The 144179-nt window shown below is 40.1% G+C and overlaps 1 protein-coding gene across 3 annotated transcripts; it reads right to left on the minus strand.

Annotated features, from left to right (window-relative positions):
* Positions 1-5510: 5510 nt before the first annotated feature.
* Positions 5511-116604, minus strand: LOC118696723 (cadherin-6). Of its 3 annotated transcripts, none has more exons than XM_036399001.2 (12): positions 116441-116604; positions 64868-65224; positions 35201-35495; positions 33683-33802; positions 31553-31720; positions 29845-30032; positions 28245-28498; positions 22387-22523; positions 17741-17862; positions 16825-16942; positions 16486-16737; positions 5511-12680 (listed from the first exon to the last, which is right to left on the minus strand). In XM_036399001.2, exons 2-12 carry the CDS (start codon positions 65093-65095, stop codon positions 12190-12192), a joined length of 2373 nt encoding a protein of 790 aa, XP_036254894.1. In that variant the 5' UTR covers positions 65096-65224; positions 116441-116604; the 3' UTR covers positions 5511-12189. The 3 variants fall into 3 exon arrangements, with proteins under 3 accessions (XP_036254894.1, XP_036254903.1, XP_054369979.1); XM_036399010.2 differs by lacking the exon at positions 116441-116604 and adding an exon at positions 116064-116120; XM_054514004.1 differs by lacking the exon at positions 5511-12680 and having other exon boundaries at positions 16478-16737.
* Between the last annotated feature and the right edge of the window lie 27575 nt (positions 116605-144179).

Raw genomic sequence — 144179 nt, forward strand, 5'->3', positions numbered from 1 at the left:
GCATAGGAAAAGGTTTTCATAAAGCTACTTTTTGGGTCTTCCTTTCAGTGTTGGAGGAATTATATTTGTGTCTTTATTTCCTAAATTCAACATCCCTTACACCAAACAAAAATATGTGCCTTATTTGCCAAGGAGCATAGAAAGTGTTCTGGTGGCCTCTAACTCACTGCTGTCCCAAAGAGATTGGGCAATGGGAAGGCAGCCTAAATGGGGAAGTGTTTTTTTTCCCTTGAGTAATCAAAACATCTTCTGGAGTTAGAATTTTCTCACTTCATCACAATATTAGCACCAGCAATGACAGGAGTAACTCATGCTGACAGCACTGGACATACGGAAAAGGGCTTTTGGAGTTTACCAGTTATTAAAAGGTACTTAGTGAGTGCCCAGAACTGTCTGCATCAATGAAATGTGAATAGTTTATTCACACTTGCAGGGGTAAATCAGAGCATGGGCAAAGCAGCTGTCAGGATTTCAGAAGACAGGAGAAAGTATGATAAGACTGTGCAACCATTAGCATAACAGATATGTATCTATATATATATATAATATATATGGTGTAAATGTTTATGGAAGTATGTAGGTTACCCAGAGGATAAAAGAAAGGAGATGCAAGAACAAGAGCTCAGTGAAATAAAAGTTTGAAGTTCAGCTTTGGTCCAGTTGGTCTGGAGGCTGGGTATGCAGGAGGGGTGACCAGAGCTGGCACAAAGCAAGCACTGCCTCCAGGAAAGACATGACCTTGCAGTGGAAAAGAATTGAGAGAGGGAAAGCAGACAGCTGACAGGGTTTGATGATGTTTTAGCTGACATACAATGAGAGTTTGGTTTTGGTTTTGCAAGGTAATGGTTAATGGGTAGTAATAATGGAATTCTGAATGTTTGGCACAATGTTATATATGTTAGTGACCTTCCTGTCAGAGATCTTTGTTCACACATATTTCTTTTATTTCACAGTCTTCAGGAGCAGCATGTATGATCTGAGTCCCCTTTTGTCCTCTGCTGCACTTCGTGCTGGTCATCAAACAGTTAATCTGCATTGCCTTTCAGGAGTCCCATCTCCCTCCTGCCAGGATCAATGATAAAATTTTGACTGTGAAGTGAGAGCCCATGGGCCAGATGGATATTTGGTAGCAAAACATTTGAAGGGCTCTTTTTGCAATAAAGAGCTACACAAAGTACTTGCTCTAAAGACAAACACCAATATCTTGTCTCCACAGTGTTTGTAATCAATATTATATTACAGGTTGATTAAATATCAAGATATTAGAGTGGTGAATCTCAAAAGTATGTTTTTTGACTTTTCCTTGTTTCTCAAAAACAACTGTAGAAATTATTTAGAGAAATGTTGACAATACCAGAAAACAACAAAATCAAAATAGCATCATAATCAATATCTCTGAACAGGCAATCTTGGCAGGGGGGAAACACTCATCATTGAATGAGTACCTGGCAGGTGCTGTAGGTGGGCAAGAATATTACAACTTCATGGCCTAAATGTTTGGCCCATTTATCCTGTGCTAATAAATATTATAACATGTGGAATAATTTCTACACATAGCTTCTCTGACTAGTATCCAGTGTGTGCATAAAAGGTGGATGCCACTCAAAAAGGTGATGACATCCCTAGGAAGCCAAATAGAATGGTTTTAATCCGTTGTCTTCACAGATGTGTAATAAAGGATATGTCTGGTGTGCATTTGACACTGGAACATAAAAATGAGCAAGAAAGAGAGTGAAGGCCATGTGAAGAGCCATGGCTAACCAAGCCATAACTCATAGCAGCAGCAGGTGGCTTGGCCCTCTTATCTCTGGATGACTTTTCTCTTTAGGCTGTTTGTCTTTGGCAACAGACATTGAATCGATGTCTGTTCAAACACGAGTGATAAAGTCTGGGAGCAGTGTGAGAAGGAGGAGGCAGAGAGAACCTGGCTCTGTACTCAAACAGTTCAAAAAAGTGGCAAAACAGAGATGCACCTGCCTCTATTTTTTGTTCTGACAGCTCCACCTTGGTATGTGGGGATAAAAGTGGGTATAAAAGTCTGTGAAGCAGTGCCAGGCTGAGGGGTGCTCCCTCTGAGAGCTTGCAGAGACCAGAATTAGGGGAATGCTGTGTTGGAGACCAAGCCAGTCAGAACCACACTGTCTCCTTACATTCCAGCTTACTCACTTTTTGCTTACCAGAGCTCTTTTATTCAGTCCTGTCTTCAATGTTTTGTTACCAAAGTTTAGGCTTGTTCTTTGGGGGCATTTTTGGGTTTATTTTATTAGAGGAGGTTTGAGAGTTTGTTTGTTCTAATAAGCTGGAGCTGTAATTGGGAAATGGGTTAAGCTTGCTTCCAATTAAGATAATTGACATGAAATACCCAATTGCAGTCTGAGAGAGAGAGAAATAAGTTCCCCAGCTGAGCTGTAGAAGAGAGCAGCTTTGCTAACAATGAAGGTAGAAGCAGATGTTTAGAAAAACATGTAAAAGGAATCAGGAGGGGATTTATACATTTGGTTATTAATTAAGATGCATGCATGAGCAGCCAGCCAGCTGAAGTTCTGAGTTAAGAAAGGCAAAATTCCAACAAAGGGTGCAGGAAAGCCGTATTTAGAAGATTCCTGGAGTTTTAGGGGTTTTTGATTTGATTGGGTGTGGGGAGAATGTTAGCTTGTTTTTTGGGGGTTTTGGGTGTTGGTTGTTTTACCTTCTGTAAAGAAGGAACAGCCCCAAAGGTTTTTGGAATTTTCAGACTGGCATGTGCCCTTGCATACAGTCTTCTTGACTCTGTTTTCTTGATCATGATAAGTTTGTTTCTCTTTTGCTTAAATAAAGTAGGATATGATTATAAGGTCCTATCAGGCCATAAGTGTCTCCGCAACTAGTAAAAATATAAATGGTTTTGTGCACTCTGTGGTTTGCCAAGGTCAAAAATGTGTCATGAATATTGGAGCAATTAGAAATAGTGGGTGACTGAGGATTCTGATGATGCTTATGTTTGCTTCTGTGTGGGGAATAAAGGAAGTGGAATCAGGCTTTCTGATTGGAGGGACAGAGGTGCTTGAGGATCTGATGTGGAGATAGCTGCTGAAAAACTGTTGTAGCAGTTTTGAGAAAAACTGAAACAGTTTGGAGAGGGTATTTGCTAGTAACTGTACTACAATCAGGGAAAGAAGTACTAGTGTTGGCAAGAAAGAGGAAAAGCTTCTAAGATTTTGGATTAAAATATACTGTTGGTTTGTTTTCTTTAATTTGTGCCTCATCCAACAAACTCAAATTTCCTTTACAGCAGAATGTTATATGAATGTTATATGAGAGTAAGATTGGAAAAACCAACACTGAATTCACTTGGCGGCTTATTTAAGTAATCATTCCTGCAATTTTTATGCAAGAATTAAAGCATCTTAAATGTCGGCTCTTTTCTTGGGTTCTCTTGTTCGAGCTGTCCTTGAAATTTATAGAATCACAGAATAGCTTGGATTGGAAGGGCCCTTAAAGATCATCTAGTTCCAATTCCCTTGCCATGGGCAGGGGGGACACCTTCCACGAGACCAGGTTCTCAGAGCTCCATCCAGACTGGCCTTGAACACTTCCAGGGAAGGGGCATCACAACTTCTCTGGGACACCGGTGCCAGTCCCCCACTGCCCTGACAGTAAAGAATTTCTTCCTAGCATCTAACCGAAACCTACTTTCTTTCAGTTTGAAGCCATTCTCCCTTGTCCTGTCACCACCTGCTCTTGTAAAAAAATAATTTTCCATCGTGCTTGTCCCTCCAGCTGCCTTCAGGTACTGGAAGGTAGCAATTAGATCATGTCTTCTCTGCTCCAGGCTGAACAATCCCAATTCTCTCAGCCTTTCCTCCCAGGAGAGGAAGTCCATCCCTCTGGTCATCTTAATGTCCCTTCTCTAAACTCACTCCAACAGGTCAATGTCCTTCCTGTGATGGGGGTCCCAAAGCTGGATGCAGCACTGCAGGTGGGGTCTCACAAGACTGGAGCAGAGAGGCAGAGGAGGAGGAGACAAATTCAACAAGAACTTTAAAAAAGTAAAAAGGCTGTTGGCTTTAATGGCTTGGCTAGCTGACTTATCTGTGATGAATTTGGTAGTATTAATTAAAGATGAATATTTGCAGGGGGTTGTGGTTGGTGTGTTGCTTGTTGGGGGAGGGATAATTTACATAGATAAACATGGTAAATTAATGTTGGAAAGCCAAATAATTTTTTCTGGCTGAAATGCTACCCTTTAGTTGAATTTTCTTTATGACTGGTCTTTGATATAGTAAATCAAATAAGAAGGCAAGAAATGTGACAGATTCCTCTATCGTGTAAATAAAAGTGGTTCTGCTCTCAGCACATGTAAGAGTCTGGACCACCTTTCAGCAGGTGGACAACCAGGATGTCTTCTGCTGTTACTGCCATTATTTAGAAGATGAAAAGCTCAGTCTGAGGTTTTGTGAATCTGAGGTTTTGTGAAACAGGGCTGCTCTGATGCACAAAGGAACAGAGATGGGGTCACTGCAGCCTCTCTGTGCTTGCACCTGCAAATATGTGTGTATGTGTGTGCCTCTGTTGAAGAGAGTGGGTGGGCAGAAGATGCGTCCTCCTGTACAGTGCCATGCTTGGTTTCCCTGGTTTGGTGTTCAGACAATGAGGTAAATGCAAACTGCGTTGACTTTTGCATTTATATCCTTGTGATCTCCTGTTGTTTTTAAAAGCTGAGGGGTTTTTGGCCATTCATACAGAGGCTTTCTTCTGCAGCTTCACCAAAGATTGCAGGTGGATATCTGGGCTAATTTCTCATCAGTTACAGAACTTAGTCCTTTCATATGGGACTATGGGTTCATATGGGAACCCTATATGGGTTTCAGTGCTAAACTGTTTGAATCTGTGGTTCACTCTAATGCTTTTAATGAAATATTACTTTGCTGTGACCTTTCCCACTCTTTCCTTGTCCTTGTCCTTTAAAATATGATGGAATTTCTGGAGATATAGACAGCTCTTTTATTAAGGGAGTATTAAAATGAAGAATTTTCTCTGGAGGTTGTTCTTCTTATGTAAAAAGATACTGCAAATGACATTTGGACTCTCCATAACTGCAATGAGACTAATTTTTTTTTAATCTCACATGATGAAAGACAAATAACTGAGCAGTGCTATTATAAATTATGTGATCTTTATATGCTTAAATAAAGGCATTTTACACGCTTTACCTTGACAAAGCTTCTGCTGCCCTCCTGGGGAACCTTGGCTAGTCAAAATTAGGCTTGTGATCACAGGCTAATATCCTCCTTGTGGATGATTCCTTCTGGAATTACACCACTCTTGGGAGGCCTCAATGATCACAGAATAGTGATCCTACTGCTTTTATAGCATGGTGCACACCAGACACTTAAGAATGGAATTTCAAAGACTGAGTCAATTTCGCCCTTTGTCTTAAAGTGATTGGAGAATCTTTTCAAAGGTTTATCTTTATGATAGTGTTGTAAATACATAACATAGATTGAGAGAATTAGAAAAAAAAAAACAAGTTAGAAAAAACAATTTATTAAGTAATATCATATAAATAACTTGTTACAAAAATCAATTTGCAAAAAGGCAAATTCACTCTGTCTGTGAGAAATTGTTGTTCAAATTGGTTTCTCATCAAATCCTTAAATTTCATCTCCCCCTGCCCTCCCCAACCCCAAAAAAAGAAGCCAGTACAGTGAACAGGAAATATAAGGGAGAGAGTGCACACTTTCCATCTGACAAAAACAAATTGCCCATCCACGCTGCAGAAGAGATAATCATTCCAGCATGGGTCCCTCTGCAACACAGGGAAGTTCTAGGTGTAAACCTCTTGGGTGACAAAATTGTCACCCACAAATGTCTCATTGCTCTCTGCTGAGCAATGACAGATCCATCCAATGCTGAGGCTCCCTTGGCACAACCAGGGGATGACATCATGAGAGACTGTGTGGCTGGAGCATGCCAGCAAGTAAATCTTCCCAGGTGGAGGCATCATTTTCAATTTATGCTTGGAAGTATTTTTAATTTAAAAAAAATCAATTCCAAAAAGCATTTATTTTAAAGGGTTTAAAAAAATCACAAATCACAATAGGAGTTTGCCAGATTGATTTAGCTCAGTAACACAGTTAAGATGCACATAGCATTTATTATAAGGCCTTTCTTTAAAGTTTAATTTTTTCAAAGCAATGAAAGTAATCACAGAATTAAAACAGTACAGTGATTCTGAAGAGTTTTTTATGTGTCAAAATCCAGAAAGATTTTGTGTTTGCAGTGTTTTTTCTTTGTTGTGTTCACCTGAATGCTTAATAGTTCTATAAGTTTTTATCTTTAATAAACACTAAAGTAATAGATCATAGAAAACTAAAAGCTTATAGAAAGTGTTTCCAAGTATATTTACATAAATAGTGCAGTCTCATAGGAAAAGTCAAAAGCCTATGGGAATGGAAAGGATTTCTCTATATGCTGGACTTATGCCTTATTTGTCAAATCGAATTTGTGGTAAGAGAAATTTGAATATAGCAGCTCCTTTTTATTTTTTTCTTTTTTTTTTCTTTTAAAATTTATTTTTAAAGAAAGCGAAAGATACATGAAGAAAAAAAGGATAAGGGCAGGTTCTGTAAAAACTCTTTTGAGATCCAGTAACTCTACACACAAGATGATAGCCTTGTGGCTTTTAAGTGCCATGGGCCTGCCTTGCATATGACTGACTACCTCCCCTCACCCCCCATGCAATTCACCTCCTGCTCTTCTTCCTGAAATGTTCAGTTCTCTGACACTTGTACTTCCTACAACCCCAGCCACAGCTCTTGGATACCTACCGCTGAATTTTATGAACTCTTCAGGAAACTGTTTTAGTGTATGACAAACACAAGTCTGGGCTCAAAAGTGTAATATAGCAAAATGATGGGCAGGATCAAGATTGTTTCAGCTGGCTTAAATAAAACTGCTGAGGGCAGAGACTGGTATTAAAGCATTGTGTTGGAGTTCTGTGTTTTTCTCTCTTTCTGGAGCAACGCATGAGTCTGTGGACATCAAACATGCTTTTGTTCCTCTTTAAGTACAGAAACAATCTTTGAGAAAAGAACTCTTTCTAAAGACTGAACTGAAAGCAAAAAATATTGTGGCTTTGACATTTATTGGATGAGGCTGCTGTTTCAGAGGTGTAGATGGGTTGGAAAAATCCTGCCTTTCACAGCTTATGATGTTTCATACTCACTGGAAGCAGCATAATGACTGTTACTTTGTCAGCTCTCATTTGATGAGGCAGCTCAGACTCCAGAGTTAATTGAAATGCAAATGGGCAGGAGGATGGCAGCATCCATTTGGGACAGTGGTCTTCTGAAACACTTCAATGCTTCTCATAGCCAAAGGAAACGTGGAGAGACCTTTCTAACAGATGGTGGCAGGTAGAACTAACACAGTGGTGTTTGCAGAGAGTTACCTGCTCAAAACCACTCTCAGGAATCACCCTGCAGAAGACCATGAAGATAGTTCTGCTGCAGAAATTTAACATGTGCCTTTCTTTCCAAGAGATCTACAGCCTGGATTTACGTTGCTTGGTGTAAAAGAGATGTCTTTCTCCCTATCCATGCAGATCTCTCTCTGGTATGTCAGGAAGCCTGAAAGTGTTAGAAGTCCACTGCTGGTCCTGCTCAAAATGCATAATTCTGGTTTTCAAACAGGTGTAGACATACATTTTTAAAGCCATTTCTCTCTGCTATACTTTGCTATGACTGTTCTAGGTTTTATGGTACTGCAGATATTCATTCTCTTGGTTTTGTGGGATTTTTTTTGTTTATTTTCATAACAGAGAAACGGAAAAGCTGTAACTTGTAATGTAGACTGCTACTTCCTAAAGTGGATTATTTGAAGGTTGCCTCTTCCATTCACATTTAACAGTAAAGAAACACCGGAAGCAAGACCAGACAAATATGTTTCTTAGGAAAAATTTAGAAAACATTTCTGTTGGTATACAGGTGACATATTCTTCTACTACCTATCTTTTCCAGCAGATTTTTAACAGATATAATTGAAAAATACATACAATTTGGTTTTCTCATGGTTTGACACAATTCCATCTCTGTCAGGTTTGAGAACACATCTCAGACCTGTGATACTGCTGGTAGAGTCTTGTGCAGAGCTCTCTGCGAGTCTTTGCTTCAGCTCTCTTCCAAGCACAGAGAGATGTCCTGAAACAGCTGCACTGGAGGTATGGGCTGCTGTGTCTCCCTATACTGGTGCTGCTGTGGGATAGAATTGGGTTTAACCTGAAATAGTTCTCCTGGGGTAAAAACCACCCCAGCAAACACAGAACAAAAACAACTCCCCACCAGTTTTCTGGGGTAAAGTGACTCTCTTGGGAGTTGAGATGAAATAGTTACTGTAGAAACCTTATTCTATTTAAAGTGTAGAGATGTTATTGTTCTGCAGTAGCATGGTTGGCATAGCCTACCAGGTCCCTGTTTCACGTTGACTCCACTGAATTCCTTGGCGTCTTTTAATATATTTCCTGTTGTTAGGTCAGATGCTTTCCCAAATTAAAAGCCAACTGCATTTTTATCTATCTACCTGGCTTAGCTAAACTGCCTAATAATATTTCTTCTTCTGAAGTAGGTGTGGTTGTAAGAAGAGCAGGCTTAAAACAGCCTTGAAAGCCACTTCATAGCCCATAGTCCAACAACTGGTTATCTACAAATGACAACTGTAGCACTGTGTGAAAGCATTGTTAAATACTCATTTCTATCATCTAGCACACCACCATGCAACAAAGTGCAAAGAAATACTACTGCAAAGGTTTGTATTCACTGCAATATGGCACTTTCAATATTTAGAATGCAGTACTGATTTTATAAATTGCACTTTGTGGTACTGCCAAGCAAGAAGAAAAGAAAGAACTGAACTCTCCTTGCTGTGTGAGAGATGCTAAATCTGTTTAATTTGCAGGAAAAAAAATAGACCTTAAAACCTAGATGCATAAATAATAATTTGGATGCAAGTTTTCCTCAAATTTTCTTAGAAGAATGCATTTGCTATTCAGGCACCATATTTGTGGTGACATAACATAATTTTATATATATAATATATTTACATAACAGGCACGAGTAGCCACTCTCTATTATTTACTGTGTCACTCAATGGACAAGATAAAACCAGCTTTGAATTAAAAGGAAAAAAAAAAACCAAATCAACCTAAAACTTGGGCTTGGACTGCTACTAACAATCACTAAATCACTGTACAAACATAGGAAAATAGTTACAAGGAGTTCACTGGTCCTGCTGTCTCATTATCCCACCCAAGAAGTGACTAATGCAGGCTGCAGAGTGGCCCAGCCCCTTCAGGGCACCGGCGCTGTCTTCAGCCAAGTGCCACCAACTCCCTCTTCCCACTAAGCTGGAGGTGGCTTGCAGGGCTGAACAATATCACAGCCAGCCCTGCCATCCCCTCCACACACCAATCTGTTTCCTTGAGGCTTAAGGAAGGGAGGGGACAGTTCACTGGCTCACTTCGGGCATCCAGCTGGATTCTGAGCTTGGGGATATTTGCTGGAGGCAACCCCAGAGTGAAGGGAGAGAGAGCGATGTGTTAGGAGGCCACTGGGCAGAGCCCCTGGAGGGATGTGCTGGCCCCACTGACACTGTGTGAGGGGAACACCCCAAGGTGAGGGACCTGGGGCAGGTGGTGCTGAGCATCTGCTGCTCCTCCACATGTCTGAAATCCATAAGGTCTCTCCTGTCTGCCAGAGCCAGCTTTTGGACAGATTGCTTCCTAGAAGTTCCAATTTCAAGGAAGTCATGAAGAGCTAGGCTTGTAGCATCTTAAATTACTTAGGGACCCTGAAGAGGACAAAATAAGGCTCTAGCCATGCCATTGCCATTATGATGGGTGCAGCAGCTCAGCACCTCACCAAGTGATGGAGTAGGGAACCATATTCTGTTGGACTTAAACACTCTGAGAGGCTTTCACCAGGGAGGCCTAAGGCTCTGGACCCTTGGAAACTCTGGGCCCCTCTGCTCTGAAAGCATCCAATCTATAGTGCTGGGCATCTGCCAGCCATTATCTGCTGTGACCTACACCTACAGGTGTGCAGTGCTCAATGAGTCCTTTCCTGCCCAACCAGGGCCACAGCATGGCTGGATCATCCTCTTCACTCTGAGCTGGTCCACAAAATCTAAAATTCTGGTATTGTGGTTGTAAAAGTCTTATACTTGGGACTCTTACTGCTCTCTTTAACTCACAAGGAATAATGAATTCCAGGGATTAATTTTTAATTGCCCTTAGTTTTCTGTTTATTAACATTTTTTCTCATCTCTCTTTATTTCTGAGGTAAATTGAAGCTGTTTAGTTTTCAAATTTATTCACTTAAAATTTGGGGGAGGAGGAAAATAGATCCATTCCTGTAATTCTGGTATTAAATATTGTTTCATGAAATAAATTAGAATAGTTACACGAGGTATTTTAAAAATAGTAATTACTTCTTTCCTTGGCACAGTGCTATGGGCTGGGTGCCTACTTTGGGACACAGGGTGGCATTTAACTCCTGGAATGGGATATGCCCATGGCAGACCCTTAGGGTTTTCTCCAGAGAGCCTCTCCTAGATGTCTGGGTTGGAAGAGCAGCCACTACATGTTTGAAAAACCAACTGAAATACTGAGTGGTGTGCAAGCTATAAAGAAAACTGTTTTGGCCCAAGATTATGGCAACTTCCCCCCCTCCACACCTGGACAAAAATTACTTAGCTTGGCAAACCAGATAAACACAGAGAAAACTGTGGTTACAATTTTACCTTCCATTGAAGTCTTTATCAACCCTTACTGAGTAGTTTATTTTAAAAAATGACTTATAATTATGAACCTCCTTTTCAGGCCACTGGAATGACCATTATTTGTTTGTTCAGGGCTTGAGTCTAGAGAAAAAAAAAAAGAAACAACTACCCAAAAGCATGAAAAGTTACTTCCTCTGGCAGAATGCTAGTGTTTTCAATTTCTAAAGCATTTTCCAAAAGTCTTACATAGTTCTTGCAACATCCTGATGAGGTAGGCATTATTTCCCCATTTTACAGACAGCAAAACTGGGCAGAGAGTCAGTCAGGAATCCACCCCGGACATGCAGGCAGAGAAAGTCAGGCCAAAAAAAAAGCACTTTCCTCCTCTGCAGTTGCTCCTTTTGCCTCAGAGGGTTGCAGTCACCTTGAGGTCACTCCTCCCCACCTGCACATGAGAACAGGCAGGAGTAGCTGGGTGTGAACATCCTGACTACAATGTCTCCAGGACAGCGGCCATCACTGAACTGATGTGCAGGTGGAGGCTGACTGAGGAAGTGCAAGCAAAAGCCCAGTTATGATCTGTTCCTTCCTCCAAGTCATGACCTGATCTGGAGCTGGATTGGATGACTTCCCTGTATCACAAAGCAAGCCTGGGTTAGAATGAGGAAACCATCTAAGAATTATATACTGGGGCTACTGACCACACACACGTGCACACACACACATCTCTCCAGCAATGCTAGGTCCAAAGAATATATACAGAGCAGTCAATGAACTATATATATGTGTGTGTTAGTATGATTCAGTGCAATGGGGAAATGGTGAGTTCTAGAGAAACACTCAGGTTTAAATGACCATTAAGCCTCTCTACCCTCCTCATGAGTAAAATGCGTGCTTGATGTTCTTTTCTCAGCTTACTCTACTTGTATAATAAACCTTCATTCCATCACCACTACTTTTGACTATAATACATAGGGTAAACTAGGGTACCTCATTACATTGGGATGTGCAATACACAATTGACAGAGCAGTCGTCTGAGCTGAATAGTCTGAATACAAGTAAAAAGCAAGTGAGCTTAAACAGTAATATACTCCACTTTACAATATAAGCAGAACAAGTAAAAATATTGCTCCCCATCTGATCCTTTTTTTTCCCCTCCACTACTGCTGTGCCTGTAAGATTGGCTTGGTAAACTGGATGCACTCAAAAAATAAGGATTTTGCCTCTTGGAAGCTCATAAATTGATACTAGAGAAAGTTTACTGATGGCTAACCCACACAGACTGCAGTCATTAGACAATTCAAATGGGTAGAATAGAGAACCCTTTCAAACAGCTGTGGAGAAACAGAAAGAAATAGCCACTTCACATATCCCAATGCTGTTTCTGGGAATGAGGAACAGAAAAAAGAGAAAAAAAACCCGAATACAACATATTAAGAGTCTTTGTCACTGTCCATTGAGCCATACATATCTGCCAGCTTTTTAAACCGAGGTCCCCAGTCACTGAGGTAATCGTAGTCCTGATCTCCGTCCGTAGTCACTGACTCCAAGGAGCTGAGGGACTCGGCCACAGAACCATTACCTTCGTACGCGTAGGTTGCTAATGAGTCATACGGGGGTGCTGTTGGATCTGTATCATTTTCCTTTAACCTTTGGTTAATGAAATCTCTGACATCCGTGTTATCTCGCGCCGCTGCAGTCCGCCGCGGCAGAAAAAGCGTTTCTGGCACAATGTCTCTGCGTAATTTATTATCATCTATGGCTTCGGGATTCCTCAGCGTGCCAATATCAAACGCCTGGGTGTCTTCCTCTCCGCCACCTTCATCGTTATAACTGACAATGTTGTCTCTGATGTCTTCTTTGGAAATTATCAAAGGCTCTTTTTTCCGCTGCCGTCTCAGTGCTGCAAACAGCACCACAGTAACTGCAAACAAAAACAACAGCGAAAGAGAAAGGGAAAGAAGGTTAATCCCCAACTCCATTAAAGCCCAGAAGAAATGCTGCGCCTCTGCTTGAGCTTGAAGTTTGAGAAGATGTTTTGAAAAACTGAAAATGTGCACATCAGATTTTCAAGCTGTGCTTGCTCTGCCTGTGAGTTCCTTGGGAGATGAAATGGCATGGATGCACAGAAGAAAGGAGATCTCAAGCCTGTAGGAAGCCAAGCAGAATGTCTTTTTGCTGGTAGTCACTTTGTTACCCAAAGCCAAATCCTAATTTTGTCACCTTGAGAACAGAACTAGTTTCATGACATCTGGGAAGGAGGAAACACTTTCTCCAGAATAAGTAGTGTCAGATGTTACTTATGTTGAACCCCTTGGACAATATACAACTTCTGCTATGGACAAGGATGGCATCTACTGATGTTAGCAAAGCAAAATTTCAAGATAAGTAAATCCATGCTCCTCTGGGAAAAAAGCTTGGAATATGGAACAGATTTTCAGCCAGCACAACGTCTGAGTTTTATTAACTTCCCTGGAATGTTTTTACAGTGTACATCACCTTGAAAAGTATACAAATTAAAAAATGGACTGATGAGATATGATAAAAATATTTTTTAATCTGACAAAGGCAGATTTCTAGAAGATATTTTATGCCCTTAATTTAAAGTGTGTGTTTGCATACACATATTTTTCATTTATTTGGAGGGAAGGAATTCTTTCCATGATCCTGATGCAAATTTTAATGTTTTTATTCAATAATGATTTTCCGTAGTGATGGAGAAGTGGACACAGTGCGTGGAAAAGGGATATGGTCAACACTTTCCTGTAGAAGCTAGTTTCAGATTTCTTAGCTGGATTCTACATTAAAATGTAAATGGCTGAATATTGACAAATGAACAGTAGCAAGGAGCAGGGATGTATTTCTGCTGTCAGTGTTGCTTTGGTAGTCTGAGGTCTGCAGTGCCCAGCATTTCAGCTCTGCTGTGCAAACTCCAAGGAAGGACACATCTTGCTGTCTTTACAGTTTTTTCATAGCAAAGCAAAGCAGAAATGCCTAAACTCATTGATGTGAGATGATAAGGTGGATCACAATGATCCTTCATGTCAGCTTTGCTTCTAAAATGGCATGTGAGTCAAGCACAGTAACTGTTAAAGATTTTTTTTTCAGTCCTTTCCTCAGTTGTAACCTTTTAAGGCCAACATCAAGGACTAAGGGCGTCCCCAGCCCAAAACTTTATTCCATGGAACCTTAAAATTCTTAGTTTCCTTTGACAGACAAATTCTGGTGAGTTTTTTCTTTTGGTCAGGGAAGGTGGTTGTTTTTTGTTTCTTTTTGTTTGTTTATTTTGGTTGGATTTTTGGTGTTTTTTTTTGGTTTGGGTTGTTTGTTTTATGTGATTGCTTGGTTTTTTTAATAATGAGTTCCCCTGCAGGATTGCTTAGAGCAAAATACTGCCTGTAAGTGTGCCCAAGCATCTTGTAGATTGACTACAGAAGGTCACCAGAAATACAGGAAAAAGCAGGAAAATGCTGTATTTTACCACAGGAATACTGTGAATAAGGAAGAACATCTGCAAATATGAGTTGAAAGAAAATGGATGGTGAAGTTGAAGGATTAGGAGAGGTGGTTTAGATTGCATTAGGACCTCAGCCTAATGATGAGAATTTACTTATGGTGTCAGAGAAGGGTCCTAGTTTGAGTGATGCTTCTTCGTGCTGCTGTGCAAAAATGCAGTGAGAGATGATTGTCTTCCTCAAGAGCAAAAAGCCGTCGCACTGTGTAGAAGGACTGGTGAAAAGTGTGTATGAAAGAAGAGAGATCTCTGGAGAACATTTTGGAAACTTGAAAAACCCAATGTCAGTTTGGAATGGGCTTCTGGAACAGTGACTGGTAGAATGGTCTGAGAAAGCACAGGAATGATAGATTTTACATCAAAGAGTTGCTGAAGTATCACATTATGAAAACAAGTGTTACAGAGAACATGCAAGGATGAGACTTTGATAAATACATCACATGTCTGATACATGGATTTTACTGCTTTGTGCTGAACTTGCAGGGAAAAGACCCCATCATAAGCTACATGTTGAAGTACATTGCCTTTATTTGCATGTCTATGTTCAGCAGTATCTGAAACCTCCTGATAAGATGATAAACTTACTCAAATTGCATATAAACCTAGCAATTTACAGGCCCTTTTTGTTGCTGCTAAACTTTGAGTTGTGGTTCAGGTCTGCCCAGAGTATTGTTTTTCACTCAGTAGTGGTTGCACATTCAAACCCTGCAACCAACCTGAAAATAGAAAATTATATAGCTGAGTTAATTGAAAATCTGCTTATGGTGCATGGTGGCATGAGCAGTAATTGACATAAAGTGCTGCTTAGCACACAGAATCAATTATTTTCGATTGACATAAAACAGGAAATCGTTTAATGTCAGATTGATATTAATGAGCACAGTTGTACTAACGAGTGCAAGACTACCTGCAGCATTACATTACTTTTTCTGGTAAGGAACTTAATACAAAGTGAGCTCAGCCCTTAGGGACAATGATACCATGTTTTGAAAAATGAATTTAATGGTGAATTAAAGATCAGATTGTTATTGTGGGAATCTTTTCTGAAAATGGGATCGAGCTTATTTGAGCAAGCCACGACTACATTGTTAGAGTCTGAGAACCACAACCTCATCTTAGACTCATTACTGGAGAAGGAAATTTTGTTAAAAGAAAAGATCAGGATGACTCTGCAGTGGTGAGAAGCATGTCCAAGGAAGATAGGAGTATGGTAAAAAGAAGTAGAATCATAAAGGAAACATTTTGTCCCCTGCATGACCCTACTGATGTAAAATTGGTCTGACTGCCTCCTTTTCTCCTAAGATCCTAATGAAATCTCCCAGAGAACAGCCTATGTTGTATTGTACAGTTGTCCCCAGATGAACAGGTACAGATAATGGCCGAGTGACCAACTACCACTGTTGCAGTACAAGAGGGGTGGAACCTGACAGGTATGTGAGAGATGTTGCAAACTGTCCTTATATATCTATATCACCTATATCTATATCTATATCTATATCTATATCTATATATATCTATATCTATATTTATATTTATATTTATTTTAATTTTTAGATTTCTATTTAAAGTTGACCACCTGTAAGTGCCATAGCCAGAGCCCTCTGCACATCCTCCACACTCAGGGTCCAACCTCTTACTAATGGTGGCTGAAATGGAGGACCCTGCAGCCCTTGAGAGAGTCCCTCAGTATCATTCAGCATCCTTTTCCAACAGAGAAAAAGCACTGAGACTTTTTTCTCCTCAGTTTAGAAATGGAAAGTTAATTCTTCAAAACTAAGTTATCTGCCCTCTTTCTATGGGCATCAGAAAGGGATGGACACCTGCAGAAGGTTGTGAGTAATGTGTCTGGTCCTCCTCAGATACCAATAAAGGATCGGATGGGATGGGATGGGATGGGATGGGATGGGATGGGATGGGATGGGATGGGATAGGATGGGATAGATGTCTCTCTACAGGTGTCTCTTTCCATTGAACAGAGTGTAGAGCCCAGCTGTCTCCTCTCCCTCATATATCACTAACTTTTAGATAACTAAAGTTAGATTGGTTGTGCCCTATGCACCCCATCTGTAGCAGCCCTCAAAAGAAGAAATACAGTAACATATGTACAGGATAAGACAATGATATCTTTACTTTTTCCTTTGTCCTAGTCTTGGAATAATCATTACAGCAATGCAAAATGACCATGAAAGGAACAAAATGTCCCTGAGTTACTTACCAAGTAATATAATGATGCAGAGAAGAATGGCAATGAGAGCGCCAGTGCTAAGACCAGTAGGATGAATCAAGGCTTCTGCATTACAGGACAGCATCTTTCCTCGATGGTCACAAGCACACACTCGAATGGTCACTGTTTCAGTGCTGCTCTGGATGGGGTAATCATTGTCTGATATTACCACTGGCAGGAAGTAGGTACTTGTTTCATGCCGGTTATATCTGGTTTTTCGAGTGAAAATCCCTGCTGTGTTGTCTGGAAACACAAAGCATGCATTAAATCTTTATCTGAAGACTGAAAGCAAGGATAAGATAATAAAGAAAAGTCTTCCTAGAAATTCACCTCTGTTGTCCTGTAGTGTAAAGTTTGAGCTGCTGGCTGCCTCGGGAGCTAAGGAGAATGAAAACTGATGTCCATTGTAAGAGTCATCTTTATCAACAGCACTTAATGTTTGTATCAGCTGAAACAATAAGAACAAAATTATCTCCTAAGTCAGTGAACTTTATATTCATTTATGTACTCTAAAAAAAACTGTAAAAGCAATATTTTGTATTAATTTTTTATTCTGCTTCAAGGCAGATGATGTTGCTATGGTGAGCTCAAGAAAAGTCATCCACATGCTGCTGATGCTGTTTGGGGTCACCATACTATTATATCCTATGCCATCAGGGAGTGACATAATGATTTTGAAAGCTGGCAGGAAAATCATGTTGATTTCACCAGAAGGCTTGGGTTAATGCCACTGCAGATGGGTAGGAAATCTTTGCATGTGACAAGGAATAGAGATAAAAGGTGAGACAGTCCAAGCTGAATTTATGTTTATCTACCCAAATCTCATGTCACAGAAATAGTTTGCCTGAATTTTCCAAATCATCTGCAACTTTGAGCTGCTTCACAATAGGAGTAGTAGATGAGAGCTATCTAGCAGGATATACTTGTATCACAGACAGAACCTGTAACATTTACAGACATGAAATTGTTTTTGAAGGAGACAGTGGAGGTGCCTAGATAAAGCAAAGGATGAAAGAATGAAAATAAATCAGGGGCAACAAGGTGCAGTACAGAAAATAACATTCAAAAACACACCATCATGTCAGCTGGAAGAATACTGAGTGAAATCAGATAATGTGCAGTCACTGTTTAATTTTGCAATTAAGTTTGATGCAATGCAAAGTACACCGCTTGATGAGGTAATGCAAGAGTAGCAGCAAAACTCATTTAATTTGGAATATTTTCTGAGTATGAGCAGGCAACACACCTGTTCTGCCTTTGCGTTTTCGCAGACGAAAGTCTCGTAAAACATGGCAAACTCCGGAGCGTTGTCATTTACATCCAAGACCTTAATGAACACAGGGACACGGCTGCTTTGTTTGGGGTTGTCTGAAATGACAAAACCAGAATGGAGATTTTATTTAGCCCAGTTACTGACTCTGTGCAGTGGAAGAAAAGGACAGACTTGGTGGTTCAATTCTTCTCACTCAGAGCACTTCACTTACATTCTGTTGATTTCTAGTGAGTGTGTTATGGGATGAATGTAGTATCATTTCTCTAATTCTGTGTAAATACAGAGTTATGATGGAGTAGGAGTCCAGGATTTATAAATTCCTTTGATCGTTCCAAGTGTGATTATGAATGTATGTGTGATATACGTAAATATAATACTGGAACTAAATTAAATCTATTTATTAGCCTGACTAATACTGTTTGGTGGCAGTGAAGTATTTAGAACATATTCCCTTCCTTAGCTCTCTAACAGGAAAAGTCATGAGGATGAGATTGAGTGGGTTTTTAATTCTCCACTTGTTAAATATGGTACTCTGTGCCCTACAAATCTTGTGGCACAGTTCCTTAAGCTACCATGATTATCATTATTTTATAGAAATAATATAATAACTGCAGCTGTGATCACAGATGCTTTCTAACCTGTTGTGAATTGTTTTGTCTGATGTTCTAGAGTAAATACTGAAGTGGATCAGCTGAAAAACATAAACTCTATACAGAACCTGCAGACCCCCCCCTATGTAAACAATCTTTTTTTAACCTATAAGGACTGCATAGTGCCAAGAGATTGAAATTGACAAAGATGTTCCTGAGCACAGAATATTAGTGAAAATACTGTCATCTTTCTGGATAAAAATAAAAACACCAAATAAAGCACACCATACTGTATAGACCATTCCTTTTCCTGCTGGAGGAGACACGCTTAAGTCAAAATGATACAGAGAATAAGGAAGAAAAGCAGCGACAGTAACCTTGCCTAGGGCCATGCATGGTGAAATAGGCAAGATTCTGAGGCAAAAAGTCACACCATAACAACCACTGACTCCTAAAATGTACAAGATCTGGTCCCAAAGAAATTTGTCATCCCTAATTGAAAGAAATCCAAGAGACACTGCCATTGATCTGCCTCCTTTGATCATTGATCTCCTCCTGCTGCATATCACACAATATCCACCTAGGATTATGTGGGTATGGGAATGTGAGAAATATGAGGAAAAGAGTGTGATTGAGATAATTTATTTTAAAATAAGTACCTTCCCCTCTCCTACATGAGGGTTCATACTGAATTTACTATGTTGATCTCCTACCCACGTTAATATGGTTTATCAATGCATTTTAACCTATCATTCAAATGAAAAAATAGTGCAATAAAATATAGCAGATCTAAGACTCTATATTCTTCTACAAGCATTCATTATAGTAGCTTGCTGGTTTTATTATTATATTTATTCATTATAGCAACTTCTATTTATTCATTATAGTAGCTTGTTGACTTTAATAAAAGTCCTATTAATGTGTTTATCATCCTTTCACAAATGTGAAAATGCTTGCTCCAAAATTGACATTGCTTATTTGTATTACGGAGCTCAGTCATTTGGACAAAATATTGTGCTTTAAGGCTCCACAGTCCCATTGAAGTTTATATGATTCCATTAGGCATAAACCTCTTTCTAATATCAGCCATTGGGCTAAATTCATTCGATGTATAAAATAACAGTTTATGTATAATATGGAGTGAGCTGAATTCTTTGCTAAAATACATCAATAAAAGAGTTGAATTTTTATAACAGGCAGAAATCAAAGGCATTCATTTGAGGTCACAGGACTATTGGCAAGACTATTTTGTAGGGCACACTTTGCAAACAAATACATTCAAGTATATTGACAAACATGTTTCTTTTCCTCTAAAGACAGAGAATTGTTTTGTTTCCTGCTTTTTAAACCTAAACATACATATTTTCATTTTACTTCTAGGTGCTTAAGGTTCTCACAATTTAAAATCATACTGTAATAAACAGAAGCTTGATAGAAACTCTAGGCTCTAAGAACATATTCCTCTTCTCTGATTTAATGGAAATCTATATACATCTTCAAGTCTTTGTTTTTTTGGAAATTTTGTGTCATCATCTTTCAAATTATTTGTGCAAATTAATTCATGTAGGTTCATTTGTTAGCATTATCCCTTAATTACTGCTGGGCTCTATATCTCCACAGACTCTACAAGCTGCTTAAATCTATTTCTTTGCATAGGGATATGCTTTCTGCTGAGCCAGCAATAAAACTTTTACAGAGGTGATTTTTTTTCAGAATACAGCCTCATAGTCCTGACAATGTTTGACTTAGCCATAAGTGTTAAGTAGCAAATATTTAAAAACACTCTGTGAATTGTCTTTGGTAAATCAGCTGTAATTCTGCAGCTGTGGCTCACTAGCCCTGTGTCCCCTGTTTTAATGCCAGTTTGCTGTCTGGCTGTGGCAGATGTACTGACCTGGGATTTCACCAACTACTTATGTGCAGCAGTCACAGCATGATTGATTCTCTGGGCTGCTGAGCAACTGCAGCTCATACTGGTGAAAAAGGAGAGCATTTAGAACTGGAGCAATCTACACTTACTGACAATTCTAGACAAAGGCAAAGCAACTTCTGTATTTTTTTTTAACGGTAAAATCAAATCAAGAGCAGTCATCACTGAAAGGTGTTTCTCTTTATGACTTTATAATTATTTTTTTCATATATCAAAGGGAGCACCCACCCATTTGAAGGCATATCCTGCCTATAACCTGACTAGATATTTTTTAGATTACTTCAGTGAAATATAGTTGGAGCTTGATGAGATAATGTCACTGAGAGTAACAAGTGATTCTATGGAATTTAGTGGAATGGGACTTTAAGTAGCCTTGCTAGAAATTTCTGGGCTTGCCAGGAACAATAAGCAGTGGTGCTTTCCAGTCTAGTCTCTTGAGACTAAAATTAGTGAAGTGTCCTGGATCATAAAAGTACATTTCAACAAAAAAAAAAAAAAAAAAAAAAAAAAAAAAAAAAAAAAAAAAGCCTTTGGAAGACATATACCCTAGTATTCCAAATTTTGTCTAGGCTTAGTAAAGCACACCCTGGGAAGCAGGTTTGCTGCAGCCTGAAAGGATTCAGACTAAAGAGGAATGGTAATTAAGACAGAAGGAATGGTAATTAAGACAGAAGCCTGTGTCAGACACAAGAGGTTAAGCTGAGAAGGTTTGGTGCAGTAGAAGGTCTGTGCTTAGGGGAGGATACAAGAAACCAAATGAGTACTTCCTATACGATGCCAAGCTGGTTTTTGGACAGTTTTCTATACTGCATGTTATTTCAGCCAGCTGGGGTCAATGCAAGTGTTCTTCCTATTGTCAATGCTAAATGTTCTTGCTATTCTTTCCTTTTTAGGCATGTATTTTTCCCTTCTGCTCTACCCAGGAGCTGCCTATAGTGTACAAATTTTGACCGTAGAACCCACCTTCAAGAACTTAACAGAAACACAGCCACATGACTAACATTCAGTGTTTGGTGTGCTGAAATCCCATACCTAGCATTAGAAGGTGCAAACTTTCATGAGAGGGAGAAAATTATTAACGTCCTGTCATTCCTATAGGCTCATACCCACTACTTCTTCATATAACCCCATTTGCTTGCCTCAATAACATCATTTTATATTGGTTTTCAGTTTTAAAGAAGACTTACACAATAAAGAAAGTTGAGTCAAGTAATTTCGAGCTTTTTATACTCATCTCACTGTTAAGCAGGTAATTGAGCCATACACATACAAAAAAGAAAGTAGAGCTTATATTGTCTCAGAAAAATCAAAAGCTTTTTAGCCTCTGGGTTGCAGAGAGGCATTGTAACAGTCACAGAACTGGTGTTTATATTAAACTTATCTACCATTCCACCATAAACATAGGCACTGTTACTCTGCAAAAGCAAATAGAATTGCATTTCCTGATATTCGAGCATGTGATGTACTTGTAGATAATGAATTAAAACAAAGTGGATTGTTTATTAAGGCCATCTCGAACATATGTCTTTATCTTAGACCCCTGGCATTTCAACTTCTAAAATCAGCATGTCTAGTGTTATCACAAGATCAATACTTTGGAACAATCCTAAACTAAGTGACAGACTGATTTGTAGCTGCAGCTTGTAATTTCAAAAGGTTTGCACAAAGTAAAAGATGGAGATTCGTAAAAGGACTTAGATCTGAGCACTCAGCTCAACCAAACCACTTTAGCCTTATTTGAAAACATCCAGCCTGAATGAGACTGAATTCAGCCAAGGAATGCACTTTGGCTTTAAATCACCTGTCTTGCTGCATACCAGTTTCAGAATTCAATGACCACGTTCAAAATGTAAAGTGGCTATAATGATCAGAGAACACAGAACTGCCACCTTTTCTCCCTGCTCCGTTACCTCTTCATGAACTGTGTCCCTAATAAACACAAAACTGCAGACGACCTCTTGCAGAGTTACTGCTTCTTCATTAGTATTGAGTGGGCTATCCATAAACCTGACATGTGCCCAGCTGCGCTTTCCACACACTCAGCTAGAAGGCTAAATTCATTACAGCAGGGACAGGAGTCATATTTAGCTTTAACTTACTGATCTCTGCTGCTATTACTGTAATGTTGTGCCACAGCAGTGTTTCCCGGTCAAGGGGTTTGGAAGTGAATATCGAACCATTTCCTGAATTGATGTTGAATACTCTGTCCATATCAGTGTGACGATCTACAGAGTACCTGCAAATACAGAGACAGGGGTTAGAGGAATGCTTTCCTTTTAATTTCTATGTTCTAAAACCATTTTCTAAGACTAGACATCAAACAGCTAGTAAATGGGGTTTCCTTTTGTTTTCAGCACAGGCTTCAGAGTCTTTATGTATTCATACAAAGAGCTAGTTCTGAGATACTGGATAATGACACATTGGAGGTTTGATTTAGAAGGTGGAGTATTGTCACTGAATAAATGAATTGCTGTGGAATTTACATACCTCTGAGAATCATCAAAGCTTTGTTTTTAGTGAAAAATGTGAAGTCTGTGCCCTGAAAGATACGAAGTTTATTTTAAGGCTGAGTTGGCTTTTCCTTTATAAAACCTTCTTTTTATGGATTGATATCTCAACTGTTCCAAATCATTTCTGATACAAAATGTGACAGCTGGAGCGCATTTGTACTTTTCACTTTTCAGCATTTAAAAAGGTTGCCCTCCCAAACCAAGTCAGCACAGAACAGAGATTCATTATTCCACATATCACAAAATGATTTGTTGTAACTCATTAAAACTAACATTCTCAGCCCTGCTTGATGGTATCTATATGTGAAAAGGAATGCTAACAAGCTCTGGATGAGCTCAGAGTCTAAATACAGATTCAAATTTTCGATCTGATCTTTTGCTTTTTCAGCTGAACTAAATCCAAGTTTAAAAGTAGAACTCTCCAATTCCCGGGAGAGAGCACTTCCACCTTGATCCAAATGCTGTGACTTGGTTTCATCTCTCCTGAAGGGAAAATTCTTGCATAAATTATGGAGGGTTTTGACAGAAATATGCCTGTGATGTTGCCAAAGCAAGAATGCAATTGCATTATTCTGCTCCTGTTTCCAGCCCAACTGTGTGCTCATGTACAATGCAGGACAGATCCTTTGGAAGCCCAGTCTGTTCCCTTGGTCTCCTTGCACGCCACATCGATGGAGACAAGGCAGCTACTGCTGTCCCTTGTGTCCACACAAGGGTGAAGACAACAGCTGAGCTGGTAAGCAGTCAGATGAAAACTGGGCCAGCGAATGGCATTGACACCACAGAATTCAGGGGAATGCAGAGGCTGAAGAATAATTTTTCTCCCCTGCTCTGCCCTAGAAGCAGCTGCAAGACACGTCCTTCATTCTGCACAGATTTCCTACAGAGTGCCTGTGCAGTGTCTCTTAAATTCTAAAAAACATCTTGCATGAAAGAAGGACTAGAAGAAACTAGCTGAAATGTGGTTATGCCAAAATTTTAAAATTCACTAACTTGTTAATTATCTTGTAACTTTATTCTTTGTAAATAAAATGTGGGATATAATGCCTACAGCAAATTAGACTTATTAGGTCTTATTCTAAAATAAGAATTTAAGTGAAGCCTACCTTTCTCAACAAAAAAATGGCAAATATTACTTATTTGCACTAAACTGTTTTTCTTTTTCCGTGGTGATTCTTAGGGAACACCCAAATGACTTTCAAAGGTACTAGTACAAAAAGCTAACATATTTTGGCAGGACTTGCATGGGCACACTTTGCTAATTATTCAGGAGTTCAGATTTAGTTTTCATTCATTGCTGTCACTTCACTGACAGCTAACTGCAATTTTGGCTGCAGGAAGTCAGCTGTGGTGTCACTAACTTAGTTCTTTTATGTAGCACTGTGACGTTACCATCAGCTTGAAAAGTGCTGCTTTGTCTAAATCTAAACAGCACGTGTGAAATTGTTGACTTGGCTGAAATGTGTAATGGGAATGAGTTTGTACAAACTGGTCTGACTCTTTATATTTTCACTAAGTATTTGATATGGTAAACATTTCATTTTAACTTTCATTCATTCGGGCTTTTATATAATATTATGTTGGTATCTTGTGAATTCAATTATTTTCAGATATTCTGTAGCTCATTTCCACACCTTTCAGCTGAAATACTTTGGTATTTCCATTTTGCAGTTAAATCTAGATTCTGTATTCTTCTTTGAAATGAAATATCAGGATTTTCCACAGTTTAGCTGTTCCAGCTAACTGTAATACTATGTTTCAAACTCTTATTCAGCAAGACATTTAAATAAGCAACTAGCTTTAGGCATGAGCTGTCTGTTCATTGGGGGTTTTTGCTTCAATTTTACTCTCACTCCAGCTTCATATTTTGAATGTACTTAAAATATCTTACTATCTAAGCACATTTTAATGCCTGGTATATTGCAATCACTATCTTTGAAAGATTTCCCAAATTCAGTCTGTGGTACAGTATCTGGAAGAAAAAAAGAGGTTCTGGACTTTTTCTAAGATTATCAGCTGTAACATTGAGGGATTCTTCTTCTTCAAGATATTAAGGATTTTAAAGTACAAGTATTAGTAAAGCCATAGGTATATTCAGTCATTTGTAAAGTGGAAACTCATAAAAAAAACAACCCAGCAGAGACAGTTTCTTAATGTAATGTTAATTTTATTTCTTCATATCCCAAAGAAAATACATACAAGGTCAGTGCATTTAAAGTATATTCCAATTATACCATTAAATCTGCTCTAGAAGGATGATTTTAATAAGCTAGACTGTCACTTCTGTTTCTCAGTTTGCATAATCCAGTCTCTTTTGATCAAGGATTTTTAATTATCTTGAGTTGGTGCTGATTCTGACTTCTGGATCACAACCTAGTAAGAATTAAGTAGACAACATCAAACTAATTTTTACATTTATTTAATGAAATTACGGGTGTGTATTTGTCAGACTTCAGGACTTCATCTCTTTCAAGCTCTGAGGAATTGACAAGCTAGGAAGTTAAAAAGTATCTTTGAAGACTCCAGTCTCTCCTTGCACGCAACAGGAAGAAGGGAAGGGTAAAAGAGAGAATCTAACACATGCAAATATGTTGTCAGTAAAATACACAAACAAAATTTAGCCTTACATTTGTTTGCAGATCATTCTCATCTGGGGTACTTTAGTAAATCAAATCACAGCGGGAAGACAGTTCCAGTGACTGATGAACTTCATTATGCCTCTGAGGAGTTACTATAGCAAAAAAACTCAGCTAGCAATTTAAAAAGATCTTATGTACAATACAGCAGTGCCAGTTTCAGCATTGTTTTTTTTTTTTTTTAATCAGTATGCAGAGGTTCATATTATTTATGTGTAGATCAAACACAAGTAGAATGCAAAACTTTTTTTTTATAACACCTCTGGACTGTAGAGTGCTACTCAGGAGCATCTTAATGTTACTATACTTGGAAATATATTCAAATATAGCCAAACATGTACTGGTGTATTTTTGTATTTTCTCAATGTCATATCAGAGCAAAACTTACTTAGAAGACTTAGCCTGATGCAATTTAGCTCTGGCAATACACAGGTTACAAATGGTTCTGCAGCCTTACAACCAGGGCAGATATCCACTTCATATTTTGCTATCGCTTCATTGTCTTTTGATGCTCAGCAGCTTGCTGTCTAATGCAACCACAAGTCAGGAAGATTTGTGGGTCAGGAAGGGATGTGTGTGTGAATTTTTCATAATGCATTTTCATAATGATATTGTGAAGGTTTCCTTTAATGGAAGATCAAAGTGGCTTTCATCTAACGGAGTTAGGGCTCAGTTTGTTTAAGAAGAGAAATCTTCACTCGAGTAGAGGAGAAAATGGAAGGTTTTCATTGTAATATCAAGTGTCTAAAGATTTTATTTTTAACTGTCAAGAAAAATTGACAAGCAAGTGACAAGTCATATATATACAGTCTAATTGCATCTTCCCTGAAGCTCAGAGTGAAAATCGGATTTAGCATCTCTATTGCATGATAGAAAAAAAAAATTACCCTGTCAAAAAGATGCAGACTCAACCCAAGCCCCTAAATTCTAGCAGATACCCAAGATATTAGCACCATAAAATTACATTTATTGCAAGTTAACATCTCTCAGGCTACTGCTCTCTGCTGATTTCCTTTCTCTCCTACTGATTTTCATGTTTTTTCTTGCTATGTTTATTTCTATTACTCTAACCTCTTTCTGATTTTTATTTTTCTTCTCCTTGCACTTGGCTGTTGCATGCTATTAAGGTAAAAAGTAGACAAGCTTTCTGCTGCACTGCATCAGTTTTGACACTTCTGCTAAATTTTGCTCAATAACTATCTGATACTAAAATATGCAAAGTACTTACACGGTATTAAAGAAGTGCCCTTTGAAAGTTAGAGAAGTTTTAGCACACACATTCAATTAATAGCAAAGAGCTGGTAGGCAGTACTCAACAATGAACAGCATAGTCCCTAACCACTGTAAATCACTTATAATTAGGAGTTGGTGCTGGTGTGAAATGCAAATGGTTGTAGTTATCACCACAGGGAAGGAGGGAAGCACTCCCCTTACTCTCCGGTGCCATTAGATAAAAAAAAGCAGGTTCCTATGAAGACTGCAAGGGGCCTGGGTGTCACCCCAATCAATTTTTCATCTTCATGCTAGCATGCCCATGCCCATAAAAATGTGCTACGGAAGATGTTCATTTTGTCTGGGGCTTCACCAAAGTCAGCAAAACATTATGCTGCTCTTTAAGTGACTAGGCTCTGCTGGCCCAGAATGCCAGAGAATTGCTGCATGTCTGGATAGAAATTTAAGAAAACTTTAATTAAAGTTGGAAGGCTTAGTCTTGAAGAAGAATTCATGTATAGGTCATGCTATGCAAACTGAAGATAGTTTCTGCCAGAAACATTTTAGATTTAGCTTGTTCATCTAGGAAATTAACATTAAAATATTTACTGCTCGCACAAGATGAGCTAAGAGCTTAAAACTTACTCATTACTGTAAAAAATCTTGATGAAAGATAATTGTTCACACAAGTGTAAAGTATTGATGGACTAAATTTTTATTAAACATGCACTGTTCTATTTTGATCAAAGGCTACTATTGAATTTCCAAGGTGCCCAACTCAGAAACCTGCTGAAAATTGACCTGGATTTAATACTGCTGCAATTTTTGATTCCTCCTCTTGCTGCCTTGTCAGTAGAAATGAACTTTAATTAAAGAACACAAATATTTAAAAGTTCTTTAATACTCTATCCAGTATGACTTAAGTACTCCAGTACGCACTGAAACAATACACAATTCACAACAAAAGAAGACTTAGGTATAGCTACTCCAACCTTAACATTTCCTCCACTTCCTCTAAGAACAGTTTATTGATTCATGGCAAGTTTAATTTATGCAGCTCATGAGACTGACTCTTATCTTACAAGCCTTGCACTGATACAGGTGAGATCAGAGCCTGGGTGTGCACATGAGCTGATTTTGAGGCATTTCTACTTGTGATTTAGAAAAGATGACTGTGGCCTCTGTTAAGCAGGTCTGGACAGAAGACAGAAGAAGAAAAGGCTGTTGGATCACCCCCCTGTCATATATCCAAGAGGATGCACTGCATTGCACTGGAAAATGTTAAAGGTGGAAGGAAAACACTAAGATTTTCTCAGAGGTCTCTTTACAGCAAATTTTTTAATGGTAGAAATAACCACATAGATTAGTTACTAAAGAGATTAGGATATAATTCAAGGATGCAAAGGCCATGCAGACACATTCACACATACCTAAATATGTTCAAGCATGAGATCATTTACCATGTACAATACCCCATATTCAAGCATGCCCTACAATTCACAATGTTACAAGTGAGGATTTTTTGTGTGTGCTGACATGATAAAAGCATAATCAAGGCTGTAAAAAATTTACAGGCAAGTTGAAGTAGTGTATGCTTACTTGACAGGATTCTTGGCAGCATCTGGATCCTGAGCAGTTACTGTTCCTATTACACTGTTTAATGGAACATCTTCTTTCACTTCCATTATGTATGCTGGTCTGCTGAACATGGGGGGTTCATCTACATCCTCCACCTGAATTCTGACTGTAGCTGAGTCCTTGAATGGCCCCAGGTACAGGAATCGAGGGTCCACATGAGTGTTGGTAGCTTCCACTTTGAGAATATACAAGTTTTTGCTTTCGAAATCCAGTGCCTGGGAAGGGAAAAAAAAAAAGTTTAGAAAGTCTGTAGAGATTGCTGTGATTCTCAGCCAGATGAGCAGGGTGAATGGTGGGAAGTCATGGAGAGGCCCGTGCTAGATAACAGGAGCCTGAACTGGAATTAAAATGACAGCAGAAAGGAGAAAGGGCTATATGCCCAGATAATACATTAGGAAGAAAACCACTTTTTTCAAGGAATTCTATGCCTGGAACTCCTAAACATCAAGCAATTTTCTCATACAGCTTTAACTCTTCATGCCAGTTATTCTGTCATTTTTGGCTTTTGATGATTTATTATCTATTTCCTGCCCATAGGCACCACACACTAAAGGAGGGAAGATTTTCTAGGTGTTGCTTGTTTAGATACTGGCATTCCATCACAGAAATGAAACACTGTGGCATCTAGTGTCTGGATATTGCAGGACCACTCACAAAGCCAAACATGATTTCATGATAGGCTATGACTATAGCACACACCCTTAAAACTACAAAGAACCAGGGTTTAGAGACTCTTTGTTACTACTTGGAGAAATGTGGGGAGAGAGTAGTCACCCCGTTTTTCCATTACATTGTAGAAAATTCACAGCTTCTGTCAGCAACAGACAGAAATATAAACAGAGTTAGACTGATATCATAATCAGACCCTGGAAGGCATCTCCTAAAAAACACATAATGACAGGTGTCGTCGTACTGATAGCAACAAGCAAGTGCATGTTTGGAAAATCTACACAATGTCTATCTAGTGATGACTGAACTTGAATTGATGAAGGATGATATCTGTAACCTTATCAAGTTTGCCTGATAACCCACTGTAAACAATATTTCTCAAACCTTTTTTGACAACCAATGTGCAACCTAGTAGATGATGTCCACTGTGATCTCGCAGGGCACTGATTTTTTTTTTCTAAAGCAAAAGCATGCTGATAGATATATTAAATTTTACAAAATGTAAGTCAAAAGAAATTTGTCTATGTACTTTAATATATTATAGCTGCTGAATCAACACCCTCTTATAAGGAAAAATAGGCAATGTGATACTAATTATTTCTGTGGTCTTAACACAGTATCTTCTACTAAGTGAGCAAAACCTGTAAGCATCATAGGGAGACAATCACAGTTGGATGGTGGAGCTTCCTTGAGTTTTTCTGTGAGTATATTCAGGTTGCAGAATTTTTTCTCAGTTGTACCCCAGTACTCCTTGGGTAATTTACTCTCTCAGGTCCTCCAAAGTTTGTGCATTGCTTCAGTAAAGAAGGTATAAGAGGAAGGATACCAATTACTTGTATAAAAGAAACTTTACATATGTAGAGGCTGGGATGAAGTATGTCAAGATTTGTACCTTTTTCACAGTTATAATTCCTTCCTGTGTGTCCTTGTCTGTGGTAATTCCAAACATGTCGTATCCGTCCCCCTCAGTTATGCTGTATTCAATCTCTGCATTTTCATCCACGTCAGCATCATTAGCTTTTATCCTGCCAACTGGGGAGTCGAGCGGCGTTGACTCAGGAGCTCTGAACTGGTATGTGCCTACAGCAGACAGACAGGGAAATCTGGTTAGTCAGTCTCAAGGTGCGTTGGACACCATCTCTCAGCCCACTGTCCACGCTGGGAGTGTGCAGGTGAGTTAGGAAGTCACTGGGTCTTCCTGGGCCGAAAGCCTTCAGCTTCTGCCGTACTTTCATGGGGGTAAAAGTTACTTATTTTCCTACCTGTTTGCTCATACGGAGGATGGGCATTTTGCTTTGCTATAAACATGTAACTTTAGCAACAGATGTCCCTTTCTGGGTGCTCCCATGGTCACTGTTGGCTGTATCAGAAATGTGTATGAAAAATATCTTGAGGCCAAAGGGCAAATATTAAGAATTGTCAGAAGCTAGTGCAGCTTAGTATCACTAAAACTGAATCCAGCTCAAATACCCATTAAAAATGTACTACATTGAATTTTTGTCAGAAAAAAACTCTGCTTTTGGAGTGTTGACATTATGAAGCTGTATCTTTCCTTTTTACATTGAAGACACTTATGTCCAGAGATGTATAATTAACTCATGGGGTGAGGAGTGTTATATTTCTTCTTAAGTTGCTCTAATTTAAATGGAAACTCTTTGCCCACAGCTAAGAAAAGACTTTGAACCTAAATGACAAGTTGCTTCCAATAACTTTCCCAGTGACTTAACTGCCAAAGCTCACTGATTTGTCTGATAGTATCTGCAATTATTTTCTGTAACAGCTGCTCTTGACTTTGACACACACTGACACTGCAATACACACACATCATACAGAGAGCAGTGGTTAGACAAAGTAAAAAGGAAAAAAAAATAGAGAGAGAAAGAAGGAAGTAGAGAGAGAGGGAAAGAGAAGAGGATGAAAGCTGAATCACTTTGAATCCCTTACAGCAATGAATGGTCATTAATAGAAATTACTCTCTAAGAGAGCTTGTGCAATTGATTCCCATAAGCATCACACAGATATCTACTGAATTATTTGAGAGAGGGGAAGTAAATAGGCAGAAACACCTGGTATATTTAAGTATCTGTTTTTGGTTATGTATGCAAAGAATATAGGAAAGTTCATTGCAGCAAATGCTTTCTTGTTATAAATACTCATTTCTATAGAATTGTTCTTGGGATATTTTTGCATACTTAAATAAATTTGTTTCAAAACTTCAATATATTAGATTACAACAAACACCTTAAAATGCAATCAATCACGAAGTCTGAAAGAAATAGTAGTGAACAAGAAATACAGATTACATTGATCAGTTATTTAAAAAGTAGGAAAAAAAGAAGTTGCTTCTGCACATTAATTCACCTCTCAGACTGTCAGTTGCAACTAGAGTAAAAATATTAAATATTAATTTCCCAGTTATTGCAATTAATCTTGGCATGATGCTATTGCTTAGTTATGTGCTCTCTTTTGCTTTCCTAAAGGAAGTTTGATATTCAGTAAACTCACAATAGAAGAAACAATACCTAAGGTGAACAAAAAACAAAACAAGAACCATTTTTGTCCATTTTAGTGTTAGAACATAGAATGTAAATATTCCGTACTCTGGGGGAAGCGAGGTGGATTGTCATTGACGTCAGTCAGTGTGATGTTCACGGTGGTGGTTCCTGATAATCCGCCCATCTGGCCTCCCATGTCTTTAGCCTGGATGACCACTTGGTATTGCTCCCTATTTTCACGGTCCATGTTCAGTAAAGCAGTTTTAATAATGCCTGTAAACATGAAAATTAAAGAGTGGGGAGTTCACAGGTAGTGACTTTGATGGAAATTCTTATTAAAAGAACAAAAAAGAATCTCTGCATAGTAAGTAAACTTTGCCCAGTACAAATATTTACTGTTATGAGATGGCTCATTAAATTACAGATTTGTCATGTCACATCTCAGGCTCCTGCCTATGTGACAGACACAGTATAAGAGGTACCCACAGAAAAATGTTCTACTTATTTGTGAGCCATGTTATTTTACATAACTATTTACCCTCTTTCAGTTCCATGCTAAAACCTCTCACTGAACTGGAAAAAGGCTGTTTGTTCATTATTTTGACAGATGTGGTAAAAAAAAAAAGTAAAGCTAACTTCAGCAAAGCACCATTAAAGAGTGCAGCAACATTAAATGGAAGAAAAGAAATTAATTAAGAAAATTATGAGCATTCAAACATGCCTGAGTATATATACTTCTATTTATACATTGATTGAAATGATTTGCCAGTTACTTCCTTCTTCAAAGGCACAAATAACAGTTATAAGGCCAACTACTACTAAAATTCAATCATTCAGATTTACCATGAAGCAAAGTCTTTGCATTCTCACTGGGTCTCTCAAGGTAAGAACTGACTCCTTTGTAGGCAAAAGGGGTGAAATTCAAGTACTGAAATCCATGACAAAATTCACAGTGGCTTTGAAAGAGACATGTTTCACTCTAAGAGTTCTGCAATTGATTTCCATGGCAGGAAGATCAAGACTGTGGTTTACTTAACTTCCCGTCCCCCACACAAACCGCTTGATAGAAATTTATTACTGGTGAACTCCCAGCTACTCTATCCTTATTATAACTCTAGAGGAGTACACACTGCACTGTCCATGTCAGAAAGAGTGCATCAGTGCAAAAATCCTGGCTTCTGTTATCTAATACCTTATGCTTGAAGGGAAGCTCCCTTTGATCTTGGCTCTCCCTCTTCTCAGAATTGTGTACACCCTTTCAACTCACGTTTCACTTTGAGACATATAGTCTCTCCTTCTTTTGCCCTGCCTGAGTCTATACGATTTATCTAAGAAACAATCCTAAACCTGATGAATTGTCTGGGATAATCTATTTCTTTCCTGTAAGGATGCTGTGGAGAACCGATTTCCCTAGCTTCTAGAAACATAACACAGTGGATGTTCCACTGAAGGAGTTTCTTGAGATAGTTTGATTTTTCTTGAAAAACCTAGTCAAAAAGCTTGGGAAGAGATTATCTATGTAGTCAGGTAGTCAATGGTACACCAGATTCAGTCAGACAGAATATATATGCACAGGTTCCAAAGCTGTCTGTTAGTCAGACCATTAAAAATTCCAGTCACTGCATATAATTTAAACATCTTCCAAAAACAGAACCCAGAACTTTGGGATTCTATTTGTGATCTTCTACTTTAGCGCAACAGTCAATTTTACCTTCTTCTATCATTACTCTTAATTAAGATTTCTTTCATAAAATTAGCATTAAAGTGATATGTTGCAGATGCAAGAAATTATAATTGCTTTAAACAAGTTTTGAAGAAGCAGACGGAGAAAGAAAACTCACCTGAACAAACCCTCAGTCTTAATTTAGCTATTATGAAGATCTATGAGGATTAAGCACTTTTTTCCACACCCACCTGTTTCTCTCTTTCATCTAAAAGCCAACCTATTTGGTTTAATTTAAGCATCCACTGCAGTTTCTGTACCCACTGCTTGTTAAAAATGATTAAAAACTAGTTCACAACTAGTACTAATTGTATTTATTAGACTTTGCTGGTAAGATTAAAATAACGTAGGTGTCATGTTTACAGATGTATCGCTCTATTAAATTTGTCAGATTTTGCACTGAGTAAGATGTAATCTTTTCAAAGTTTGTTTAGTAATTTATCCTAGCTTGGCTTAGCGTGTCATTTTGAATTACAGACATTGTCACAGAATGACAGATAAGGTCCCCTCACCCGTCTCAGATTCGACGGAGAAATATGGTTGTCCCTGGAGAATGCTGTAGACAACTTTAGCACTGTTCCCATATGTAGGATCATCGGCATCAGTTGCAGTGACTTGCACAACAAAGGTACCTGCAATGAAAAGTTAAAGAAAACAAAAATTAATAGGTTTTTTTCATGGCCAAGACAGTTTATGATGTAGAGAAAAAAACAATTCATGTTCAGGTCAGACTTGTGGCAGGAAGTTCGTGGCAGAAATATTCATATTTTATAGAATTTTCTCTGCTCATGAAGGACATAAACTCAAAATGTCTTATTCTCAGCTCATTCAAAAACAGTTATTGATTGGATATGTGGATCCTTCCTTCATGAAGGAAACAGAAATGCACCCCTCTTCAGATATTGTAAGCATTCAGCATTCCTTGAATCTAGGTCAAGAATATACTTTTGCAAATCTACTCGTAAAGTATTTGACGTGAGAATGTAACTATGGTTCTTCAGGTGTTTTCTAGAGAAAGAAATGGTATTGACTCTTAGGCAAGGTGTTAAGAAACATAAAAAATTAGCTTAGATTTTGGCATTTAAAATAATTTGTGAATAAAGTGTTCACGTATTAAAATGTGAATATTAGGTTCTCACTTCATCAGATGAGTTTTCATCCATGTGACAAGTCCCATGAAGGAGGGGAGAGTGTATGCCCCAAAGTCTTTATTTTCATATTGCTTGAGCTTTATTTTAATCTCACTCTTGATCATGATTAATTAATGCTTCTCTCCCTGGACATTATCTCAAATTAGAAATGTACTTCTTGGAATTTAACCATCCATTGCTCTCTGACAAAGAAATCAAAATGACCTCCCTAAGAATCAAAACCTGTCAACTTCTCAGGAAAAGATCTCATCTTAAAATAATTTTCCAAATAAGTTTTGGTTTTTTTTCTTGTCTTGATTGATTTTTACAGCTCAATATATTTTACATCAATAGAAAAATTTCCGTGGACTTCAAGGGACTTTGGAGCTCTTGTCTTTTGCATGAAAAGAATAACAAAGGTCATAGGAAGTTAATGGCATATCGCAGAACAAATGGGTGACAGAAATGTGTACAACCCCTTCTGTACCTCCTTTTCCATTTGGTTTACCTTCCTGAACTAAATAAGGGTTGCTGAACAGATCTAGGAACAGTATTGACACAAATGACCATGAAATACCATATTACTAACATGTATTAAACTCAGGTATCACATAACAGAACTCGACTCAATTTAATTGACATTAAACCAGATGGTATTAACTTGCATTTTTTTGTGGTACAACAGAGGGAGCATGTTTCACCCAGCTGACACCTCTGATTCCAGCAAACTGTTGCCACTATTTTCTTGGATTTTAATTTTTTTTTAATGTCTCAGGTGCTTTTAGTCCAGACTCAAACAGCAGATGTCTCTATTCAACACTTGTAAAGTCTGGGCCCTTCAATAACTCCATGGAAAGAAGCCAGACCAGCCACTGAAACCAGTTATTAATCAGCACCTACCAACATCTGACATTTCAGGAATGCTGGCATTGTAAACGTCCTTTGTGAACATTGGCTCATTGTCATTGATATCATGGATCTTAATGATGAACTCAGATTCTGGTTCCACTGGTCTTCCAGTCCTTCTGTTTATAGCCTGGGCACGGAGTATGTATACAGGCTTTTCTTCCCTGTCTAGTCTCTTTGTGGCCTGGATGTCACCAGTGTTTTCATTGATAATGAAGAGGTCTCCTGCTCCATCTCCAGAAAGGATGTATTTAAGTGATCCATCTCCTTTATCCTGGTCTGAATGCAGCTGGTGGTGAAATGGGAATAAAAAAAAAAAAGAAAGGAAAATAAATATAATTGGGACACAATTCTAGATACTTTAACCGATATCATGATATATGCTTTCCTATCAGTAATACTCAGCCAGAAGGCTGCACACTGCTTTTGGGAAATGAGTTAATACTACAGTAGAAGCAGTGAATAGATTGAGTTGTGTCTTGATGTCAGAATTGAAATGGTCAGCAATATTATAAGAAGTTGCCTGAGGATAACCATAAACTGAAGCTGCAGACCACTTTCCCAAGCTAAATATACATCAATCAAATCCAAATTCTAGTGACTTAGATGGAATCCTAGGAATATATAGGGCAATGATATCCTGCAGTGAAAAAACAGTGTGTTTGGGAATTGCAGTAAGCATAGAATTAAAAAGTGGCCAGTCAAGCCACTTCTTAAATTTAAATTCTGGGTGCTTGGCTCTTATGCCCCATGGACATTATGTAATATATCATATAATGCACAAAAAAATGACCCACCAAATACATTCACAAACAGCAGATAAATACATGCATTCACAGATCTGGCAAACTATGGCCAGAGCCAGGCAGGTGTAACAGACCATTACAGCACTGGAAGTGAAGAGATCAGTTGCCTTATCCAAAGGGGCATAGATGAAACTGAAACATGGTGGGGGAAAGGGAAAGAAAAGAATGATGGCAATTAGCATACAAAGCATGCGCTGCCTGAACCATCATCTTTTATTTCCCCAGATGATTTCCACATCTCTTGGAATTCTGTTGAGTGACTCAAAAGGTGTAACTGATTAAATCATACCCTTATGGGTATTCCTTAAAAAAAGCCTTATTTATTCCCCTGGCCTTAAAATCCAGGCTACTCAACTACAACTTATTTTATTTTTACATTAGCAAAAATAAAAATTAAAAAAATGAAACATTAAAATGGCTTCCAATGTAAGAGCATAGGTCATGAAGACAATGGGGAAAAAATCTGTTAGGTAGCAGATTCCTGGAAATTGTTTCTTTCATAGACAAAACCTGTTTAAGAATCAGGAGAGCTGGATTTTCTCAACCATCTCTTTGCTTATCTTTTCCTGAATAAGAGTCAGAAAAAAAACCCTGGTTGAGTGTTTTGCAAAGCACTTAGCATTGCTGGATGGCATGCAGAAGCCAGTAAAATTTGTAGATTTAAAGAATCTTGGCATAGACTCCAGCTGTGCCTGGCTATGCCCTACCATGCTGGAAGGGCAGCCTACAGCATGACCATATGGTCAATGTTTTGGGCTTCCTCCAAGTTTCAGTTCAAATCAGAAATCCACAGACACCACACTTGGTGGCACAGTGCTCCACTGTGTGTGCATATGCCAATGATCCCTAGAGAAAGCATGTTCTGTGCAAAAAGTCTGCCTTTAAGGGCAAAGCTCTCCATCACCACACATTCCAAGACTGTCCAATAATACAAAATATCATAACTGTGGCATGGTTAATCATTAGCACACATGCTGAAGCACTCTTCTTAATTTTCTCCTTCAGGGAGAAAATGGGCATTCTGTGTAATTTTGCACGGAGCCCTTTCTCTTGATAATAAGAATAGCAATAAGTAGGTCCTGTGCAGAATTTTTCCTAAACAGTTTTCACATCCCTTCACAAAACCAGTCAATACCATTTGCTCTGTTTTCTGGATAACAAAGTTTCCCAGAAGGCTAGTCTTGAAATTGGGAATAGAATTGAAGTCTCTTGAGTGGCATTCAGTTGGCCAATTTCCTTGGCCAGGGGGCCTAGAGGAATTATATTATTTACTAGACATAAGTTCAGACTTATGTTGTTGCGGTGTGAAGCAATATCCTGTTTCACCTTTCCCAGTCCCCCAGGTGTGCCAACCTCTCCCTTCCCCTCCCCCTTGCCTCCTTGCTAAGTGCTGTCAGTCAATCTTATCATTCCAGCAGGGGCGTCGTGTGATTGGCAAAGGTTCAAAAGATGCCCCTCAGCCCTGGGGTCATTGGCCTGTCCAAGTGTCACTGTCTCCTGAGCCTTGCCCTCCTCCCACCTGGTTGGTGGCTCACCTGTCCCTTCGCTCCCCGTGCCCCCGAGCTTAAAAGACACGGAGACCCTGCGGTCGGGATTCTGTGGAGCTGTTACCAAGATTCAGATAAATGCGACTCTGGGATAAAACTCTGGATTAAACCCTCTGCAGAATCCATCTCCTTTTCCTCTTCACCTAGCCTAGAGCCTTTCCACTAGAGGTAAACTGAGTTTCTACCACGCCTGGACTTGTTCAGGGTGCCTAACTGCAACTTCCAGCCAGCCCAAGGTGTCTCTGAGGTGAAATACCACGGCTGCCACCTTTGGCCCAGCAGCAAGGGTCAGACAAGCCCAGGCACGTTCCACCTGGCAATATTGGGATTTAATTCTAATATTTGGCGCCCAATGGGAGGCTGATCGAATCTGCAGCCCCAAGAAGTCATCTCAGAACCTCGGAAAGACTTAGGCAGTTTAGCATCCATGGTAGAGCTTCGGTTGCATAGCTTTCCAGAGAGACTTTGGGACTGAACCCACAAGAAGCCTTGTGGAACGCCCTGCACCTCTGGAAAGTGCAGCTCCTTTCTGGTGAGCAAATTTTCCAGGGGAGAATAGGGGAGCCCCTCCTGCCCGTGGGGTCCTATTCAAGTGAAGAGACCAGCCTGCTTGACTTTGCCAGCAACAGCTTTGATTTCAGTGAGTATTTCTGCTCCTTGTGGGGGTAGAAGCTCAAAAAACAGTCTCTGCCCTGAGTTCTGCTCCGTTTTGCTCTTGCATTTAGGCTGCACAGCCCTGCGGAGCGAAAGCGATACCCTGTTAAAGCTTTAGCCCACTGCGGCGTGTTTTTGCCCTTTTTAGAACTGGCGGTGCCGGCTCGGAGGAGTGGCCCAGCTGTGCCTGCCTCTCCCCCTGGCTCGGCAGCGCAGCGTGCTCGGCTCTCGGTGCGGGGGGACGGGGAGTGCTCTCTACACGCGGCACGGGGCGGCCCCGGTTTCGGCTTGCGGGGGAGGCTTTGTCTCTCCCTCCACGCGGCCGGGGCGGGTCCCGATTCCTGCTGCTGCTGCCGCGGCAGTTTTAAAAGCAGTATATACAGCTGCCTTGTAAAGGCTTGCTTTCGTCTGATCGTTATCGCTTTTTAACCGTGGTCTTTTTAGAAATCGGTAGCTGATTTTGGCTTTGTATTCGGTCGGCAGGACTTTGTTCTGTGCCATTTACATCTAAAATGGGCTCGAAGTTAAGCACAGCACAAAAAGTAGTGTATTATCGTATTGTTGGAATTTTAGTCAGTTGAAATGTAAAGTTCTCTAAAGGAAAATTGAAGCAGTTTATAAGGTGGCTTTTTCTACACTTCCCACAAACTTCTCCTGAGGAAGTCCACAATATTCAATTTTGGGATAAAGTAGGGCATGAATTGATAACCTTGGGACAGTCTGGGAATACATCTTCAGCTAAATTTGTGTTCTGGAGTTTACAAGTTCGAACAGCCTTGCTCAAACAAAGGGAATTGGAGAAAAAGCCAAATGTCAAGCAATGTACCTCTGCTCTCCCTGTTTCTCCCTCTCCCAGCTCTAAACCTCTTACCCCAAAACTTGGTATTTTAAAGAGAGCACACTCTGCCCATTCTCTGCGAAGTCGACTCCCTGAGCTCTTTAAAATGCCTGAGTTTCTTTGTCCACAAGGCCCTGGCCAGACCGCATGGAACCTTTCCCAAAACCCTGTGTCCCCTGCTCTGAAACCCAGAGCATGTGTTTGCTTTTCAGAGAGTAGTGATGCCCAAAATGGCCCCCAGTCCCTAGGGGGTGCACAAGATGGAGGATGCCACGTGGCACCATCCCAAACCTCGTCATCTTCTTCCCTAGATTCCCTTAAGCATCCCAAAAATTCCTTCCCCATCCCCCTACCCTCCTATTCCTCGTGCCACCTTCCCTCCCCTCCCTACCTGCAGTACCCTCAGCTCCGCCCCTCTACTCCTCCCAGGGGGCGTCTGCTGATGTGATGTCACCAGGTGTCCCCGCCCCCTGCCAGCCCCCTGTCCCCGCCCCCTGCCCCGGTTCCCAGGGTAGGGGCACGCCCACTGCATTTCCTCCTAGCTGTATCTGTGATCCCATTGCTTCCGATTCAAAGGATACAGGGCGGGGAACCTCAGACCCAATACAGGGTCCCACTTTGCCATTCACTCCTGCTACGTATCAGCCTGCAGCACAAGGAGGGGCAGCCCCAACTGCTAATTGGAGCTCTTTTGGACGACAATTGATTAAAGAAATCTGTAAATCACACAAGGAGTATGGCCCACACAGCCCATACTTCCATAGCCTTTTAAATTCTGAACTGAGTAGGACTGTAGTAGTCCCACATGATTTAAAACAGCTTTTCTCATGCCTCATGACCTCTACAGAATTCAAATTATGGGAATTAGCATGGAAACAACTGTTAAAGGAGGCTCTCCCAGGCTTGCATGCTGATCCAAACACAGCGAAAGATACCAATGGCATGCCAATGACCATTGAGCATCTCTCTGGTGAGGGCCAATGGTCTTTACCCTCAATCCAAGCCACCGTAATTCCTGTAGAAACACTTGAGAAAGTGAAAGAAGCAGCTGAAAAAGCATTCTTTTCCCTCCAACCTGAGGGGCCTTTTGAGCCCTACGGTAAGATCAAGCAGCTACCATCAGAGCCTTTTTTGAAATTTGTAGAAAGGTTAACTAGAGCTATTGAGATCCAAGTTAAAAAAGAGAATGCAAGGGAAGAGGTTTCAGAGGAAATGGCATTTACAAATGCAAATGAACAGTGTTGAGCGTCAATTTTGGGCCTTCCTCTAGAACCACCCCCTACACTAAAAGATATGCTTCTAGTCTGTAACAGGAAAGTGCCTCTGATGAGTGTTGCTGAAGACACCAGACCAAGGCTGCTGCCAAGACCACCTCAGCGTGTCGCCGTGGCCAGCCCTGCACCCATTCCCTCAGCACAGCAGTACCCTGGGCAGCAGCGACGACCAGCAATGGTGGACCCCACAAAGCCATGCCTGATTTGCAATAACCTTGGGCATTGGAGTAGCCAGTGCCCCTTGAAAAAGCAATTTGATGAGTTTAGAAATGGCACGGGAGGGAAATTAGAAACACTCCCAGGGGGTCAACAACAACAAAAAAACTGAATGGGGAGCGCTGGTCTGCCAGGCATGCAGACACAAAAAGAGCAGGCCAAGGGAATAAGGGAAGCAAAACAAACCAAGCACGCGGTAATATTACTATTTCTGTAAGTGAAGCAGAGGCTTCAAAGACCATGTCTGCTGGTCCACTGTTGAGAGTGAAACAAAATAACCTTTGTTATGATTTAGGTGAACCTATGTTAACCACGTCTTCTATCAATGAGCCTTTCAGGTTGTAGCTGACAGAATCACTCCACCTGAAAGACACTGACTGGCATTTTGTCTCTGTCAACCCAGAACAGAAGGGTACTTGGCACCGAATTCGCTGTAAGTACATCGTCATTGGGGACACCAAACACACACCACAAGAGATTGAAATTGCTCCAGGAATGACAACATCAGATCCTGAGCAATTCGTTCTCGGGCTGCACTGTTTCCACCCACCCCTTTTTCTTCCTAGAGGACAAATTGTTGCACAAGCTATCCCTGTGCCGTATTTACCTGAAAGCACCGAAAAACATGGGCCCACAGTTGCCCGGGTCCAAGTTATTGGGAAAGACAAACCCAAATTATGGTGTAATGTCAGTGGAGGTGGGGAGTCAAAACGCATTGAGATGCTTGTAGACACGGGTGCAGACTGCACAGTGATCCCAGTACAAGACTGGCCAGCACATTGGCCTTTGCAAAACGTTGCTGGTCACGCTCAAGGTGTAGGAGGCCTGCAATTGGCAAGACAATCCAAAAGCATCATCCAAATCGAGGGACCAAACGGACAATTGGCAAATATTCGTCCATTTGTGTTAGATTATTTGGAACCTTTGTTAGGGAGAGATTTAATGGCCCAGTGGGATGTCACAATTGATATTCCAGAGTCTCCACAGCATTTTTGTACAGCGGTCATTGAACAACAGCGCCCCACCCAAAGACTGAAGTGGAAAACAGACAAACCAGTTGAGGTGAAACAGTGGCCGCTCAGTAAACAAAAAATAAAGGTCCTTGAGAACCTAGTAGAAGAGCAACTGAAAAAGGGTCACATTGTGGAGACCATGTCCCGTGGAACTCGCCAGTGTTTGTCATTCAGAAAGCTGACAAAAAGAGATGGCAGCTCCTCCACGACTTCCGACAAATTAATAATGTCATTGAAGATATGGGCTCTCCCCAGCCTGGCATGCCATCTCCCCAACGATGCTTCCCCAGGATTGGAAATTAGCTGTTATTGATATAAAAGATTGTTTTTTCCATATTCCCCTCCACCCTGATGATGCACCACGTTTCGCATTCTCGGTCCCCACCATCAACATGGAAGCCCCTATGAAAAGGTACCATTGGACAGTTCTCCCTCAGGGCCTGAAGGTCTCGCCAGCGATCTGCCAGTGGTATGTCTCTTCCCTGCTTTCCCCAGTGCGTGCAGCTGCAGAAAAGGCCATCATCTATCATTATATGGATGATATCCTGTGTGTGCCCCCAATGATGATTTACTCACACATGCGCTTGACCTAACGATCGATGCATTGATTGTTGCAGGGTTCGAGCTCCAGGAAAAGAAAATTCAAAAGATGCCACCTTGGAAATATTTGGGCTTAGAGATTGGAAATAGGACCATTGTTCCTCAAAAACTAGAAATCAATCCAAAGATCAAGACCCGTGCGGATGTCCACAAGTTGTGTGGGTCTTTGAATTGGGTAAGACCATGGCTCGGTCTGACTAATGAAGACCTTGCCCCTCTTTTCAATTGATTGAAAGGGGGAGAGGACCTGGGTGCTCCTAGGTCTATTACCCCAGAGGCACGGAAAGCTCTAGAAAAGGTTCAGATTGCAATGTCCACAAGACAGGCCAACCGATGTCAACCTGACCTGCCATTCAAATTTATCATCTTAGGTAAGTTGCCACACCTCCATGGAATCATTTTCCAGTGGGAGGAAAAACAAACACCTAAGGCAAAGGAAACACCCAAAAAGGGCCAGGACCAGAGGGACCCTCTCTTGATCATAGAATGGGTTTTCCTCAGTCAGAAAAGGTCCAAGAGAATGACAAAGCCTCAGGAGCTGGTAGCAGAACTGATCCGGAAAGCAAGGACCCGGATCAGGGAGTTAGCAGGATGTGACTTTAGGTGCATTCACATTCCAATTGAGTTAAAATCGGGTCAAAACACTATGCAAATATTGGAGCAATTGTTTCGAGGAAATGAAGTGTTGCAGTTTGCTCTGGATTCCTACTCAGGACAAATTTCTGTGGGGCGACCTGCCCACAAAATGTTCGAACAAGATGTTCAATTTACTCTGAAATTGAGAAGTGCTCAGAGTAGGAGACCTTTAAATAACGCTCTGACTGTCTTACAGATGCGTCCGGGAGGTCCCACAAGTCCGTTATGACTTGGAAGGATCCTCAAACCCAGCAGTGGGAGACGGACATTGCTGAGGTGGAAGGTTCACCTCAGGTTGCTGAATTAGCTGCTGTTGTTAGGGCTTTTGAAAGGTTCTCAGAACCATTCAATCTGATTATGGATTCTGCATATGTGGCAGGAGTAGTATCCAGGGCAGATCAAGCAATACTGCAAGAAGTGTCTAACATCACACTTTTTGAACTGCTCTCAAAACTTGTAAAGTTAGTCACTCACCGAGAGCAACCATTTTATGTGATGCACGTCAGGTCACACACCGACTTGCCAGGGTTTATCGCTGAAGGCAACAGAAGGGCAGATGCTCTTGCTGCACCTGCAGTGATGGCCACGCTTCCAAATGTTTTTGAACAGGCAAAAATCAGCCACCAGCTTTTCCACCAAAATGCACCTGGCCTGGTTTGTCAGTTTCACATCACTCAAGAACAGGCCAAAGCGATTGTGGCCGCATGCCCAAATTGCCAACAACATGCACTCCCTACAGTGAGTACAGGAGCAAACCCTAGGGGGTTGAACAGTTGTGAACTGTGGCAAACAGATGTTACACACATACAGTCATTTGGACAGCAGAAATACGTTCACGTTAGTGTAGATACCTTTTCTGGAGTGGTCTATGCCTCTGCCCACACAGGAGAGTCATCTATTGATGCCATTAAGCAGCTCTTACAGGCTTTTTCTTTCATGGGCATCCCCAAGGAGTTGAAAACTGATAATGGGCCTGCCTATAAATCCAAGGAATTCGGGAGCTTCCTGCAGCAATGGGGAGTAGAGCACAAAACGGGCATCCCCTACTCCCCCACAAGTCAAGCCATAGTAGAAAGGACTCACTGCAATATTAAAAGAGTCCTGGACCGGCATCAACAGGTTCTGAAGGTGGAACCTCCCCACATCCGGTTGTCCAGGGTGCTGTTCACAATCAATTTTCTGAATTGTTCCTTTGGCAGCCTGAACCTGTCCATCCTGCGCCATTTTGGGGGGAGCAGTCATACATTGATAAAAGAAAAGCCTCCGGTTTTAGTAAAGGACCCTGAGACTTGGAAGACGGTGGGACCTTACAAATTGGTTACTTGGGGACATGGATATGCCTGTGTGTCCACCCCCTCTGGGTTAAAGTGGGTTCCTTCCAAATGGGTAAGGCCCTATGTTCCCAAGGTCTCAGAGAAATCTACAGAAGTGCCCCAGGTTGCCAATGCTGCCTGGAGAAGGAAACGCCACACGCATTCCCTGGAGGAAATTCCATTTAAGCCTCCTATCTGGAATAGTTTATAATATATGTTTGTCTTAAGTTCCTTGTACCAGTTTACATCCCACGGTTCGTGTGTAGTCTCGAGACACCATGAGACCAAGCCTGCTCCTCGTCCTGCTTGTGATCATCCCACCAGCGATCTCCTGGATAATCCCTCAGCCCAAAGCATGTATGGACTACCTTGGCAAAAGACCTCGGACATCAAGAGAGAAACTGACGACTGGCTGAGTGGACTGTTCAAAGACTGGGGACTCTTGGGCTGGTTGGGATCTATTCTGAAAACTGTGGTTTTAGTACTGTTTATATTAGTTATTGTTGTTGTAGTTGTTAGCATTGTTTTTGGACTAATCAAATGCATGGTTCTCAAGTTAGTTTCAAGCTCATCTCCCCCTCCTGAAGTTTACCATTTGGGAGCCCTTAGTGCTCCAATGAATGACATGGAAGCCTCAGTGGAAAGCACTGACCCTCCTGTAGAGGAGGAACTGATTTACCAACCATGGTTTGGCAAGCATTCTGCACCACAAACCCAGTCCTCTTCTTTTTAAACAAAACTAGGGGGAGATGTTGCGGTGTGAAGCAATATCCTGTTTCACCTTTCCCAGTCCCCCAGGTGTGCCAACCTCTTCCTTCCTCTCCCCCTTGCCTCCTTGCTAAGCGCTGTCAGTCAATCTTATCATTCCAGCAGGGGCGTCATGTGATTGGCAAAGGTTCAAAAGATGCCCCTCAGCCCTGGGGTCATTGGCTCGTCCAAGTGTCACTGTCCCCTGAGCCTTGCCCCCCTCCCACCTGGTTGGTGGCTCACCTGTCCCTTCGCTCCCCCTGCCCCCGAGCTTAAAAGACACGGAGACCCTGTGGTCGGGATTCTGTGGAGCTGTTACCAAGATTCAGATAAATGCGACTCTGGGATAAAACTCTGGATTAAACCCTCTGCAGAATCCATCTCCTTTTCCTCTTCACCTAGCCTAGAGCCTTTCCACTAGAGGTAAACTGAGTTTCTACCATGCCTGGACTTGTTCAGGGTGCCTAACTGCAACTTCCAGCCAGCCCAAGGTGTCTCTGAGGTGAAATACCATGGCTGCCACCTTTGGCCCAGCAGCAAGGGTCAGACGAGCCCAGGCACGTTCTACCTGGTAATATTGGGATTTTATTCCAATACAGACTCTAAAAAACATCTATCAGACCAGCTTATTAAGAAGTCAGACTAGAAGTCTACTGCAGGAAGTAATTTCAATTAGTTACTTGAATACAACTTTCCTCAAAGGCAACCTCAACAGAAAAGGCATGGAAATAATTTTAAAATTGTGTATTTTTATGATTGTTTCACATCAAAAATTCAACTTCTGTTTGCCTTGAAAGCCTGTTTAACTTTGTCTGTATCAGAACAGGATAAAAACAGCCCTCAGTAACGGACTATCATTAATTCGTATGAGTCATGGAATGTGCTGTTTTGAGACTTGGTAAAGGCTGAACTCCCAAGCTCATTTTTATCATCATTTTAATTAAACTTGGTTTCAACGAACAAAGTAGCAAAAAAAGGTCAAGATAGAAAAGGTGTTGGAACCACTGGGAATAGTTTTCCATAATATTCTTTAACTAGCCTAGACTACTTAAAGAATTAAAAATGGAAACTTTTATGATTTTTTCGTATCAATTGTTTATTAAATTTTCACTTCTTCTCCAAAATTAACCCACTTGTGAAAGACCCACTGTGACTCCAGATAATAAGACAAAGTACAATCCATGGTTCAATCTTTAGACCTCCGTCTAAATCACTATCTTTAAAAAAAGATTCTCCCTTGGGGTAAAATCCTTTCCAATATCTTTAGTCTTACAACTTTCCTAAGACATGACAGAGCAAACTAAGTGCTCAGCTAGCCAGGCTGTATGTGAGTTATTTACTGTGAGAGTCTGACCTGTGGGAGGTCATGTCCTGCATGTGTATTACAGAGAGCTGAGGCTGGCTGAATACTGGCTCTTCAAACCAACAATGAATGAGCAGCATATCATCATGTGTGGCCTCATCAACCTGGTTCACAAAGGGCCTCTAAAAGTATGACCAAAATCTATTTGATTTCAGTAAGGGAGGGTAGGTCTCACCATAAGGTTTTTGTGGGATAGTCCTGTATCACACCACCTGCTTAATTGCTGGGACAATAACTTTATTATCAAAATAGTTTGGATTTTGTTCCCTTCTATTCAGAAAAAAAATAAAAAAAATATATATACATGTTAAAAAAATTAAAAGCCAAGCAGATCTCAAGAAGAGTTTCTCACAGATGAAAAATCTGCAACATCCCCTAGTGAGCAAAATATATACATATATATATAAAAAGATTTATTATTTTAGATTAGTTTATCTATCCTTGACTGTTTATTTGGTAGAAAAGATCTACCCAGGTAAAGACAATATTCTTTTTTCATTTTTAAGTGTCAGTTTATCTTGGAAGAAATATTTTGTTTGCATGACTTATATGAAGAGGGAAATTGCTACTACTACCAAGTTAAAAAAAAAATTGCAAATAACATCAAACAGCAAAACAATGGTGCAAATTGAGTCTGGAAGAAAGGCGTGGAGGTGAGATGTACTTAAAACTACAGTTGATGGGTTTTGCATATAAAACTTAACGCCATTGTGAGGTTATGAGCATGAAATAGATGGTAATAACAACCCCGTTTTCTTTTTAAGTTGAAGTTATTTTTCACTTCCCCAGACATCTCATTGTGAAGAAAGTTTGCTGTAATGAAGTATGTGCATAAATTATACTGTGGATGCTTTTAGCAGGACTGTCACTAGCCAATACATGATATTATAGCTTCACTCTCTTTACTCATTTGTATTGCAAAAAGATGTCCATTATCCTCAGCATAAAGTTGGACAAATAAAAGGGCCATAGCAGATAGCCATGGAATAGAACAAAATGTTTGGGACACAACCCTCATGTAATCTGGGCTGCACCATATAACCATTCCTCAAGACAAAGTTAGCGCAGCCAATTTTTTAAGTACTCCACTTTAGGACAGATTTTTTACTTCTGTTGGAACTCAGTGTTACTCACTGGTCTTCATTTCAGTTGGTGGCTGAACTGAGCAATACCCCAAAGGTAAGCAAAATGGTGAAGAGCTAAGTCTATGCAATAAAAAGTAAATGTATCAGCAATTGCACTGTATTAATATTATAATAAATTGATTCCCTCAGAATCTAATCTGGACACTCTTCTGACATTGTCCATCAATCACTGGCTAAGGCTGAGGATGAACGACAAATTAAAGATTTTACTATGCCCTAGGCATAGTTTTACTCATTTTACTTTAATACCACTGTGAGCCATCTGGTTTGCTTTTAATGACTTACAGTCAGATAAAAACTCTCCAGCCTCTATCTTTCTTCTGTTCCTCTCAAATGTCCTGGCCCAAACCATTCAAATACATTTGCCTGAACATGGGGAAGGCTGCATTCCCCCTGAAGGAAGAGGTGTTTAAAGTGCACTCAGGACTGGAGCAACAGCTCCCTGGATTGGACATTCTGCTTGTTGTCATATACATAATTATTTTAAAGTGAGAGCTGTTTGTTTTCTGTTTTTTTCCCCTTAAAATTAGCCACAATCTAAGTAGCCTTGTTCTCCACAGTATTTCTGGCAGAGCCCTCCAAAATCTCCAAGGTAGTAACAACGGACTGTCTTTGGCGCAACATCAAAGAAAAAGGAAGTGAAATCTCTGCTCAAAGTATTTTTACACAAGATTTTTTTAAAAAAAATATTTCTGGACTGAATATATTGACAGCATTTGTGTTCATCTCACATCATATCAACAGATAGCATTGCTTCATTTTAAAAGTAATACTCCAGGAAAATTTGATCGGGATTTTAAGAATTAAGTTGGATCCATTCTACACACTCAGGAATTCCTTCAGCAAAGATATGGGAAGAATTTAAGGGCATCTTCCAAGTGCTTTTGCAGCTAGACTATAAACTGCTGTGGTGCAGGAATAGCATCTCCCAGGAGGACAGTGGCAGGGCCTGGCAGCCGTGGCCTCTCCCACCACCCCAGGCAGGAGTGGGGCAGCCACACAGGTGACCAGGACAGCTGTGGTGCTGGGTACTGGGAGTCTCCTGGGAATGGAGATGGCTGGACAGAAGTGTCAGGAGCTGGAGATTGGCCCTGCTGTGGTGTTTCTGGGGCAGGGCCATGTGGCTGACCTGGAGTCTTGGGCTCTTGGCAGGGGGACAGGGACAGTCAAGCCTGGGAAGTGAACTCGGGGCCCTTTTCTCAACATGCTAAATTCACCTTGATATGAAACTTTATGAAACATCAGGACCAAAACTGAATAATTGAGGAGAGATCCCATATGTTTTAAGAGGTTAAGACTAACCACTAACTTATTTTGTGTGTTTAAATGGAACACACCAGAGAGAAGTGGCTTTCTAGAACGGATATTTGTAACCAGGTTGTACTGAAAATGTACTTTTACAGCTGTGGTAATTAAATTCCAAAAAATTGAAATTGCAGGCTGTGACTATTCTCCAGAGTTAAATAACACCCCTCCTCTACCTCAGCCTATAACACTGATTTAAACAGCATAGTTAATCTCATTTGTGAAGTGGCTTTAGGTTATGAAAGACAGCTGTAAATTGCAGTTTAGCTCCCACTAATGTCATATAGCTGGTTAGGATACCTGGCAATTCAGTGGGTAAAATGGTTTTCTATTCACCCTACAGACCAAGTTCCTTTCCCTTTTGTGAATATTACATGCTTGCTGCTGAATTTCAGAGCAGTTACTGAATCTCTGCAAAGATCAAAGTCAATTGACCTTGGGATGTATACACTGAACCATCAACCTACAATTATGCACAAATAAGCTGCCTGTTGTGTCTTATTATTCATTTGTGTTTTTAAGAGTGACTTGATATTCTGGGGTTGGTGTGGTCCCATTTTTTGTCTCCTAAGACACAAATGAAATAGAGACCAACTATTAAAATAGTAAGCAAGCAGTTGGTAGGTAGCTAATGAAGGGAACCACGGTTTTACTCCTGGGAATATTCCTAGCACATGATTTTGCTCCAAATTTACTATATCGAAACACCTAAGTACAGTCTAGAAACAAACAAATTCAACTAAATGTATTGCTTGAAGTTACAGAGTGCAATACTGAAGCACTTAGAGAAAACAAGACATGCAAAAAACTGCTAATGCTGTAATAGTAAAAGCAATAACAACCTTGCACTCTTCCTTGGCTCTCCTGGTGCTCTTTACCCCTACATCACCAACAAAATCCCTCAATTACTATAATAACCAACTCCTTTAGTATCATCAAATAATCAGCACCAAAATTTTCACTCTACCTGGTAATTCTGTGTTAAAAGGAAAATGTCACTGGCTCTGCACATTAGGTAATAAGTATTTATATGTATTTTGGTGAAGTTTAAGTATACACTTCTTTCTAACTCACAAAAAATAACCCCAAAACCCTACATATGGGTTCCATATATCTCCATATGCACAAAAGGGAATATCATCAGGGCAAACACAAATAATTTATTTCAAGACATAAAAGATGCTTTCTTCCAGAGGATATTCCAGAAGGTCCATGAAGAGATCTAGCATCACCAGAAGTGTCAGATTTCCAATGGATGTGTGTGCCATGTTTTTTGGTCTCAACATGCTAAGCTCTGGATCCTTCCATACACCACATAACCTACCTAACTCAGCCCTAAGCCAAAATCTCTTGTCTCCCTCATATCACTCACATCACTGCATGGTTCTGGATACTTCCTGCTCTGGCCCTTGTCCTCTAGAAACTGCAAAATGGTGCTGCTTCTCATGTTCCTTACATACTTTCTGGAGAAGAACCACCATGGGCCACAGTGGATGGTGGTTTATTTGCGTATCTATGGAAAAGCCAGCTGACCAGCCAATCAAGGCTAAAAGTAAGTTTGTTTGCTTGATGTAGCTACTGTTCTTCAAACAGTATGTGAGATTAATGATTTTGACACCTTTATTCTTCTACAAAAATAAACTCCAATAAGTTAATGGACTATAGAGCTATTTAGAGGAGGCCAATGGGCAGAGATAGAGCTAGACTACTGAACCTGATTATTAGACAGCTAGATGCTTAAAAATAATTTTGAAGACAATGGGAGAAAGATGCTACAGTGATTCCAGATCTTCTTGGTGCTTACAGAAACTAGAAGGGATGGTTCCTTTCCATTCTTATATAAAGCAATTTGAAGATTATAATAAGAATTATATTCTATAGCATGAAAAATCAAGAAACAGACTTTGAAGTAAGGTTCAAACACTGCAATTTTCAAAGGAAATAAAACAATAAAAAAAGGACAAGATTAAAAAGAAAGGCAATTAGACCTGTGCTAGCAGATCACAGCACCATGATGCTTCACGCACAGCTGTCAGAAACAATGCTTTCACACAGGGGCTGTGTTTAAATTGTTACCATAGGTGCTTCAAGTAGATTCACACTCTTTTGTATCTTCTTACTAACCTGAGATTTGCTGTCCTAAGCCACCAGCAGTCTTCATTTTTAATCACTTTCTTGCCCTTACAGATGTCACAGTTTATGAAGTAACTGAATGGGTTAACTACAGTAAGTGATTGGTTTAGTATAGTAAGTACAGCTCCTATACCATAGTTAATACAGTAAACCTAAATATCAGTGTGACTGATTCCTGAGTGTTTGAATTTATTAATCTAGTTTTATCTTGCTTGGCTCTCACCATATCTAGCAAAGAAAAAGCTGTAACAGGTTCACAGTTCCTGTTCAAAGAAATAGCTGCTCTTGAGGGTCTTGTTTCCCAAACTAGATGTGTTGTTCTCGTGCCAACATTGTGTTTCTGTTTTTAAGAGCCTCCTCCCACATACATACATACATTCTTCCTCATCCTGCATTTACAGATAATAATTCCATATGCTTTTGGATTTTTGTTTTTTTCTTTTTGCTTTGTTTTTGTTATTTTGGTTTTTTCTAGACTCCCAGCCTATATACGGCTTTTGCTTACAAAATAGGCACTTCTGAGTCCTCAGCTGAAAACCTGTTTACAACCTCAGTATCTTGTTTTCAAGTCAAGTGGATTCCAAAAAGAGCCAGTGAAGAAAAAGCCAGATATGGAGGGCTGATGTTCCTAGCTGGTTTTCTGTAATTGCTGCATTTCAATTGGCCTTTCTTCTGTACAAATGGACATAGATTTTGAAATGTTAATGTTTTCCTACCTGCATTAGAAATGAGTACAAAGATTTGCTATTTTCATTGCTGTATCAAAATAGTTCTTCTAGACTAAAACACTCAGTTTTTTTCTCCTTCTTTGGTTCCTTCTCCTTCCATTTTATGACCATACATTGTCTATTGTTTTTTTTTTCTTAATGACTCCTATTTCATGAACATTGCATTTTTTCCTGTTTCTATTCCTTCCATTTTTAATTGCTCTCTTTTTCTACTGTAGTATGTTCTCATAATAAAGGGTAAAATGAAATCAAGAATCATTGAATCACTGAGTTGGAAGGGATTTAACAGGATCATCGAGTAATCCAAATCTTGATTGAAAACATTAAATCTATAAAAAATTGATGAAATAGAGCACTGAAGAATTACTGAGGTTATAGGAGGTTCCTGCATTTTAGTGTGTTGGTTTTTTTGGAGTTATTTAAAAATATACTATGTCTATTTGATTGTGCTTACATTTTTGATCCATAAGAGTTAGTATAGCAAAACCAAGAATACCTCAAAACCCATCTCATTCAGCTGTGGAATACTATTAATATAATAATACATAGCAGGCTGTGTTTTTGTAGAAAGAACATATCTGCAAGACACCTTATTTATAAAAAGCATAGCAACCCTGGTTGCATTCAAACAGGCAAATTAGCAGAAAAATTGATATTGAAATAATAATAAGAAAAATGTTAAAGGATATAGGAATTCAATACTTGAACTATTAAACAAAAGTCAAATACTTTATTAAGATAACAACCTTGGTGCAGAACATGCAAAGGGTAAAACAAAAATATCTTCTAAGGGTAACCTTTAACTTAAGTACTGGCTTTTTAAAAGAAAACAAAAAAAAAAGCAGCCATGAGATTCAAGAACAACAACAAAAAAGCTAAAATTGCACCCACTGCAAACAGCAAAAAAAGCTACAAGCATTCTGCAACAGCACTACATATTGTCCTGATATTAAGAATTGCAGGAGAATTTAAAAAAAATATCATGAGGATACTGTCTTTTTACTTCTTGAGAGTATCAAAATGTCAGTGAACTTTCTCATTCATTCGCAAAAGTAGCAGTGACAATTTGTTCCCTGTAAATGAATGACACCAAAAGAGGCTAAAACCAGTTTCATAGAGATGAAAAAATTCAGTAAATGAACAGATCAAAAAGCACTAAGAGTATTTCAAGATTCAGAAGCAACCAGGTACTCAAAAGGCAAACTGAGTATAAAAGATGGTGGCATTTGATTTCAAAATAAACACAACACAGAAAGGTCAATATAAGAATAGAGGGTGCTAGAGTGAAAAAAAAATAAAAATAATAAGAAATATAAAGGTCAGTGGAATAAGAATTTGTCATTAGATCAGAGACAAGATGTAAGGTGTTCTCTCACTTTGGAACCTCAGGCTCACACCCTTCAGGCAGGCTGGAAGTCTCTTTCTGTGAGACTTATGCAGGCCATATGGGAGGCCACATGGCCTGAGACAGACAGGGACCACAGTTTGGCTGATGTTGGGATCCTTGTTTTAAGGAATAGGCTGCCCAAAGTGTAATGGGAACTCGGTGTTCTGTTTTAAATGTATGGAGCTAAGAATAAACATCCATACTCTGGTGACTCACACCTTTATTACACACTCTTCAAAACCACAAATGGGTTTTCTAACTTGAAGTGCAAACATGCAGCCACAGCTAATCAGCTTTGCAAAAAATCAGCTGGAATATGTCAATCCTTTCAACATTGCCTGGGACCTCTCAAGGCTTCTCCCTCTTGGGTTCCCCAGCTGCCTCTGCTCTTCACTGTGATTAAACAGCGCCAGTGGCACAAGAGCTTTTGTCCTGCACGGCAGTACACCAAACTAGCCAGGTACCTTATTCTGACAGCCCTTGTCTCTAGGGGCAACTGATTATCAGATCTTAATGAATATCTGGCAAAGCTGCAAACTAGGTAAAGGTATTTTCATGTTCTCTTAAGCTGAGTGCTGCTAAGGACTTCTGTGGTAATGCACTTTATTTGCTCCTCTTCCTATTATCTCTAAGTCAAATTATAGCAGGAATTTACAAAGTTTGCCCTTACAAAGACAAATAGGTCTTTAATTTGCAAGGAACAAGACACCATGGTGCCAAGTCTTATCTCTATACATATGGGCTCTTGAATTTCATGTCCCTTTATCAAACTTCTTGCTTTTCTTTGAACTACTGTATAACACCAGAAAGAAGCAGTCTTCCTTTCAGCCTCTAACGAACTCAAAACAATTCTGACTCTGAGTAATAACTGACCTCTTACTTGAAAAAAAAAAAATCATGGTTGCATACTGAATTTTCCCAGTTTTACTTAGAGCAGTTGGGCTTCATTATGCCTTTGAAAGATCAAAGAGCTCTCTTCAGCTAAACAGTAGTGATGGTAACAATAGAGCATTATACAGACTAAACTACCTTCACAAAAGCGTGAAGATCTTGTTCTTCTCTCCAGGCAGGCCAAGGCAGTTTAAAATCCCTGTTTTATGCTTTTGGTACACCTATTTAAACATCTGGATTTCTTTGTCAAAGCAAGAATTATTTCTTCTTGCCAGTGTTTTCAAAATGTGGGGTAGCAAAAGGACCTAGTAGATACGAGGATTTGCTTTAGTTGAGACATCGGCATTAACTTACTAAAAAGTATAAATGGATGAGCCAACTCCAGACTTCTCACAGCCTAGCTCAGGTACTAAGAAAACTCTCTTGAATGGCTGAGCAGAATAGTAGAATAGATTAAAAAAAATATTTTATCTAGTGTATACAAATCAGTGATCAGGAATGATAATTCAAGCCTCTGAATTCTTGAAAAAGCTGTACAAATCATTTTAGGAGACAAACATTGCTAGCATTACAAATCTCCCACATTAACTGAATAGTCAGTCATTGGCTTCAAGTTTTAATACGGCTTTTGTCACAGTCTTCCTGTCTGATCTTAGATCACTATTTGATGCTTCTACATTCTCCCTGCAGTAAAATGTTAACAATGTCCAGTTCTGTATGTAATGATTATACCATGATTTGAGAACCTTGGGTATAATTTGTTCCATGTTTATGTAAAGACTGGGTATCATTTAACTGGAATCAAGAATAGCACCATTGTGGTTTTGCCATAGCTTACTGTATTTAGAGGGTGGGGCAGATGGCCTCTCCTTAATGCAGCTGCAATGGTAGAAAATGGAATTGTTCTCAGGTTTTTGTTATTATCCCACAGCTGAAGGCTACCATCACTAAAGGTTTGGATGGGTAAGTGGAGAAGTTTCTGAATTGCAAGGTTGGCTATATTAGCTAAAGTAGCATTTTGAGGTATCTTAAAATTTCCTCAAAAAGGAATATGTGTGCTTTCATATGAGAAGTTAAAGAAAATTAAGTGCCTGACTTGTAATGACATTCAGTGGGAATACAAAGAGTTCATAAAGGATGCATTCTTCATAAACCCCATTCTTCAATTAGAACTGTGCCTACAATTCAAGAGCACCAAATTTCTTTACAGCTTTTTCCCAAGTCAGAGGAAATTAATTCAAATATTCTGATATCCTACCACTGATTATAATGGGACTTCTGTCCTGTACTGCATTAGTCAATTAGAAAAGGGAATTCAGATAGTAGAAGACGGCAGCAGGTACTCTGTTGTGATTAGGAGAAAGTATTTTTTTAAAAAGAGTACATTCAGCAAACATGCACATCAATAATAATTTTAGTGCATGTGCTTTAGTCTTTAAATTATGTGATGTGTATAGTTAGTGAAATAGGTCTGTATTATATGTCCAGATTTATTTACCTTCGATTTCTCTGGGAATTTACCCAGAGATGGTTTATCACTCTTTATCAGTGGTCAGAATTATCTGTTTAATCACTGACAAAATATTTTCTTTAGAATCATGAACTTTCAAAAATGCTTCATAATTAAACTGTAAGCAAATACAGCACTTTAATTAAGGTATATGAGCACATACATTTCTCATTCCGTGAAAACCTCTATTCTCCTGCGGTAGTACAGGAGAATCTATCTGAAAGATGAACAGCAAAACAAAATAAAAAAAAAAAACCAAAACCTTGGCCTAATATCCAGAAATGTTTTTACTGGGATACAGTTGAATAAAACATCAGGCTTCTTCAGCAAGTAACAGCTTCTGACTACTCCCTGATGGATGCGCTTGAAAGCAAATGCTCATCCTTTGCTTACTGACAAAGGTGACCCTTTGATATTCTGAGTGCTTGATGCTGACAATCAAACTCTGAAATGTGTGTATGAATTTTATATGCTGTATAAAAGTGTATGTATCAGGGAGGAAGAAGTGGGATGGAGAAGGGAGGATACAAACACTAAAATAAATGAAAACCCACATTCTGATTTAAATGAAGACTTAACAAAAAGGATACTAATTCATATCTACAAGTTTAATTGAGTCTTTAATCTGTTTTCATGCTTCTGTCATTTAGTTCTATAGGTCAGAAGCTGGGAAAATGAGATATATTTCCATTCTGTTATGTTCTCCAACTTTGTTTCTAAACATAAGTTTGTGTTATATAACCAGATAATAAAATGTTTGTGAGGCAGTAGATGCAATACAAAAGGCCACACATTTATGTCTCAACACGACCCTTTTGATGAAGACTCCTCAACCTGGAAAAATGTTTATGGGAAATGTTAGGCAAGTCTGGCATTGAGTAGATTCTTCTTTCAAATAAGTATTCCTCCAAGTGCCATTAATGAGGCTGTGAAGGGACAGCTCAAGTGACCTGAATGCTGCAGCAGAATGTAGATCCTTACAGAGGCCAGGTTAGGAAGGCAAGGAGGTGGAATAGCAAATAATCAGCACATGTAGGTGGAGCTTTGCTTTGAAACAGGTGACAAATCAGTTGAGATCTTGAAGATAAGAGGACAAACCAACACAAGACATCACATTAGGTGTCCGCCACACACTGTCTGCTCAAAGAGATGAAGCAGATGCAGCCTTCTTTAGACAGATGGAGGAAACCCCTGTGCTCTTGGGGGACTTTAATCATTCTTATGTTTGCTGGAAGGGCAATATGTCTGTGTGCAAGCAACCCAGGTTTCTGCAGAATGTCCTAAGACAACTTCTTCACCCAGGTGATTAATGAGCTGACCAGAGGGTGTGTTATGCTGGACCCATTCATCATGAATAAAGGAGAACTGCTCAGGGATATGGAACAGCACTTTTCCCACAGGCCCCAAAGAACCTTGAGTCAGGCAGAAAATTCTGGTAGAGTGAAGCATTATCCACAGCAGAGAAAAACCAATAAATCAGGAGCCTTTTAAGTAAATTTGACACAGTTCCATAAAAAAAAAAAATTATGCATCTAAGGACAGTGACAAGGATGAAATGTTTCTTTCTATAATGTCTGAAAAGCCATGGTCTTTGGGGAAGGTTCTTAAATTCTGTAAATAGGGAAAGTAACACCAGTTCAGGTTCAAGATCCAGGATAGCCTATCTAGGAACGAATATTAATTTTGACTGGAGAACCTGGAATTCCTTTGGTGAAAATACTTGTATCTATGCTCTCCTAATTATATAATATCTAGTATTCATGAAAGGAAAGAATTCTCTCTGAAGCACATATAATTGCTGTGATACCATCAGTCTAAAAATTCTAAAGGAATTGTTCATAAAATATTTCTGTAGGTAAAATAACAGATATTTATAAGGTGAATGGTGTAGATCCTGACAGGATCTACCTGCAAGTAGCATGAGGGTCAAGCTCACCTGAGTTTACAAATACCACAAATATACATGCAAGGGTTTTCTTCCACAGGCATTGGCTCTTTGCCTGCAACCCCCTTGGCAGTTGTTATTCCCAAGATATGGGAATTATATTATTCTCATTCTTGGAGAAATTTTAGCCGTTGTAAACAGCATTAACTATGTTTTAAGCAACTGACCTGAAATGCGCAAAACTACGTGAAGTGGAAAGGAACTATGAATGAATGTTCTGACACCTCAGTTTGCATGTCCTTTAAATCCTCTGCCAGTGCCCTGATCAGCTTGATTGCAAGGGCTGTTAGGCACAAGGAAATATGTCAAAGAGCCAAAGGTACACATATGTTGTTTGGTTCTGTCTCTTGGAGAGAACTTTCCACTAATGACATGATGCTAAACACAAAAGTTATACAAATGACTTTGTCGCCTTCCAACATGAAGATATAGAATGGGCAGAGATGACCAATATGCTAAAGATAACTAAATGATCATTATGTGAGCCTCTGCAATGCATTAAAACCTCCTTTGTTCCATCAGACATCTAATGTGAAACATCACTTAATGTTTCATAGAGACAAAGTATGAAATAAAGCCAGAGGGACGATATTCCTATAAAGAGAGACCATTTCAGCTGAGCTCTCCAGGAGCCCTGCCCTGTACCACATGGCATAAGCAAGCTGGGGATAGAAGGACTGCAATCTTCATCAGATATGACTCCAAAATAAACAACTCTATTGAGAAAACAGTGGGAATTAGAATTTGAACATAAACATTTCTAATGTCTCCCCCTTGTCCTTTAATGTAAATTTTTAAACTTCAAGCTCACTCAGCATTTTATTTCTTTACAAACTGTGTTTTTCTGTTTTGAGGTGGATTTTTTATGAAATTAGAAGACAGAAGAGAAAGGACTGATTTTTTTCCTTCTCTTTCCCTCCTCTGAAATTTCAGAGGACAATTCTTTCCTTTTCTTCATCTGCATCCTCAGACTTTCATGACAACTACAAGCTTCACTGCACCCTGAAGTACTTGCAAGTGCATGCTGAGGTTTCTTTCACCCCATTAATGGTGAAAGCAAGCCACAGTCTGCATTAGTGCATACGGATCAAGAGTAGGCATTCACATCACAACACATTTTCAGTTTGTGTTTTGAAATGCTACACTGACTGGCCACAGCTCTCAACCTGCTGCTGCCCCACTGTGAACTGATGTTCACCAGAGAGAGAAATGGCAGAAAAAGAAAAGGGAGGCACAGACAATATATTTAATTTAATAAAGAGATTTCTCTAAGCTTTATGGTTTACTATATTTGGTAAGACAACTGTAAATAACAAATGGTGGAGTAACAATGGTTGTCTTAGGCCTGAAAGAGGGATTTTATTTTTCAGTTATCCCTAGCCTTCAAAATTTATATTCATGATGTTGCAGCTTCATAGTGGGAACACTATTGTACTATACAAACAAACAAAAAAATAGTAATGCAGCTCCAAATAACAGAGATCTAAATAATCCATAATCAAGCATGAACTTCACATGTAGTCTCTCCCTAGAGAGGAAGATTAAGATGTTCAGCTGTTTTTCTATAGCTGGAAGACTAGGGACACACAATTCAGGACTTTGTGCAGACTGCTAACGAGAGTAGAACAGGATAATCTGGGAAAAGATGTGATTCAAAATATAAGCACCGGTATGAGTGGGTAATTAGCATGTGGAAAACAAAATTGTTTTGTTTAGGACACAAAAATGAAAAACAAGAATTAACAGAAATATTGCCTTGAGGGTCCCAGGATTTGTTTTTTTCTGTAGGCGGAATGGGAAGAAGGGGAGGAGGTTCTGTATAGTTACACTGTAAGTACCATCATGTGCCATCATGTAGGAAATGTGGTTTGTTTGAAACAGATGGTTGTAAGGCTCTTATATTGTGCAATATATTTGGATACAAGGATGATGCCAAGTAGATTCACAATTATGATGATCGTAAACATTAACCATGCTGTATTTCCTGCCTTTTCATTTTCTGAACAATATCCTTGCCCATCCCACCCATTGCTCATTATCTCCTTTCTTAGCCTCTGTGTGATGGTTTAGAACCTGCAAGCTGTTTCTGGATTGTTGTCGTGGGCCTCTAACCTCTCAGCTGTCCCTCATTACAGAGTTATCTCTACTCCGCAGGGACCGACAGCACACAGAACTTCTACCAGCGCCCGTAAATCTTTCAAAGAGGAATACAAGACAAGTGTGTGTATGTGTGTGCAATGCAATATAGAAATGAAGGGCACTTGGGAAAGTCAAGTGCTGGAACATAAAATATGACTGATGGATGAGGAATAATGCAAGCGCAGATGCGCCACAGCATTTGTTCTACTTTTTAGGAGAATGACAAGTACTGAAGAGGGAGGCAGGTGACCTAATCATAGAAACTGGCGGGGAGGGGGGAGGGGTGGGGGGGGTGGTGGCTGGGCAAGGGGCTAAGAACTCTGATTTTTTTTTTGTTTTCCAATCTCTGCTGTAAAATTTCTGACTTTTATCTGTGCGGAAGGCCACTTAACCTCCCTGCACACCAGTTTTGTCACATGCAAAAGGCTGGTCTGCATTGCCTCTGGATGCAGAAGGCAAAATCTAGACGCCGAGAGAGCCTATTCTAATAATCAAAAATGAATGGAAAACTCCTTTGTGATACTCTCTGAATAAACAGAAGTTACAAAGGTAACTTTTAACTTTAGGCGTTATAAAAATAACAAATAGTCACTGTGCTTGGAACAGGAAACTGAAGGCATCAAGTATACATCATAGTGCAAGTTACAAGGCTAGGAAAACAAATACTGAACAAGTGCCAATAAAGCTGCATAAAGAATCTTAGAATTGCAGGTGGGGGAGTCATTTTAGTTTGACTTTTCACATCTTGCTTTTTTGGGGTACAAAAATTTTAAAGGTAAGTACAGAACACTAGTGCACTAAAATCTGAGAGAAAGTGAAGATTTCTCTTGCTAGTTATCATGCCATCCAATTAAAATATGATACCTTTTAACCATTGGAGTAATGTTACCCATTACTTCCTAAAATGCTGAAAAGGCATGGACTGTATTACATGACAGTAATTTTCATTGTTTAAATAGCCCCTTGTGTGTGCTCACAGACAGATAATTTTGCCTCAGTATGTTGTTTAGTCCCTCTACTTGCAATGGCTTGGAAGAGATTCTGCCTTTTGTTTCATTTGCTTCTGCTGAAATACACTGCTGTGCTTGCCTTCAGAATAGTTGTAGCCAGAAGTAAAATCATACAACAAAAAAAGAAAAACACTGCTGAAATGATACTGTGATAAAATTTAATTCATCCCCTCCTCAAAAGCAGGGTCAACAGTACCTTAAATCATTCCTTGACAGAGGGGAATTCATCTTTCGAAGAGGTTCTTTCAACACCAAAAAAAAAGATTCTGGGTTTGCCTACAGTAACACAGTATCCCTTTTGCTTTGCCAAGCCACATACCAGCAGGAGTTTGACTTTATCTTCCCTGAAAAATGGAGTTGTCAGCAGAGGTTGATTGTTTATGATGGGTTGTACAGGTAGTAACATCAGATAGCTTCCAGGCGAGCATACTGCTTGAACTATATGAACATCAATAAGACACAGCAAAAATGAAAAGGATGTCTGGAAGTTTCCTTTTAGTGCCAGCCATCCAGAGCATTACAAAACCATTCCACAGTTGTGCCTCTTGTTACCAGGAAAGCAGGTTGGTCCTTTCCACTGCAGACTGCCAAAAGCTGTTCTTGGGTTAACGAGTAAGATCTAAGACTTGTTCAGATCTATCTTTAGTCTTAAAGAAAGTGGAATCTCATCCCTTTATGTAAGAATAATTCTAGGTTTGTGGTCTAAACTCAGTGATGGATGCCAGTACATGGATTTATGTAGCCAGTGGGACTGCCATGTCAAAGATGTCAAATGCATACAAAGAGTAACTGTACCTATGAATATGATCTTGGAACAGGGCAGATTTTTTTCTTTTATTTTCTTTTTTTTTTTTTACCCCTGGAGTATCTGAAGATCTCTAGGAAACACAGCATATATTTTTATATATAGTTGTACTATCACTTCATTGTTTACCCGTGATTTAAAGCTGCATTCACCTCAGCCCTTTCAAATTGTACTAAGCAGCCATGTGTACAACTAGATCTCTTTTAAAACCCAACTCAGGTGTTGCAAATTTTGGTTAGGTAGTACTTCTAGACACGTCTCTACTTTGATGGCCATGTAATTCTTTTACTTCATTTTTGGATTGAGTCTCTGCCAAGTGCCACAATTTCTGAACCAGAAGAAAAGATATCTTCAGGTTAAAATGTCACTGTGCCCATCAGTCACACTTCAGTGCATAGCCATAGTTCACAAGTTATTCAGCAGTGCAATGAATAAATCCAGTCTAGAACTTTTCTTCAAGTTCCTTGAGGTCTGAGACTACAGTGACTGGGGGTGTGAATTTAATCTCTTTTTAAAAAGACTTTATTTCAAAAATACACAGGAATGAAATTCAGGAATAGAAGGATGGGCAATAAGGTGATCGATCTGGTGTCAGAGCCACAGCGAAATCAACTTGTGTTTGTAACACTGCGAGCGTCTTGTTGGCAGCTGCACATCCTCATCCAGTGAGATACAGCTGCATGTTTGGGCTGACAATGAGGTGTGAGGCATACAAAAATGGGGAGAACTCTTTAATAACTGACAGTACCCACAGCTAAAAAAAAAAAAAGTTTCATATGTGCTTGGACAATTAATTCCTTTCCAGTTCAATGAATAAAAGAGTATGCAGAGTATAGACAACAATAGTGCTCTGGTCTGGGACTCAGATGATGCTACAGCATTCTCTTCAGTACTGCCTTGAGCTCTGTCTTCAGAGATACTACTTTTCTCTTTTATTATCCCAACCTGAATGCATCCCCTTTCACTATTATTTTCCTACGCTCTAAAACTACTATGATGCAAATCTGTTTTTTGTAGTTTAAACAGTTACAGGATTTCACAACTGTAATTTGGGCATCTCATACAAATAAAGTTGTTTTTTAGAATCTTTCACAACAGACTTCTTACATCTCAAATTTTGAGGTAGATGTTTGGATTAAACAGATGTTAATAAAATGAAGAGGCAAAAGTGAAACCAGCATGAGTAAAAGATTTTTTTTTTTTTGGAGCTCATATAGAATTTTTTATTTTTATGGCTATGACGTTAATGCCCACCTAGCTTTAACCACTAAACACAAAAACCCAAGAAGATTCCTGTTTATGTGTTTATACAGTAAGCATAAGCACAATTCCCTTTTATATACATATACTGCTATTGTTTTAAAAGATTTTGCTGTTCAATTTTCATCTTTGTATTCCTACCATTTTTAAATCTATATTTAAGGTTAACATTTAGTCCTCTGAGAAAAAAAAATATGCTTCATAAAAATGTTCATAATCCTCATTTGCCCACATCAATCAAGTTTAATTGCTCCGTTAAATTGCCTAGTTACCTCAATTTAGAGACATTTAGATGTTACTATCATTTCCCCTCACACCAATCCTCAACTTTAATAATAAAAGGCTGCTCTTTCATGCCTCTTGGCTAATTGTTCAGTTAAAAGAGTGTGAGTGGTTCTGGCATTTGAAAGATGTGTGAAAGGCCACTTGTGAATGGCTTAGGAACACAAAATCAATGACATTTATACATTATGTGTTGTTTTTATGCTTTACAACAGAAAGTGTAATAAAGTACAAATAAGTGGAAGAACAACTTTTAAAAATAATGAACTTTTTTTAATCTATCTGACTCCTTTTGAAAGTGTCTTGGTTTTCTGGTTCAACTAGACCATTTTTAAACTGTCTCTCAGCAAATTTGTTCTGCAGGAATATTCATTTCCCCATCAGTCCCTCTGAAGTCAATAGCTGGTGCTCTAATTCTGCAGTAGGAAAAATGGGGGGCTGATGAAGTTTAATGTCAAAATTCACAGTGACAATGAGAGACTGTAGGATCACCTCAGGACCATATGCTTTATTGTTGAACAAAAAGATCCCCATTACCCTGACTACCCTCAGCAGACTGTGAAACAGGGTAGTGTGTGGAGGACTGCTGTCTTTCAATTTGTGGCCTTTTTTTTTTTTTGTCATTGAGTCCATGTTTCATACCTGTTTGTTTTTTTTTTTTTTTTTCTTCACTGTCTCATCTTCTGGTTTTGTTTTTGCTCTCTTTAGGTAAATTTTCTCCCAGCTCTTATCCTCCACCCCCATTTAATGTCATTTCCCTCTCCTTTCCATCTTGATTCCTCTTTATAAAGCTTGCATTCCTTCCATCTTTGTCTTTCTAGTTCTTTCCTCTTACTCTCTTCTGTTTTGGTATCTTTTCTTACCCTCTTATCTTCCTTCTCTATTTCTCCTCTCTGAGGACTCTCTGCCTTTGGCCTTTTCCTGTAGATTGGGCTCAATGGTACCTTTCATGAATGCTGATTATCCTGGCTGGAGTTCTATGAGTATTACACCAGCTGAGTAGCTCTTCATTTGAATCATGCCTTGCAGCCATTTAACAAGAAAGGAATGTTGCATCCAACTTTGACTGACAGCTGACTGGCAGGCAAGAAAAGCAGCCACCATCTCTCATGGGAATGCTCAGAAGCTTGCAGAGGGAGATAAAATGTCAAACCACTGTGATCTGCAGCCTTTGCTAAGAGGCTTGAGAGATCAAACTAGATCAGATACAACCCCATTTTTGTTTGGAAAACCAAGCTGTATTGTTTCTGCTTTGATTGTCATCATCAGTGCATAATTTCTGCATTCTGCAAGACATATTCCTATAGACTGTGGCACCTTGGGCAGTATAGACTCTCTTTAGGCTCTTGACACAGGTGCATTGCTCTACAGATTACATAAAGTCTGTCACCTACATGGGAGTCTGCTCAGGGAGGTGGATGTTCTCAGTTAAGCTGTGACTTTTCTTCTTAAATTTTTTTTTATCCTTTCCCAACTGACAGCATGCTTAGAGATTAGAAATTTTCAGCTGCCTGTTGCTTCTTAGTGTACATGCACAGTGTGCTTCAACCATGCTTTGTAGTAGCATGGCTGGTGCTGGAAGGTCATGTCACACAGTGATCAGTGGCACCATGAAACCTCAACAGAAAATGGCTGTAGCATTGTTGTGTGCAGTGGGTAATAAAAAGGGAAACAATTACCTTTTGCTGGGTAGAGAGAATCCTCACCAAAAATGTAAGTACTGTGAATCCCAACTTAGCTCTAAACCTCTCCTGGTTAAAATAGTTTGACTGCAGCAAAATTAGTAAGCACAAGGGAAAACACATATCCCAGTTTAAAGCTAAAAATCTAGCCTATAATTAAGCTGCATTATTTCCAGACACAAAATAAAATGCAAAATCTTTACTAGAATTGCCAGTGATTTGCCACGGGACTTCCTAGTTAAATGAAGACTTGTTGATTACATTCTGAAGCTGAAGTGCACAGACCTTTCCACTGAATTACTCCTCAGCAGAGGCTGGGCACACAGGAACACGAACTAGAAGTTGTAGCAGGCATTGTTCTTCCCTACTTGCTACTGCTGGCTTTTCGGTGCTTCTAAAATCAAAACACAGGTGAATACGAAAGTAACTTACCTTGCCAACATACTGGTAGTCAGTTCCTGTGTATTCCTCCAATAAAAAGAACTGATTCCACATCCAGCTCCTTTTGGAACGATGGAGGTCTTGCCTGCTGTTTCCAGACAACACCAAAACCTTTTCCTTTTCTGGAAAGCCACTAGTCCTTTTGGATAATGGAGTTAAGAAACTTTGGTGGGGCTGACCAGCCCAAAACAGCAGCCAGAAGCAATGGTAAGTTCTCATCACGGCAATACAAGTAGGTCTAAATAATGATTTTTTTGTCTTGTCCTCAAATTAACCTACTTTACTGCACTAAATCCAATCTCATGCCGTCTTCCTTCTTTAAATTGTCTTTGCAGTCTCAAAGGATCCCTGAAAAGAAAAATAACAACTCTTTTAGCATTTCCAAAGGTACTTAACTGTCATCACTGCAGCAATAAGTCCACAAGGTGGATAGGTGATAATGATTGTTGAAAACCTGGGCTGTTTCTGATTCAAAATCTTGCAAATGATCTGAGTGGATCCATATTTAGTATGAGGAAGGAGTCATGATGTTTGAATTCAAGGTGTGTGTGGCTCCCCTTTAACCCCATTTGCTTCCCTTCATTGATAAAGGTAAGCCAGATATTTCTCTTTTTACTGCCTGAACTTTGGGATGTAATTGATTTCTTTCTGATTGGGTATCTTGATGAGATTACCATATTACATTAAAGAAGTGCTAGCAAAACTGCACACTGTCTTCCCAGGAGCATTCTGTTGCTATAGTTATGGACTGAAAAGACTGGACTTGACTCCAGGATTTTTCCCTCACATTTAAGGAGTTTTGCCTTTGACTCCATTTAGAAAGGAGTCAACCTGGCTCAACAGGTTAGTGAAATAAATGTGTGTATTTATCAATATCTCACACATAACAGACCTGCTTGTTATTGCATAGGAAATGAAGTGGACATTTTGGTTTTCTCATTATCTACAGCCAGAGTTTTGAATCTTTAAATACATAGTTATCTATATATTTACATAGTTATCTATGTAAATGCTTTCACTAATAACTTCTAAAAATAGAAAACAAACCACAGCTAGTTCATTGCTGCCTGTGGGTTTTTACTAGCTACTGCTTCCTACGATTACAATACTAAATATCAGTGTACCTACAAAATAATTACAAAAATTATCTCTGTCTCTGAATACTGCATAATTTTCAACATGCAAAAAGCTACAGATACAGTACCCCAGAGTACTGTGGACAGCTCTTCTGTTTTTGAAAAACCTGAAAGCTTCTATTCAAAAGGAAGAAAATATACTATGTCTCTCAGGTAACCAGTGCCTAATGAACAGCTTTGGAACACTTTAGAATGTGAAGAAATCAGAATTAGTTGACAGAAACATTCTACAACATTTAGTTTTGTTGTAAACACTTCATTGAATTTTTAGTTTAAACAGATCTATAACCTAGGAGAAGGATAATTTGATTAATTTTCATTTTCTTTCTCACTGATGCTCTTTGAAAAAAAGTTAGGGTTTTTTTTTTCAGCATTCCAATCAAAACCCAATAAATCATTCTGAACCAGCTCAAGATTCAATACAGCATCTCTCAGTATTTGGACTGTGGAATGACAATCTGACTACACGAAATTGAAGAGAAATTTTTTTTATGTTTCATTGTGCTTCACAAAAAGACTTCTTGGATCATATTCTACATCAAAGATGATTTTTTCACCTATAGTATGTTTTTGTCTATTAAAAGGTGTACATTAGACATAATTTAGCCTTTGAGCTATGCTGAAGGAGTTACAGCACCTGCAATGCCTCGGGTTAGCTACTCTTCTCTCTCTGTCGTTGTTCTTGGTAATAAATTGTGTGAAATAACCTCAAGTCTCTTAGAGTTCCTGTTAGTAAATAATTTTCCACAAAGAAATACCACTTAGCTTTTATATGAATAGTAGGCAATGAAACAGGACTGTTCAAACAATATAATTTTACTGTTTCAAAAGGTAAAATACTGTTAAGAGGTAACTTCTGTGTGAGAAGGAGTAAATTTTTAGCATTAAGAGGAAAAATGTAAATAATACAATTAATTCTGACACAGTGCAATTTCTTCTGGAGAAGAGGGAGGGCTGTAGCTAGCTTTCTTATCAGCCAGGGAAAGACAACTCTGTCCTGCAGGTCATGGGAGCTGTGTCCACACACAGCTTTGAGAGTTTGTGAGAGAGACACAGACCCCTGGGTGTATTCACACATGCACGTAACCATAGACACAGAGAGAACAGCAAGAACAGAGCTGCATTCACACAAGACCTTCCCAGAGGAGGAACAGGGAAAGCTGGCATAACTAAGCTTTACAATGTGTTCAACAATTGCTTTCAGTTCAACTGATGGAGCAGTGGCAAACTAGAGTGCAGGTTGCTAGAGCAGGACATAAGCAGGAGGTTCAGCAGATTCAGACACCAGGATGGGGAGAGCTGAGGTGGCTTTAACCCTCTCCATGTCTATAGTCTCTTTTCTCCTCCTTCTGTACCCTTCTGACCCGTGTAAGGTCTTGTCCTTTATAGCTCTGCCAACATCGATTATTACCCATTGAACTGTATTCAAGTGGACATCCTCCTTCATGTGGTATGGAAGAGGAAATTGTGTCTCACACAACATTTTTGACTTCCATTTTCTTGCCAGGTTGCTCTGGGTCCTGCCCAGGTGAGTTAAGTACTGCCCCAAGAAGGGGCAGACCTGGTGATCTGCCATGTACCAGGATGGATATATCAGGACGATCTGTGTTTGGAGGGCAGATGTGGAAAGATGTAGGGAGTACAGCACATGAGCAAACATACTACTTTGCTATTAGGGAGGTCTGCATGTATTTTTGAGGCATACAGAAGTGAAAATCATCACGTGACAGGCTCCTCTATGGCCAGATCCTGTGGTGGGGCTCCATACCTCTGCTCCTGCACATAACATTTCCAGAGAAGTGCTGCCTGGACCATCATTACCTAGATGGGATTTGTGCCAGCCTTTTAAAGGATCAGTCCTTCAAATACCAATTGCCAGGAAACAATTATTCCTGTGGGGGAATTTTCTGCACTTGAAGTCAGCTATATTTCACAGCTCTGATGTCATGGGAAAGGTTTTATAGTGGCTCATGCTGAATTATAGCTCACAAGAATGATATCATAGCTGTGAAATACAGCCCTTTACTCTCCCCTGCAGAGATGTGTCCAAAATGCTGAAATAAGGGCATGATCCTGTAATGTCCTTCTTGACTGCATAGCCTTCATGATGCAGCAGAGCAGCTAAGCCCCAGCAGCTTCCCTGTGAGTGGCAAGAGAGGAGACACACCTGTACAGACCCTGGCTTGAGCGTGCAACTGGGGTAAATACTGGCTGAATCTATGGTGTCTCTGCCCTATGGGTGCTGATTACTCTTTTGTGGGTCATAGTGACAGATTTAGCAGAGTGAATAAAAAGGACAGAGCACTACACTCTGAGCTGACCCTTTAGTAGAGTGAGCTCTTGTCGCTCTTAAATGCCATTCTGTGCTCCAGTCCCAGTGTCTCATGCTCCAGAGAGGTCTCTGCAACGGAATAGTTTTTTTGTGCAATCTCTCTTTATTGTGAAAACAAGTCATTCACCAGGGAGATTTTATTTTCTTTAAGTGTAGATGTGCAAATATAACTGATGGGACTCAGGGATGGGGGCTGAAATTTTTTCTTCACATTGCACAAAGTCAGGTAAAAAGAGGCACTTTAAACATGGCATTTCTCTCAACCATCAGGTGGTCAGGTGGCTGGGGAACTTGCTGTGTAATCAACTGTCAAGAGTGAAAAACAATTGTAGTGTACAACAGCCTCAGATAACTGGCTTAGCTCTGCCAGCTCAAATATATAGCAAATAAGGGCTTTTTTACAAGAAAAGAAGGAATGTGCACATCCAAGCTTAAAAAAAATCCCAGTCTAACTTTAGCTATGGTCATAGTTAAGATAAAAGCAATGTCACTCGCAGCTACAGAACTTTTTTCAGTGTGACAAGTTGCAGATCTGAAGTTTATGTTCATGCCTCTTTGAAAGATTTAAACCTCAGACAACTGCTTAATCACTATAAGTATCAATTTCAAAATTATTTCCCCAGGTGATAGTAGTCATAGTCAGCCTTTCTATTCACCCTCTCCAACACTTCATTAATGTAATGTCTTAATGTGAGAACTCAGTGCAAATTTACATCCTTTCAGAACAATATCCAAGTATTTCAAATATAAATCAAAAAGGAAATGCATCCATTGGAGTTACTCCTATGAATCAGGGAGCCCTGCCCTGGAGATGCCTTTCTGGCATAGTGACAGGCATCAGGAACAGATTCCTGACATGAGGAGCCCCAAAGAGGTTCCACCTCTGCCTCTGCTCAGCTCTGTGGGGTGTAATGGTCTTCCCAGCTGGCTGTTAAATAAAACAGACTAGCAAAGAGCCTTCCCATGAGAGGCATCAGCAAGGAGAGGGAAAACAGCTTTCCCTCATTCCTTTCTGTTCAACCCCATAGCAGTCACTCCATCAGCAGATTCTCAAAGGAATATTCTTTATAAAGTGTACTAGAGTCTGGACTTTAGGATAATTTCTTTTCTGAACCCATGCATTCAAATATGCTACTGTATGAATTTATACATCCTGGATGTTATGCACGGCTGATAATTAGATTTTAAATAGCTTCTAAATAGGCTAGCAACCACCGGCATCTCTAAAGTTTTTGATCCAACCTTTATTCAAACAGAAGTGGCAGTTTAATAGATCCTTTTTTCCCTGGTCATCAAGATAGAGTTTCATTGTTTGAGCTCTGCATACAAAGCTTCACAGGTTTGGATCAAGGTCCATTAGCACACTGAATGAACATCAACTGTCTTGAAGCACTGATAACGTCCTGCTATTCTCTCACAGAAACTGAATGGGCAGGTGAAAGTTAATATTCACTTTGGCACTGCATATAGGAAACTGAGAATGAGAAATGTTTTAGGGCTTGAGGCATGTTTATTTATTTATATATTTATTTATTCCTGTGACACAACTAATTTGCTCTATCCTTACGGAGTTTGCTTAAGTTCTTAAAGAAAGGTGCACAAAGACGAAGAATAGACTCTACTCTCTCAATCTAGCAGATGACACTATGAATGCACAAGTATATGTACCTTTACTGCCCCAAATCAGGTCTAATTTAGAGTTGGTACTAGAAAGATACAAACTACTCCGTGGCTTCATCATCATATGAAGTGTTTACCAGCACTTTGGAAGAAAAGAAGGGTTCTACCCTGAAAGCTCTAATTTATATTTAATTTTGTTGATGACGTGAAAACACATTAAAAAAATTCTGACATAATTTTCTAGATGCTTACCCAATCAGCACCAATTAAGTCTGTCAGGCTAACTGAGCCTGCTTAAATCCCAAACAATTCAACAGAGCCAACTGGCAGTGACAGTACCTGGACAGCAGGCTCTGGATTCACAGCTTCCCTACATAGGAGACTCACTTCCTAGTCCCCCAGCGAGACCCTGCAGTGAGAGGAACCCTCTGTACTCACGTAGTCTTGCTGGAAGGACGCTCCCCTAGCTCAAACATCACATGCAAGTGTTAAATCTGTCAGGACTGTGACAGGGGAAGACATCGACAACTAATTGTCAAAGCCTGATGAACCAAAGGTGAGGAAAGCATTAATGGGGGAGCAGAAAAATGGCTAAATAGTGACTTCTGCATTTACTGCATCAGATGTGAGAGTCTGGGGTATGGAATGAGGTATTCTAGATAAGGATCTGGTGATCTGTTGCTTGGATTTTACTTTATTGCAAAGCCAAAGGAGCAATGTCCAAGTCCCTAGGAGAATTTGAATAAGTCAGAGAAGCCAGGACCCTAGGGTGTCCTTGGGGCCATCCTATGTAATGTGAAGAATGTGATTCTGCTAGCCTGGAGGCAGACTGCAAGGAAATTATTAAGTCTCTAAAGAAAATCTGAAAAAAAATTACTTTCTTACCATGGAGGTGGAAAGGTTAAAGTGACATTAGTTGCTCAGAGAAAAAAAAAAGTATTCCAGCTAACTTCAAAAAATAGAAGCTTCCAAATTTATCATATTAACTTATTTTCAGTATCATATTAATATATTTTAATAAATCATATTAATACATTTTCATATATAGCAAAGAATTTCTTGCTGGATATTTTCAGTAATAGCTAAGTTTAATGTGCTCAGAAGCTGTAACACTGCAGACTTGTCCATAATTGACTTGGACTTAAAATGCCGTTGTTAAGTTTGAGCTTACTTTACAATTATGTCTCTCTTATGAACATTTAAATCTGAAAGTATTCATCTAATAATTTTCTCAAGTGTGAATAAGCTTTTACAGCACTGAAACCCAAATGCTTTTTATTCTTTATTGTCCATAAGGGTTGCCTTTGTAAATATCAGTCATAAATGGAACAAAATTCCACTTTTCCAGTGTAAAGATAGCTGATGAAATTTTAATCTTCTGATAACTTTTTTTATATCTTTGTTATATAAACCCATATACTCTAGCGATCATTCCTGTAAATACACCACTGAAATAACAAAACAGAACAGAGCCAAGAGAGAATTCAAACTGAAAGATTTGTGGGTTTAAACTAGAGGTACTTTATGAAGACATCAAGTACACAATGTAATTGCAGCCAGCAGCCGTTGATTATAATGTCTTTCAAAGTCATTTTTTTATTCAGTTCTCTCAGCAGGAAAAAAGGTGCAGCACTATAAAAATAACTAAATGCAGTAGAAATACTAAGATAACTACTACCTACATCCTGCACTGGGAACTATTAACATGGTGGTTTTGTACAATACAGCTGATTTAATCCTAGTGGACCTAGTGAGAGCACCAGGCCTCACAGAAGCACACACTGACAAAAGAGGGGAAGTGAGAAGTGTATCTCCTTCTTAAGTTCATGAATGGCCGTGTCAAAAGATGACTGTATGAATTTATTCAATAGCTGTTGTGTGAAATGATGATGGTATTTGTCTGTTCTCAGAGATTTTGATTTTTTTTTTCACCTGGCATTTGGAAAGATTCTTAGTGTCATCTTGTTCCAGAGATGCCCACTGTCAGTCTCTGTAGTTAGCCACACTGGGAGTGTGTCTTTTATCCACTGTGCAAAAACAGTCTCAACACACAAGACAGAAGAATGGCACAGAAAAGGAAATCTTGTTTTCATTGTATGGGTGCATTAAGTGACATTTCTGTGGTCATTCAAGAATATCTGTGGAAGATATTCTGTGGAATATCTGTGGAATGGTTGGAACCTGGATGTAGATTCTTGAGGCTTACAGCAGTATTGTAATCACCAGGATATTATTCTTCCTTTCTGATGGAAGTCCAAGCCATCCTACCTGTGCTTTAAGAAGCACAAGCAGCTTTGCACGTTTTGCACAATGCTGGACATTGGTATGAGCTGGAGGGTGTATGGACACTGTAGCTGGAGCACCTGGAAAAGGATTTGGCATTCCTTGGGTGTGAAAGCAAGAGCAGCAACCTTAGGTAGGTATCACAGGCTGGTCACCTCTGCAAGGAGTGATATGGGAGAGGAAGGACAGACACAGCCCTAGCTGATCCTGTCCTCTTTGTGAGCTACCTCTGGGTGGCATTAATAAGGAGCAGGAGCTGGTCTTGCAGAAGGCTTCCAGCTTCTTCTGCCTTTGCAGGTGATGTGGGGACAGGCCTCCACAGCATTTCAATGTCCCCCTGCAGCAGAAGCACCCTGCTAACTCTGTGTCCTAATCTAAACAAGGGATGGGTATGTGACTAGCAGATAGTACAGACTAATACTGTAAATTACATTAAGTTGTTCCTTGATAGAAGACTAAAACAGCCAAGCAATCAACTACGTTTAGTAGAAGAACAAATCAGTAGTGCTCCTACTGCTATGCATATTTGATATGCATATTTTTTATTCCTGATGAGTACCTTAATGGCAGAGAGTAGCAGATGTGCATGGAACTACAGCCAGAGTTTCCAGCAGTACTCAAAGTAACCCTGAAGCCATGAAAATGCTGTAGGAAAATCTTATTTCCTGTTGCAGTTCTTGATATAAGTCTGCAGTCTTGTCATCTCATTGTGCAAGTTACTGTTTTTCTCAGACATGTAGTAAGTTGCTATCAAATTATAAAGTTGTGGCTTTCCCTATGCCTTTTTATTTTTTTATTTAGGTATGTTAGAACAGAGAACTAGCAGGTTCTTCAGAACAGGCATGTCGTCAAAAAGAAATTCAGTCTATACTATGCATCAAACTTTATGCCTCAAAAGTAGCCTGGCCTTCCTATCCAGATAATAGAAAGACTTTTAGGTGACCATCAAGTGCCTAATTTAAAGTTCTTTGTCTCCCTCTGAAAAAGCTACATGGTCTGAATATCTGCTGTTGTATTTCTGTTTAGACACTGGAATTTGGAAATCTCCTGGACATGGCTTTAGAAGTGATCAGTGACATTTAAGACTCTTGATTGTTAAAAAAAAAAAAAAAAAAAGGCAAAAAAAAAAAAAGCTATTTTACACAAGACTCCAGTCTGAGAAAGGTATGGGACGCCACCAATGAAAAATATCTAGTAAGGAAACTATTACAAATCTTTGGACGCATTAAAGAAAAAATGGTCAGCTTCTCCCTTAAAACTGTTTCTCTTGCTCTAGGGGAGATACCCTGTTTAGCTTTATTCTATGCACACTCAGCCTACCATTTATTAGGTATCTACCCTCATGCCATCTGAGGAAAATCATCCACAAACTCCCATAAATAAGACAGAACCACAGGCAACAGATCCTTTCTGTGCTGATCATCAATTACTCAAAGCCAAAGTGTCAGCGATACTCTCCAAACAGAGGAGAAAAATCTGGGCTTGCAGATGCTTTAGTGGCATTGCAGTTCTCCCTGAAGAATTGTAGTGTGATAATGAAGGCACAGGCTATACTGCCACATGCACAGCCAGGAATAAAATAAAGGGGGAGGTAAGGCATCTTTTTCAATAGGTACAGGCATATCTTCTCATCAAAGACTGACTATTTTTGACAGTAGCAATTAGGCAGTTCAATAACAGACACAAGTAAAAGAAAATTCTTTGACAGGGGTGTTTTGGGCAGAGTGTGAAATATGATATTAATTGCTAAAATCCTGATTTATTCCCTTCCAAAGAAACCCAGATACTCTAACAAGAGAATCATTTTAGCAAGTGAAGGCAAACAGGTAAGCAGAACTCCCACAATTCTAATTTAGGCATTTTAGAACTTATGCACTTTTCCTATGTACAAAGGAGATTATTCTTTTATATTATTCTTTTGTATTTTTTATTTACAGCTGTCTGTAAATTCACATTTCTAGGATAGCCACTATGCCAAATAGGATGGCTGCTGTATCTTTTTTTTTTTTTTTTTCTTTTAGTGACTTTAATCTTTTCTGCCTACGTTTCACAGCTCCCTGCTACAGGGACTCTCCTCGCTACCCCTGCTCCCAGTGAGCCCCATTTCATCTGTGGCAGAGCAAAGCAGTTGTCTTTCTTAAGCAGTTTCCTATTCACCAGCTGCTGCTTGCATCTTCCTCTCTGCTAGAGGCTCAGTGCTCAGTTCATTTTTCCTGACTTCTTGACAGAAACATATGCTAATTTCCCACTCTGAAGTTAGGGGAAAACAAATGAGGTGGGACATAAGGTACTGGAACCTGGGCATGATAGAAACAGCTAAACTTTGACTTTGCATTTGATTGTCAGGAGCTTTCTTCTCTCTCTCATAGACTTTCATGGCCATTTACCAATGTGAAATGGGTACAGAGCGCTACTAAATCAGAAATGCCTGCAATGCTCAGCTCACTGTGGGCAAGCAAACTCCATCTGTGCAAATATACTCCAATGGCAGAAGTCAACTAGAAAATGCAGAGATGCCCATTAAGACTGATTTCATTATGAATGTTCTATTAAAAGAACTTTAGATTAGGAGGTCATGCCTCTTTTTTGATGAGAAAGTCTGTTATTTCTTTGATCATGATAGTAACTGGCTACACTAAAACACTATAGAATCTATAAAAGCTTCCTAATGTTACCCTTATTAATTACACAGCTTAAGAAGCTGTAGCAAGAGAGGAGAGCTAATGAAGATGGGCTGGTCTCTCTTCTTAGATCTTTTGATCCTACTTGTGATCTTGCTAAAGATCTCGGAGTTCTTCTCAAGCAGGGCTAGGCTGGATGGCAGAGGGTGGAGATAGCCAGGATAGCCCAGGAGGACTAGCATGAGGAAGCAGCTGCAGCAGTGAAAGGGACTGACCATTTCTGAGAGACTTCAGAGTTATTAGGACTGAATAATGGGTATTAAAATGGGAATAAGGAATGCTTGTGGTTCATTCAGGGTGAATAAATACCATGCTATGCTGGCAGGGATGTTCAGGCAATTTGACAAGTAGCACATTCTATTTCCAGAAGGATGATATTTATTCATTGTTCAAGTGCATGGCAGAAGCAGCTACATTCAACCTGTGACTTCAGGTGAGGCAATAAACTCTACCACTTCAGTGTATATTTCCAGCCATGATGACTCATTATTTAACTGAGGTTTTGTGAACAGTGAGTGATGTTTCTGAAACTCTTGAAGTTTCTTGAATAGGAAACAAGCATACTCGTTTTTCAAATCACTAATCTGAGAGGTGGATTTCTTCTTTGAGAAGGGCTTTTTAATATATTTTTGCTAGTAATTTTATGCTTCTCAGAATATGAAAATGTATAAAAGAATAATGTTACTTGTGACTGAATAGCTTCTGAAGTATTTAATAATGCCACTTACACCAGTATTTCTTTGAAAAATCTTAATGAGTTGTTTAATTAGAAATACTGAGGAAATTTGAATGGCACAATTTTATTTTTTTTTCTCTTGGCTCATACAGCTCTATATAAATACATTGTGAAAATCAAATACTATACAGGTGGCTAATCCCTTTGCTTTTTTTGTGAAAGCATACTTCTCTGGTGAGGAGTTTTCTCTGGGCATTGAAACCAATAAAATGTATATGATCAAATCCCTGTAAAAATGTTTTCTTCTTAGGCATGGGGAAAAAAAAGAAAAAGAACATCAGCAAAAGTCAGGAAAGACTGCAATCTGATTTAGAGCAATTGGAGTTTCTGGTATTGCTAAATTCTTTGCAATTATAGGCTGAATCTCTTTGGGATATAGAGAGTTTGGTTTTTTTGCAAGTGGAGTCTATAATGGAATTACTGAAATCTTCCCCTTGTGTAATGGAGACTTGAATATGGTGCTTTATTTTTAAAATCTGTTCCAGACAGACTCTTTTCTATTGTTTTCCATGTAAGGGGACTGGAGCCATCCTGCAACTCTTAACTATATTGTTAACGATAAATAACTATGTAATCATCATATGCAGCAAATTGGGGATTAGAAGCTTCTGGGACAGCTCTGCTTTTATGTTTTAGACAACAGAAGGAGCTAATCCTAAAAATACAGAATATATGATTCAAGTAGTTGTTCTCAGTCCAGGATTCAGTAGACCATTGCTCTGTGCAAGCCAATGAAGACAGCAAAATTGGCCTTTGCTCACTGGAGTTTTTGGTTTTGATTCTGAATGAATTCCATGGAGTTGCCAGGATTGATAGCCAAGATCAAAACCACTGGAGAAGTAGTCTGGGAGGAGCAGAATTAAAAGAAATAATTTCTGTATAATTTTAGCTTTTTTGCCTATAAACAGATGTCCCTGTTTAAAAACAAAAACCCGAGGAGATACCAATCTGGACAAGAGAGGCCTTTGTTTCAGAAAATCCTTTTCATCAGGCATTCCTTTGAGCACTTAATGCTCAAGAAAATTATTTCCAGTAAGAAAAGAAAAGAAACACGACCACCTGAGGTGCCAGTATAATCTCTGATGTTTCCCTTCACATCAGAGAGGGGTAAATCATCTATTTTTCCATTAATGGAAAGACTACATGTGTCTTAAGTATTTTCTTGAAACAAGCTCTTTTCTTAGCTCTACTATAGCTTCTTTCAATTTTTATTACTCTTACTGGCAAAATTTCTGTTAGCCTGGTTTTTATGACAGGAGCTTAAATGACCTGAACTTAAATACAATTTGAAGTGATCAAATGTTTGTTGACTATATCCAGAGAAATCCACGCTTTTGCAACAAAGAATGCAATTAATTAAATCTGAAACATTTCTAAAAATTTGACTTATTTGCACTCGTAACATGTTCCACTTCGGTATCTTAAATATTACATGCACTTCTAGTGCATTTAGACTGTCATCAGCTTGGGCTGCTTCCTTCTGGACAGATAAAAGCCTTCTTCCTGTCAAGGTCACTTAGCTTTGATCCCAAGGTCCTCCCAGTTTCTGCTTTCCTGTTTCCTTCTCACCTCTAGTTATAGGCAAACTGATAGAAGCTGAAAATTGTCAAATTGTCCTGCAAACTATGAGTGTTTATTCACCTAAGGTACCCACATAGCCTCTATTACCAAGGAATTTGATCACTTAATAATCATCACTGAATTTATTCTCAGTGTAGTTCTGTGAGAATTGTAAAGAACAATTTCTGAACATAAAAAGTGAATGTAAAGACCAGAACTTCAAAGACATTTAAAAACCTAACTCTTACTGCAATCAAGTCAATGACATTTAAGTTTCTTATACCCTGACATTTTAGACCTAATGCAGAAACAGAAGACAATATGGACACCAAAAAAATCTGAGAAATTATTATAAATTGAACAAAATACATACATGTTTCTTTTTCATTACTCTGTAAGATTTAATGTTTTTCTACATAAGTCTTGTCAACTTTCCTTTTAATGATGTCTTCTTAAAGAAGCTGTAAGACATTTACAATTTTATGATGTTTCTTGCCTGCTGGATTGAAGACAAGTTTAAAAACAAATTGAGGTTACACCAGCAGTTTATTAGCTCTATCTACACATTATCTATTGAATTGTCTTGTGAAAAAATGTTGTTTCTTCAATTATATAAAAAATCCATTATTTTTCTGGTTTAAACCAGAAATTAGATTCTTTCTCCTATTTAAAACTCTTCCAACTTAGCCACCACACACATGTTGAGTACACACAGGTAATGTGAGGGGAATTCTTCCCCAGTACTATGTGCCTCTTCTCCCTTCTCATAATCACTAACCAATACCCCTATCTTCTGATTTACTGCAAGCTGTTTTAGCTTGTAGGTGGTAATATTACTGTTTTCCAAGTACAGGCACTTGTAAACCAGTAGGGGTTACCCAAGATTCAGTCTGTCTATGGTAAAACAAGATTCGATCTACTTCAGTCTAAGATTTATGTTTTAGATGTTCATTTCTTTCTGTTTATCTATGCCTGAAGTTTGTCAGAAATGTGATACATGGTCACTTAGTACCATATTCCAAGTGTTGAGTTTACATGTGCATGTATTTAAACATATATATAAATATACATATACACACACACACTTATGCCTGTACCTCTGTGCTATACACTAGTACCTAAACTAATAATGGCTATTGCAATATTACTATTGTCAGTAGGAAATGAACTTTAATTTCAGTGCTGAATAGTTCAAGTGATTCCTTGATGTTAGTATCCAGAATACGATGGAGGCTTAAAATCACAAGCCACTGTTCCTCAGAATGGAAGTGTGACTCTATCAGATGTGAACAGCTTGAATGAAAACCTCAGGTGTTTGGGGGAGTGACATGGAACACTTGGACTGAAGTTTATTTGGCTGTAGCTGGAAAAAGAACAGGCAAGAAGAGTTTTACTGCCACCAGCATTGATGTAATTGGCACGTACAAGGCTGCATCAGCAGTACCAGTGTGAGCACAGCTTTTATAGCCCTGCACCTTAGGAAATAAGATCTTACCATTGCTACAGAAAAATTGCAGATTTTGTTTTACCTGAACACAGGCCACTTCAGTCTTTGCCTGGTCCTGAGCTTACATTAGCTTGTTTTGGCTGAATCAGCAATTGCCCAACAGATTAGTAATATCCAGCTTATTTTTGGTGTTATCTCCACTCTGTAAAATGTAATAGTTTTACCCTAAAGAAATTACAGCATGCATGTTGTTCCAACACCTCTTAAGTGGTAACTTAACTGGTAACTAAAGTTGGGCATCAATTTAAAAAGTGGTATTAACAGACTGCATAAAAAACTCAAGCAGCCGTGTGACTCAAGATATTCCTCCCAGTGAAGATTTTAAGGTGCTAATTATTTGCTGTTTCTACTCATAAGAAAGGTGAGAGTGATATAACAAAGGAGGTAAATACCAGGAAGCTGATGAGTAACAAATTGGGTTGTACTGTTAATGGGAATTAGCAATAATTAGATAATATGAACTGTAAATATTAGCCTCATTGTAGCTGGACTTGGAATAACTGTTTGATTAATTTTGATTTTACTGTCGAAATAATAATTAGACTAACAATAAACTCTAATTGTCTGCTCTGCATAAAAGGTGTGTCCTCCTGTGCCCATAATGAGATTTTGACTGTAATACTCTTTGTCAGATGGGCAATTTTTATGCAGCAGAAGTGGGGGAAAAGGGAAAATAATAAGTAGCAGCAAGGAGAAAGAGGAGTGGCAGCAAAGAGGCTTCTAGCTTGGCAGTGCTTCAGAGCTGGGACACAGCTGGTTATCCAGCTGTGATCCTGGGATGCAGCCAGACAAGGAAGACTCAGGGCACACCCCTCAGATGTACCTTTTCATGCATTTATATTAATCTCATGCCAGCAGCACTCTGACATGCCAACCATCAATGCAGGGGCTGGATTCCAGCCCAGCAATGATCTGAGTAGGTGCCCCTCCCCTGTGCCATCCTCTCGGAGCAGCATTGAAGGAAGGGCACTGTGTGTGTCACGAGGGCTGTGATCGCTCTCTTGGTCACGAGATAATTTTTGGTCTTGAAACAGCCCCTATTCTCAGCAGTTTTGCACTGCAGGGACAAGCCCCATGCCAAAACAGACAGCATCAATTCATTAGTCAAGGCTGACTGAAGTTCAGAGCCACATTTCAGAGGTGCAGCCTGTATGAATGCCTGAGGGAAATGTGGATGAGGGTGACTTTAGGCAGCCTTGCTTTCTGCCATGCTCTAAGGCCTGAGGTGGCCTCTGACAAAGCCTAGGCAGTCCTGAGGAGCTCTCTAGTCACCACATCAGCCTGGGTTTTGCAATTTAGCCTCCACCTCTCCAAATCCAAGACCATCTTTGGACATGCACCCATGGCTGATAAAATATGTGAGCAGAGCTGCTGAAATTCAGTTCCTGTGCAATGAAGTCTGAGGGAATGTGTCCTTCCTGATAGTGTCTGGGGCTTCTAAAGTTCCTTATCAGCTCCTTAAACAGGCCCTCTGGTAAATACAGGGAATCTGGGAGTGATGGCTGGGTCCCTGTTCATATCCAATTGCAGCAAAAGGTGTGACAGACAAGTTGGCTTCCTCAGTCATAAAAAAGAAAAAAATAACATGCCTCACTGCTCTTGAAAAACAGGGAAAGAGAGCCTTTCACTTCAGTGGAGTTGCATACCCATTGAACTGACATGGTGGGGAAAAGCCAGGATGCAGTTCCTGTGGGGACTCCCACTTAAAAGGCACTCAAGTCTTGAGTCCTGAATAAGCATATGAAAGAAAATGAGTTGTCTTCAAGGGAAAAATGGCAATGTCTGTCTTTGCCATTCCTTCTCAAATGGGAGAGTACAATCTATCATTCCTTCTCGAACTCTGCATAATTTTTTAAGCCTAACATTTGGATTTATTAATAGTCCAACTTCCCTCCTCCATTCCCCCAAGATAAGAATTCAATCTTTTTTTTCCCAGAAGCCACATTTTTATGCATACTTATGGGCAGGCAAGGTTTGCAGAGGGTGACTCCCTACAGAAAATGTGTGGCTTCTTAATGTCAATTTGTTTCTGCATTTGCTGGAGGACCCTGTAGTAATCTGGATGAATACTTGCTAAATTGATTACAAGATAGGATGTCCTAGAAAGTATATGCTAGCATAAAACATGAGGGAAAAAGAATCCTCATTCCATTTTAAATTAGCCAATCTGTTACAAAATGGAGAGATTTCCCTTTGTGTTCTGAAGTAATTTATAAGGTGGGATTTTTTATTACAGCTGTTTGGTGAGTGAGACGGGAAAGAGACAGATAATGGATGAATGTGCTTTTTCTGACGTGGAGGGATGTAAGCATAGCTTGTGGCTGGGGGTGAAAGGAAGATTAATTGTCAGCTGGTCTACAGTGCAAAATTTTGAGACTTCTCTGTAGCGTAGTGTAGGATCTATACTTTTTAAATGTCTTTTTCTTTCCCCATATATATGTGAACATAATACTTGTAGTGCTAGGTGTAGCAAGAATTATATTAAAATGCAAAACTGGAGGAAGAAAATCAGAAGTAGAATGGGTCACTATTCTGCTTCTGAACATTTCAGAGCCAGGGAGGGATGGGAAAGGGATGGCAGACAACTTTGGTTTGGTCAAACAGAATTTCCTTATGGGTTTAAAAGGGAGTGTGTGCTTCCACTGCACCTCTTTCACCAACTCTGGGGGACACGAGGCCACAAACACTCCAGGTATCTAACCCTACACCTAATCTGCTTGGCTGGATAAAATCAACCTTGTGGCTGTGGGTCAGTCCTTCTCTGCCTTTTGCCTGCAGCTGCACTCGTTTAGTCATGATTAGCTTTTTATCCTGAATTGCTTCTAATTGCACTTTAAAGCTGCTTTATCCTACTTTATTTTCATCCTAATAGTAGAAGGGAAAAATCCATAAATTCTATTTTAGACAAGGAAAAAAGATCTGAACAAAATTTTAAACTGTTTTTTGTACTTACTGTTATTTATAGGCTTGATCTCCAACCCCATGCCCCAGCTCACCTCTGTTCCAAATCACATTAAGCCTTAACGTGAAAATCTTTAGGGTGAGATCATAACAAATAAATAGCTGTTTACCCATGAGTCCTTTCTATTGTTTCTCTTTTTGTGTGTGTGTGTGTGTTATAGTATCTCTGCGGTTTAATAGGATCAAAGTAATCTGACTTTTGTATTCTCATGGCCAGTCACAGGCTATATGAACATTTCTCAAATTCAGCCTTCCACCCAGGACGTGTACTAGCTCTCAAGGAGGCATAAAGGAAACATCCCAATCCAATGACTGCTGCAGATGTGTTCAATAAAAGCAGAGCTGTAACTACACAAATTACCTTTGCTAAGCTGCAGGGTGCTGCAGAACTGCTGGAATGAGTTTCTCCCTGCCACACTTTTCATTCTCTCTGCTGGTTGCGAATGAATACAAATTAAGAAGAAATCCCCGAAAGAGGTTATAGGCCTATACAAATATCTTACAAGAGAATTGGGCTGCTCATGCAGGTCATTTTTTACATTGCAGAAAGTTTTAGGAAGAAAGGGATGTCACCTTAGAAGCCTGAGTAGGGCAGGAATGCGAGATGATCAGACTGGCAATTTCATTACAAGTCTTGCAGTAATTGTTATTTTAATTAAAGTCCCAGCTCTTGGAGATGGGTTAATGTTGGAGAAATTCCATTTTCTTTTAGGAAAGCATGTTTCTAGTCTGATATTTGCCAAACAATATTTGGAAATATAACCTGTGTCCTAGCCTGCTAGCTGGGCTCAAATGCAATGAAAGCTAATCTGAGTGCACAATGTGTTTTCATTGTTTGAGACAAAACACCTCTTGAGTGGAAAGCCAAAGTAATAGACACTGGGGCTGTGCCCCAGACTTTCAAATGTGGTATAGTTAATTCTGGATGTTCAAATTCAAGACCTGAATCATGCTGAGATTGAGAATGGCAGATGGAAGAGGCTGTCACGGGAAGGAGGATGTGGTAGGGGTGCAAAATACCTCTTGTGACCAGGAGCAACACAGCAGTCCTAGCAAATTTGATCTGCTAGGTGTACATCCAGGACAGAGCAAAAAGGATGATTTCTGCCAGGGAGTGAAACACTATCAGAAAAAAATTGCTTTGTTGCCTTCTACTGCAGAATCCAGTTTCTCACAGAGACTGATTTACTTGATCTTTTGGCACCAAAATGCCATTAAACTGTGCATTCAAAACTGTATAAAATGAACTAGGCCCTGGTTTCAGTCCATAGCCAAGCTGTATTCTCCCCAGACCTCTATATCTGGCTGAGGCTCAGGCAAATTCTTTCACCGCTGGCACTCTCAGCTCTGAAGGGTTCTAAGAAACCCACCTGCTTCTCCTTCTCTGGTATTGGCACAGGGAGGAACTGGTTATATTTTGGCCTTGTGGAAGTAGGATTTTTTACCATTCTTCCATACTTACAGGTTTATTTTTCCTAGCAACTATTTTGTAGAGTTTCTCCTGCTGCAGAAACCTGGGAAACAAGACCAGGAGTTTATGTACATGAGAGAAATATGCTGCCATAGTTTGTTTGTGGGTTTTGGTTTTTTTTCCCCCTCTTATAAATTTGCTACGCACAATCAATTTCAAAATGCCATAAAAAGAGCCAACATGAAAGAAATTCAAAACCCTTAGTGGAGTGTTGCCTTTAAAAGTAACAAGATTGTGGCTTCAGGCCAACCATGCTGAGAACAAATGGAAGAAAAATTCTCTTAAAATATTTAATATTACACAGTGGATTATACTGGAATACAAATAATCAAACATGTCTGTTTATTTTTAAGACGACATTCATGTCAAGTGCAGTTCTGTAGCTTTCATGTTTGTTTTTTACTACTCAGTAATATTTTAATAAAAACCTCTTACTGGTCAGAAAATAATTTTTTATTACTCATTGTATTTTGCCTTGTTCTTATGCCTACTCAAATTCATAGGATTTCTTACATGGACTTCAGGAGGAGTAAGATAGAATCCGTTTCCAACTAGCAAGTTGTACTTTCTTCCTTCCCTACCTCATGAAACCTGTCACAATCCCATGGAAGACAGTCATGAAGTGACCTAGTTTGTTGGATAGAATCACTGGTTGGAACATCCTGATTTTACATACTATCTGCCCTGGCATTAGGCAATTTGATGCCTTCTTTTCTCCCAAATATGGCTGATAACAGTCGCCACTTATGTAATTGGCAGAGTTTTAAGAACAAGCTTTAATAATTTGTCCACTTTTAAAAGGATGAGCATATCAGGAAGAATGGGATAAAGGAATGGAATAAGAGTGGCTATTATGTGGGATTTTTAATGGATTGGTGACATTCAAGGAAAAAAGAGGGTTCCTCAAAGTGCAAAAGCAACTTTCATATAATGGAAGTAATACTTGTCCAATCACTGAAAATAAACAGCCAATATGATCAGTGTTCCTGGACAATTTGGACCCTGAGGCTCAGTATTTAGAGCCTTTGAACCTCTTCTCAGCTGCCAGCTCACCCTGGTGGTGCCAGAATTCCCCAGGCACTTGTACTTCTGTCATCAAAGCCCTCCAGGTGCGTGCACTTCTGCTATTGAGAAAGGGCAAAATTATGCAAATCTGATGCAGGCAGGCAATGTGGCAGGCAGCTAACACTTGGCATGATTCACAAGCTAGACCCTCATTTTCCTATTTCCCCTCAGGAGCCTCAGCTGGGACATCAAACTGTGTCTACCAAATTGGAATGGCATGCAAGTCCATTTCCCACCTCCAGCCACTGTGATCTGGTGGGGGTCTCAGAGGAAAATCCTTTCCAACCGGGTTGTGCTAAAGCTGAGTACCACACTCCAATATTTATAGCACCCAGGCTGCCCATCTGACTGCACAACCACCACATCTGAGACCCTCTCCAGCCTTTCTTTGGTGTGGTAGCAAAGGGAATGCTTTGGCTCAAGTTCTGTCTCCTGTTTCTTTTCCTTTTCCCTGCTCCTGCCAAAATGGATGGAGCATAAAGAGTGCTGCAACTCTACCTTACACAACTGAAAGGGCTCAGATGGAGGAGCAAAGTCTTGTCCACATGTTCTCTCTCAGCTGCAGCTGTGTTGGCTTAGTTTTTGTCACCAAATGCTCATTTGTACACCCTGCCAGGAAAGGAGGTTGTTAAGCTGCACCATGCCTTAACCAATCTCAGTTGAAATAAACTCATTGTAGCTTGTAGATCTCAAAGCAAACAGTCGACACAAAGGAGGCGGGGAGGGGTCCCAGGGAGGGGTCCATGTGAACAGTTCTGGGAAGGTGGCCTGCAGGTGGAGGAGTGAGGAAGTCTCCTTCACCAGCACAGCATAGCCAGAAGAGGATATAGGAATAAGACTTCAGCAACATTGAAAAATGGGGGCTAATGAGGAGAACTGATAAAGGGACTGAATTGTGCCTGAACTCCTGTGCTTGCTTGTATTTCCTGGCCTAGTCTGCAAGATGCCAATTTAGCTGTTAAGATCTAATAACAAAATGGAAAGCTTAATTATAAATGATGAAATGTTGCATTAGAGGTTAACAGAATGGTCTGATAAATAAATCTGTTGTTGCATTTCATCTCCCTGTTAACAAATTACTGGTTTGTCAGTTGTCTGCTTCCACCCTTCCCTACTTTCTTCCTGCGTCTTTTGTTTGTGATGCAGGTGGTTGTATATTATCCATCTTTTCTTTGAGGGTGACAAAGTATAACTAAGCCTTAGCTACATAGCTTTAGCTAAAATATCTCCTGTTATGTTGTTGCTAAAACCACATCTTCCACTTCAGTCATGCAGAAATGGATGAAATGGGAATCAGACTTAGGGGATTTAATTGCAGTGCCAAAAGGCAGGGAGAGCCCTGGGGAATCAGCACCATCTTTTAGCCTTCCTACGTTGACACCTGGGAAATTTGAAATGAATGTATCGGATAGAACAGAGCTTGCACATCATCTCCATAAAAATCCCCACTGTTTCCAGTTTCACTGAACACTGTACACTCAGGCACTTCTGCCAGAGTTTAAAAGCACTTTATAGGCACTGAGAAGAGCCTTGCAACACATCTTTATGCTAAGTGCTATCTTTATTTAAAAGATTGAAGGGGGAAGGAGAGGAGGGAAGGGAAACCAAGAGGGAATAGTGCCGAGAGGGACTTATAAAAATACTTGTGCAACTTAATGGGAATTAGGCACCCATCTGACTTCAATGCATCCCGTGAAGGAATCTAACTCCTGTCGATGAACTCCCTCAGGGACTTTTGCAAGTCTCTTGAAGTAACATTAAATCTTTGCAAATCTCATACAGAAGAGTATGTCAAGTCTGAGCCAACTATGATTATGGTTGAATGTTTCTACCTCTCACTGCAGTAAATGGGACTTGTGACTATACAAGAGGTCAGCCTATCCAGCTCTAAGGAGATGACAGTGAGCCTGGGTAATCCAGAAGCCTGCCACACTAGCTGGTTAAGTGTGCTCAGACATGAAAGGCTCCACATGTTCTGACTGTGTGTTCAAGATCAACTTTTACTTGGTACTGAAGGTGGCCCTGGGTAGCCCACAAAAGACTAAGTCACCTCTGGGGTGACTTGCACATGCCACTCTGTAATGGAGCAGGAAGTACAATCTAGCTCATCTTACACCAGCAATGAAGGTAGTGCTGTTTCTTGGTGTAGGTTGTGGCAGGGCAGGGAAGGCACTGAGACAGCGAAGACTACAATAAAGCAACCTGCTTCCTCTGAAGTCTTGAGATACCTGGGAGATTTTTTGTGCCTGACTTCAGAAATGTTCAATCTTTGTGATGCTAAGTTTCTTTCTTCTTCTGGTCTCTATGATACATCACTTAGTGGTTTAGTCTCTAAACCATGTCTTTCAAATTGCAAGATATATTTTAAAATTTCCTCGTCTCCTCAAAAATCAAGCAACATCTCCTTCCCTCCAAGATCTCAGCAAGACAGCTGGCAAATCCACACCCACAGTCAAAAATTACAGAAAACACAAAAAGTACATGGACAACAAAAAGTAGGGTAGGAATTCAATGTAGCATACTGCACTCCCTGAGCACAGCTATAAAGCTAGCTCAGTATAGATGAGACCCTGTCAGAGCTTTTGAGACCTCTTCATACATTTTACAGTGTGCTGCAAAACTAGGAGACTTGGCTCCACTGCTTCTCTGATCACAAAGCCAAGAGAAAAGCAATAGAAGAAATGAGAGCTGTGTCTGGTGATACAGTGAATGCTGTAGAACCTGCTGGAGCATTGCTGCTGCATGTACGAGTGTGTCTGTTTGCTCAGGTGTGAATATATGTATTACCTCCCTTTGTTTACATGGAGGCTTTGGTTGCCTGTGTTTATACAAGCTGGTTCTAAAGGCTGGCACATCTCATTTTTGAAGCTGTGAATCCTGCAAATTCCATCCAAGCACACTGCCAGCAATCCACAGCTGTACACAGCAAGAGCAAGTGAATAAACCAAGTGTGACTGGAAGGAAAGCAAAGCTGCTTTGCTCTTGTGTGAGCTTTCTCTTTAGTTCTGTGAAAGACCCAATTTAGCAGAGCACTTTACTTTCAAACTGTATGCTTTTACTGAAGGCTGCTAGAGGACCTACAGATAAAGATGTACCTGAATGTTTTGCTGAATCAGGGCCTAAGAAGGAGAGCAAAACAGAGAAAATGTTGATCATTATCTAAGAAATGATGGGCTGGCATCATGCTGATAGAAGTGCTTTTTCAGTGCACATAAAAACAGTAGGGATTACAGGTGAGGAATAGATTTCTGCATCTTATCTCTCAGTCATTGAAACAAATGGTTTTATGTTTCCAGTAAGTTCGTTTAACTTATTCTTTCCAAATAGGCATTTTGTTTTTGAGTCAGGTAGGAACAAAGGTGAATGAACTCTTCTGATTGTCCTGCAAGTTCAGAGCAGCCTTAGTTTTTGTCCAGTGACACATTTTGTTCTACATGTTTGCAAACCAGGAGTAGGATGTCTGTTTATCCTCTGTGCTGGAGACCAGCACACCATCTGCTAAGTACAGCAGCATTTCTGAAACTAGGAAAAGCAAACAATGTTCTGGGAACATAAATGTCTTCCCTGGTTAACAATTTCCCTTACAGAGAAAAAGAAGGGAGAGGAGAATTTGAATTTGAATGTGCCCCCCTCCACACACATGCTTACACACCTCCTGCCAAAAGATGCATCTGGTTCTATAAAAATCCCAGATCCTCCTGCATGAATGCAATCTGAAGTCATAGGTTTGCATAAGAACCAAATCCTCAGCCAGAGGGCTGTGAAGTATCTGTCAGCTCATCAGCTGGATACATACAGAGAGAGCTATTTAGAGCTGATGTTGCTGCTTGGAAGACAGGGACTTGGTTATCTTTTTACTTCTGTGCACCTGTGGCCTGTCTTGCCTATTTCATAATGCTTCTACTCACTTTTACATCCCCTTGTTTGAGCTAAGGGCAGCTTCAAAATAAGTGGCTGATGTTTGGGTGCTCTGACCCTTGGGCACGGCAAACCTTTACCCAGGGGCAGTGAGGCAGTGGTGTGTGGAGGTGCTGCCTCGTGCAATGGGGAGGAAAGGCCCTCCATGGAAGGAGAGTACAGTCAATGTCTGGGAGAGAGGTAGTCAGCAAAGCCAATGGGAATGCATTTAACCCTTTGTTTTTACAGGAAGGTAGCTTGGGAAAGGTTTGCTTTTATGAAGGAAGCAACTGCAGCACAAAAATCACCATATGAAATAGTATAAGGCAAGATTCACAAGAACCTCCTACCCTTGTCTCAAGTGATGCATGCTTTGATTTCATTTCTGCTTCAAACAAACTACAGGTTTTGAACAAAGATTCAGCTAAAACAATGCAGGTTAAGCAAACAGGCTTTCAGAAATAGTGCATCATTGACCGCATCATCCTGCAAATAACCAGCTTTGTAACAGAGGGCAATAAAAACAATGACTCTCTACCCTTTTAAAAATAAAAGAAAAAAATATGCTTTTCGTCCCATTGTCTCTACACGTCAGCTACAGGTCCCTACAAACTATCACAGTGTTACTCAGAGGAGACACTACAATGCCTGTAATGCTGGTGCCATCAGAATCTCTTTCCAGATTCAGGTGCTGGCCAGCAAACTTGAAATTGCATCCCACTGTGATGTTCTTTTCCTTATTCCACTGAAACAAATGGGGTACTGGTTCACTGCTGACTCTTTCTCAAAGCGTGGTGTGTGGCAGTGATCTTGGAAACTGGTCTGCAAGACAAGCTCTTCGATTCCTGCTCTGAAGTGCTCTAGCAGATTAAAAACAGTGGGATGGAGAAAGAAAGGTTGCTGAGCAGTTAATGGCACTAGAATGGAGAAATTGCATGTTGCGATGAGCATTGCCAAAGTTGTGACCTTGCCTAGTGCATGTGGTGCTGATTATACCGAAGTCTGAAGCAGATGTGAGCGAAAATTGAGTTTCATTTCCTCCCAGCTACCCTAGGCCCTCTTTGGTTAAGTGGAGGATTATGATGCTTTAGGAAAATAATGTATATATCTCTGTGTGGCTGTAATAATGATGTATGTTTTCCCCCAACCCAAGTAACTGTGATAGATGCAGCTGACTGCAACCTATGATGAACACTAAGGTTAATTGGAAACAACGGCACAGCGGTCCCTAAGTAACATTATTCTGTGGTATATTCACATGCTGTCATTAGTTTTCCTATTTGTTTGACTTTACAAAAACACATAGCAACAAAATCTGTAAAGAACAGAAATAAGAGCTCTATTATACCTCTTACCAAGGTAGTACTGAGGATGAGGAGGAGCTGAATTAGCCAAGTGCTTGCTGACATTATGCTTCTGTACAGCCTAACGCCCCCAGGTAACAGGAGAGCACACTGTGCAGTGGCATTTGCTATGTCTCTGCTCTTCTGTCTCTTCTACCTGGTTTGTTAAAAGATTGATTATCATAACACTTCCAGGCAATGGCTATTTTATTATAGCAGAGCTCAACAGGAGATAGAATTTGAACTCTTGAAGCACTGGGGAAAAAAAAAAAAAGGAACATAGGACTAGAGCTGTTGAGCAGTGTGAGAATGAGCACATGGCAGATGGAGTCTGATGCCTCTTCTCTGAAGGTGGCCAGCATCTGGTGGATGACCTGCATTTAGAGGAATGGTCAAAGATCCTAGCAATAGGCTGTTATGGGGATAATCTGCTTTCCACATGGGGAGCCTCATCTGCTAGAGTTACAGACTACTTTCAGCTTGAAAAATCGGAAGTATTATGGACTTTCCAAAAGTAGTTATGGGGATCCTGAGGAATTCTCATTCCCAGTTTACTGTTTGTCCACACACACACCCTTCTTCAGACACTAGAAAAATTTGGTTTATCAGGATTCTGTGTAGCAGCAGCTCCTGCAGTACATAATCCTGTTAGATGAGAAACCCCACATTTCCTATACCCTGAATTTATACATTTAGGGATGGGGCCATAAAGCTTAGAGCAGTGGAAGGCTCTGCAAAGCATCTGTAAGAGTAGAACACAGCAAGAATTACAACAGCTATGTGAATGGGAACCAATGAAACACAGATACCTGACAAACAATGCTTGTCTCCGCTGATCCCACAGAGTTGCACAAACATGCATGACAACCAGAGCCCAGACAACATGTGAAACAATATGCACTTGTCAAACAAAACCCTACCAAACTACTCACTCCCTGTCCAGCAAACAAAGCAGTAAAAGACCTTTCACTTCATTATAAAAGTCAAAAAATCCATATCTATATGGAAATTATCCATATACTTATATAAAACTGATTTTTACAAGGTTTTATTTGAATGAATGGTGACAGTACATGAGTATATTAGTATGTGTATAAGGAGGACTTTCAGTGTTAAGTATATTCAGATTACAGGGAAAATTAGGCCCCAGTGATCCATCTCAGGTGAGACCATAACTTCTAATACCTTTGTAAGATTTCAGGGAAGAAAAAGTGTCAGATGCAAACTCTATCGCCAACTTAACTCCATAAAAATGGCCAAATTATGATGTTTGGCCATCAAAAATAAATACACACATCAAGAAAAGCTACAAGTGTCTCTGCACTGCCTACAAGTAACTCTGTATGTGCTCATTTTCACACTTGCACCCTTACAACATATTGCAAGCACATGAGGGAGAGAAGGAAATGGAAGCGGGGGCAGGATTCCTGCATGTTACAGATACTGCTAACAGGTTGTTTTTTTTTAGTCCTTCCTCAAGACCTTCTGGTTGCTGTATTTCATATAGAAGAAAATTTCAAGATCCTTCCCTTGTTATCACTGATTCTAACAGCTATGTGTGCTCTGATGAGACTAATTTTTTGGGCATATTCCTATTAGTGCTCTTAAACATGTCTTTCTATTTGCCTCTTTTGGCTCCACTGCAACACAAAGCTGTAGGCATACTGCTAAATGAGGACATAAACTTTTCCAGACTTTTGCAAACACTTAGACTTCTGAAGAAGATAAATTGTTATTGCTTTTGCACTGCTCCTTTCTTGGGAAAAATGAAAAATAAAAAAAACACTGCCACTGTGTCAGTATTGCATACAAGTTTATTGGGTGAGCAATAACATGTCATTGTCAATCGAACTAATAAGCAGCAGAAAAGCTGGCAAGTAAAATTCAAGCTCCTGAAAATAATTTCTGAATCCATTTCACATTCATATATTTAATTATTCATTAAAAGAAACCAGAATGACTGAAAGGATCACAATCCTTCTCAGTGGACCCTAAAAATTAATCAGATATTAACTATGCCTGTGGTGGTTTTTTTTTAGTGGAAATGTAGCGAGGAAGTAGGAAAAGTATAGGTACAGTTTGAGGGAATGCACTCCTAAGTCATTATTGTCATGTCAAAGATTTTAGAACAATGTATTTCCTGTATTTCAGAAGGGAAATGTAAGACTTGGACAGGAATGTAAGACTTGGACATACATCACCATGGTGAGGAAGATCTTGCTTTTGGCCAGTATCAAACCAACCTATTTTATGATGCATTTTTCAGCTCACCAGTATAATGTTACATGATTCAGCAGAAACCACACGGCGCAAACTGCTACATGGCTGCAAAGCACTCCAGCTTTAAAATGAGTCTCACAGATCTTTTTGTCAGAGCCTCGGACTTCTAGAAAGGATTACAGAGTTGACACTACACAAAAGCAGCATAGGGGGGCCTGACTCATGCTAAATTGTGGCTTAAGAGTAGTTTGGGGAGCAAAAGTAAGGCTAAAGGTGGCTTTATGACATCCTTATATATTACTAGTTCTCTGTCAGTTTCTGCCAGGTCATAGCCTTGATCACTTCCTTTCCTTTACTACAATGTTTCTGCCATTTTTAAACTGCTTCTGCATCTTATACTTCAGGTCTCAGGTGCGTTACAGGATGAGGTGAAGGGTGAATTGTGCTCTCCCACAAACTAGATGTGTATTACATGGACACTTGCTCTTATGGAAGAGCTGGATTCAGTGTCCCAAATGATTTCCTCTAGTGCTATGGGAACATAGCACTAGAAAGTACACTAGAAGTTCAGCAATATTTAGCGTAGTATGAAGGCTATTTTAAGTTGTGCCAGCTGCTAAACACAGCAGGGATTCAACAGGGTGATAAAGGACATTTTAGATGAAGTCTTGACTTACACTCACTGCAGGGAGGTAATACAAAAATTGCTAGGAATGCTCCGTTCAGTCTGAGAATTCACCTATTTTGGAATAAGCTTTCCAGGGCTGAGTGAGGGCAGATTTATACTAGATGAATAGTGCAAATCTACAATAATGCAAACAAGGTCTAAATGTGGAAAGGGAGTAACAATAGAAGAACCATTTAAAGCCAAGGATTGATATTTCAGACCTGGCTGGCTGGAGGCTGGGCTTTTGTTTGGTATTTGATTTTTTATTCATTTAACTGTTAACCCATTTTCAGTCCCTGTTAATGCAACTCAATTGGATCAGTGCTTTAACAAGCTTTAAAGAAACCATCATATAGAAATGGATAGGCAAAATTGTGTCCATATTACTGCACTTTTACTCTAAACATGGGCATAATGTACTGAGCATGATATAGTGCTCCTTCAATACTCTCACTATGGGTAGTAACAAGTAAAGAAAGGTTGGGATGTTTGAGGGAAAATCTCTAAGCTCTGAGCTTTATGTGTGATTCAAAAGCCAAGATTTTGAAATGACACTAGGCAGCTGTAAATTGAAGCTATGAGAAGCAGCAGTGCATCCAGGTAAAAGTATGCTGCCTTGTTATATGTATTGAAAAATTAACACTGAAAAACTTGATGAAGGGTTTGATGGTGTCAGCTCTTGTGACTACTCGTGCTCAGGAGCTAGCTCAGGCAAGGGCTGTAGTCGGATGGTGGAGGCACCATTGCAGGGCTCAGACCATGTCAGTTACAGGATTTCAGATGGAAAAGTCTTTGTCCCCACACTCGAACACAGCTGATCCACAAAGCACACTTCATTTACTTATCAGTGGAGAATAGTTTGAGTTTATCCAGGCACCAAACTTAATACTGTGCTCTATCAATTGCAGGTAGCAGCATGATGACATTCAGGTGGTGTCAAAAACCTTTCAAGCCATTTCCACGGTGCTCTCCTGCCCCATGGCTGAATGCCTCCCCTGTTCATGCTCAATAGAACGATGGGGTATTTTCAGCCCCCCACTACCTGCCTGTGCTGTGTTTGCTCCGTCAGCTGTCCCTGCATGGAGGCTCCTCTCCTGTGAGGGGACGTGACCTTACAATTGCCATGACACTTGGCATCCCCTGGATCAAACCCACGGGCTGTGGTGCCCGGGCCCTCTGGGGCTGGAGACGAGGCACAGCCCAAGGGGGTGCTCAGGCCTCCCCAGTGTGACTGCATTACGCTCTGGAATAGCTCCCCTTCCTCACTGCTCCGGGAGGAAACCTTGCAAAACCAGGCACGGCAGAAACGATGAAAAGAGAAGTTTCTTCCAATTACAAAAAAAAAAAAAAAATTAAAAAAAAAAAATTGAAAGCGGTGCTTCGGTGCACCTTTTCACCTTTAACTACCGATGTTCTCAGGGCTGAAATTATTATTATTATTATGCAGCATTATTCCCAGGCGGGAGGTGCGGGACCCAGCCCCGCTCCCGGCCCCGCTCCGGCCGCGGCCGCCACGCGGGGGAGCTCCAGGCCTGGCAGCGGCCTGGGACTCACCCGGCCTCAGGCCCGGCCCGCCGATACTTGGGAAAAAAATAATTAAATCCGTGCTCTGATGGGATATCGGCAAATAATTTAAGAGCAAAAGGGAAAAAGGATAGCCAATGTTCAAAAAACCCCAAACCCAAAACAAACAACCCCCCCCCCATCTCCTTCACTGATACACATTTTAAACTACAAACAGCTAATCCTTACACTATTTCCTAGTAAACTATTTAACTGTGAGAAAACAAGGGTGGGTTTTTTTAGCGTTTTAAACAGCTCAGCTGGAAGCAAGGAATTTAGCATGAAGTGAAATATTTGTGGGAGCTTAATACAGTTAAAATATTGCTATTTTCCCTGACATAAGAACTGAGGACAATGAACCATTTCTAATTAAGCAGCCTAAAACAGCACACTGCAAGAAATAGTGCCCAAACAGTGATGGACAAACAGTGATGACCAAACTGTGGAAGAGAGACTGGCCGTGAACATGAGGTAAATAAATTTCCTATACAAAACCATAAAACTACTACAGCATGGAAAGTCAACAACTGGATGAATGAATGAGAAGGGAGAATTACGCTCAGAACTGACATTACTAAATGCTGTTCTCTCCAAACCCTACCCATTAAATGTGAAGCTTTTGTTCATCTAGATATTCATCATATTGCATCACATAGCTCTGCTACACTAATGTGTAGTGGAATGCATTATTTTCTACTCATCTGCCAAACTCGAAACTTCTGTCATTTCTGTTGAGATTTCTACACAAAAGAAAGCTAAATACAATATGCAGTAAGAAACATTTATTTAGTTTCGTCTTTGACTCAAAAAGTGCCTAATCAGGGTGTCACCAGACTGTGATTACATGCATTTTTATTACTCTGGAATTTTTAAAATTGGTTTTTGTAATGTTTAAAGTTTTTGTTCTCTAAACAGTTGACACTGGAGTGGGCAGTTTGTATGTCACTGTCTGGAGTGGGGAAGAGAGTTAAAATTTCTCTGAAATGGATGAGGTAATGTTTACAGAATCATAACCAGGCTGTTGCTGGTGCTGTTGTTTGCTCTTCAAGGTTGGGTTAACAGTGTGACTGCCATGGTGACTCTCTGGAAACCTGGAAATGCAGAACAGCACTTTAGCAACTAAAAAAGACTGAAACCTAGTGCTAGCTTACTGTTCTCCTCATAGCTAGAAGAAAAATTTGGAAGAAATCCTTCATCCCCCAAGGCTGCCTCTATTTTCACATTGATGATTTATGATGACAATTTTCTCACGCTTTGTAATGACACCTCAGGTAAACTGTCTTGCTCACAACACAGAGCTTGGCCACAATGGGGAAAAAAGTGCATTGCAGCCTCACATGTAGAACCTGACAAAACCTTAAGATACTCTGATACTTTTGGGTGTTAAAAAAGCAAGGTCAGAGTGGCTTTCCAAATAACAAATGTTTTCCTTCGAGCCTAGGATGAATATATACATCAGCAGCTATTTTTCAACTGCTATTTTTTCACAGTTCAGCCAACTTTGAATTATTTGTGTTGGAACAATATCTTAAAGAGACATAAAAAGATGTTGGTTTAAGCTACAGTGTCATGATCTTCCTTGAGATCACTGCATGTAATGATTAGATCTACCCTAAATCTCTGAATGATAAGCAACTGGCTATACATGTAAGGGCTTCAGACTGTGTCTCTAAAATTATCTATGTGTGTAACTATTTGCAAGATTGGGCTTGTCTAGGCTAACTTGTGGGCACCAGAGTTAATTCTCACTCTAGCTTAAATTAAGTTTTTTTTGCACTTGTCCAGTACCTTCATAGCTTAGCCTTGCCAGTACAAAAAGAAGCAGCGACTTGAACTGCAACGCAGTTGGAGAGAAATTCCAAACTCCTGAGAAGAGAGAGACTTGCATTGACCGGGCATCCACACCTCCCGGCTCCAGGGAGGTCAGGCATTCCTTCTCTGCTCCCAGCCCGGCACCAGGCGCTGCGCAGCACTTGCTGCCTGCCATCCCGAGGAGCCGCGCTCTTTGTCCGCAGCTCCGCAGGGCTGCGCAGCCAAGGGCGCTGAGCAGAGCCCCCAGCTCCGCCCGGCGCTGTCAGCAGCCCCGCCGGAGCAGCACTTCATCCATCCTGCTGATGGGCTGCTGCTGTGGGATCTCTGCCTGGCGCCGGGATTGGCGCTCGCACAGGTACCAGGCAGCGCCGGGACCTGCAGCACAGCACTGAGCCCCTCCACGAAGATGGTCTTATCACCTCGGCATCAAAATCAACACTGCCGCTGTCAAACACTGCCTGCGAAAGACATCTGCTATTTAAATGTATTCTAGCAGATGAAAGGAATGGAAACATAAAACCCAAACACTTCCCTTTTTTCCTAATGTAATCAGTATTTTTAAGCAGTTTATATGCTTATTAATAGGAAGGTTTTAAAACATTTTGCTTGAGCTGACATTCTTTAATTATAATATTCACACTGCTGAATATGCAGTCACACCAGCAGAAGCTCTATTGTGAAAGAACACGCAGATTCAATCTGTTTCTTTCTCTGAATTTTTCTGACTTGGTCTTATTTTTCCATTCATCATTATATTTTTGTTTGCTTCTCACATTTCTTTTTAAATGTGTGGGTTTTTTCCTCTTACTCTGTTGTTCCACTTGAAAACACCAGGATTAGCATGCAGATGTTTTTTTTGATCAGAGACTTTTTTTTAATCATTTCCATTTTCCACAGTCTATTTGGGTAGCTGGGGATTTTTTTTGTTTGTTTGCTTTTGACCCTGTTTTGTTGGGTTTTTTTTCTTTTTAATGTATTACCCTCATCTGAATGTAAACACCTTCTGTTTGCTATTGTTTTCTTAAATCAGCATTTTAGAAGATTAACTTCTTCTAGTAATATAGATCATGAGCTATGCTAGCCCTGCCAATAATCTAAGAACTTCCATGTTTTTAGTGCTTTGATAACCGTGAAAGCTTAGGTCAAATAGATACTGGTTTAGGAAGGTTTTGAAAAAAAAATAAAAAAGAAAAAGAAGGATAAGGTTTCAGCATGTACATTATTTGTGAAAAAATTGTGCTGTAATACCTTCAAAAATGGCTTTTAGAATTCACGTAGTTATGGGATTTACTGAACATAGATCAATGAGAAAAGAATTCATACTCCTTGACAATCAGAAAGGACCAACTTCAATTTTTTATTTAATTAAAAGGAATAATGACCTCTTTAAATGAGCTCTAGTTGGAATTTTGGCTAGGTCGTTATCTGCAGGCTATTGTTCACAGGAGTTGAATTACACTTAATTTTTAGAAAGCTGAGAAGAGAAAAAGACATTCAGCATCTTAGCCCAGGGAAACTGCCATCAAATGCTGCTTTAAGAATGAGAAGCAGAAAGAAAACAACCCAAGCTGTTCCCACCCATGAAACTTGCAACATCCACCTTCACTAAATCTATATTATAAACACTGAGGAGGTTCAGGAATGCCTTATCTCTTGCATTAGAAGGACTGATCAATGGATTTTACAGCGGTGGTATTTCAAGATCAATTTTTAATGTCAAGAAACTAAAGTTGGGGGGGGGTGTTCTTCCATAACCGTGAACATTTCCAGTAACTAAGATATCCACCACTGCTGTTTAGTGGCTGTCTATTTTTTTAAGAACATCCATGCCTGAAACATCTATGGATAGGAAGCTCATCTCCACACCATCCCTTACAAGGAAAGGCAAAATTGCCTGCAGTGACATGTGCTAGGCAAGCTCAGGAATGCCATGAACATGTTGGTTGGGGGCATGGCCAAGACAACAGAAACTCCTGTTCATTTCCAAACTTTGTTTAATGCCTAACACATTGTAGGGTCCCTCTTATCCAAAATGCCATAGTTCCCTGAGGGGCCACAGCAATAGTATCAATGTGTCCAGGCACCCCCAAGGAGCAGCTCCAGGGCAGCTGCACAGAGCCTGGAGTTCAGCACTGAGAAAGCACAACATGCACAATTTAGTTACCTCTTAGAAAGTATCTGCCACCACCTCTCTCATGCAGAGCCTTCCTGGAAAGGCTTATTGGCTAAAGTTAAAAAAAGATTATATTAAAATGTGAATTGTCCCTTGAAGGTTTCTTACAAGTAAGCAAATGCAAAACAAAAAAAAAAACAACAAAAAACTAAAACAAAACAAAAAGGAGGATGCTTTTTACTTTGTTTCTAAATACATCATTAAAAATGTGTAATTTTCAAGTGTTTAAAAAAGCTATCTTTTTTCCCCTCAAAATAAAGCACGAGGTTATCTGTTACCTGAAGCTATAATCAGGTTAATATAAAAAATCTGTTTTTTCCCTGAAATCCTATTTCTTTTTACCCAAGTAATCAATTTTTGGTGACATCACATACTTCAAGGAGAAAACACAGGATGACTCTGCTACAGCAGTACAGCAGAGCAGCAAAGAGGTTTTGTATTTTTTTTGTCTTGCTCTGCAATATGTAACTGAAAATACTTTAGGGGTTAGTCAGCTTTCTTTAAAGCCATGGCCATTAAAAAATATTTTCCCAACCCTGTTTCTCTATCCTATCACAAACAGACAAAGGCAGAAGTTCCTGTAGCCCTGCAGCCCCTTTGCACCAACAAAGCTGAAGCAAAGGCAATGCAGGCAAGGTACAAACCTCTCCCAAGCAGGTGTTAGTGGGGAAATGTGGATGTGTGCCATCTCATGGGAGGGACCTCGGTGCATGAGGTTACAGAGGGATTATCCTAAAGATGCTGCCTTCTATCTTGTAATCTAGCGATTTCCTTTCCTAGCACAGCAGTTTATTTTAAGAAGAGCATGGTTTAACAACTCTTTGAACATACCATTATTACTGAATGAATGGTAATTAGTTCCTGCTTATGAAGCACTTGGACACAGAGGAACATGCAAGTGTTAAGTGTTACAATCATTATCATTTACCTTTACTTAATACATTTCTGTTTTATTTAGCTACTTGTGACCAAGGCATCCACATGTCTTTGGCCAGGCTGCACATGGGTGAACTAGTGAGACCACAGGAATGGAAAAGTGGAGTCCTGAAATATGCCCAGCTCCAGAAAGCTATGAGATAAATTTGCTGGTAATAAGCAACTAGTTAGCAAGAAGAAATTATAAATATTTTTAATTAAATTTACTATATTGCAAACCCCAAGTCTCCAAATTAATCGTAAGCTGAACTGACTTAAAAATATCTTGAGACTGTTCTTTTATATTTTTTTCCTTCGGTAGACTTCATGTTTTCAAGGACTTCTTCACATGCAAGAGTTAAGGATTTAACTTTTTTAGTAAAATCCATGTTTAATAACATTCTTACCTTAACAGGTCAGAGCTTTAAGGAAATAAATTCTAAGAGTAGACAAGGAGTGATATACACAACAAATTTTCAGAAGAAACAAACATCACCTAAACCCTAAAATATTAAATATTCATTAATTCTAGTCACATAAACTGACAATTTCCTTAAAATCTATGAGTTAAAATCTCAGCCTTGCAAACTCATAGAAGTCCACTGAAAATGTCACCAGGATCTCCTGGTGGGTAGTGGGGGACCAATAATTCAATTTAACCAAGAGCGATTGTAGGTCCTGTCATTTGGCCAGACAATCTAAATGACAGAAGACAGGATCATGTCCTTTTATAAATTTCATTGAGTTTGGCTTTGCTTTTTCCTTAGAAGAATACTGATGTGCTTGTCTGATTAACTGAAACTTAAGGCTGAGTTATAGATCTGACTTAGATCTAAGTGGAAGAAAAAGATGTCTGTATGGGATGAACAGATACATGCATTCTAGGTGTATATAGATCTATTTGTGTGAGGGCAAAAATCGGTTCTACTTACAATTACATGCCATATATTCTTTTTTTGTACATGCCTGTGCTTCTGTTGGGGTGCATATCTAAAAAGCTTGTGCACTCAAACAATCTTCAAACCCCAGTGTCCAGGTCTGCAAATATCTATTCCAGTGAGTCACCACCAGCTTCATGAAATAATTTTCCATTGTAAACTTGCAAGTGATCTGCTCTGGGGTATAAAGACCTTAAAAGGAAGTGATAAAACGCACTTTAGGAAAAAAAAAATTGAACTCAGCATGAGCTCACTCATGAAAGGAAGGGCACAGACACTCAAACCTCAAGTTATCCAATTCCTTCTTTAAAAAGTGGTCTCTAATGGGTGGTTGCAAAACTGTATTTTTTGTGCTCCTTTCCTGTTTCTCCTCCATCAGAGGAGATATCACAACTCAAAGTTCTACACTCAGATTTAAAAATGTAGCCTAAATACATCAGGTTCATATTTACATACTGCAGGTCTTTCACTGTGTGACTAGAATGTGAGACAAGTGAATTCCACCCTGAGATTAGAGACTTCCCTGTAGTTCTCTGCAGATATGAGAAAACACAAGCTCTTTGAGCAACTCAGGGGCCCAAAAGTACGGGACATTTTCCCATGATAAATCAGCTACCTCAGAATGTGCTTTTTCTTTTTCCCTTTGAATTTTTTTTTATTGGTGCAATGCTTCTGCAGTATAGACACTGTCAGCCTCAGAGCCTGAAGGTTTATTTGTCAACAGAACAGATAATGGATAAACAGCAGCAATGAGAGTTTATTCAGCCCACTGCACCCAGGAGCCTAGAGATCACTTGGCAGTGCCATCCTCCACACCACTTCTGCTTCTGGTTCATGGGCCAGTGCCACTGAAGTTATCAAGAGATGATGCTATTAGTATAACCCACTACTATTTATCTTTTTTTTCTGTATGAAAGGGAATAAAATACTTGTTTTGCTGACACAGTCCTGTGAAGAGTCATTAGGTGGTACTAATGGTGCTTTTGACTGCTGGCATCTGCTCTAGATGGGGTTGGAGTAGAGGCCTTGAAGGTAGAGGGCTTTCAAACACCCATTTGCTTGCCAGTCCCCTGAGGAATAACAACTACATTGGTATCAATGTACTGAAAGATGTGTGACACCAGCTAGCAAGCCAGGTACCCTCAATGGTACACTTTATTGAAAGAGACAGGCAAGTGAGGGCGAGCTGTGAAATAAAGATGCAGAATTTCTTGTGAGGCCTTTTAAAACACTCCTACTGAACTACCTTGTTCAGGTAGCATTATTTAAAAACTTTTGGAGAGTATTTTATTCTGTCCAAAAATATCACTCCCCCAGAGTGATTTATCAATCCATCATACTGCGGGGGGGAGAAGAGGGACTTTTAGGAGTCCCTCTTTTTCTTTTTAAAGATAGACAGAATTTTAGATGTAAAATACAATAATTTCCTCTAAGAATTCTTACCCTACTACATTTCTTGTGTTGACATTCTGTATTTTTTCCCGTGCCAGTGGCCTGAATAGTAATGGTATAGAACAAGCCAGACTGTCACACAGTACTTGTCCTGAGCAGGACTCTGGGTAAAATGTTAATTCCTGTGTCTACAAGAACTGGTGTTATAATTACAATATTTTATTTTATTTGGGGCCTTTTTCCCCGATAGAAGAAAAACCAAAATATCCTTTATGGTGTGAGATGGTTGCAGATCATTTTCCCTCTTTGCTTGTGGCTTTTAAAGAGATCATTTCTGCAAAGAACTAGGATTCAGCATCCTATTTTTGGCACAGTGTCCATGCTTCTGACTTTGCATGGGAAGGGTTAGAGCTGAGAAAGCAAAGCTGAGTATTTATATCACATAGGTATGTGAGCTGTGCCTAGAGCCAAGCAGTACAGAAGACTTGCACTGTATAGATACACACCCCGTTCTGCACAGTGGACAACCACCAGAAGGCTGCCTCTGTGAAAACGTATTCTGTCTTTTTGGCATGCTTTCAGGCAGGCAGAAACAATGCAAAGCCCAAATGCTCCAAAGCATCATCTACTTTGCAGTCACAGAGGTCTGTTCTCTAGCTGGTAAAGGCAGTAACAGTTCCTTAAAGTTACTAGAGTTAGACATGGATTTACTCCAAATTAAGGACTTGGCCGAGATTTTTTTTTTTCTTTTTTTTAATGCATTAGCAGATGGCAAATATGCACTGAGCACAGAAAAACTACTGGTTTTTGAGGGCAATGGTTGCTTGCAATGCTAATTTGAGGCTTTATGTTTATGCAAGCTAACCTGGAGGGACACATTTCAGAGCTGGGCTGAAGCTGCAGAAAGACTCAAGCAGCAAAGTGCAGAATACCAGTAACCCATTTAAAGCTGGGTGTGTGAATGCAGGGTTGGGTGTCTGCTCGTTCTGAAGAGATTCAGAAAATAAGGCAGGAGCAGATGTTAGGAGATCACAACTTTACATATTTCCCTCATTCAGTCATGTCAAGATAAGTCCATTTGAGAAACTTACAAAATGGGAAGGTACTTGGCTTTATGTTTGGATTCCGGCTACCTGACACAAGCTGATGTCCACATGAGAACATTTTAGAGCACTCTTGTGTGGTGGATATCAACTCATAAGGAGCATCCAAAAAGCAGATGTTGAGAGATGTTGACAAACCAGGCGCTGACAGACTGTTTTCATCTAGCAGTTCTTTTGATAGATATACCGTATCTGTATCTGCAAACTGTGATGACACAGACAACCTTTCCCTCCCAACTCTGTTAACCTTGCTGCAGAAAGTAACCTAGGATAACCACAAAGTAGCTATTGACCAAGGCTGAACAGCTTATGTAGTTCCAAGAGTGTAGTCACAGAATAGGAATAAAATGAAAATATCAAAGCTCAGAGAAGAGGTCATTTTCCTGGCAACAATCCTACCCACAAATACAGGGGAAAGATATGTCATTCTCAGAGCAAAATTTATCCTGAAGACAACTGAAGTCACATAGTATGGTCTTCTGTGACTCCCGGCAAATATTTTGTACCTCACTTTTTATTTCTTACTTCTTTCTATTATTTTCTTTAAAGAACTGTGATATTCTGTGTTATGCCTGATACCATGCTGTTCCTATACATAAGACATTCTTGTGTCTGTCTTACGGTCAGACCTGTTTTTTGTTGGGTTTTTTTTTTTCTATTTCTGATTCATTTAAGGGAACCAGGAAGCCATTTTTGTGAGTGAAAAATCACAGACCTCACCTGCAAATTCTGTGCACAGAAGACTTTAAAACCATTTCAGTGGCTACAGAATGAATCACAATACTGCAGGTATTCAGCTATCTTTTTTAATAAGTATGCTTTAATTGGACAAAAGTGTAGCTGACAGGTTTAACTTACACATCTATTATAAGGTAGAACTCACTTAACCACTCTCTTCCAATATGATTTCCTGTGAAGTTAGCCATATTTTGGTCAAATAATCCTGCAGCTAAGACTGATTTCTCTGAACATATTTGCCAGCTGGGACTCTATTAGGTTAGAGCACTGCTTCCCACAATTAGGACCCATGGACATAAACGTCATACAAATAAATATGTGTTGCTGTAGGATATATTTGATAACTAATTCACCACACAGATTAAGTATGAACTATCCACTTGCACAGTTGATTTCTGTGTCTCTGGCCACGGAAGTCCCATGATATTGCTCCTGCTCTCTGGATACGTGGCTGAGGATTTTTTAATAGGAGAGAGAGAAGAGAAAGTGGGGAGAGCTGACTGCTCGAAGTGCCTGGGCATGTCCACTGTTGATAATTTATTCATGCATTTGCTTCTGCTTCCTTGGTCTGGTTTTTCAGCTCATATTTATCATTACAGCTCCTTGGGAGTCAATGGAATAATATTCATTTGTCCTCTTTTGACTGAGAATATGACTGGATAAAATTTTAGTCAGAACTGAAGAATAAGCTAGAAACCTTGAGTGGTGTTAATCCAGCATCTAAGGGGCTTATTCCTCTCAGGTACTTCTGCCTGATTCAGGAAATCTTTTGAGCATTTGTTTAAATCCCTCTGTCAATAATGACCCACAAGCACAGGCCGAAGGCAAGTGTCACAAGAAAATATTCTGACTGCAGTTCTTGGAGTCTTTCTAACAGCAGATTACTGAAATGTGAATGCAGCCCTAAAACTTAAATTCAGTTTAGCAAATCTTGAAAAGCCAGAAAAATGAGAAATCTTTTGCTGAATGTGGTAATGCTTGTTTTTGCTCTGAAGAACCAGCAGTTTTCAGATTATTTTAGTATTTTAAAACTTAAGAGCCTTTAAGACCAAGACAAAAACCATGCTATTGGTCATAAAGAAAACCATGGACATGCTGAGAATTCAAATAAAGTAATGAAGATCCTTAAATATCAACATTTCTTCAGAACCTTTTAGTGTCTTACTGACTAGAGAAGCTCAGGAAAACCAAAATACCGTCTCCCTTGCTGTGAGCCAGTGGAGTTCATAGCCCCTAGCTGATAATCTTTTCCCTTAGCTCTACATGCTATGATGCTATGATCACCACATCCAGCCCTTGGTGAAATGAGTGTTAAATTCACTGAAGAGTATCAGAAATGGAAATACACAGGGAAAAAAAAAAGCCACACAATTTTCTAAAGCAGCTGAACTTGGAAAAGACAGTCAATGGAGGAATTAGGACAGTTTGAAATGAGGTAACAGAACATTGTTACTATTTTCTGTTAGAACAGGCCATTGTTACTATTTTCTATTTGAACATTAAAACAAAAATAATAAAAAAAAAATCTCGGCCAGAAGTAGAATAAATTCCACTCTGCTCCACTAAACTCCATGTGTTTGACCTGATTCCCTGTACAGGAGAGTGAGCAAAGTTTGGCCAGCAGATTTAGGTATCTACTCCTCACTCCTTTCCCACCTGGTAGCATGCTTCTTTCTGGGCTGCCTCCGTAAGAGCAAAAAAGAGCAACAACAGAGCTCCTGCTCTGTTGTATCCCAGAAAATACCAGCAGAATCACCCTCTGCTCCTCTCCTAGCAGAGGTGGCCCAGAAGCAGCCTCATAAGCAGGACTGGGAGGCTTATAAAAAACTGAGACACTGGGATGGAGTTGCTAGTGGTTGTGCAAAGTGAACGTCAAACAGGAAAATTCCCCTCTGGGAAGGTATCTCAGGCAAGCCTTGGTCCTGTACATCTGGATTTTACTCCCCAAAGTAATGTTAGCTGGACAACATTCAGCTCCTGGTCTTGCAGATCTCAGCCTGACTGCCAACTGCAGATCACCCTGTCCCAATGGACTTCAGGGACAGTGAAGAGAAACTGAGCCCAGCATGAGTCAAAAGTCATCACTTTGCAGGATCAAGCCCATCACAGGATGCTAGAAGCAAGTTATCCCTCTGACACATGTGGGGATGAGGTACCAACAGATCAGCACAACCAATTGGTGCCTGGAATATTCACAAAAGTAACATTTCAGAGGCAGCAGAGCAGCAATAATAATAATAATAATAATAATAATAATAATAATAATAATAATAATAATAATAATAATAATATAAACCTGGGTATGATTTCTCTTAGATGTAAATCAAGATTTAAATATAAAAAAGATAGGCTTTTGTTAATCCTTCTTAGGAAGTCATAAATTGTTAATCAGACCTTAGGCAGTGTTGTTTAATACCAACTTTAATAAAATAGCTGCCTGAAGCAGAAAGACAGTTGGGATCCTGACTCTGAAACTTTGGTAACCTCATCCACTTTTTTGTAGCCTGAGGCTCTTACACTACCACTGATACTAACTCCTTTGAAATATGCTCATTTTTTAGGTTGCTAAATTATTAAACACCTTATTAGTTGAAAGATTAGATGGAAAAAAGTCATCTCTGTATGATGGAAAATGGATTGGAAGAGGAAGAAAAAGTTGAGGGAATATTTACATAAAAGATACAGCTCTGTTGTTGATATACAGAGGTAATCCATAATCCATAATTCATTTAAGAAATGAACCCATCAAATTACATAACTACGCATGACAAATTGCTACTGTTGAGCTATCCTACAATAAATTACGAGGAATCATTCCTGTCAAGAGTGTATTTTGTTTGAGACTAAAAAAAGCAATGTCGCTACAAGGTTGTTTTCCCTCTTGTTCCATAGGATTTGTCTATCACATACAATCTCTCACACTTCCACCATATAATTTGATTGGGGTAGAAAAAGCTCCTTTGTGTGGAGTAACCACAAAGTCTCCAAAATTAAAACTGCTTTGAAAATTCCAAGAAAAGAGGAAAGGACGAAAAGGAAGAGTGCTTCTTCCTCATTATTTCTTAATACTATTTGTAAGTCAGGTGAGCAGATCCTTAGAGTAAAAAATAAGAAACAATCATTTCCCGAACTGTGATGTCTTTTTTAGTGTATGTCCAGAGCAGCTTGTTAGCATACTGATTGTTTCATTTAATATGCAATACAGAGCATACTTACTACTTTGAAGTGCTTATTCATGATGTCATGGATATTAGTGTATATTTCTTAATTACAAAACAGAACAATCTTTCCTCTTTCAACCTACACTTTCTGCTGCTCTGATTGGTTTCTCTAACTAGCCAGAATAATCATTTTGCCACACAGAAGCAGAAAAGGAAAAAAAAAAAAGTAAACAATTTTAAAAGCCATTTTAATTTAATAACAAATTGGAAGCTGTATTCTGTGTTAAATTAGCACTGCAAGCCTCATATCAATTCAAGGCAAGGTTCCCTGTTCGTTACTGCTTAATTAATCAGTCCTGTTTCCATCTAAATTAAAAGTTTTCTCTCCTCCCTATCATCTCTAACATCTCATTTCAGAGAGCATATCAAGTTAATCTTGCTTGCATTAGCAACTTATTTCTAATGGTTCGGTTCAATTATTTGGTTTGAGCATGGTGTTAATAAAGCCAAGGTTGTGAGTTCAATCCCTGTATGGGCCAATCACTTAAGAGCTGGACTTCAAGATCCTTATGGATCCCTTCCAGCTCAGAATATTCTGTGATAATTCATCCTATCCCAGTTTGCAGATGAATTCTGCTTGGTCTCTGCTTTGTTTTGGGCAGCTTGGAGTCAATGGTAAAACAGCAATTGCAAAAGCGAGCTCATCCAGCCTCATGATAAACTCACAATGTGACAACACCTACTTCCAACACACTGAAGTCTTTTGAACTTTTGGCTTCCTGGTGTGCCTTGTCCTTCCTGAGGAAACATGGCACTTAAAGATATGGTTTAGTGATGGACTTAATGGTGCTGGGTTAACTCTTGGACTTGGTGATCTTAGCGGTCTTTTCTAACCTTAAACGTTCTATGATTAGAACATGCACAGGGCTGAGCAAAGAATTAGTATCTTCTAAAACAACAGACAAGTATATAACATTCCCATGGAAGAAGAGAAATCTGTAAGGGAAGGAGAATACAGGAAGTTGGGTGGTATCTGAAAGCATGTCCTCATTAACCCCTTATGCAACATATCCTGGAAATAAAGCTGCAATCAGCATGAGTCCTGCACTACCATCAGTAGTGTATATAAAAAAGTATCAAACAGTCAACCATGTCACCTTTAAAGGAAGTGAAAAATAGGACTTGAACACCATCTGGTTGAATACCTCCTGCTTATGCTGGCCCCACCATTCCCAGAGCCAGAAACTGCTCCTGCTGCCATAATCTGGTACTTTATATCACCAGCAGCAAAGCACACTAATTGTGGGACTTAACAAAAGACCTCTGGTGTTTTGGATTGCACCAAGCTGGCCCCAGTCAAACACTGACTGAAGCTGCAGCTGCTCATACGTGCTAGTCTTTCCATTTGCCTTGCTCAGCTCAACCTTCAGAAGTAAGTTTCCTGGCTGCTCCTAGTGCTGGGGTACCTGCTTGCCCCTGCCAGGATGACTGTTGTTAACACCGCGACCCCTCCAGGCACCACCCTGGCTCCAGCAGCTCCATCCACAGAGACCCACAGCATCCGAGACGTAACAGATACCTGCTCGGGTCAGGGCTCGAAACTAAATCTGAGCCTGAGGTGTCTGCGTCACATGGAGGCCGGTTTTAATGCCAGCTTGACAAATATAAATACTTCTGCAAAAGACACAAAACACACAATATTAAGTGACCACTCCAAGAGGATGAAACCTGTTCTTCCTGAATAATTCCAGTATTTACTTTTGCTCATCCAGGACTCAGGATGTTATTGCAACAGGGAAGAAGGATGTGCAGCATATTTTAACCTTCTAGATTTGCAGCAACCAGCCTCTGACCTCACATTTACCAGCCTGGTTGAAATTACAACCTGCAGCCAAGGAAAACTCTGTCATACATTAAAGTAACTCCAATATCAAGTAGCTTTGAGATATCTGACAAGTGAATTACGGTGGATTAATGAGAAGCTGCTTCAGAAATCCTGCAAAAGAGACCCTTACATGTTACAATATGGTAATGCATTTCATTTAATAGCAATATAAATTATGTGCTGAGAAAAGTGGGAGCCTCTTGTGTTGTTTTGTTGTGTTTGGTTTTTTTTTTCCAAGAGGAACAGAAATCCTTCCTATAAATCAGAGTGCACACTTCTGTTTCTGATGGGAAACACCGCTCTGAAAAGCACTGAATTTCAAAGCTGCTTGAGAGTATATTGTCTGCAGAATTGTGCTGATGGCTGTAAATATTAATAAATACGATACACTGGGCCAGCTTTTTTTTCAGATGCTTATGCTCTGCTTCCTCTTAAGTGCAGATGACCTGAAGACACAGGCACCAAGAGGAAGAATCTGAGCTAAGAATTGGTTTTAGAGATGCAATACACAGTGACACTTGCACAAAGGAAGGATGTTCCCATTACATGCCAGCAGAAACTGCCAGAAAGTGAAAATCTCAGTCCAGTCCTCTCTATCCCCCCTGCAACTGCTGATGGGAGCTGACAGAGACTGCAGAGAATCCTTCTCCATGCTGTACAGATGATCCAGGGATCATCTGTTGGCATCAATGGGAAATGATGGTTATTCCTTATACAGGTTTTCCTTCCATCCCCATTTAGTGTAGTCTATTATTTAGGGATACAAATTATACAAACATTTGGCAGTCGTGTTGTGGTCACCATGAAAGTAATTGCAAAGTTGAAAACACTTCATTACAAACCCTGACATCTTGATCCAGAACAACACTTAAATATTCAAACAGCCTTGTAGACTTCAGTTCAGTTTATTGGTACTTTTAAAAGCAAACTACTCTGGGACCAGGTATGATAAGTCAGAGAGAAGAACATGCTTCATTTATGGCAGAAAAAACTTGGTAATTATCAGCAGTGAGAAGGGAAATACCATAGCAGAGCATTCATATTATTTAGGCTTAAATGGAGTTTAGATGAAATACAGGGTTTTATAAAACTGGTTGGCACAGCATGAATTGCTTAAAGGGATGTGGCTGGTGGACTTAAGAGTTGCTTCTGTATCTTTTTCCCTTTCAGCCCTGACAGCTAAATTGAGCACCAATTTCACAAAAGAAATTTGCTCCCTGAAAGAGATTCTACCTCTATATATTCCTGCTCTGTGATCTGCCAGGGCACTCTTCACACTACGAAAGTGAGGAAATAGGCTCTCTTGAATTCTTGTAGAGCTTGATCAGTTTGTCAGGCCAGCTCCAAAAGCATTAGGTCATAGTAGGTGGCACAGAGCTCAGGACCTGGTACTGCTTCGATCTAAACTGGCCACGTAACTTTTAAATTTAATGTGTCTTTTTTATGTGTCTTTTTCTACTTCTTCCTCTATTTTATTTACACTAAGATCAATACCCGTGTCAGAGGTATTGGTGTACACCATGTCCTTATTCAAGTAGCTTCCCTTTGACTCACCTTCATATCTATGTGCTAGGAATACTACTCCTTAGATATTTACAAAGCAGGGGTGCTTTGAAATGAATTCATGCAGGCATGGACACGAAAAAGAGATAGTGTGGTATGACCTCTGGCTGCCCCAAACCACAGGGAGCAGCATGCAGAATAGGCAGCCTTTTATGAGATTTCTTTTTTATCCCCTTCTCTCCCACAGGCATAAGTAGGTGGGAATGTATGAGGCAGGGAATGGTAAAGGAACTCTGTGGCCAGTCCAACTTGGCCAATGCAGAGAGCAAGGTCATTGCCACCTTGCTTGGGGACAGCTCAGATTACTTTTCTCCTGAGAATAAGATACTCAGCCTTGTTCAGACAGCTCTGAGCTACTCAGCTTGCCCCCCTTCCCCACCACAGAAAACATGGCTGAACAAACAAGCAAAAAATATCCAGAAAATCCTTTGGGGAGAGAGTGTCAAAGCAGATGCAAGGAGTCCTTGAGAAAAATAATTGGCTTTCTTTTGGATGAAAAAAAGAGACCCAAATCTGACTTTTTCCCCCCATCCATTCTTTGATCAGCTACAACAACTGAAGAGAGCAGGAGAGAGGCAGGCGGGTTGACTGCAAGCTGTACTTGCTATAAGAGCCTGGTTCAGCATCCCTGCTGTGTTATGATCTCCTCCTGTGACCTTGGGCAAGTCACTCACCTTCGTGGTGATTCGCTTCTCCGCTGTAAAACACGGCCAATTATACAGGCCAGCCTCACAGTGGGGCCATGTGGTGAAGATGTGGAATTCTGGAATACTTGAACAGCTTTTGAGTGAAGGCCTCACATTAACGAACTACACCTTGTCCCTTACTTGAAGTGAGACTCCCAATGTGCACAGAGTATCTGTGGGTTCTTGGGGGAAGTTTAGCAGACTACAATAAGCTACATAATGTTCTTTTTGTCCACGAAGATACTTGTGTCAAACAATGATTGCCAGACTAATCACACACTAAAGTTACAAACCACCAGGCACTCAAAGTGAATCAATTCAGTGAGGAAACAGATTTCACCTGAGTCCTCAGGGCAAAACTAAAAGGAACTGTGCTTTTAATTATTTTTGCTATGGTATTGGATCTAAGAGGATGAGGGAGGAGGAGACATCTTTCTAAGAGAGAGGGTTTTCCCTGGAGTGAGACTGTAAGTACGAAGGATGGCCCCAGTGCCGCAGTGCCAGCACCCCAGCTGGGGCCCACGGGCACAAGTGGTTCTCCCACCACTCCAGGGCCTCTCATGCAAGTCTGGATCACCATGACCTTCAATGCTAAGTGGAGTTACCATCAGAGGCAAGTATTCTCTTTGAGTTTGGTGTTACCCTCACAACAAAGCAGAGCTACATGGTAATGATCGTGTTGATTAAGCAGCCTTTGTGCTTATAGAAGCTATTAGCTGACAATTGTAATGAGGGAACAGGCAGCTCTGCTTTCCACCAGACAGGCATGAACCTGCAGTACCTGGGGAAACTTGACTAGTGTTTAATTTTTGTGCTAATTTTCAATTCCTGCTGACCCTTCTCCTAGGTCCTCCTGCTCTGACTCTGCGATTAGATGCAGAAGCGGAATGCTGGAAAGATACACCACCTATTATCTCAGAGGCAGCTGTAAACATTACAGCATGATAATGAAATTAGTTTAGCTGAGAGGAATTACGGTACCCAGTTAGTACAGGACGGATCTCATTCATAAAGTGCTCTCTTCTGTGCATTGCAGTGTGTCACTAGGGAAGAGCTGAGGACCTATGATGGGTATTTATGTTGCAAATGAAATCTAATAGTTGCATTCAGGCTAGAATTTTTTGACTATATATAAATATATATGCATATCCTGACAAGAAAGGCTAATTAACCCATAAAATATTTGCCCACAATGCCAGAATAAAGCCATTATTGAACAGGTTACTTAAAATATAGCAAAGCTGGCAGTGTTCTCGAATGAGACCAGATGGAAATGTATATGCACTTTTTGTCTATGTGCCTGGTGCAGAGGAGGGTATGGAGAGGTGTCTGTCTTGCGGCTGGGTGTGAAGAAAGATAATGCAGTATCACTCTATCTTGGATGTTTCAGCATGGTGCTATCAAGTGCTCTGGCACCATCACAGTTAAGCAATCACCTCTTTGCTTAAAGATTTTTTCTGGAGATCCAACATCCAGACTCAGGAAGGACACCATGCCAGTTGAATGTTTTTCATCTTGACAGGGCTCACAGGCTCTCCTCACCCTTCCCCATCAGCATTGATCCTCACTGTGCTCAGAGGGTTGCAGCTGCAGAGGAAACTATCCTTTCTGGTTTGTTTTGAGAGAGAAAAATACTCAAGGAGCAGGCAGCTCCACATGACTGGATGTACCGACCAATAACATTAATTCACACCACTCTATAAACACTCCTGAAATTCAGTTATTTTATTTTCTTCTGGGAATGCTCTTGCTAACAAACAAACAAAAGCATAAACTCAAATATTTACAGTCTTTGTTTGGGCCTTTCAGTGCCAAATGCACAACCAGGAAAATAAAGTGGAATATAATGGTGGCAGCCAGCCCCGTCTGGAATAAGGAGATGGTCAGGGATACAAAGAGGGATAAGCCTGCCTGAAATGGGATGGGGAAGTAGATGATGGGTGATCAGGATCAGGACACACAGCAATGCCCTAGAGAAGCTTAGGAACCTGAACCTGGATGGACTCCCAACACATACCAGCTAGTCGTTGGGGAAGAACCAAAAAGAGATTCTTAGGCTGAGATGTATGGCATAGAAAGCACAGCTGGATATGAAGAACTCACAGTCAAACTTTAAAAATGCTTTTATCCAGCACTTTGCCCACCTAATTCCACTGCAGCAACACTCACAGCACAACCCAAAGAGGATGATTTGTCTGCTGATGTTTTGTATTAATTATGCATTCTTCAAGGGTGTTTTTAAAACAGGGATTAATAATCTGCCCTGTATCTTTTGTTAAGCAATAAAGACAACTAAAAGCTGCATTTAATACTAAATGTTCATGCTACCTCTCATGTCCCCCCATCCCAAATGAAACAAGACAAGATGCCATACCTTTCTCCTCACACAGTATAGTTTTTTTCAGACCCCTTGGAAAGGTCTGCCATGACTAAGCATGCAGCATGAGCAAACCAGCTGCTACTGGATTTTTATCTCAACCAGAATACATTTAAACTTGAGAATGGTGTTTATACTCAAACTGAATCCTGCATAGAGTCAGCAGAAGAGATTTGATCTCTGTGCCACAGAACTCTTCACTCTGTGCACAGGATGGGAGACTCACTTTGAAGATTCACATTGAAAAGATCCTGAATTTGGCCCCACCATGGCAGTCAGGATAACCAGAACTGAGTTTATCAGCCCTGTTTCTAAGAGCTATGAACCCAAGAAATTATATAGGAAAAAGAAAAAGGAAAAATGAAGCAAACCCCAAATGATGCAAAGCCTTTGAAGACACAGGAACAGTTACTGCAACTAACTAGGTCTTCAAGGGGTTAATGAGAAAGTCTCCCTAACACCCAGCTTCCAAGGCAAAGCCTTTCCCACATGCTTATGATAATCAAAAGATACTGAAAACCAATTCTACTTCATTCTGGTATAATTGCAGCAGAGCCACTAGAGGAATTGTAACCATTATGTAAGATGAGGCACCATCACAGTGGGGCTTGCTGCTTCAAATGCATTCTACCCACTCTTTTTTATAGATTTCAGCTACCTTTTATTTTAGTAATTAGCCACCATTTCCAAGGAGATCCATAAGTAATTTCCTGCACATCTTGAGCCATAATGCTGCAAGATTGCACTAGAAAGGTAATAGAATTTAAAAGCAGTCAACAAAGGGAAGGTGACACACTGAAAAGTTCAGTTAAGCATAAGACCGTGACCATCATTTCATTTAACAACAGATAAATGTTGCTTGACCCCCCACACAGCACACAGGCAACCACCAGAAAACCCAAGAGTGGTTACTTCCAAACCCCAAAATACTGCAGGAGTCTATTAATAAGCAGCATATCAGCTTGCTGAAAACTTCTTCAGTCAAAGCAAAAATGATGTAGCACACTTGAGGGGACAGTGGACCAGAGAGAGGCTCCTGCCCAGAGGAACCGAGTATGCCCTTGAGAAGAGGGCTGCTCATTTAGAGAAGGATCTCAGCTGGTGACAGCACAGGCACATTCATAACTTCTATCAAGTTCACATGAGTTTTGAGATCTTCTGCAGAAAGCAGGGAAAAAAACCCCCACACTTCTTAACATGTGTATGTTTTGCTTTGAAGGAAGTCTCTCAACTAAATATTATTGAAACAGCAGATGGCAAAATGCAAACTTTATGAAAGGGAAGGCTGCCTTGAGCGGCAGGTTACTGCTTGCATGGAAGAGCTGTGCAAGGGAAGAAGGGAGGGAGGAAGGGAGGGAGGGAGAGAAGAGTCAGAAGTTAAGATGCACATTTCTAGCCAAACAACTTGGTTAGAAAATGATGACCGTGTCTATAAATATAATCTTTAGAGTTCTGGCATGGAGATATGCAAGAGCTGTGAACTGGTGTGAAAATTAAAATACCTAGAGAGACTAATAAGTCCCTTCGGGGACCCCAGTTACTTAAACGGCTGCAAAGGATAATTGCAGAGAGCTACAACAGGACTGAATCAATGCCATTTTCCAGGGAGAAAAAAAAAAAAAAAAGAAGGAAAAAAAAAAGTATTACTGCTCTGATTACATTATTCTGAAAAGACTGGCTGCTTTCCTCTTCCCTCCCTCAGCTCAAAAGTCAACTGCAAACCACCAGAAATATGTCCAGAAAGATTATGGTGCAGCTGAAAGCCAGAAGCATATGAGATTATATATTTACTGGAGCTGTGTCAGATAACATCTGAGAGGAGAGGAAAAAAGAGATTCAGCTTTGCAGTCTTTATTAGCATGTTTGGGCTCTTTAAAGGAGCTATCCAATTGTGTCATTGCTGCCAGGCCTTTAAAACTGTATATATCCATGATAAAGGAATCTACTTAATCTTGATCACAAGCCTCCGAGCCCTACCCGACTCTCCTGTGACATGCAAACTTATTGCCTTTAAACAGGAATTAGAAAAAAAAGAAATGAACAGGGATGCACCATTACCCATAGCATTATATTGCTCAGGAACAGATGTTAATCAATTTTATGGAATGCTTTAAGTAACATGCAAGTACTTTTGTAAAGAACTGTCTTGCATAATAGAAATTTCAGCCCAGCAAATGCAGGAGATAAGCCTTTATCTTGACTGGAGGAGTTATGTCTATTTTGATTAAAACCAAAGAGGTCTGCATGATCAAGTAATTTTATTCCCTTGGAATTATGTCATTTCTAGAATGCTAGTACACACAGTCCTGTGACAAAAAGGAATGGAAATAACCTTGCTCTTGATGGAAATGTTCTCCTTGCATAAACGTTCATCCATGTAGCTCAAGAAGTGCACATGTAGGATGTACGTTCTATCCTCAGAGATTCCTGAATAGACAAGAACTGTACTCTTTATTCCAGCTGTGCTAGAAGAACAGTAAATTTGGAGAAGGGACTGACCTTACACTGTGTAAGTAATCTGTGCTACTCAATCTCTCATGCACGGCTAACAGAACTTTAAAATCCCAAAACACACACAAGTGAAAGGGAAAAGGTACCCTATCTTCTCAATTTGTATAAAAGTAGTAGCTGTGCCATTGTGCTGGGAGTAATTTCGGTCGTTAAACTTCTCGAACCTTGAATGTCATCAGGAGTTACTTAGGTGACCATCCACTTGCACTTAAAAAGTACTGCATTTAACTCCCCGTAAAATATGGATTTTATTGCAGCAGTGACAGGACTCCTTTCCACAGCCACTGACCTCTACTGCTATTGCTTATCTCTTGACTCGACCTTCTGCATAAGAATACACAGATGTAGTATGCAAACTGTATTCCCTGTGCGTGCATGTAAGTAGGTGTTACATACATATGAATACGTAAATAGTTCAACCTAGCTGACACAGAAAGTATGTTACCAGCTCCTTAGAAACATTTACTACACCACCAAATTCAGTGCTTGCTTTCTGCAATTACCCAACTTCTTTCCTGTAAAAATGCCTATACGCCTACCCTCTTACTTCCACCTCCTCCAGCACTCCTCAACCCGTTCTTTTATCAAATAAAAGACTTCACATTTGTCAATTCCTGTAACGTCTCCCGATCTGCTCGCTCTGCCCCCTTCTTTTCACTGAGGGAGCGCCTCAATTCAACTGTGCTCTACATTCAGTTCTGCACTTTGCCTCGGATTTCGCTCATGATTCGAAGGGCTTTGCCCTGTATTCATTTCAAAGCAACTAGGCAGTATCAAGAAACAGACTTTAAAAATTATAACGTTCTAGTTATTCATCCTTTTGCTGTTGTTATTACTAATTATTACTGTTATTCTCTTCCAAGCACACAGGACCCCTTCTCCCTCTCTCACCGCCTCTCTTCGCCCGGAGTGTCTTGCTGGCGATGACAATCCCCAGGAAAACGCCGCATCCCTTCGCTTGACTGGCAACGCCAGCAAACGTGGTCCCCACACGCCCCTGAGCGCCGGGCAGGGCGCGGAGCCCCGGGGGGGTCACCCCGGAGCGGCGGCGGGGGCAGAGCCCTCCGCAAGACAGCTGCCAACTTTGCAAAATAAGTGCTGTCCCCCTCCTCTGCGCCCCCCACCCCCCTCACCCCCCCTTAATTAGCATCCCCAATAAGCACGGCAGAAATAAAAAGAAAGAAAGGGGAAAAAAAAAAAGCAGAAGGCGGCTGGCTGGTGAGAGCTAGAACTTGCCCCTCCAGAGGTGCAGAGCCGCATCTCCTTACCGGCACGCAGGGACGACGCGGCCGAGCCTCGCCCGGGTCGGCGCAGCTCCCCGGCCCCTTCTCCCGCCGCTCAGCTTCCCTGCCTCGCACTAGGGCTCCCGCTCGGCCAGCAGCACTTTTTAACTCCGGCATGCAGGCAGCCCGAGCCGAGGGGGCTCTCTATCTGATTGGTTTCCATTCACTGCTCCTGATTAATAAAAAAAAAAAAAAAAAAAAAAAAGAAAAGAAAAAAAAGGAAAGGAGGAGGGGGAGGGAAGAAAAAAGAAAAAAAAAAAAAGCCAAACTCCTCCCTCTCGGCTGGGCTCCCTGGCAGGCGCGCACACACACCCGCATATACGCGCACCCGCACCCCTGGCGCCGGCGCTGCGGCTGCCGGGGCTGCCGGAGCTGCCGCACTGGGGCCGGGGGGGCGCGGAGCGGGCGCGGAGCCGATTCCTCCGGGCGGGCAGGGATTTGCAACTGAATGCAGTGGGAGGGCAGAGGAGGAGGGTTGTGCCAGCGAGCCCCCCTTCCCCCCCGAGAGCAGCTCCGTGCTTGAGGTGGAGAGCAGCCAGCTTCTTCCCAATCGTTTGGTAGCGATAGCTAAAGCGGAATAAAATCGGGGGAGGGGGTATAAAGAGGAGGCAGAGGCACGCTCCTCTGTTGTGAACTGTGTGTTTGTGCTGTGCGGCTTCTCATCCTCCGAGCTAGTCTTAAGTCCTCCTCTCGACATCTGAGATGCCCCGCTGGTCTTTTCCCACACTTCCCAGGAAGTTCCTGGACTTGATGAATCAAGATATTTCGGTGAATTATTAATGGAGATGACACTTCGTGGTCGCATGTGGCGGTTTCTATGTGAATGGAAAGCAGTGGAGGGGGATTTTCCAGGTGCCTGCCTTTGCTTGGTCCCTCTCTTCCCAGAGGGCTCCCCACTCAGGAGGTTATGACTGATCTTAATGCAGAACAAAGTGAAATCTCAGCTTTTGCTTGCGGGACTCGTGGAGCCCTCTGCACACATGCATTTTGTACAGTCTCTCCCCCCCCACAGCCCCCAAACCCCTAAATAGAGCCTGAAATAAGGCTTTGCATTTTCTTAATCTATGTTTTAAATTACAAGATGGAAATTTCCAGCCAGTTTATTATTTACCTGACAAGAGTCTGCTTCAATTCAGCTGCACAGTGTCCCCTTAAGATTCATAGGAAATGTTGCAAGAACTGAAGCTTTCTGCCATTTGATTCTCGCATCTCCACCGTCTTAGGTTTGACCTTTATGATTTTTTTTCCCTGCCAGTAAATCTAAAGTCATCCTGTTTTTCTTTATTTTTCTCTTCCTTTTTTCTTCCCTTGCTCCTATCCACCTTTCACAATTTCTACATGCTGTATGTCTTAAGGATGGGTCTGTGCTGGCTCTAAGCCATCTTTGTGTCCTGTTTTTGGACTATTTCAAGGCTTTTAGTTTAATTTAAATACCCTGAGCACCAGGAATTCAGGTAGCAATCTTGCTGCTTGTGCTCAGTGCTGCAGCACCATCTTCACAGCACAGCTGAAACTGGTGCTGGGCTTGTTGTAAAATGTGGAATATGTAAAAATTTTTAAGGAAATATGTTCTTTAATATTTGATCTTTGTGTACTCTCAAGACTAGTCAACAAGAAGGGAGATTTAATCCATGAAACACAGCTAACAATCATGCTCTAAGTGATGTCCAGGTGTTAGAAAAACAAATTACTTGTTGGTAGAATTGCCTTGTTAAGGGTTAGGGCCTGACATGCTTCAGTGATCCCGGACCTAGGGGAAGGTTACCAGAGCTTGGGAAGAAGGATGTTCCATTAGTGGACACAAAGAATGCAGAATTTGCTGGCCACAAGGACAACTGGCAGAACTCCCAAGGTAAGGAAGAAACTAATAAAGATAACTCAGCAATTGTGCTGAAATCAGCTCCAACTGGGTAAAAGGTAATTCTGGCAGGGAGAGATCATGGCCGCCAACTCACGCATCATCGACCCAAGAAACCCAACAGCTCAAGAGAAAGATTGAGCATAAAGATTAATTAGCATGAGAAGCAAGAGAATCATTAACCAATAGAAGATAGGATAGTAACTAATAGAGAACTATGTAACTTGTCACCAATGAACACTAACTCCTTTGTTTGCTGAAATGTATAAGTAGTAAAAATTTGATAGCTGGTGTGCTTGATTTGTGGAATACCACCAAGCACCCAGGCTTGTGCAACTGTGAAATAAATAATCAATGTCTCTCTTGAATGTATAGTTATTGGTTTGTTGCACACCAGGTAATGAGTCTGATTTTTGTGGACAACAGGCTCCTTAAGAAAGCCTTCAAGCTATTTCCCACAGCCACTGTGTTGGCAAAATTAATTATTTTAAGGACTCTGTATGATACTGCAAAAGCCAAAGCAGTGTAAAGAAGCTGCATTCTGCTTTGCATATATTTGTGAACTCAAGCAAATCACCCTGAAAACCCACTTAGGTACCACTGTCACTATATGGCTATTTTAGTCTTTCCATGGCTGAGTTTTTCCAGCCTGGAGATCATTCTGGTTGCTCTTCTTTGAACTTCCCCTGGTTCCCTCATTATTTTCTTTTTTTTTCAGCAATGACAGGTCAGGAACTGAGTGAATATTTGCAGAGCATTCCCACGGGACCTTTCTGGACACAGTCTATCTCTCTTTATGACAGGCCACATTTGCAGGCTTTCTTGTTCCCTGCCATATTGCATTGTCGATTCACTGCCCACTCTAACCCTGAGGTCTCCTTGGGCATTATTCATTCCTAGATGCGTCATATTCTGATTAGCCTTGGTAAGGCTGCTTTTATTATTTTATTTTAATTTAATTTAATTTTTATTTGCTCAGACAGAGTGAAATTAATAATATCCAAGAAGGACTTCTGTATTTTTGTTAAAAAGGAAAAGTTAGTGCAGGAACTGTTGTGTTCTCCATAACATGTGCATAAGATATTTATCTTCTAATCAATTATATAAATTTGTGGTTCACAATTTGAAGTCCATAGCTGTGTGAAGAAAACTTCTTTCATTTTTGAGAGATATTTTCAGGATGATGCTTTTCTTCCTCAGCCCTCTTCTATTGACAGCTATAATAATAATAGAATTAGCGGATTAGATCACATCATTAGCCAGTGAAGAGTCCTGTATACCTGATACATTAGCTGAGTGAAAGGCTCAGCTAGGATTGTGAAAATTGGTCAAGATTGGCTGAAAACAACTTCCCTGTCGTGAGGTGGAGAATATAAGACAGTTCAAAGAAGAACTGAATGTTCATGAGTCTAAGACTCCAAGACTGTAAAGGAGACAAACATTGTTTGTAGCTCTTGAACCAATCTTGTATTTGGAAATCAGATGAGTACTCAAGGTAAAACTTACTGTCTCAATGCCTGTCTAGTCTGTGGCTGTTCTCTCAAGCAAGCATTCCTGCCCATGGACTGACAAGAATTAGCCAGAACAAAGACTTCAAGCGGCAACTTCTGCCTCTGCAGTCTCTGTGGAATATCCAAACCCTTCCAACTGTGACCATAATGTCCATGAGTCTCCGTCACCAGCACAAAAAGGACATGCAGTGTGAGCTAGGAATATATGGCAATATTCTCTAAGCTATTCAGGTGAAATGCTAGTTCCAAACAATAGAAGATGTCTATGTGGGATTTGAAGAGTAAACAGCCACTTATGGTTCACTACAAGCTGCAGTATCTACAAAACAATCTGAATGTCTTACTTTGTAACTCCACACTTCACAGTTTGCCCAGCCTCTTCCAAAAATAGAGGGACCTTATTCTGAATTTATAAAGGGGAAACCTCAGTCTAAGAAAATGTTTCTTCCCTCTTTTCTGCTTTATTTTTTTTTCCTAGAGGTGGGGAGCCTTGCTTTTTCAAGCTTGAATGACACATCTTTTAAGTGTTTAAGCCCAGTCCTGTAGATCTATATGCAGTGATCAAGGATTAGCCAGGCAATTGTAAGGGTTGAGATAATGTCACATTTTACCATTCTTCAAGCAAGATGTGCTTCTCACAGCACTGAAGCAGCCCTGGTGTCTTCCTAGTCCTAGTTTGTTCCAGATACCTAAGAAACAGGATAGCACAAACCACTTTCCCATTTTATGTCAATTCATCCTGATCTGCTTGGCCACTGGAAGAGTAATGGCTTGCCCAAAGGATCCCAGTGATTGCATGCAGCCCTGCGAAGCATATTTGTCCTCAGTTTCTGAATAGTTTTGTTCTTTGTCAATGTCCTTCTTCCAGTGAGGCCCCTAAAATTGTAGGAGGAGATTATTCCAATGAATCTGAATGCCTTGTTCTAATTTGAGTTAGTTACATGTTTTAGCCCCTTCTAGAAGTGATGAAGAAAAGCAGCAGATGGTTTGATTGGTTCCTTCATAAGCCACATGAGGAAGGAACTACTCCATTTCTGCCTACTCCATAGATATTTTAGGGTGAAAAAGATTCCCACTGTGAGATACAAAAGAACAAAGAAGCAAAATGTGAATCAGAGCTTGCTGATTTTGTGGAAACATTATAAAATCTGCCTGTTTTTTCTTAGCTTGCTGTCTGAACCTCTCAGCTGCTTCCCAAGTAGGGAACCTGATACTGCAAATTCTTGCAGTTTTATGGTTTCTTGAGTGTCTGTCTTTCCCCATTTCAGTGGTGTAGCTCAGGGAATGATAGTAATTAGAAAATAGTAATAGCATTTTTGGTTTATCCTTGAAGTAGTTGTATTTATTCATTAATTGTGCAGTTCCTCTGAGCAAACTGGAACTTCTTTTTGTCAAGGTTGAAGATGAAAATTTATTTTCAAAACTATTCTGGAAATTTGATTTTCCAGTCAACTACCATGGTAGCTATCCCTATCCTTCTCTGGGTACAGTTTCAAAGAAACACAGATTTTCTTTAAGGAATAGCTTTACTTCTGAATTGAATAAACCTGACCATCATGGTCCCTCACCATTTTTTTCTTCAGTGTTTAGTCCATGCCTTTTTTGCCTAGGGATGGCAAAAACAATTTCGTTTTGGAATAAACTCATACTGAAACAGATATTTTCAAAACTGTCATATACCTCTGAATTTCTTAGCTCTCCTAATTCCAGTGGTATTAAAATATCACAAGAACAGCTGTTGTTGTGTTGCTTGTGGAATCAGTAATTGCAGTATTTTGTTGTGAAAGTAATGAGCTGAAGGGTGGCAGGTAAGTTTCACACACAGATAGTTTAAATAGGTTCAGCTGAACCAAACCTTTGTGTTTCAGGGTTCACCCCTCACTCATGGCAAGCAACCAAGAAACTCTGCTCTTAAAAGTAATACAACAGCATCCTTCACCTTTTGCATTCCCAATATGTCGGATTGATCATTCCTGACAGAAGCATAAAAATGTCAGTGTAACAAATAAGATGGGTAAATAGCAGCTAATGCCTGGGGAGTTTCATTGCCTCATAAGGTACATGAAGTTGTAATTGCACTAATCAGCATTCCTACAAGAAACCAGCCCTTCAACTTGCCTTAGAAAAGGCCTGAAAGGACAGAGACTTCTTCCATGCAAAACACGATGGACATCAACTAAACCTCAACGGGTATCCTCTTTAAAAATGGAAGCTTACATCATTAGGATAAATGAGAAGCCAGCACACATCTACATGCAAGGGATGGCAGCAAATGAAAAATCAGATTCTATCCCTCTAGCTGAATAATCATTATACAATAGAATCAGTTCATGACCAAATTTCACTGTACATCGTCCAGCTGCAGTCAGACTCTTGATAGCTTCCCTGGAACTGATACAAAAGGTTATCAGTAATAATCTGATGCTGCTGTTGTAGGAGTTGTTAGTCATGGACACTATCAGAATCTGGAGATACTGCCTTTTTCCACATGCCATGTTATTGAAGCAAAATTAGAAGGTAATGCATTTTTCCACATCGGTCAAAGTTTTGGATGCTTTGGGAATATTTTACAAGATACATATAAACATTTTTCAAGAAATACTTAATTTTCTGTAAAAAATATCCTTTAATTTATTGTGCAACCTGCAGAACTCTTCTATATGATTGCATTTGTTGTCACAAGCTGCACTTTGGCCAAGGAACCTATTATTTATTTGTGTGAATCTAACGTTCTTACCAGTCTCCTGTCTGTTTGTATCCATCATTCTCTCTTCTCTAAGGGCTCAGAGATTCTGTGTAATTTACCATGGTTTAACCAGTTACTTCTCACTGCCTGAGCCACAGTGACTGTATGTACTGTCAGATGGTAGAAAACACCATGTAATTTGATTTTGTCAATCCCTTTTCACTGTGGACTGGGCTAAAAAGAATTATCTTCCATGTGTTCCTGGCTAAGAGTACCTCTATGAACAGGTACTATGCCTCAGCTGATGTAGGCTATTCACTGTGCAGTAATAACTTGCTTGTGAGTCTGACATGAACATACTTTGTATTTTAATAACCTCTGGAGAAATAACTGTCTTTTCTACCTCAGCTTGCACAGTACCTAGTACAACGGGAGAAAAAGCACTAAAAAAGTCATGCAGATAATTAATATGTCAAAATCGCAGTATATTTTTCAGTAGTGCACACATATACACATCCATTTGCAGATTTCCTGGCCCAAAGGATTTGTCACCTAAATAGAGATGAAAGGCAAATGCTAAAAAGGAAAATGAAGAGATGAAGTGAGTTCAGATTCATGTCATGGGTCAGTTTAGATCTGGGGATAAAATTCAAACCGGGCTCCTACTCTGCTCTAGCTCAAAACAGTACTTTATCCAGAGTGCCTGTCATGGCTGGCCCCTACCAAAGGTTTCGATCCAGGTGTATCTTTCCCATTTCTCAGATAAGTATTGCTGAGAACCACAGGTCACTCTTTTCCCCCAGGCTGATCAGTTCCTCCTTCTCAGGATTAGGACTTAGCCCAAATCTTTATCTTTCCTCATAACAGTGTTGACACAGACAGATTTTTCTGTCTATTAGGCTAGGTGGTTTACATAATGAATAGTAGATAATTTTTGAGTAGTTTTCTAAAAAGTGGTGCTTTGCTTCCCCCATCTCCTCCCCTTTTTGATTGATAAAATCCCAAGGATGTTCTGTGCGTGGCTGCAGTGACCTGTGAGGTTTTACCAGCACTGAATTCTGCGACACACCCACTCACCCACAAACCTCTCTTACATTAAGGCTGCAAATGCACATTGCATTTTTCTTGACAAAGCAGTTCAAGTCATTTCCCCTTCCTCTACCTGTGGGCTCATCATTCCTGCCTCTGCCCCTGCTCACCTTTCTCCAGTTTTGTCATCAAAACCATCAATGGGATGTGCTGTAACCTGGGCACAGAAATCAATATGGTTAGAAATGATTCTTGACAAAGTTAATTTTTTTATTTGGACCGTTTGGGTCACCTGTTGAAGTGGTAAATTTGAGTGGATTGTGAACTACTGCACCTTTGTGTATGTGCAGGAGAGTGGTTGGGGGAAATTTCTTAAAGACTGTGTCACTGGAAAAAATGTAGCATCATATTACACATTAAGAGATACATTCCCTTTTAGTAGAAGTTGTGTAGCAGCATAGTAATAAAAATGATGAAAAATCCCCAGGACACTTGTGAAAGATTGTTCTCTAGCTATATACAGAATTTGAAGTGACCTAGACTTTGTATTAGCATTTACTTGAGCTAATCAGTGGATCTACTGCTGACTTTCTACTTGACAATGGATATTGTCATCCCAGAAGAAACAAACACCCTTGGCACCACATTTTTATGGGTTTTTTGTATGCTATTTGCTTTATTTAAGAACATAATTTGCTTTTTCTGATGTTTGGCTGAAGGCAAGGGCCTAGCAAATTTCTTTTTGTGACATTTCACATGGGCTATTTTATTCTTCCCTACAATAGGTCTTTTTTCTCCCCCTTCTTCTTCTTTTTGGAATTCCTCTCCTCTGGTTTGTCACAAAAGCCTTCATCTGAAGAGTGGAAATTGCAGCTCCTTCTGCCTTTTTTTGAAGCCACCAGGCAAGCTTTGTGATTCTATTTTATGAAGTCCAGTGACCAGGACATTTTCAGAACTTTTTTGGTCCCTATCTCTTGTGACTATAACACTTGTTACTGTAGGAGAAGACTGGCACTAATCTCAGTCTGCATCATAAGAAGGCAGGGGTATTTTGGATTTAAGTGGATGTCTGAATGTCAAATGAAAGTGTGATTGCAGCTGAAAGTGTACAAATGTCCATGCAGTGTCTATAAATACATATACTTTTCTTAGAAGGCTACAAAATTTAAAAGATTTCCACCTCATCTGCTTCCATGCTGGTAACTTGTAACCCCTCATTCTAATCCTCCAGGGTTACTTACATGGTTGCCCAGTCATCCTGTATCCTGTGTCTTCAAGCCCTGAGACTTTCAAGGAACTTGTAGAAACCAGGACCCAAACTCTTAGCAGAATTTTTTATGACTCCCTTCAAAGGGAGTTGCACCACTATGTGTGGCATTAGAAGTAAAGTCCCTAAGGATGAGGCAGCTCACTAATGGTTGCTATGAAATGCAAAGGAAATATTGAAACTGCATAATGCAGCTGGATACTCAGCCTGTTGTTAATATAATTTTGGACCATTTTTCCTTGAATGAAGAGAAGTATTCTTGCCTCTGTTAAGGATTTCCAGTCAGAAAGAGATGCAGGAGGAGCCTTTTATTTTGCATTTAATGAGAATAGTCCCCACTAGGAAAGAACGTATTTTCAGGACCTTTTTTTTATTTACATTCTCAATTGCAAACTGTGATAAGAGAAATAACACACTGCCTTCTGCATTTCACTGTCTCCTTTTCCTGCAGCTATTTCAGGAACTGCAATGCTATGGGACACACCTAGATCCCGTTAATAGGTACTACACTGAAAAGGAAAAAGCTAAACATCCTCTACTAGATCCTCCTTCTAACCTTTTATTCAGTTGGCCTTGTCTTAAGGTAGGAAGTATTTTAGCCGGAATTAGAGTGATGCTGGTGGGCTCTTGTAGGAAAAGACCATCTCGTAGTTGAATGAAAATAAGTATACTAGCAAGGACCCATAAAAATGCAGGAGAAGACAGTAGCTGCTTTGGGATTCTTGTTGGAAATCCTACTTTATTGACCTGGGTTGCTGCTCTGCAAGTTAATAGAAACAGACTAAACTTAGGGCACCAGGGCAGTCCACCCAAGTATGGAGTGTTCACCTTACATCTCTGTTGAGTCAGGGCTCAAGGTGGTATAGGGATTAGCACTACAGGACAGCTTCACTGCAGACTATGAAGAGTTAAAAATCCTGTTTACATGTTCCTCTTGAATTGGGTGAGGAAATATTTCCTGAACCCACAGGCTTTGTTTCACACTTGAAATACTGTATAGCCTATTTGAATATTTTTGTAGTGCTTAACATTAGCATCTTTCACACAGTTTACATTACTTTGACTTATGGAAGTCCCACCGTGGAGGATTGGGAAAATCTAAAGTTCTGTATTAGTAAACCCATGACAGAAAAAAGAGGCAATTATCTCTTGTTTTAAAAGCTCCAAAGTGTAATTCTTGCAGTTAATTCCTAAAAGGTTCAGAGAATCTAGGGTGAATTTGGTTTGTGGTAGATACTTACTTTCTCTTTGGATCAGCTATGTATTTTATATAAGAACACTGATTTCAGTAACAGTCTTCTATTTAAACTTGCAAATCAAAGAGACCCTATGGGGCATCTGACGTAATTAGTGAACTGTTGTTCGAGGTCCAGCTGAGTATCTGATGCTATGGATAAAAATAGGTTTCTTGGCATGTCCTTAAAAAAAAATGTTTATAAGGCTTTTTATTGCTAGAATTAATTTCCCCTTCTATTTTCTCCCATAAGATTAGTTATATATTAGCTAACCACCACAGCAAGGAAAATGCCCAACAACTATCTGGAGACATAAAATCAGCCTAATGTAACAGACACCCAGTAGGAACATAACTCATAGGAGCTGTTGGGATGGGGCCTTTGGAAAGAGCCATAATTTATAATTGGCCACTGTTCATCTGACAAAAAAGAGAGAAACTGTGAGTTCAAAAGGGACTTCAAAATGTGAACCTGTCAAAGCCTGTGCATTGTATTTGCTCTGGATGGTGCATTAACATCTCTAGCAAAGCTTATGCTATTTTGAATGTTGGAGGTCCTACTGCGTAGGGCTGGGGAAAAAGAAATAAAGTTCTGTATTAGTAAGCATGTGACTGGAAAAAAAGGCAATTATCTCTTTCTTTTAGAGCTACAAAGTACGGTGGTGGAAGCTTCTGACAAGAGTAAACTAGATGTGCACAGCTTAAAGGCAAACTGAGGACATGCAGATGAAAAGTTCAGCCCTTTCCTCTTTCCCCCCTCCTTTCTTTACCCACCCTTGTGATCTCTTTACTACAGCTGGAGAGAAAATCTGGGGCACTTGTTTCTTTCATTTCTTCCAGATTGTTATTTTATCCTCATTTTTGGTAGAGTGGTAATGATATCCAGTGGCTGCTTAGATGAATCACTGATAGATATTCCTTAGGGATATTCCAGAAAAATGCATCCCAGCCAGGCCTTATTTCCTAAGTCACAGCATGAATTTGAAACCTATACAGTCTGCCAACAGTAATCAGCTCCTGTCACTGGTCAGGTTTCCATTATTTTTTCCTTAGCTCTCTTCTTCAACCCTTCTATTTTATCCACCTGCACCAGCAATTAAAGGCTGCAATGAATCTCTAATGCACATAAGGAGGCAAGAACACACACAGAATCCTTTCTTACCCATGCATTTCATCTACAGAATATTATGGCTCTTTCTGTCCTTTTTGCACTTACTAGTTTATGCTGGCTTGGTTTGGGATTTACAAGATACTTCCATTTCTTTTCTTGGGCAGTTTGCAAGAGAAAACCTGGCTCTCTGAAATCTGCAAGGAGTACGGGCATAATCAACAGAAAAAAAAAATCTGAACTATTATAGTGAAAAGACAGGTGAGCTTTATTCAGGGATCCAAAATCTTGAAATGAAAAGTGACACATACAAAGGCTCCATATCTGTTAAGGAGGTGAATACTGCTTCTGAAAGTGCAAAATAATCTCATCAAAGTATAGTTTGTGTCACAAGATGACCAAAGAGCCTTGGAGAGGGTCCCTGTTATTTCTGAACCAGTCTTCAGAACTTACGCAGTCTTATTACCAGGATTGGTTTGGAACTGGGAACTGATTGTCGCAGAAGCTTCCCTAGACACACTGCAACATCTCCCTGCAAAATCTCTGAGCTGCGGCATTACCTTTTATGGAAAAGTTCCCCCTCCAGTACGGCTTTTGGAATGGCACATCAGCTCTCCCTCCTCAAGAAGGCCTTTCCAGTTGGCCTTCGCCAACTGTGTCAGCTGCCAGGTAGAAAGCAATCCATCACTGCTTTCACTCTCTTACACAGCGGGCAAATTTTTAAAGGAAAACACTGTTAGAGCTGGATGAAAATAATTTCCCAATCTTGCACGACGATGTATCCATTGCCATAGCAGCACTGAGAGCTCCTGCGGCCGAGCTGATGTGATATCAGGTGAAAGCTGCTGGGCTTCCTTGCGTGGGCCCATCCTGCTGGCACAGAACGGAGGCAAGCCAGGCGTGAGGCACAGGGTGGGAGTGAGTCTGCCTTCATGCCAGCCTTGCCCAGCCTGTAATTCCACACTCCCGAGCTGTGGATCTGTGGGCTGAGTTGCTGCAAAACAGACATCTGGCCTGGATCAAGAACCGGCTCACAGTTGCTATTTCTTTGGTTGTTGAACAGAGCATAGATTCACAGCAATGAATGATGATGTGTTGGTACAGTGGCTGCATGCTGGCTATGGGGCAACAGACAACTGCTGATACAGCCAACTGGTAAAAAATTCACCTGTCACCACTGGCAGAGTGAATTAATACATTACATCCACGATCTGGGATGAACTCTGAAGCCAAATGTACTATATTCCCAAAACACAGCATTGTTATTTTTGGGATTTTTGGTAAGAGGCATCCAGTTCCTAGGGCTGCAAGGGCTGAGGAGGGTGTAATTACTTGTTCCATTTGGGAAGGCTGCTTGGGAAATGCTGAAGACTGCATTGCAGTTCACCATCCCAACTCCTCCAGCTCTGCTGACACAGCTCGATGAGAGCTGAACCGGTGAGCTAGGTCACTGAAGTTATTTTGCTGTAACTTCTCAGGGTTACTTTTAACCCCAAGCATTTGAGTGATCCGGTTTACAGAGCAGTCAGATAAACAGTTGCTGTGGCTCATCAGGAAGAGCAAGGCTGCAGTGTGAAGTGAGAGGCAGAGCGGGTAACTGCACTGACCCAACCACTCTGAGCTCTCTGACAATCCCTCCCTGTCAGAGTTGAAGAATATGGTGTATATTTTGCAGCACGGCTCCCAGAGGTATCATAGGAACAGCCACTTCTCACTGTACAGTCTTCATCTTAAAATAGAACAGGCTAAAAGATGTTTGTTTACACTAAAACAAAAGCTCTAGATGGAGCAAATTAGCCCTGTGGTATTTAATTTGTGATTCAGGCTCATCTATGACTCTTCCAGTTTCTCTTCAATTAAAAGAGCATGTAACTGCACGTAAACATTTAGCCTCGTCAGATTTAGTCAACATTAAGACTCAGATGCCAAACTGCTTGTACTTTTCAGTGGCATTTGGGTGGTAAACTCTTATTTCTTCCTTTAAAATATTGACAGGATTCCAGGCAGTATTTTTCCCCTTTTATTTTGTGAATGGTTCTTATATTAGAGGGATCGGGTGAATATACAATTCTCCCACTAGTATTGCAATAAGAACTCCATAAAATATTGGCATTTCTGTAACCAAAAAAGCCACACACATAAAATTTTTACCAATCCTAGCCAACTAGTACATTTGCAGGGTGCCCTGTCATGATCAAAACCTTCTGTTATCATCTCTGTAGGAACATCCCAACGAGGTCACATTACGTTACCCCCTGCTGGGGATTTTCTCTCTCATGTCTCCTGCTTGGGGCTAAAAAGATTGTAGAATGGGTGTTCAGTGTCCCACTGAATTAGCCAAAATCCCAGATTAGAAAGCAGCGATTTCTACTTATTTTAATCAACTTTGTACCAGTCTTGTTCATCATCCTTTCAACAAAAGAATTGTTTATCCCATTTTTTTCATTAGATCTCAAATTAATATCTTCCAGGGGAGTCACAGAAACTAATTGGAATAATAAGTGTATTCATATTTGCTGATGTGGTTTAGCATACTACGATCCCAGATACAGTGCATATGAATAGTACTTAATAAAAGTTTGCCTGATGGAACACAGGCTAAAAAGATACCTCTTTTTTTTCTCTTTTTTCTTTAGATCTGCCTGTAGTTATGTGAATTTCTCATGTTATACTTCCCTCTGCCTTTCTAGGCGTTTGTACTGCTGATGAGCAGAAGGCAGAGGAGGTAAGGTCACTCTTCCTTTCCTGTTTCCCTGTCATCATCATCAACTGATGTAGTTGCAACAGAAATGATACTATTCTTGTTTGTTCTCTCCTCTGAGACCACCAGAGAAACTCTTCTGAATGTTAACAAAAGGCTCGAAATATCTGTCTGGTGTGTAGAGAAAGGCCTCTGTCATCCTGTTTCCTGCTCCTTAATATTGAAAGGAGCTGCCAGAATCATAAGCCCAGCATGGTGGCAGTTGCCTCACACAGTAACTCCGTTTATTTTGTCTGCATGAAGCTTTGAAGTTGGATCCTCATGGTCCTTTAATCATGACAAACTCATTGGGTTTTTAGACTTCATTTTCAAACACTGACTTATCCAAGAAGTGGGATGAAAGATATGGTGTGGAGCAGACAAAAGCTGAAAAACACAAATGTGATGTTTTCTAATTGTTTACTTGGATGACTATAAAGTTGGGAAGTAGACAAACTTTCTTTATCTCTCATTTTCAGTGCTTTGTCCTCTGTTACCATGTGCATGGTAGATACATTTCCACCTATCCATGCATAATCTATTGTTGTCACCAAGGTGTTCTTGGGCTGCAAGGCACTTTTTTTGTGTTATTGGCTTTGTAATCACAGAAAACAAAAGCTCGTCACAATTACTTTGTAGTGAAGAACAAAATCCTTTTCTGTCTGTCTTTCCATATTACCTTACCACATTCTGTTCGCAGAAATATGTGCATTCTCTGGAATGGACTCACTAATAAGGTGCAAATCCATCTCCCTGCTATGTATCCATTAATTCCTACTGATATTATATAGATGTCTTTAAATCTAAAAAAACCCAAACCAAAACAACAAAATTTAAAAAAAAACAAACAAGAAAACATAACCCAAACTCTATCTTGCTTTTTAAATAGTCACCTTCCTTCCTTTATTAACAATTTTTATTATAGTTTGAAAGATTATCACTTGCATCAGTCATTACCAATCCCATTTTTGACTCTTACCCATAATATTCTCATGAGGGTCTACCTATATAGTGTTTTGCTTTGCTTTTTTTCGTCTCCACCTATGAATTAAAGACAATTCAAGTGTACCAATGTGTTTTTCTGGTATTGGTATGAATGAGTGCAAGAGTGACTGATAGGTCAGAGGGTCATGCTGCCAACCAGAGGGACCTTGACAGGCTGGAGAAACAGGCTGTCAGAAATCTCAGAAAGTTCAACAAGGGGAAGTTTAAAATCCTGGGCCTGGGGAGAAACAACCCCATGCACCAATGTACACTGTGTGCCACCCAGCTGGCAGGTAGCTTTGCAGAAAAAAACCTGGAGGTTCTGTTGAAGACCAAGTTGAATGTGATCCAGCAACATGCCCTAGTAGCTAAGAAGGCTAAGGTTATCCTGGGCTACATTCAGCAAAGTATTGCCAGCATGTAGAGGGATGTGATCCTTCCCCTTTATTTAGTGCTTGTGAGACCACAACAGGAGTATTGTGGATGTGGCCCTGGACAGCTGTCTCCAGGTGATCCTGCCTAAGCAGGAGACTTGGACCAGATGGCCTCCAGAGGTCCTTTCCAGCCTCAACCATTCTATCATTCTGTAATGCTTTGATTTGGTTATTCTCCTATTTAACCAGGCATGAGCAATCTGTAATTACGCAAAGTAACCTATTCCAAAATGTTGCTCCTGAAAGACAATCACCTAAGAGAAGTTTCCGTAATTTGCCAGGACAACTCTGTTTTCACTCCTGCCCTGCCACTTTATTCATATCAAGGGCATTTCAACTCTGCAACAAAGTTTAAACAAATGTCAAGACTTCTCCAGTTCCGTAGGCCCTTACTAGTTCCAGTTCAGACCATTACCAGTAGTCAAGGTGTATGAAAAAAGGGGGAAGTTGCACATTTAGACTACAATATTTATTGTTGAGAATATGCAGTTTTACATACTCCTGCAGAGGGTGGAGTGGCAACAAGGTTACCCGGGTTCCTTTCCAGCTGACAGTGCAGCTCCACAGTAGGAAAATGAACGAGCAATGCCTCTGTGGCAGGAGTGGCATCTGCCCAAAGAGTGCCGTGCAAAGTACTCCAGCAGATGCCATTATCTTTCTGCTTTTGCCTATTCACAGGCAATAGAGAAATGCTTTCCCTGTTCCCCTGTCCAAGGATCTCCAAGGAATCAGGCTGTAGGCTGCCAGTTGAATTATACTGTAGAGTGAACTGAACAATACAATCTTTTTTTATATAAAGCTCTATAATTTCCAACCATAAATTTAATTGGAAATTTTCAGGATAAGAGACTACTAAAAGTGAAGTGGTTTAAAAGTTATTGACTGAAGTAAAAAAGAATTGTGAGCTAAATAGGGATCTCAATTGCGAAAAAGAAAATTAATCTATCTATTTAATTATTTGCATGGGTAATATCATAATATCTGAGCACTTAAGAGGTATTATGAATTTTCTCAGTTCACCGTAACTTCATCAGAAAAAGTTCATATTGTGCTCTGAGGTGGGACTCACTGAAGGCATGCAGCACTTCTGCCATGGAACTATTTACTTTGGTAACTGTCCCTTGACAGGTTCAAATTTACACAAGATTTCCTGTATGTTAGTTTTTCTTAGTTTATGTTCTAATCAAAATTAGGTTTAAAGTCTACAGAGCATTTTGATTTTAGAGGGAGTTCTTCAGTTAAAGATGTAGGTAGCGCACCCTGAAATGTCTTGCTCATATGGATTCTCTCCCCCTTTGTCACACTAGAGGTATTTAAAACAAACTCTTCCATGAACTACAGTAGTATGGAAAAAATCAAAAGAAAAGAAGAAAATTGAAGGACATTTCATAGGTGTGATACAAGTTTACAAGTCCTCCTCTAATGAGAGAAACTGCTTCCAGATAAGCAAATTCACTGATAGCACAAAGCTAGGAGGAGTAGGCCAACCCCAGAGGGCTGTGCAGCCCCTCAGAGGGACCTCAATAGGTTGGAGAGATGGGCAGAGTGGAACCTTCTGAAATTCAACAAAGGTAGGGTCCTGCCCCTGGAGGAGGATAACCCCATGGACCAGCATGGTTTTACCTTCTGGGGAGCAGCTCTGCAGAGAGTGACCTGAGGCTCCTGGTGGACAACAAGCTGTCCATGAGCCACCAGTGTGTCCTTGTGGGCAAGAAGGACAAAGGTATCCTGGGGTACATCAGGAAGAACATTGTTGCCAGCAGATTAAGAGAGGTGACCCTGCCCCTCTGCTCAGCCCTGGTGTGTCCAGTTCTGGCGTCCTCAGCACAAGAGAGACAGGGAGCTGCTGGTGTGGGTCTAGAGGAGGGCGAAAAAGGTGATTAAGGGACTGGACCCTCTCTCTTACAAAGGAAGACTGAGAGAGCTGAGCCTGTTCAGTCTTGAGAAGGCAAAACTGAGAAGAAATCTCATCAATGTCTATCAGTATCTAAGGGAGGGTGTCCAGGCTCTTCTCAGCAGTGCTGTGCAACAGGTGAAGGGTCAATGGGCAGAAACTGATGTACACAAAGTTCCACCTGAACACGAGGCAGAACTTCTTTACTGTGCAGGTGACTGTGCACTGAACAGATTGCCCAGAGGTGTTTTGGTGAGTCCCTCATGGGAGATATTGAAGAAACACCCTGACACAATTCTGTGCCATGTGCTCTAGGATGACCCTGCTTGAGCAGAGAGGTTGGACCAGGTGACCCAGTGTGGTCCCTTCCAACTTGACCCATTGTGTGATTCTGTGAAATTATTCCAAGCAAACTGTGCTACTTCATGTCTGTCAGTTTGCAGTGGTTCACAAACTGCTGGACCTTTTAGCCAAGGACCATTTTCCTTTCTGTTTTTGTGCTTTTCCCCCTACATTATGTGTTCAAGTACTCCAAAACAAGCACGTTTTGGGTACCAAAATATTATACATTAGAAAGAAGAGTGAAATGCATTCAAACAGTGCTTGGATTCTCAATGCTCCCAGTGATTTCAAATGCAGAAGCAGTTAGCAGTTGAAAGGGAAAGGGAAAAAGAACAGGTGACAGAGATAGAAGGATGCAGTCGATAATCTGGCAGTAACACTAGAGGTTAGAGTGCACATTGCTGTGTCTGAAGTGCTGCTGCAGGTGTTTTTGAGTTTTTTTAGATATGTTTAATACAGAGTGTTGCTACCTGAGGCAAACTGTGCATTCCAATCCCAGACAGGTGGGAAGCATGCTTTTCTGAAGCCTGTCTAGGTTATGCTAGCTCATTATGCAGGTTGGCCCATGTGGGGGTATGTGTGCTGCAGTTGTGCATCTCAGTATTGCCAAACTCTGGGATTAGAGATAATGGAGGAGAGAGAGAGAGAGAGAATGAAAGCATGTGGGTTTATATTCAGACTTTATTCAGGACTTCTAGTCTACTGGTTCTGCTGCACTGACTACATCTGAAAAGTTATCATGCAAGGACTAGTGTGGGTTGGAGTCAGTTCTGACCTCTATGTTGCTGTGTTTATTGTGCCTGGTACTCACACTAATTGGGTGGAAACTTGATTAAGTACCTCCACACTGTGCTGAAGCCATGGGTGAAGCTGCAACATCAAGCCATACCTGGAGATCTGCTAATGCCAATGGGAAGGACTTCAGTGGACCAAGTGCTTGCTGTGCAGTGAGCAGTGTCAGGGCCCAACACTCACCATAATGTTTGGCATCTATAAAATTCCAAAGCTTTTGCCTTCTAGGACTTTTTTTTGTTTTATTAAGAGTAGTTCATAAGGCTATGTTATGAACTAGTTACAAAGGCATCATAATGCTCCCTCAAATCTGGGAATCTTAGCTACTGATTCTCAGCTGGTAGGCACAGTCTCTTTAAAATAGATGTATGGACATTTCCCTCTTCTAGCAGGAAGGTAGCCTATGAGCCTTGGAGGCAAGCCTTCTGTCTTAGAAGTGGGTGATTTGAGGTTGGAGAATTGTTCCTTATGTATAGGTCACAGCCTTTCAGTGATCCATTCAGTAGTAAGATCTTCTTACCCTGTCATCTCTTTTCATCAAACTCACAGGAATTTAAGACTGTTACAGCCTCTGCCCTTTTGTTCAGCTTGTCTAAATTTGGCCAATGGTTCAAAAGTCAGCTAAGAACAAGCTCTTAGAGGGATGAATATCCACACAAACAGTAGAAGCACTTTGGAAAACAGATTTGAAAATAGTGTCACACTATAATAGAAAAAGCTGCTTTGCTTTGTGTGGTTTGTGGAGCATAGTAATGGAGTTGCTTGCATGTGATCTGTCTGGGCAACAATTTCACTGAAGCAGGATTTTATGAAATTTTATGGAGATAGAGCTCATTTATTTGTGATTGGTATGATAACTGAAGCATTTGTTTTAAATTTCCAGAAATCGTAATTCCTAGATATATAAATTCACCTGGCAGTCAAAACAGCTATTGGAAATCCCACCAATGTCTTTTTGTTTTTAATCCCATATCCAGGCAAGAAGCCAAACTCTTCAACAGTTTGGGCACTGAGCTTTCTGAGCTCAAGAACTGAGTCTGTGCTGGGTCCAAATAAGCAGTCTGTTGCTGCTGTCATTTTATATGGTCAGTTTTACCCCTACATTGCACTCTCCAATCCCCACAGCTGCTCATTTTAGTGGTACCAGTGCTGACTCAGCCATTGGGATGAAGTGGTCCTGCCTTCATAACGAGGCAAGGAGGTGCACAGGCAGGAGGAGTGGGGCTGAAGCAGCCCAATCCACCCTAATCAACACTGGTCGCCAAACTGTAGGCCATTAAGAAATTATGGGGACATCCCAGCCAAATCTAAGGAAAGAATCTAGCAAAAAGGCTCCCAAAGGCTCTTGTGAGTGCTGTGAAATGGTACTTGTTTCAATGAATGGCCTGGAGTGGTGTGTCCAAACCTGACATGAAACGAATCTGACCTGATTTACGTGAATAATTTGAGTTGTAACTTCTTCCAACTGACAACGAAGGCTCTGGCAAGAATGATCCCATCATAATTTATCAATGAAATGGGCTTCCAGCATGCAGAGTCAGCAGGATTGCTTCCTTAGCCTGAGTAACATATCATGGTACCTCTTGCTCGGTCAGAGGTGAGATACTGCTTTTTGGCCTCATTGAGCTCATTGGAGAGCCTGGGGGTTATTTAGTTAGAGTTTAAATAAAACTCCACTGGAAAGCCTTTGCTGCTTTGGGACTTACCATTTTTCTCACAGTTAGGTCTATTTCTGTGAAATGCAGTCATGCTCTCAGGTATTCTTTCCAGTCTTTTTATATGGATAGTCATGAAGGATTTAAAGCTGAACATAGGTTTTTGTTTTAGTCTGTGAGTTATCTATCTATAGTTATCTTATACTATGTATACTTATACTAAGTTACCTTATACTATTAGTTTATCAATCTGCTGTTTTATGCTTTCTAAAATTTTTGGTTATGCCAAAATGAAATATAATTTATTAATTTTCTAGCACTTTTTCTAAGCTATTACCTCATTTGATTCACAGTTTTCTCTTCATACTGTTTTGGCATGATCTTGGTATAAATTTAAATGTCTCACATAGAGATGCCAACATTTTATTAGCCTTTATGAAGATTTTTTCTCCTGCTACTGGAGAGTATGCTGTATTTCTTTCATGTAAGCATTTGCAATATCTTAGAATACTACAGTTGTTAGGGAGGCAAAATTACTTTTTTCAAAAGTCCCTCATTCATCAATGCTTAAAGTCACAAAGGCCGCAACCATCCATCAGGACCTTAGCTTCCCTAACTGCCTGGGAGACTCACTTCCCAAATAAGAGATAGTCACAATACTGTTCTTGAAGTATGGTTTAGAAATTCTCTTCATTGCTGCATCATTTGCAATATGTTCAGCTTGTCTAAATTTTGAATTAATTTCTCCCTGACAAAGCAAAAATTTGTGATCCCAAAGACACCTGTTGATACCACAACACCAAAGATCCAGAGTGATTTGGTTCCTTTTTACTTCAATCCAGCATAAGAGCCAAAATGAGAATAATGTACAGTTAAGTATTCTTCTTTTCAAAGCTTCTATATGTTGGTGGGAATGACTGATCTCCTTCATATTTTCTAAAGCTCTGATAACTGGGACATGGTGGGAATGCTGCTGTTAAGCACCATATAAAGCCTAACCACTGGCAGTCTTTAGGACATGCTCAGCAGATGAAAGGAAAACAATAGATGAGAGGAAAACAAATCCAGAGTTACCCAGATGGCATTCAGCTATACACTGTGGACTTTTGCAGGAGAGTTTTTTCTTGCATTCAGCATGCAAAATGCACAGCCAGAAGAAACACTGTCAACCACTTCTTCTGACCTCAGTAATCATGCAGGCCACAGGAAATTCCTAATTGACTTATCATCTGAGCTTGTCAGAAAAAAAAGACATCCCACCCTTACTCTGAGGCATTTCCAGTAATGGAAATTCCACTCTATTATTTCTATCACTCTGGTAGTTAATTATCCTTACTGTTAAAAAATTCTGCCTTATGGCTAGCTTGAATTTTGTCTAGCTCTGACTTTCAGACTTTGACTTTTCTTCTGCTTCTCCCCTGTTTTTGATCAAATCATACCTGTATCCCCTTGTCATAAAGCTGATATGTCACTCTAGGGCATGCGATTCAGCGAATATAAACATCCAAGCAGCTCTTCTCATAGCCTTTGTCAATTTAGTGTCATCCCCCTGTAGTGTGGACATTTGAACAGGACAGCATTCTGGCTGTAGTCTCACACAATGTGAAACACCTATATACCTTAATCTCAGCTGGGATCCTCTTGCTTATTTACCCAACAGCAGCACAAGGAAAGGATTTTGTTTAGCAGAGGATTTTGACAGAGCTGAATACTGGAAACTGTTAGTGGCTATCACACAGCTTGAATAGAGTACTTAGGTGTTTCATGAGGCATTTCATGGCTTGTAAAAACATGTGGCTAGTGCCATGAATAGTGTGTATTTGCTTTTCCACACTCTTAGAACACCTCTGTAGAGGAATATGTCTTCCCTTTTCAGTTTACCACATATTCCAGCTCTTCTGAGCAATTTGTATACAGTCATGAACTTCAGTATGTTAGCTACCTAGATTAATCACCTTGCCGAAGCTTACTGGTACTCTCCTGCTTCCCTCTCTGTGACATTAATTGCAATGTCTACTTCAAGGGCTTCAAGCTTGAGATGTCTTATGCTTGCTACTCCTCAGGAACACCAACAATCCTAACATTATCTGTTCCTCATCTGTTTTATAACCTTGTCCTAGAAAGTCTTCATTTCTTTTTTCCTCTTTTTAAGAGGTTTGTTCCTCTTACCAGCTTTAACCTGGAAGTGAGACATTAATTCCTCTGACTCAGTAATTTACTCCTTAGGTCCAAGTTTCTGCATTTGTGTATAAGAGATTTGGGTCTACAAAAATAGCTCTTATGCATTTAATCTTTGTTTTATCAACAGCCAGTCATTTCATTCCTTCTCTGAGTTTGTTGAGCTCAAAGACTTGCTCAAAGAAGTGCTTGTTTTAAAGAAGAGAGTTTTTCTATGGGTGACATCTTCTCTGCCCAGGGAACCCCTTTTCTTTGGGAGGAGGATCATAAGAGATGTCTTTTCTCTTGCTGTAGACCTGAGGGTTACATGACTTGTGGACCTGGGGTCTTTCTGCATCTAGAGGGCTCTGCAACATCATCTGGGTAGGGATTGTTAACATTGTCTTGATGAAGAAAGATTATGGTGAGGGAAGTTAGGCAGAATTAGAACAATTAGAACACACCAGTAACTTGTCTTTCTTCCTTTGCTTTCCATTACAAATTTTTCAAAATTTCTTTGAACCATCATGGTGCCTTTGGGGAGTTAAAAATTAGTCTGAAAATCTCTATGCCTAATTTTTTTTTTTTGAGAGAGAGATTTCTAGGACTTTCTCTTCCAGCTGAGCATAACAACAGCTTTTGTCTTTTTATTTCAGCATCTTCACTTCTACTCCCAGCTGGAAGTGGGAAATACACTAGCAAATGAAATTGAACAATAACAAGGACAAAAAGGGGAAAAAATAATAAAATAAAGAGCCACAAAGGGTTCAAATGTTTTGTTGTGTGTCTTCCTCCTGAGGTGGGTCTTGATCCTGCCAACTGTTCCCCTGTAAGAAGGTTTATGCCTGTGGGTGCTCCTGCTGAGTTCAAAGTTGCTCACATGAATAATTGATTGCAGGGTCTGGGACATAGTTTGCAATTCCTTTTTCAAGAAAAGTTCATTATCATCAGATTTCATCTTGCTCCAAACATTGCTGGGTTAGGGACAAGTAGGTCAAATGGATACTGTTGGGTTTTTTTTGTTGCAGGAAGACCAAGCAACTGGCAACCTGAAACAGTGATTTAATAATAAAAGTAACAACAACAACAACAAAAAGTCACTGTCACTCAGTTGTTGGGGTAGGGTTTCAACAGAGTTGTGAGCTTTGAACAGCTATTCAACAAGAGTTCAAGTCTCTGGGGAAGGACAAGAGCTCAGAAAAGCTTTACATTTTACAAATGTTTAAGTGGTATTATTCATAACATAATACACTACCCTGGTGTGTGCTTCAGAGTTATGCTGTTGCATCTTTTGCATAATTTTCCAGAAATCACACATCTCCAAATTTATATTCATGATAATCAGAGCAACATAGAGAAAGTAGATAGTAATTGAAGTGGATTTAAACTACTTCAGCACAAAGGGCCTTATTCGGATATAGTTTTAGAAGATAGTGTAGCACATTGATACAAAACACCAACTCAGAGAGGGAGAGAGGGGAAAAAATGTGTGGAGTTGTAGAGGATGTGAGAAGGAAGAAAAGAACAAAGGACTTCTCTCTAGTTGAATGCAAATGGAAATGACCCTAAAGATTCAGGGAACACAGGCTTTCTCCTGACAATGAAGATTTTCATGCAGTGAGATCCATTTTTGAGACTCATTAGTAAATGCTGTGATCTTGCTTATTTTCTGTAGCAGTGTTTAGTTGTTTCAGTTTGATTAGGGAACCTCTGATATGAGAGTGAATCAGGAGCTATTCCAGGTATTTCTGTAATTGGTTATCATGCTTAATTACAAATGTTTGAGTACAACTAGTTTGCTCTGGATTTGATTTTTCCTGCCTTTCAGTTGCTGCTTAGTGTATGTGTTGGTTAAAAAAAAAAAAAAAAGATAAATTAAACTTCCAGAATGCTTTTGTTCTAAAAGAGTTGAAGATTTACAGAATGATGAATTAATTTAAGATGTACTATCAATAATGATTGAAAAACAAAAGAACCAGTCTATCTATCTATTGATCACCTATCCATCTCAAGGTCATCTGTCTCTGTCAGTGTTGCCAGTCTGTTTTGGGTCTAATTACAGCTCCTTCTGCATGGCAACTTCTATTTGCTGCTTACTGGTTAAGGCCTTGGCTGCTGAGAAAAAGGTGCTGGAGCTATTCTCAGTCACAGTGACATGCCAGCTTTGCGCTGCTCTGTGTGCTAAACTTCATAGTACAGAAACGAGAAGATGCAGTAACCTACCATCCTTGTGGGAACTTCACAAAGAAATGCATTTGTCAGGACTGTGGTAGGTTGGGGAAAAGCCTGTGTTTTGAAGAGAAATGAGACATGTTTAAGACAGTTGGTGTCATTTGGCATAGGCACCTGGTTGGTTTGCAAGACTACAGCAGCCATTGACAGCACTCATAAAAAGAGAAGAGGCAATAGAACCTGGACACCAGGACAATAGAGAACACTTATAGTGACACAAAATCATTGTTTATCACAGGCTGGAGCAAGTTGCTTCATCTAGTTGTTTATATCCCTAATTGGTTGCAATATTCCTATTAACTGAATACAAAGACCCATTTTGGGCTTTTCCTCATCTAGAGGGGACAGCAGGTCAGGGAACTAGCAGTTATGAATTTTCACCCATACCACTGAAGTTCTCTGGTTTGTGATACAATTAACATTCTAAAGTAAAGGAAAATATATTTATGACTCAACTCTGTCAAGAGACTAAATATTGCTAATGAGGAGACTCTACCAAATGTTCCTTCCAAATCTTAGTTCTGTTTTGCTCAGTCATAGCTTTAGGCATCATCACCTGTTCTGCCAAGCAGGGTCGTGCTGTGCCATAAGAGCTTTTCATTCTCATTTCCATAGCACTGTCTAGTAGGCAGGAAAGATCTCTGAAGAATGAATAAGATTTAATGACCCAATAGCACAAGTGCAGTTAACTTAATCCACAATACCTTGCAGCACCTGCATCATCGCAAGCACTTCTGTGTGCTTGGATGTCTTCTCATTAAATTAGCCACCCAACCACTCTCTGTGTTTGAGTTGTAATTCATTTCTCAAAATTATCTCTTTGAGGCTGTTCTTTGGCAGGGAATGCTCTCCTGCATCTTCTCCTCAAGGCTTCTTCCAAGGGGCCAGACAAATGAGAAGAGGATATTGTCCTGCTAGGTTGGATCGCTGTCGCTTTCAGTAAGCTCATGGACCTCATTTTTAGTTACTTGTTTTGGGGGAAGATTATACAAGAAGAGTGGCTGAAGTCCAAACTTGTCCTTTGTCCTGCATCAAGTGCTACTTGTTCTGTGGTGCTGAGACTTTCTGGTGTAACCTCATAGGAAGATGACTGATTTCTAGCAAACAGTAATCTTGCACATTTACTTGTTTCCCAAGTTTGTAAGAATTCAAATGTCAGCTAAATCTGAGGAGACACTAAATGTTTTTTCATTTCATAGTTGGTATTATAGGAAAGGAACATGGGATTTCTGAATTAGAGGGGGAAAAGTCTGTTCTGGTTCAGGCAGGGTTTTTTTCATCATTTGTGAATGTGAAGTAGAGAGAAGAAACTATTTGCTTTTTCTTTTGATACTGATGTAGTCGCACCAGCGTTCCTTGGTTGCAGACTAGAAAGAACTGTAAAACTTTTAAAAATCAAAACCTTAATTTAAATCTTAGCTAAATGAAAATTCTCATGCATGCTTTTGAAGAAGAAAAGGCAAGCTCTGAAGGCTTTTTCTCTCTGTATGCAACTATCAGTTCTTGCTGTCCAAAGTATTCTCTATCAGCACTTCAGTTAAGCCTCTGTGCTTCTGCTGGCACTAACATTTTTCATTAGATTTCCCAACGTTTGCACAGCACTGATTCACCTCTCTTGGTGATAACAACAGTTAGAGGGGCTAACTGGGACTAGCTGCTGGCATTTTAATCTTGCTCAGAGCAGGCAAGAGTAAAAATCCTGTCACTGCCTAGCCTGTGCTTATCCTCCCTGTGGTGAAACTCTGCTGTTGGCTGTAGTGCTGCAGAGGTTTTGAGAAACAGCTCATATTGTGAAAGTCTCCTGGCCCTATGACAAAGGAAGAGACCTTCATTTGACAGGTTAAAATGTTTACAAGAGAACACAGGTGTATATATATGAGAGAATAAGCAGACGCCAAAGTAGCCTGAACAGGTATAAAGGAGAGTTTCCTACTTACTCTGGCAAAGAATGAATCTGCAAAGTCTGAACTTTGATATTTGTTTTGAGAGTTGAATAGGTATTTAAATGAGATAATTTCACTCTGTGGATTTACTGGAGCATAAGCTAACTGTTCGTCGCCTTTCTTATTAAAAAAAAATACAATTTCCATGGAGATAAAAAGAAAAAAAAAATTCAGAAGACTTGCATGAGGATACTTTGCTGAGATTAGTGAAGACTAAAGCACACAATGTGATAAGAATAGAATTGCTGGAGTCTGCTCTCTTCTCAGTGGGTGCCCATTCTCTTCTTTTCTCAATATGCATACCCCCCACAAATGTTAATGGCATCTATTCACAGACAAGAAGAGCCCCACAGACTCCAACATATGCAACTCCCATTCCCCATAATAAGCAGGGAGGTTTGATTCTCTTGGTGCCAGACTCAGGTCTCTCTGAGAACTTGTGCAAATAAGCTGTGGATAGAGGCACCCAAATAAGTTTCTACAGAGGAAGTGAAGCTGTGAATTTGCAGTGTTTCAGCAGCTCCATGGTAACATTTTTGCATGTATACCCTTGTGCCATGGTAATTGTAAAGTAACCTGAGGTATTTCATCCTTCTGTGAAAGAAGAGAAAGTATAAAACACAATGCATTAATCATAAGTTTAAGAATGTGGAGAAGGAGGTCGATGTACTGCAAATTTATGCTTTAACTTATCCTGCAAAATTCTGTAGTTGTCTATGGACTGAGAAGAGACCTGGGTAGACTTAGGTATGCAACTGAGATGGAAGGAGGGATTGAAAAAGGGGTTGATTATGTGATAGGGAGGCCTATTTTTTGAGGGTGTGAGGTTTTAGCAGCTCATATTGAAATGTGGTTACAAACTGTGTAGTGACTGGAAAATAAGTGTACTCTCATCATGAAATCATTAAGAAAACTGATGTGGATGCTGTGATTGTAGGATCTTGGAGAACTGAGTTTTTTAATTCAGGTGAACCAGGGGTCCATGGATGCTGTCCAGAAAGGATGCTGACAGACAGAAGCCAAGGGGATCATGGGACCCTGGGCAGCTGCAAGTAGCACATCCTTTGGCTGGCCCTGAATTCTAACTCACTTAAGCTGTTGTTGAGCATTAACAGGAGTCAAATGCAGGGATCAGGTGAGGTGAGATCCCTCTGCCTGTGTGTGCAGAGTGCTCTGACACTGGGTTTGGTGGATAAGCTTTCCTAGGAGAGAAGATGTCACAGTAGCTGCAGCAGCAATTCGAGCAGCAGGGATGGGGATATACTCCTAGCTTTGCCAGGGTTTTGCTCCATTACCTCAGGCAAGTTGCTGAACTGTCATTGATTTTGGGTCCCTGGGTTTTTGAATGCCCAGCTCAAATAATCTGGGGTCTGAATTTCACAGGTGCTTTGGTACTAAAGTTTTGATTGACCCTGACTGATACATAGGGCTTGGCACTTCTGGCATGTAAGGCTTGTCTGGCTCACCTGAGGTGTTCTGAGCCCTCTCTAAAAATGTTGTCATGATCTTACAGTGACTAAGCTCACTGCACAAAATTGATTGTGGTTGTGATGTCTGCCAAACACAGGTATCCCAATATGAAGCATAAATAACATTAAATCCTTGCATTGGAAATGCTATATGTGTAAAGTATTTATTTCTTGTTCCCAGTCTAAGTATGAATTTATTCTTTACAGATTTTAGGGAGATTTTTGCCACAAGTAAGACAGTCTACTAAAAAGCAGAATTTCATTTGGTAAGTGTTTTAATGATGTCCTGTTACAGTCATCAATAACATTGCAAATAGCACTGGAGGAAGAAAAGGATGGGAAGCCAAATATCATTAATAATAGCTGCAATATTCTCAATGTTAACAAAT

Source organism: Molothrus ater, chromosome 1 (assembly GCF_012460135.2).
Source record: "Molothrus ater isolate BHLD 08-10-18 breed brown headed cowbird chromosome 1, BPBGC_Mater_1.1, whole genome shotgun sequence".
NCBI lineage: Eukaryota > Metazoa > Chordata > Aves > Passeriformes > Icteridae > Molothrus > Molothrus ater.

Bases quoted from the DNA above. Each gene is read 5' to 3' on its own strand.
- LOC118696723 (XM_036399001.2), bottom strand. From the start codon at position 65,095: ATGAGAACTTACCATTGCTTCTGGCTGCTGTTTTGGGCTGGTCAGCCC. The intron at 33,803-35,200 runs GTAGGTGCTGAT...TTTTCATTGCAG, and splicing joins TCCTGAAATGTCAGATGTTG to GTACCTTTGTTGTGCAAGTC. The intron at 31,721-33,682 runs GTGAGGGGACCT...TCATGTTTACAG, and splicing joins CTCCGTCGAATCTGAGACGG to GCATTATTAAAACTGCTTTA.